A 140,281-nucleotide genomic window follows, 5' to 3' on the forward strand; every position below is an offset into this window, starting at 1 on the left:
TCCCAGGATCAGGTCCTGGGGCTGCAGGGGCTCAGGCGGCTCCTCGAGCTCCTCCCCGGCCCCAGCTCAGGGCAGGATCTCTGCTCTAAGGGTCACCATTCAAGTTCCACAACATAAAAGACAAACTAGAACCAAGCCCTAGTGATGCTTTGACACCTGAAGGTTTAAGACAGTTGAGCTACTATGATTACGCAGGATTTTCAAAGCCAATTCCCTGACCTTAACCAGTGCTGCCCAAACGTGCCCAGCAGCCACCTTCCCCCGGCCGTGGCCGGGCTCAGAACTGCTGCCCTGTGCAGCCTGCGCAGAAGCTCTGATCCACCTGGGCCTGGGCACGTGCAGCACAGCCGCTCCGGCCCGCGCGGGGCTCCCAGCACAGGGCTTTCCCCTTTCCAGGCTTGGGGCTGCCCCTATCAAGTCCTTCCAGGTGGGCAAACCCAGAAGTAGTTATAGCTTAAGCAGGGCTCCACCTCCACTCGCATTAAATACATTTATTGCAACCATTTTTACACAAAAATAGGTTCTCTCTAGGCCATTCACATGCAACTTAAAAGGCAAGAAGCAACTACCTACACTAATAATGCTACTGAATCTATACAGTTTAATGTTTGCCACCCGTGGGTGAATGGCTGCATCCCGCGGCGTCGCTGGGCCGGCCCGCGCGGGCGCTCAGGAGCCCGACGTGTTGTTGCTGCCGAAGCGCTGGTTGACGCTGTGCAGCAAGTGCTTGGGGAGGCAGTTCCAGGAACTGGCCAGCATCTCTTTGAAGCAGATGACGGCCTCAAGGCACAGCCTGGGGGGAGAGGAGAGGGGCCAGGGCTGAGCGCAGCTTTGAACAACGAGATAAGCCAATTATTTAAAGCTAATGAGTTTGGAGCTGTTCTCATCAGCCTTTATTAAAGGAATCGCACCAGCTTCTCTTGTAACTGGCTGATGCTATTTCCTGCACTAGCTTTCTTGGAAGGAAGAAAAATGCTCAGCAGTGTCACCAAAACATGAGGGCAGCTCTGCCCCTCGCCCTGCACCAGTCACTCACACGGAGCCCGTTCCAAGTTTTCTTTCTTACCTTACAAGAGATCGTGGTTGCAGGGAAAACACCAGTATTTCGTTACTGTGAGCCTGGAGGCGGAGAAGGAGAGAGGGGCGGGTGGGTTACGTGGCCTCCTGTCCCTGCCCACCCGTCACAGCTGCCCACGGGCCGCAGATGGGGCAGGAGGGCCGGTTCCCGGGGTGGTGAATAAGGCCCTGCTTTCTAGAGCAGCAGCCCAACATCTCCCCGGGGAGCGGGGTCTGGGCCATGGTCCGGCCCTCCCTCGAGCACCGCGTCCCCCTCGCTGCACCGGGAGGGCTGCACTGGAAGGGAAAGCTCCACGTTAACTCACAGCTTTCGAGTGGGCGAGTAAATTGTTGGCACAGCCGCCGAAGACGATCACTTCTCCCTCTTCGCTCGCACAGGCCGTGTGCCACAACCTGCAAGCGGGAGAAGTTGACGCAACATTGACCAACAGAGCCCCCCACGCCCCAAAACAGCTTTGGGATCCGTACTGGAAGTTAATGCACAGTCTGCCTGCCATGGCCTAATCCAAGGGGAGTCAACGTTCAGAGAGGGAAGGTTCGTGGGCGGCACAAGGGGCCGGCTGGGAGCCGGGAACACGGCCCTTTCCTTGGCCGTCACTCCCGAAGGGAGCAGCAGAGCGTGGCCCAGCCCCAGCCGTGGAAAACGCGGGGCAATCCCTGCTCTCGGAGGCTCCGAGCTGCCCTGCTCACGCCGGCGCAGCAGCCTTTGCTGGCAGAGCAACATCCAGAGGGTGAAGGACTGGGCTCCCACCCTGCAACCCGGCCCAACGGCTGCTGCAGCCGGGAGATAAAACCCTAAATCCCCAGCCGCGATTCCTGCTGTTTTGCAAACAAAGGATTAAGTTAAACACTCTCTCCAGCACCAGTCACACGCTGGTGTTAGTCTCGCCTCTGTGCTTATGTGCAAAACATCAGCACTTCTGGGGCAGAAACTGCTCAGTCGAGGTATTGTTTGGAAAACAAGTGCTATGAAGAGCACGGTGTTGCCTCCCTGTTGTGCCACCATGAAAGGTTTCCTCACTAGCTTTTTATGTTTCCCGGGAAGCGAACATCTCACCTTGGCTTCTCAGCATAGTTGTGCTCAAACTGTATCCACTCATTCTTGCTGATACAATAAATCCAAGCGTCACCTAGAAAACCCCACAAACCCCCCCCAATATGAACAGTATTCGGTTAGCTCATTCATATTTGTTGGACTAACTACATACTCTGGTGTTACTGTTACTAAATAAACGAAGCTTTTGGGGGCAAAACCTACGACACCACACTGGCTATCATAGAATCACAGAATGCTCAAGGTTGGAAGGGACCTCTAGAGCTCACCTAGTCCAACCCCCTGCACACGCAGGGTCACCTAGAGCACGTGGCACAGGACTGCGTCCAAGCGGGTTTGAAGATCTCCAGAGAAGGAGACTCCACAACCTCTCTGGGCAGCCTGTTCCAGGGCTCTGGCACCCTCACTGGGAAGAAATTTTTCCTTAAGTTCCTGTGGCACGTTTGGTGTTTCAGTTTCCAGCTATTCTGTTGGTGGCCACCACTGAAGAGCGGCCAGCCCCATTCTCGCTGCCTCCCTTGAGGTACTTACTTATAGACACTGATCAGGTCCCCTCTCAGCCTTCTCTTCTCCAGGCTATATGAAAACAGGCCTTAAGCAGCACCTTGCAGGAGCAAAGTAAGGAGGGACCTATGGGGACACGGCTCTGCCTGCTCGCACTCGGTGCACTCTTAGAGCATCCTGATTTCTGTAACTTGTGGAAACTCATTCAGCGACTCCTGCGGTGTCGGCTGAGCTGCCCTCCGCGAGGAGCTCAATGAGCGTGCGGGAGGAATTCAGCAGGAATTTCAGACTGACACAACAACCCGAGCTGCTGTGCCCAGCGCTCTGAGGAAACACAGACAGCCCGAAAGCCTTTGGGATGACTTACTGAGGGGCTGCTTGTCCGTGGTGAATCCTCCAAAGAGGAAGAGATGATCCGAGGAAATCGGTGTTAAGGAATGCCACGAGCGCCCTACTGGGCACAGGCCTTGCGTGATTCTGTTTTAAAGGAGAGCACCACATATGCTACAGTTACACATATGCTACAGGAGAACTTTGCTGTTTTTTTCCCTTTTCTGGTTATTTTTCAGATGTTTGAATCACGTTAGCCACCCTGCACAGCCTGTGACCCCCAACACAATTTCTGCAGACCAGCAAAAGGCAGTTCATGAAGACACCAACCCAACCTGAATGGCCAGGCTGCTCCTATCAGTACCCAACAATTCCTGACAGCAACAGGGCATCAGCTCTGCTTGAGATCACTTACTTAGAGTTCAGTAAGTGTCCAGTATGTGATCGGAAGTAACAAAACCACCCCCCCAAAACACACACACACACACACACTGAAAAAAAAAAAAAAAAAAAAAAAAAAAACCACCCTCCCCAAATCCCCTTCCTATGCAGTTACATGCTGCTATAAAGGCAGAAGAGCTCAAGTTTTAGTACCTACATTTCATTCCACTCCCATGTATCCAAATTTAGGTAGTAAAGATCATTCATTCTGGACTCCTACAATAAAGCAGATGATGGTTGAAACATCCTGCTTGGGCGTCAGTAGCACATGGCTAAACTGGGCTGGGGTCTTACTCTGTATCTGCCACCGAATACGTAGCCTCTGTTCCCAACTGTAGCACAGGCATGAGCCGCTCGTGGAGACGGAGTCTTACCCTGGAAAAGAAAACGTCAAGTAAGAAGGCGAGTTCATCTGATGAATTCGCAGGAGGCGGTAACGGCAGGAGAGGAAACCTGCAGCAGAAGCAGCAGAGAGGAGCGGGGCGGAACGTGTCCCGCAGCGGCGCTGGGGCTGGCGCGGTGCCTCGCCGGGCGCCGCACACCCGGGAGTCCCGGATCCGCAACGAGGTGGGGAAGAAGCTGAACTACAGTGAGATTTATGAGGCTGCTAATGGACAGGGTGTGGAAAAACATCCAGTAAGTCAATCTGTGGACGGAAACTTGCTTTCCTTGATGAACGGAAGATCAGAAAATTGACTGAGGAAGGACTCCCCCCTGCCCTTTTAGAGTGGCAAGCTACAAATTCTGCTTTTAGAAGAGCCTCAGGCAGGGCCAGAAAACCTCAGACTGAGAACGAGACAATGAGATAATGAACCATTAAACAATATTTTTTCTAGAGCTGCTTCCAAGGTATTTTTCAGACCTGCGTGTATAAAAACAAAAGAATCTTTCAATGATCTGAACAACAGCTTTCTTATCTCAGGCTTCACTTCCTCCAGCTCCGTGGCAGCGTAACTCCATTCGTGTCTCAGCACTTGGGGACATTTCCAATGGCCTCTACGTGCAGCCACAACACACGTTCTGGTGCTGTTTCCACCACAGCCCAGCAGACAAGTGCAACCTGCCGAAGCGTCACACAGCAGCGAGGCCGGTGGGGACCACGCGCTGCATTCCTGCAGCAAAACCATGAGGGAGAGGAGGTCCACGGGGGAAAAGGAACGTGATGGGAAGACAAAGCAGGATGAAAGGCTGGTTTGTCACTTTTCGAAAGCAGATGGGACCTGGGGTGTGGGTTTAATTCCTCCCCTGGGTGGTGGGGAAGGGAGCACGCAGCCCCGGTGGCACCTCGGCCTGGTTCCCTGCCCAGGAGCGAGGGCAGGATGAGCAGAGCGGCACCCCGTAACGGGGCAGCGATTCAGCCCATGAGAAAATGAACTTGGCAAGAGCCAAGGGACGAGATCAGCCCCGCACAGGGCATCTCCGGCGGGATCCTGCCTGCTGACCCAGGAGGCACTTCCCACGTCTCCTGCCCGCTGGCATGAGGTATTGCAGAGAGCCCTCACACCTTCAGTAGCTCCTGATATTAGGAGCTAGTTTATATCCTGAGGAAGGGATCAAGGGGCACCCGAGAGCTGCTCACTCAGCAGCTCAAGACTGTTAACATGTAAACAAGGCTGCAGGGTAGAGCAGGAAAGCAGAAAAAAACTATTCTGAATGTACCTACGTGCCTCTTGCTCCGTCGCCACCTCTTCTAGAAGAATGGCAGGAAGAGAGGCTGGAGATCCGCAGGCTCAGAGCCTCCCACGGCCCCGGCACACACTGCAGCGACGGGCCTGGGCCGAGAGGGGCACGCTCGTTTTGACAGAATGTGACAAGAGAGAGGACAGCCAACGCGCACGTTTCTGAAGGGCTCCAATGTAAAATAACCAACATGAGAACAGTAATTACCGTAGTTATAGGCTGGCTCCAAGTAAAGGTTTCGGTGTCCAGAACATGTACATGATCGTTCCAACCTCTAGGAAGACCCGAGTTCTTTAAAATCCAACAAGAAACAAGTTTTAATAATCATTAATCAGATATTAGATTTGAGGTTTAACTAGAAGTCATTTCAAAGTGGGAAAAGCTTGCTTACCCAAAAAGAGGTTTCATCGAATTCAAAAGTTCCCCGTTGTTTCCCTTCAGGAAAATAACCATAGCCTCCAAAAAATATTAGCCTGAAACAGAAGGGTGTTGAGATCCATTAGAAATACGAGCACATTCACTGCTACACACTAAAGCTACGCAAAGGCTGTACTCAAACACAAGCTGGACAGCGAGGGCAGCCCCTCTGGCTCCACTATTTCTAACATGCCTACGGTGCCGTTATGCAGGTGGGAGCCCCGGCCCCACGCACCGTGCGAGCTGCGCTACATCCCGGGGCTGTTTCCCAGGCCTGGGGCTCCACAGCTTTGCTCCCGGCTCACTGCGCTCACCCACCGCCCTTTCCGAGCCCTTCGCACGTTTTTCCCTGAGTCCAAAACCCGGATTTACCGCTGTGAAACGCAGAGGGAAAGCGCACGGGGGGCAGGTGAAACGGATACCGGGAGGGAAGCCGGGGACCGAGCCCGGGGCACCACGGGCAGCAACCTCTACCAGCGGTGCTGCCCACCAAGGCTCTGCTTTGGGTTTTCTGCTTGGGAAAGACTTATTTTCTTTGCACTCGTGTTTTGTTTCTGAGCCTGAAGAGCAGCTGTTGTGAGAAGTCAGTCACTTAATGTGATTTCGCTGCTCTTTGTCTCTTAAAATGGAATTTATATTTGTTTGCAGTTCAGTGCTTCTTAGAAATGAATGGCATGGTTATGCCGGAAAGTTTTATTAAATTACAAGATACCAGGAAACCGTCTGCACTGCCTAACCAAGCGCAGGCCCACAGCCCCAACCTAGCAGATTGACATCTAAAATTCTTTTCAAGGGAAAAAAGGGAACAAAAAATCCCCTCAGGCTCAACAAGGCTACCAAACCCACCACGCTGCAAGGAAGGTAACGGCCGCCCTTCTTGCTGAGAGGCCACCAAGCAGCAGCACAGGCGCTTTCCAACCTCTTGGGAGCAACACACGGAGCAGCGCAGGTGCCTCTTATGTATCCAAATCACCACGTACGACCCGGGTACAAGCAACCAGCACCCCCCATCGCCTCTGCCTCAGGGCAGCCTGATTTGACACAGCTGAGGCCAGCTGTAGCTACAGGCAGCAGATGCCTGTGCTGTGCAGGTGAAGCTTTGCTTGCAAAACTCCCTCTCAGAGCTAGCGCTGCCCTGGCTGAACAAGCGGGCAAGGCAGCAGCAACGTTTTGCCCGCCAACTCGCCCACAGTCAACATCTTATCTTCATCCTCCTCATCTTTCCCAAGGTCTGGAATGCCAGGCGGCCTCCTGGCACATCCTGGATGCTGTCCCAACATATTAAATCGGGTAACATCAACAGCAGTTCAGCTAACACATTCCTTGCTTTGCGTAACCGGCACAAACATCCCGAGCTCATCACGTGAAAGAGCCTCACGCAGTTTTAGGTCAAAACGGTTTCCCATTCCTAAGCGGTCAAAGAAACGCAAGCTGTCCCACCAGATATGACAAAAACACTGCATTTTGCATGGCACCCAGAATTCCAGGATAGTTTTATATGAAGATTAACTCCAGATGCAATTGCTAAGGGGAATGATGTTGATATAAGCAACCAGGATGCAGCACCTTTAAAGTAATGCCCTGAGAATGCAGGGCATTTGCCTTTAATGAGACTCTATTTTGGACTGTGACTCACTTGGATATTTTGCAGCATACACATACTCAAATTAGGAGTGAGGTTTTCTCATTTATCAAAGGTTAAAGGTCTGAACCATTTTAAAGGGCTGCCTGGGCAACAAACCCAGCATTTTCCTGGAGCACGTACGTGCTGCAGGCAAAAAGTCCTTTGGCAGTTTTTGCTCAAACAAAAAGATACAACAGCAACAAGACTAAGAGTGATTAAAGCAAACACACGCGCAAGGAGAGCTCTGCTGACTTCATTGCTGGAGCCTTACTTGTTTTTGTAAACCCAAACGCCAAGTTTGTCCTTTGATGAAGGGGGGACCCCCTGACATTCTACTCTGACCCACTGCAGCACTTTGTCCGTGGATCTGGAATTTAACATGTAGAACTGTAGAAAATAAAAAGATTTTTTTTACCCACACAGTTAGCTTAAAGCTTAAGTCTGTTTGATGTTAATGTATCAACTTTTAACTAGCATGTTTTGGAACAGAAGTACTTTTAAAGCTTTTTTTCCTAACTACATGAACACTGCCAATGTTTTGTACAAAATGTGGAGCCAAAAATCCTTATTTTGCAGACTCCAGGCCCAAACACTCTTTTGCCAAAGCAAGAGAACTACAGACACTGAGTTTTACTATCTGGAATCTGAAATGGGATAAAATGAAGATGAGTACAGAGGAGCAATTGTCTTGCAACAAACATATCCAGTTCAAGAGATTTTTTTTATGGTATCGACTTCTTTGCACATTACATCATTTTACTTTGAGAGAAATAGCTGGTGCAGATAGATAAAGTAACCGAAATGTAGCAGTCGGAAGCAAGTCACACTTTATAAATTCAGTTTGTTTCAGACTGCATTGCCCCAGGTCGCTTTCAGTTTATACTTAAAAGTGAGGCCCAAACTATTTAATTTAAACCATAATTTCAGAATATGGCAAAATACCCTCAGAAAATCCAGAGAAGAGTAGCGTTTCAAACAACCACAGAGCAGTTACAAATCATCTCCTGATGTTATCTCTGTGGACTCCAGAAGCTCTCAGCTTTCAGAAAATATGAACTCCAGTCACCAAAGCACTACAACATACAGGGTGACCTGCTCTAAGCAGCGGTAGCCAGAACAAATAACAGGCTGTGGTGCTTTTTCAGTGGTAAAACCACGTGAAATGATGCAGAGCTGAAGGTTTACACAGGCCAAACTTCACATGATCTGACTTGCTGTAATAAACTAATCCATTGAACGGGTAAAGTCAGCCAGTTGATCACCTGCATGAAGGCAATGCAAGTGCTGGACACTGCACTGTGTTAGTCAAAACCTTTTTGGCAAGCACAAAAAGGACATGGCTTCAATTAGTTCAAATTTGGGGGAGCTGCTGAGAGGGTGATAAAGCTGGTTATCTGCTTTCAAGAAATACAGATACAGCCACTAGGTAGAAATGCTATATTGCACAAGCTATAGAAGACATAGCAGCTGGATACATGTTCAGCATTCCCCATTATTTACAATTAAGCTCTGAAATGAGATCCAGCCTGTCCTGCCATTCAGAGGAAAACACTTCCGTGATTTTTTAAGATGATGCAATTGCTTAGGATGGATTTTAATGAACTGAAAAATTAACCTCAGTGTTTTAAAAACCAAATTAAAAGCTTATGAAGAGATACTTATTTGTGAGGACAGATTTATCTTTACGTTACTGACCTTGTTTGTATTGCCACGTGCATGATGTCCTCCAAACAGGTACACCACTCTGTCCACACACACAGCGCAGCTTCCAGACATGGACGGGGGCACATCTCCCTCTGTTTTACTTTTCTTCCTAGAGGCAGAGTTAAAAATGTTTTATCTGATAAAAATGAACAACAGCGATTTTGTCTGGGGTGTAAGTTTTTAACATTACCTCTATGTCTTTAACTAAGACAAGTCCCTATGGACTATTCAGTCGAGTTTTTCATGCTTTTGTAGATGCAACAATTTAAAACAGTAAAGAGATATTTCAGAGGGAGGTGGGGAACAGGTAATTTAATTAAATCACTTTTAATGGGGCAGGAATCCTGCCTGCCCCGTTCAGCAGTCTGATATGCATTTCGCATTCCTGAAAATGCCAGAAAGATCCCCAGGCAAAGAAGAGACATCTGTGTGAGCTGCAGGGTTTTACTTTGCTACTTATTTCAGTGCTTTGTAAATCCTGTGACCACAAAGAGGAGTTTCCATTCCACGTTCAAGGCCCTCCTCAGCCACGGTGACACCTGAAAGCAGTGCTGAAACTGCACTGCCAAGAGCCTCGCAAGGCCCTCGCTCTCTGTGGAACTGCAGCGTTTTGCTCCCTTCCCTGGCACTGCAGGAACACAGGTTTCAAACCGTGGGAGTTTCCTCAACTGCATAAACATTTCAAAACTCCTTAAAAGGGTAACAAATAAAAAGCTCAGTGCTGGTTCTCTCCTTCATGTGCCACTGTAATCACAAATGGTACAAACACCATTTACAGAAACTAAATACTGCACCAGGCAGCCCAAAACATTTCATATTGATGATCTTATCATCAACAATTTCTGTGATTCCCACAGAGACTGCCTGCTTAAGTTGCCTCTCCTACTTCACATTTTTCCTCCATAAAATGAAAATTAGTAAGCTGTTTGTTTACTGTACCATCTTCCAGTTTCCATGTTGTAGATCCATATTTCATCTCTAGGCAGGTAGAAGTCATAAAATCCCCTCACTTGGGCATTCTGCAGAAGAGCACAGAAAAGGCAGCATTAGCAGGACGCTCCGCATATTGAACCGCAGGCTCCTGTGAACGTTGACACCTGCTCAGAGATCTGGCTGTGGAAGAGAGAACAGCAGGAGCAGCTGCCTGTTGCACTCCTGTACCTCTCCCCAGCAGGGCAGCCCCTGGAATCAGCCTCTCTCTGCTTCTGCTGGAGGCTAGACAAGCTCCCAACAGAGCCAGACACTGGCATCTATGAAAGGGAGCTAAATCGTCCCTTCATACCCCAAGTAGGATAACCAGGATAAATATATGAGCCAAGTTTTATTTACAATTCCCCCCACGTGTCAGTAGCAGAACAACACACTAAAGTTTTACTGTGAGCAACTTATCTACTAAAGTCACCATCAAATAAGTTCGTCTTTGTTCTTGTTAATTTGTCTAAATGACTTGGTTCTGCCTGAAGCTCATGAACGCCCCAGCACGACAGACACCCAAGCCACGATCATTAACATACAAAATACCCTTGTGCTGCAAATAAAGCACAGCTTTGCATAGGCCACATTTCAAATCACAGAGCATTTCCTTCTCGTCTAACAGAAACATCAGTGAGAAAGGCCAACACCTGCATCCCCCTGTTATCTGTTTGCCAAGATCTGTATTTAACGGAATCACAGAATGGTTAAGGGTGGAAGGGACCGACGTACCTTGTAGCCTCCCCAGACGTACATGCAGCGCCCGTCGGTGACCGCCACGTGCCCGCTGCGCTCGGCGGGGCTGTCGTTCTCCAGCTGCTCAAAGCTGTCCTCGGCCGCAGCCGGGAGCTCTTCATCTGCCTGCAGGTCCTCGTTATCATCTGCCATTTCGATACGGTGCTACGTGCACAGAACACACAGTACAGAGCATTGAGAAGCAGCAGCAGAAACCACCAGAGGAGAGAAAAAGAGAAAAAAAGCCCTCTGCACTGCTGAATCTTTCATAGCAATGTTTCACTGGGAGAAGCCATGCCATGAATCAAGAAAGTTTCAGGTGTGGATTCCTGAGTTCTGTATAATTTGCAATGGTTTCAGTTGCTGATTTTAGCAGTCTCTTCTCTCCACACAGGTGCAACTGAATGCAGTAAATTTAAAGGCTTTGTCCACACTATGGTTTTCACAAAAGTCTTTGCTCCTGCAGCTTTTTGATCAATGTCCCTTTGGGCTGCCTAAGTCGAGTCTCCCCCGCACAAAATATCCAGAATTCAGCAACTCTGGGCAACGCTACCAGAGTCAAACGCAGAGCAAAGCCGCCCGGGGGTGCGCCCAGGGGTGCCCAGCGCACAGGAGCCCGTTACATGAGCAGCCCCCTCGCCACGCTGTCACTGGGGTCACAGGCAATTCAAAGCCCCAGATGTGGGTGGCACGAAGCAGGGGGCTGCCATCAGCCCTGCCAGCTCCTCCTGCAGCGTCCGCACGCTCCCCCTCGCCGCACAGGGAAACCCTTGGGATGCGGCTGTGACTTCCCACTCGTGAGTCGCTCCCCACGCTCCCTTCTGCTCCTGCTCGCGCCTCCGCGGGACCTGGAGCTGGCACAAAGACTTTCATGCCCACATCAAAAGGCTGGGAAAGCTGGACAGCCCCAGGCAGAGTTGTGTGCCACTAAACAAAGGAACAGAAGGGAAAAGGGCCTGAGCAGACTCCTCCCACACCCTGCACTGGGACAAGATTGAAGACACCTACAGCATTCCTAGAAGATTTTCACTTTTTTTTTTTTTTTTTTCCTTCTGAAGCTCCAGTGAAGGAGACACCACACCACTCTGCACAGATAATGTGTTGCTTTAGAAAGTTTCCTCATATCTTCATTGAAATCTCTTTTGCTTCAAATTCAGTAGATTTCTGCTGATCTCCCTCTTCCCCATGGCTATTTACTCATGAATTTATTTTTACAGCACTCTACCACCCATCGGTCAACTCTCACCCTCTTCGTCTTTTTCTCCCTCCTGCACTAACACACTCCTATCCTCCCGAGTCACAGCAAGCCCCAAACGCCCCGGGACTCTCTCCAGGCTGTCCAAACGCCTCCCAACGCCCGGACCTGCCAGCGGCGGCTTCTTTGGCGCCGAGGAAGGCGGACAGAGGAGCTGCCGTGTCGCGCATTTAACACACGACGTGGCTTTGGCAGCGGCAGAGCAGGGGCACCCCGCACCCCAGCGCTCAGCAGAGCCGTTAAGAACCTCCCTCCCTCGGGCCCTTCTTGCCGGCTCTCGGGGCCCGGAGCTCGGCCCCCGCCCCAAGGCCAGGTTCCCCCCCGGGACCTGCCGTACCCCAGCCGTCCCCGCCTCGCGCCCCGGGGGTCCCGCCGTGCCGATCACGGGGCGCGGGTCGGAGGCGGCGGCGGGGCCGGGACACCCCGCGGCGACCCCGAGCGGCCGCCGCTCCGCTCACCTCAGCGGGCCGCGCGCAGCGTCAACATCCGCCGCGGGAGCCGCTTCCGGCAGCGCCGCGCAGGCGCCGTTCCGCGCCGCGCGCATGCGCCGCGCCGCGCCCCCCCCAGGCGGGGCTGCGATTCCAAACGCGTCGCCCTGCGCAAAATTCCCCTTTTTGAGACACATTCGCCCCAAAAATCTCCCCCCTCCACTTCACGGGGCTTCTGCAAATCACAAAAATGGCAAAAAAAAAAAAAAAAATCATCACAGCTGGCCTCCATCCAACCTGCTATAAAATTTTAATGAGTGCTTTCCTGTTAACTTAGTTTTGGAAACAGAAAACTAGCAAGTACTACATGTGCTGTTCTGTAACAATAAATAAGCATAATCTTTTAAAAACAAGAAATATAAACTTTACACATCCAAAATACAATATACAAGCCCCTGTAAGCGTGACCCCTTGCTTACAGGAGCGCAGTGAGCCCGTGTTGCTGCAGGGGTGTGCTGAGCTTAACCAGTCCTCTGAGCCTCTATCACACCATCTAATTTGGCAGAATTGAGTAAAAAGATTTTGAATTGCCGTTTTAGCAAATGAGTTACCCGTGCGAAGAACGGCAAGCGTGAATCTTGCAAAGACAGGGTGTTCAACTAATTTCCGTTCCGATGTGACAAGATTTTAGACTTGAGCCATATTGTACCAAACAGAAAACGTTTTATATCATCTGCCACCTACAAAAAGAACAACTTTTATGGATTCTCTCATTAAGACCACAATAGCAGAAGTTAACAATATATACAAATTAAGTTTTATCAGTTTTCTATGATGCAGAAAACAAAAAGAGATTTCCATAAAAAGGATTTCTTTTTTCCTCAAACTTGACTTAGAAACTCAGCATAACATAACGTTGTTCTGTAGCATCAGTAAATTTCGCTAACAAAAGACTTTGCTGTACATTGTAAATAAACAAAGTGTTCAACAGTTGTGTTGCCCTTGTTCATGTGCTGTTTGGTTGCCCCTGTCTTTCGGTTTCAGCTCTTCTCTCTTGCCGGTGGTTAACTGCAGCCCAAAAAGTTATCTTTTTCAGCACCTGCTGCAGAAGTTTGGATGGCAGACATGGTATTTGATTCTTCAGGAGGACTGCATTTTTACCAATGCAGTCAAGACACAACCTGGAAAAAGTAAAAAAAAAAAAAATAATAAATAAAATAAAATAAATAGTCTATAACCTAAAGGTAATACAGCAACACCTGTAAAAGTTTATTGTGATAAAGTTAATGGCGTGTTTTTAATTATGTGGAGAAGAAAGAAAAATACTATGTTTGGTTTAACTGATATGTATCATCATATATTGCAAATTTCAAGTATTTATTGAAGTAGCAATTTTCTAAGTTAACTGCTTATGTGAGAGTAAATGGTTAAGAACCCTTGTGTGAAGACCCAGTGATTCTTTGTGTCAGCAATCTCAACTCACCTGAGGAGTGAATAAGGCTGAGTCTGAAATATCAGCAAATCACTGCAGTGACCCTGGTCAGGATGAAAAAAGAACCATGAAGATTACTCAGATAACAGCTCATCTCAAAAATATTGCTGGTTATTAACTGGAATAATGCAGCATTTATTATCACATAGTTTAAAAACAAATATTTAAATCATCCAGAGACTCTGGATAGAAAACTCCTTTCTATGAGCATATCAAAGGCAGAAAAAGCCTGCATAGTCTTTCAAAGACAAGCTCACATCTTTACAACAGCTCCAATGATCTCAGCAATTATATTATCTTTAATTATTTTAGTTACTTATTATAGTGCTATAAATTCATGAAGTTTACTCACTGTATCCATAAAATGCAAGTCATCTTTGCTTCCACCGAACACCATCACTTCTCCTTCTTTTCCAAGGCAGGCTGTATGCCATAGTCTAGAAAGAAAATTATAAATAGACTTCGTGACCAAATATCAACAAAAAAAAAAAAGCATATTATCAGCTAAAACTAAATGTTTTAAGGGGTGTAGAGTAATAGTACGTTTACTTGAATATTAACCTAATTCACCTCACATCTCTTTATTCTTCATATTGAAGTGTCTTTTCAAACAACTCTTTTGTACAAGGATATAAGTTACTTTTAATTAAAATGAAAAGGTCACTTTTTAAAATCATGATTCCACTACTTATTCACAGAGATGTGAAATCTACTCTACTTACCAAGAGGAATTTTACAATTTTAATAGTTTATTTTACATGTTGCTCTGTGAACTGTAGAAACATAAAGCTTTTTTTTTTCTTAAAAAAGTATTTTTTTTGTCTCAGACTCTTCCATTCTTTGCTTTCTTTTAAGTACTAAGCGCTCACTGCAGTAACACAATTGGAGTCTCTCTTGTTTGTTTAGCCATTTCTTTGCACAGAATTTGTGCACAGACAAATTATTTATTTGTCAGATATTACTGAAATGTGTCAACTGATTCAAAGGATACATGGGAAGGACAGGCAGACATCCCCACACAGAGCATCTACATGTAAACCTTATTATTTAGAAAACTAATACAAATGTGATTATTTCAAAAGCTTTCAATGCTAAAAATAACACCTAAATTATTATTCACTTCTTAAGCAATATAAAGGAACAATATGACAACCCAGTTTGTAATCATTCAACAAAATGCTCTATTTCATGCAGATCTATATGTATATATGCAAGTGTCTGACTTACAAGTCAGATGGGTTATTTATCAGTACTTCAGGCAAAATTTCACAGTGGAAAATTTTTGTAAAACAAAATATCTATAGAGAATGAGTTTTTGTTGGTTTTTAAAGAGTTTTCACTATTTAAGTAATAACTATAACACCAACGGATTTAAGATTGTGGGCTTTTCAATATTGATTCTTATCCCTGAACACTAGGATGAGAGCTCAGAACACACATTCTTCTGCATCCATTTTATGCTTCTCCCAAACATTCAGGTAGATCATTTTCTGTGCATACCAATTTCTTAAATTACGCCCACAAGTAATTTTGTGTTCTGCCTATAAATGCAGACTGTATAAATAAAAAGCTAATTTGTATACTCTCGCTTTAGCAGCGATTCAGCTACTTTGGTAGCTACAATTTGCTGTATTTACTTTTTGGCAGATCAAAATCTATTGTTTTTCTATTGGTCTGTCACCACTGAAGTATATTACAGGATGATTATCATCACAGAGTTATGGTCTCTTATGTTTGTATTGCCAAAATAATATGCACACTAGAATTTTCATGCAAAAACAAATGTTCTCATTTTCTTACTCCATTATTTTCAGTAATTATTCACTGTTCTCCTTACGCTAAACTGTATCCCACCTTTTCTCTTCCTCATACCTGTGGATAGATCTGTCTCTGTCTTATCTGCATTAGGAAAACTCGGGCCTGGACTTCATCACCGAAGAACACTGGAAAGCCTTTCCTGCCTTGACTTTGTTGACATTCTAGCTTGCAACCTGATGCTTTTTTCTACAGACTGACAGAGTTTATGTCCTCTCACAGCTGCTCTAACTTATCACCTAAATATTCTAATAAAGCATGTTATTTAAATACATAAACTGAATTGATGAAACTATTTTACACAGCTCTTCTGACTAAAATTTAATGAAAACACTGCAAATTTATAAGTTAAACATATAACTTGGTTCTATATTTTAACCTTGCATGCAAAACATTAGCTGAAGTACAATTTATGAACAAAACCCCAAACAACAACAGAAAAATAAAACATTTTTCTATGAGCAAATAGTTTAGTACCACAGATCTGTGATTTGGGAGACTTATTACATATTACTAAAAGTGGAGACTGAAGGAAATTTTAAAGGCATAATTCTTCACGGCATTTAAGGAGAGTATCAATTTTGCAGAAACAGCATGAAATTCTACTAATAGTGTACTATTATAAAATATAATAGAAATACACACAATAAGTGCATACATATATGTAATTGCCAGTGCATTTTAAGTCCTGCTGGCAAGACCACCTGAGCAATGGGCCTTAATTAAGCTCTTTTCTGCTATAGAGGTCCTGCAGTAAATGTAGGGACAGAGCTATGGGACAAAGGAGCACTCTGCACTCTTTCAAACTAATCCAATATACAGAGGGACTTTTGAGAGGATTTCTTTTATCTGTGTTTCCAAGACAGAAACTAAACATTACTAAAAAGGGTTACAGAGATATCTTTAAAATATCTATTTTTTTTACTTAGAAGAAAAATCAGGTCACTGGCACAGGCTGCCCAGAGAGGCTGTGGAGGCTCCTTCTCTGGAGATCTTCCAAGCCGCCTGGATGCCGCCCTGTGCCCCTGCTCTGGTTGTCCCTGCTGGAGCAGGGGCTGGACTGGATGAGCCCTAGAGGTCCCTGCCAACATGACAGTGACACTTTTGTAGCCCAGTATGGATCTGGCCTTGAACTCCTGAAAGCCACACGGGCTCAAGCTTAATTGCAGAACAGGGCTGAGCTGCAGCTCCCTGACCCACTGCCTGTTTTGTGCCTTTCCGAACCTTTTCATAATGCACCAATAAATCTTAATTCACCAGGGGAGGCAGTCCACTCCAGCAGTTTTTTTTTTTTTTTATAGAATATTACCCATGTAGATAACTGAACAGGAGGTAAAGACAGACATAATTTCTGACTGCTAATTACATGCTTTGTTATTTAAGGCAGTTATCAATCTCTTCATACAACAGTTTATCATAAAAGGCAGAAAATGTTTTATGAAAGTTAAAATATGAATGTCCAAACTGTTTCAAGTTGAAATAAGAAAGCGGCAGATTTAGTCTCACTGTGCTGCCAGGTTTAAAAAACACCCTGAAATGGGATAAAATTGGAAGAATATTCCATGAGATAAGGATATTCCAGAAACAGAAAATAGAACATATGGCAGGAGGTATCCAAACGCTAGCCCAAAACCATATCTTATACTAAATATATATATATGTAAATTTGTGCTGAGTGTACCTTGGTTAATGTATAGATTCCTTGAAAAACAGAATATTTACCATGTACAATTGAACAGTACATGCATTATGAATACAGGGAGTGCTCCAGAGTGGTAAAATGGAGCCTATAGATTGAGACACCACACTTGTGTTTATAATGGCAGCTTATCAATAACCTCCAGATTCAGAGCATGAAATTTACTTTCTTTAGTCAGAAAAAAAACATCTTTTCCTATAGTCTTAAATTTGAGAAGGGGGGGGGAAACAGAAGAGTCTGGAAGAGAGTATTTTTGTGACCTTGAGCAATGCAGATCCCAGAATGAGGTCCTATGCAGGACCTAGTTCCCCCCAAAACCAAAACCCAACAGTTAACTATAATTCTGTTAAAGCCCAGCTGTTGTTTAGTACTTAATTCAATTATGCAAAGCTGTAAGTAAAATTAACTGCTTCTTCTCAGAAGAAAAGCAGAGAGCTATTTATAATTCTTCTGAAACCCCAAAAGTGCATCAACATTTTTCAAGGATGTCTCCCCCATGTCTCTAATATCAACATTATAAGCTAAAATCAACATTATAAACTATTAATTCAAATACAAAAAGCATTTGGATATAAAACACTGGGTTGATTGGGCACCTTCATTACAAACAAAACCATTTAATGCAAGAAAACATCACACAGTATAACAAATATAGAAAATAATGATGCTGCCCTGGTATGAAGAAGCCTTAGTTAGTAATGCAAACTGTTTAACTGTACTGCATGCATTTTATAAAATATTTTTATAATATAAGTTAAAAATATTGCCCCCAAATTTAAAATTACTTAATATTTTAAAATGTGTCAATCTCAGGAAATGTGGATCTATTTTTGTATACCTAGGCCTACTCTTAGGCAAGTGGGTAAGTTGTTTCCATCCATTTGTTGAAATGCTGTGAATCCAACCATCACCTACAAAGAAGATACATAATTAGTACTGCTTGTTGGGACCAAATAATGACTTTCTTATTCTATTTATACTGACCCCTGTGTTCTAAGTTAACATCAAATCAAGAAAACTGTAACATCACCACTTGATTAACTAGCATCTTTTCAACTGCTGTAATTTAACTTAACCTTGCGGTCACAGAAAGTTCACTGTTACTGCAATATCCCTTTGAAAAGGCACCACCCCCCCGTGACTGGATTATATATTGAGCACACTCAATATATACTGAGCAGCACTCAATCTGTTTTCAATAATTTTGCATTTTGTCATGAAAAGTTCCCTTTCCTACAATAAGAATTCTGTAACAGGTTATGCAGCTTTGTCTTTAATGTTTTTGTAGCTGTGATTAACGTTATTCATCCAAAGTGTTATGTTGTCAACATTATTTGTACCTTCTTACTACGATTGCTATTGATATTCAGGGGTAACTTTTTTGATGTGCGAGACTCTTGCCTTTTATTCTGTTAAAACAGTCTAAGGAGATTTATTACCATGCATGCTCCCTGTGCTGCACAATAAAAGTGCTCCTGCAGTTCTACGTAAAATAATATGGCCATGGAAATATTCAAGTGCCATGAAAATAGTGTAAAAGCTTTAGACCTAAATTGCTTGAGAAGGACAATAAATGCATACTATCAAAGCATACAATAAACTTTTAAGCTTTAAATTACTTACTTAAAGGAACATTATCAGAACTCAGTCCACCAAAAAGAAAGAGTCTGTCATCTCCTATAGGAGTCAATGTGTGCCATGATCGATCTTTTGGTTTCTCTCCACTGATACTAATTCTTGGTGAAACAAAGAAACAAAAATAATTTTTCAAAGAATGATGAAAATGAACCTGCCAGAAAATTCACTTATTAATTTGTCCTAAAATGATCCTAGATATTTTTCCAATAAAAAAGCTGCACTTAAATCATCTAAGTTTACTCTTGAGAAAAGTGGCGTTCAAACCCAAACCAAGTAATTTCTTGTAGTACCAGTTCTCTGAACATTCAATTAGGTAAATATTATATTTAAGCATAAAAGCATTGATTATTTAAGATCTCTGAAACCAGAATTTAGCATACAAGTGAACCCATTTAAGACAGCAAAGGAAGGACATTATATTCAAATGAACTGCACAGCATACGTAGGTAAACAGATTCAGTTCTTTCACTAAAATTTAATAAATTCTGTGGGATTATAGTCTTTCTGCTCCCAGTGAAATAAATAAATAAATAAAGATCTGAAAAGAATCCCAGAAAAGAATCCAAAGATTAGGCATTCCCTATAGTTGGTGGCATGAAAGTGCCTCAGCTTACTTTAGATACCTGGATGTATGGTTGGATCCCAATACAAGCAGCAGGGAAAAGTAAGGACATCCAGGGGGCATCAGCCCAAAATCTTGCTGCTAACAACAGGGGCAACTTGTAAAGGACCTAAAGTTAGATATAAGAAATGGAGGCCACTACACACACAACCCGCTTGATTTTAGAAGGATAATGAAAAGAACATCTACAAACACTGTTCAGCTCCTTGGGCAAGCTGGAAACTGCCTAGAAGAGAGGGAAGAAGCTGCAAGGCCCATGTAGATTGCATCTCCAAGAACCTGTTGCTTTTCTTTGCTAAAGTTATGTAAATTGAATCTGCACAGACCTGTGCTCAGCCCACAGTATGAACATCTGTCCCTCCTTAGTCAGTGAAGAGGAAGAGGCCCTTGAAGAACACACCTTATCTGACTCGTTTTAGACGTTGTCTTGTGCCCCAGAGGAGCCTATTGCTCTTAACGGAGCACACAGGGCTCAGATACCCCAAGTTCACTTGCAGGAATACCACCTGCCGGGGACTGCCAAGTAATTCTCCATCTGGAAGCCAAGACGGAAGAATCACGGCTAATTAAATATCAGTTGTAAAACTGTCCTACAAAATTTGGCACTGAATTTGGAGCTAAGTCTACAAGCTTAAAACAGCCAAGAGTTTAAGTGCCTGCTCTGAGCAACTCTTGTACAAATTGCTTCTAAAATTAGCAAAAGAGGCAGGCTGTGCTCAGATACAACAGGCTTTGATGTTTAGAGTACCGATACTAATGGGCAATACAGATACTCATGGAGGATATATTCAACATTCACGCTACAGAAAAAAAAGCATCATATTAACAGAAGTGCTGGAAGATTAAAATATTTTGAATAAGAGGACAGTGGGTAGAAAGGAAAGAACAGCACAGCAGAGGCCAGCAATGCAAAATACACTTCTTAGGAAGTACTTTAATACCTAACTTTGTTTAAAATGGAATTATCTAGATAATATTCTTTGATAAAAAAAGTGTTTAAAAAGAACGTTGAGGAAAACAAAAGCGATCTTTTCCCAATCTGGACTATAAAGTCAAGTAATAGATAGTACAAACAGTATTCCAAAAAACATCAAAACTAAAATTCCATATGGATAAGGGTACCCATCTTGAAAATGTGGATGTTAAATCACTACATGCTGCGCTCAGAACAGCATCAGCAATGCTTGGTGCAGCACAAAGAGCTCTACAGCCACTACCAAATTAAATTAAATTGAAATCACAATCTAACAGCTGGTGAAATAGTCCCCCAAACTCCCATTCTCCTCTTGGAAACGCTACAAAATCAGCAGTGGAACTATTCAACATATGTTTCCATCTGCTACAGTCAACTTCAAGTGTTATAGAGAAAAAAACCTACCGTCCAGACCAAGTCCAAGTGTCTAAGTTCAGGCAGTGCAAATCATTCATTCTAGTTTGCTAAAACAAATAAATAGATAAAAATCAAAGTTTTGTTACATGAAACAAATAACGAGCAAAGTATTGTAGCGAGACCTTCCTAGGACCTGTGCCTTCATCCTTCCTGGCAGATAAAAAAAACATTTCCTCTCTTCTATAAAAACATACAACTCTCTGAAAATAACCTGTAATGCCATGGCAGTATGGAGCTAATTTATCTATTTTTTTAGTAACGGTTTAATAACCAAAAACTATGAGATACTCAATTCTGCAACAGTAATTTCTCACCTGTGTTGGATAACTGCAGAAGCACATTTAACTCACTATTTTTCTTTGCATCCTTATCAGACTCATGCATCTTCCTGCCTAGCTACTCATTCCTTGCGATGTTTTGGTATCTATTGTGCTTGGTACACGACATCCACAAGAAGTTCATTGCATCTATGTTTCTCCTTTCAGGATGTCAACCTCTTACACAATGTTACTGCTAAAAGTCACAAAGTTTTATGACCCTTTAACATTTGCCATAAAATAATAAAACTTGTCAGTAACAACAATGAATAATCAATATACTTGTGTATCTATGTGTGTTTTGAAATGAAGAAAGTAATTGGAATCATAAACGTGTCTATGGGTGGGAGGGAAGAATATAAGCAAGATTTGCTTTGCTTTAGAACGCAGTAACATTTTCAATGACTCTCAATACACTCGACTGATTTTTGTGATTCCCTTAAGTACCACAAACCAGTATCTGAGAAGTAGGGAAATATATCTTGCCTTACCTTACAATTTCTTTTCTCCTAGAATAGTCCATAGATCTATTAGAATGAGCCTTTCTCCAGCTTGCAGATCCTTTGAGGCAGAAACTAGACTTGTCGTTTAAGTCAGGATAGGAGTAGTTTCACCCCTGAGAAACCCAGCCAGTTATAGCGAGTTTGAGAGACTTCCAATGCTGTCCATCAGAGCTATGGAAAGTCTCTCAGGGTATTTCAGGAAACAGCAAGGTTTTCAGGATGTCTGTGGCCTCCTCTGATGTGCTAGCCCTTTTCTGTCCTAAGGAATATAATATTAACTATCATTTTGTAAAATGCCTTCAGAGAAGCCTAAAGGAAAGCAGCCTCTAAGTGCTTTTATGCATTCCTGAAAACTACAAGAAAAGGTAGTCCAGTTGACAGCTAGTGCAATAGAGCTGTCTTCTACGACAAGTCTATCCAATTTCCTGGTCCTTCATATGACTTTGAAGGAAATGAGGAACAAATTAGCAAAAAAAAAAAAAAAAAAAAATTACTGAGTATTTTTTGCTCTACATGGTTAGTCATCTGGGGGTAGGAAAAAACACCTTGGCTTCCAGAATTGTGAATATTTTACCATCCTGAAATAATACAGTTTGATACAGAGGACACCTATTAATGGAGGAAAGAAAGTTGTTATGTTGAAAATTAAGGTTTCAAGAAGAATTTGTTCAAGACCTTCTAGCTGACTTTCCTGTCTTGAAAAAGTAGGCATTAGGCAGCACAACAGAATAGAAATTCTGACTTCATATTCCCTGGGAAATCAATGTATTATCATCTTCACATTCTAATGTTTTGACTGACAGATGCATAATTACATCAACCTCATTCTGAATTTGAAATGCATCACTTGGACATTTGGCTCTAAGAATCAATCTTTTAACATAATTTAAACAAATCAAAATGTCTTTCTATCCAGCCCTTGTGAGGAAAGCTGTAAAACACATGGTTAGTTTACAGAATGCTCTCTTAAAACATGCAAAATTTTCTTGACTTTTTTCTACATTCCTGAATGCTACATACTATATTGCATCACTTAGCTGATAATCTTAAAGTGATTCTTAACACTACCAAGCCTCATAGGAGGGCTGGCATTTCCCTTTGAGCTGCAAGAAGTCCTTACACGCTTTCCACATTTATCTATAGCTTGTTCATTTGCTGACAGCCTAGTGAACATTAACCAGAATCTGCTTTTGTCTCAGGAGTTGCTTTCTAGCATGATGAAAAGCAATAAGGCTGATGTGACATTTTCACAGCTCAACACTGTTACAGTAAACTATGCAGCTCTCTCCATTCTGAGATTTGCAATCAAACAGCTATGTAAAAGACAGACTGCAGTTCAAATTATCTTCTGATCTTCTGTGACAGAAAGGATAACAGCAAATAGAAACATGCATACATTAAGGCATTAGATATGCAAAGAGCTGCTGAAGAGACTTTATTACTTCATCATTCTTTACATGAAATCTTTCCACTTAAATCACACGAGACTTGCATCAACTTTCGGACTAATTCTCCTTCCTTCCCACTTTCTCCCATTTCTGTTTTTCAGGGGCTTACCTGGAGGAACAGAGTCCACATAACACTTCTGAGCCTGTTTTCAAATGACTCCTGGTACAATTGATTTTGATCATCATCTTCTTCTTTTACCAGCTCTATCTCCAAGTTTGGAAAAAGGTGCCCTTTCCTCCCAGAAAGATGAATAGGAGAAGCCTCATGACACTTCCTGGCCCTTTCTGGTTCCTTGTAGAGCCTTTTCCCTGGGAAGATTTGTATTATGGTGAACTAGAAGGAGAAGGAGGAGCAGAGCAACTCCATACTTGCTCCTTAATTTATGGAGAAAAGCAAGACTTCATCCTTTGGGGAGGAGTTACTCCTGTTGCCAGGAAATGTAGTCTTTCTGATGTCTTTACCTTTCCTTTCATGATTTATATTAACTCTTCAAACCCTGCTGCATGCTGACTAACCTTAATGAATCTCCTTCCATTTATTTCCAGGACAGAAGATGAAACAATAATAGGGTATCACTAAAAAGAAAATTGCACTTGCTGTTCTCCTGCAAAATTAAGTATAGCTTTCCAAAGTGTCACTCTTTTCTGATAGTGTTCTCAAGTGGTTTCACTGAAATTTAGCAAATGGTTATTAAGGAAGCAGATGCTACCTGAGGAAGAGAAAAACCTTTTAAGATCATAGCCTTCTGGTATTCCTGAATCCTGTAGTTAATTGGACAGAATTAAATAAAAGCCAGAGAGCTTAAGACATATCAAATCATGCAACAGCACAGTAGGAAAAAAAAAACAAAAAACAAAAAAAATCACAGGTGAGCTCCAGTTTATCAATATATTCACTGCAAGTAGCAGAGGCTGTGTGGAAATCATGGCTTGGGTTACAGGGCAGCTCAGTTGCAATAGGCAAGGTGCAGCAACCCTAATTAGCTGGACACACCACACACTTCTGTTTCTGGTGAGAAGATCTCTGCCCCATAGACACAGTCCTTGCTAACATCAAGCCAGACGGCGCGCGGCTTTGAAGGCTGCACAAATGGTCAGAATTAGTAGGCTGGAAGGTCCCAAGCTGCACGTTTACTTCTTCACATCTAGGTTTCTCTCCCTCTCAGCCTGCCCGCTTGCTGAAGGAGAGGCAGGACACAGTTCAGCTGGGGTTGGCAGAGTTCATTTATACAGCAGATGTGGCACAGAAAGCCTATAGCACAGGCCCGGGAATCGCTTAGCCTGGCATGGCTAACCCTGACACAGAGCATTCTGGCAAGACAAGACACTTTTCCCATTTTTTTTTTTTTTTTAATACTCGTATTTCCTCAGTCATTTGCAAGACAAGTTTGTCCCAATCTACAGCTCTGGAAGTTATTGTGTGCAGTTCTGTCAGGAGTGGGCTTTTAGATCATGAGCCTGTATGAAAGGCCACATAACACCTCATACAGAATGTTAAGGATCAGTTTGGGTTATTTTCTTTTCTACCTGTACTGCAAACGTACTTGGATAAAAACTTTACTAGAAGTGTGGGAGGCAATTCAAACTGAATAACTGGCTGGATATTGGATTGCGTGGCCATTCTCCATCTGCCTTGATCAGTAGGTCTGGTTTCTGTCTGAGCAAGCAGGAGTAAGCCATTTTGTAACAGAACTGTAGACTTTTCCCGAGAAGAACAGTGGATTAGAGTGCAGTTCTTACAGCATGAGAGGGGGGATTAAGAGAGGCAATAAAGTTCTAATAAAATTCTAAGCAATGTTTAATTGCAAGTATTTGAGAAATAACTTCATTAGGTTATAGCAGCTTTCTAAGATGAAGTTGGCAACTGTTCATGGTAGGACATTTCCAAACAAGCTATTTTCTTTCACATACCAAAACTAGAAATACAGCACTGAGTGCTTTCAAAACCTTCTTTATTGTTACCCTTCATAGAAGTAAGGTAGATTTAGAAAGTATTAAGCTAAATAGGATTAAAAGCTCTAAAATAGTTGTAACTAAAGAGAACTTAATCTTAACATCTTAAAAAATATGGAAAGGAGGTTTACCTGCCTTACAGGATCTCAGTTCCTCAAATTCCTGATAAATTCCAGCTCATACAGAAGTATATAATATTATCTTACCATTTTTTTGCAATACTTTTAAGAGTTGGTACATATGCCATAAATAAAGCCAGCTTCACCTATCATTTATAAAGGATGTCTAGTAGTATCTCTATTTTCAGTCATAAAACAGGATTTTTTTTTTGATTCAGTTGCTGCCTCAGACTTAATGTTTTATATTTATTTGATGCTTCAGGAAAGAAAGACTCCTTATGAGAACCAGTAGAAAATCTCCTTTGACCAGTACTAAAAAATTACAAGTTTGTTAGGGAATCATCCTTGCTACAAATAAAGGACTGGGTGAAGGGGGAAGGTGCAAGAGGACAGTTGTTAATGTTTTTTTTTTTTTTCTTCCTTTCTTTTTAAGTTAAAAGGGGCTAGGAAAGTAAGAAATTTCACAGTTCATATTATATAGTAAGAATATAGCCTTGTTCTGACTACATCCTAAATGGCTTTTACACTGTCTTTGACAATGCGATATTTAAATTTCCATACACTATTTAAAGTTAAGTGTATTAAATGATAGGGTTTTGAATCAACTACCAAGAAAACATATCAGCCTTACTCTTCTGGTAAAGAGCTTATACTGGATGCACAGAGTAGCATGTGCATCACGATCTTTATGGAATGCTTCCAATGTTCTTTTTCAATGGCACGGAATACATTGAAAGTAAACACAAACAGTGAACCTGACATTCATGGGGCACAGGAGAGACTCAACGGGACAGAAATAACCTGTGCCTGCAACAACCTGTGTTATCAAAACAACAAACTGCAGCATCCTGTACTGGCTTGAATGCATGGAGACTGACAGCTTTGTGTGCAGACACTGTGCTGACATGTTGTTTTTCCAGAGGACCGTGTTTCAGTCATTTATATGCCAAAGATGACAACATCTTAGATCACAGCCAACTGAAATCTGTCATTTCCTACCTTCCAGAACTTCACTTTGCTTGCAAACGTGTTTGCAGACATAAAATATCGTATCCAAACAACTATTCTGAACGTCAGCTCCCAGAAGGTAAAAATGAGCATATCAGAGATGTGTATGTGAAAAGTGACTACTCCTATAAATTTCATTTCTTTAGGGAAAAAAAAGTACAAGGTAAAGTCCTAGATATATTCACTACTTTCTAGCATTTCATTAAGTGGAATTAAAAGAAAACTTTATACAAAAATCTGTTAAACTGTAGCAAGCACAGAATGCTAAAATTCCACCATTTATTAAAACCTGATTTAATCAGGCTTACCTTTCCTCTACTCTCAAAGAGTATCTCGGAGCTTATGCACAGTTCAATTTTTTTGTCAATTTACAAACACATTAAAAAAGCCTCTTCCCCATGTGGTCTTTTTTTTTTTTTTTCCCTCCCTGTTTTGGAGTAATGCATGCATTACTAACAGAAGAGACTCTTCATTAGGTATAAGCACCCTGGACTCACCATTCTTACACATACAAGTTATGATCAAACACACTTGAGCTTTATCTCTACTGTGAAAGAAAATTGCTTAAAAAAAAAAAAAGAGAGAGAGAAAGAGAGAGAGAGGGAGAAGAAAATATTACTGCCAATAAAATGTCTTAATTAAACACTAACCAGCACTCGTCCTCCAAAGATGTAACCTTTATTTCCCAGCACAGCACATGTATGAGCTGCTCGAGGCTGAGGTGGTTCTCCACCCTGAAAGAACAAATATTGGAATATGTACACATAACATAACATAACAAATACTTCGAAATATCAACAAAGTGTCAGCCAAGGACTAAAAGCAAGTCAGTGACACAGATGCAAAAGTAAGGACAAGATGCCAACAAATCATTATGCCAAGAGAAGTACAATTTTAAAAGGAAAGAATCTGCAGATTGTCCAAATCCCACCGACCCTAGAGGACATGCGTAATTGCCATACTTCAACTGAGCTCCTTCATTTGCTAATACTTTATGTGTTCCCTCTTGGTCTGATTTATTAATGCTTTATTAAAGTGATATCTATTAATTTTGCTTTAATTCCCAAATTCCCTGCATCGAAGTTACAATAGTACATCAGTAATGGTTGATACGTCCTGTTCAGATTGATTTTTCCAAGGTACAAACCAGTACTAAAGTCTACTGAATTCTTAGGCGAACTCCCCAGCATCGTATAACTCTGCAGTAAACTACCATACTAATTTTAATAAATGTGTTACCATTTTATTCAGAAACCTATGAGTATACCTGCTCATTTGGAAAATTATTAAACTAAAGTAATTTATTTGCTGAAGAATATAAATTCTGTTTACCTTACTAATCAGCATGACTATTTTCTGGAGTATTCTTGTACCCAGTGACTACTCCTTCCAATAAAGGAGCGCTAACTTTAATTTTATATTGCCAACAGTTGTTTTAAAGTTTGAATTTGAACCTTTATCTTCTTGTGCTTTCTGTCAGTCTGAGCTATTTAATATTGTATCATCTTCTCATCTATACAGATTTCTAACACCCTTCTGAAACTTGCTGCATTTTTTACTTCAAGACCACTACACAGCAATGAACACCATTATAATAACATCCTGTGTAAAAAGAATTCGTCTCATCAGTTTTGAATTTGCCACAATTTACATGCATTGGATATCCTCCTGTTAATAGTATAAAACTAATTAATACTAAGCATATTCAAACTACTACTCCCGCCATTGACTTCCAGAGCTCAGTAGCTATTCAAAAGGTAGCAAAATCACAGCTGTACCAATTGTGTCACAAAACAAGACTTAACAAACACTCACTCTGATTGCTGGCTGAGACCAAGTTTGTGTATTCGTATCAAAAACGTGAACATCATTATGCCATCCCCAGAATATCTGTCCTTCCTAAAGGAAAAGTGTTACAAATAATAATAATAAAAAATCTTAAAAATCATTGTGTTTGTTAAAGGAAGAAGAACAAACTAGGAGTGATATATCAAAATAGAAAATAAAATATTGAGAAATAGACGCTATTTTTTAAGGCAATTCAGAAGCTCAGGTCCAGTGATGAACATGTAGGGCTGTTCAGGCTGATGACACTTTGGAAAATGAGCTTTATAGACTCCTAAATCAGTCAAGTAAACAAATTTACTTTTTTATTGCAGATGCTGAGTAATAAATACTTAGATTGTACAAAGTAATGCATTTCTGTAAGTAAATATTTACCATTTGATATAGTGGTCTATGTTCTCTTCAGCGAGCATCTACTTCTTGTTAATTCTTGTGCATGAAGACTCTGACTCTAAGTCAGCCTCTTTACTAAAAACTGCAAGAATTTTTACAACAAGCTAATCCAGGCAACTAAGTAATGGTATTTACTTTGAATAACAAATATAACAAGTAATGTATTTGTCAGTTAGACTTATGAATACCTACTGTTACTTCAAGAAAAGTGATTCTAAAATTCTGTGGGATTTTCATAATTAATTTAAAAATAATGCCTTTGTGTCCACTTTAACAGTATTCTGTTTTGTTGCACTAAAAGTCTAGAATTAGGTACTTGGAATATACTGAAAGAAACCCAACATCCAACAGCGGAAGCTTCAAATTTAAGTAAAAGCTTCCAATTTGCATTTCTGATGATGCTACAGATAAAAGAAAAATTAGAAAGATTTTCATACCTATTTAATATCATATGAAAGACTATCTTTTGACAATCAGAAAGGATAAGTCACTCTGAGTATTAACAACTCTCTTACCCAAAATGCATCATGGACATCAAAGCAATCGCTCAGCTCATTGTGCTTCCTACAGCCATAGCCACCAAAATATATTAGCCTAAAAGAATAACAACAAAAATCTAGATCTAAGGCTGTTTCTTCTTTTTAAAAAATAACATTCAAATGAATAAGCTGTAACAGTTAGTACAATAGGCAAAATTGAAACTATTAATAACAAATCAAATAAAAATATTTTATACAGTCTACAGCTACACAGAAGGGCATACCTGGATGAGGGCAATATTGCTACACTCCTGACCATGCCTGACAGAAACGCACAGAATCGAGTAAGCAAGTTCTGGATACCTCAAATTCCACTAACTGTATTCCTCTATCCACAAGTTTCAGTCGCATTTTGGGACATGAATTTCAAAACACATAACACGAGACACTGAAATCCCTATATTTCTCCTAGAGTTCTTATCACTTTCCCCTAACATTTCTGTGCTTCTGTTGCATATTTTAGTCATACATATTTCTACCACTAATATTCCCAAAGTTCAGCCCACAGACTGCTCATGGCCCGCAGAGTCTTCTATTTCTCTAGCTTATATGGAGTTTGTTTTAACTAAGTACTACTGAGCATAAGGGTATTGTGTTGCAAATATTGTTACACATCTCCCAGCCTAATATTCCACCCATGAAATGGCCATCCATAAGTAACACTTCCTAATTTTATTTTATTTTTTTAAAAAAACTTCAACCTTTGAGGATATTTGGTATGGTTGAGGATATTTGGTATGGTTTGGTATCATTTGGGAAATGATGATATGGTGAAGGTCATTCCAGACTGACATTCTTAGGGAAACAGTTACTGAAAGCACCGTGCAATACACCAAGACATCCTGATCTGCACATTCACTTCTTGTGAGATGTTATGGTTTACTTTTGAAAAAGCGCATAGCTTGTCCCCAGATATTTTTGTTCAATAAAAAGGTTATGTTAGTTACATTCTGCTCCCTGAAATAAGTGACCTCTTCAGTATACTGATTATACAAGACTCTGAATAATTAACTTAGCTTTGAATAAATCTGGACTATTAGTTAAGAAGCTGTTCAAATATTTGTGATTTCATAGATGTTACAGTTAAATCAGAATTACAGAATCAAGATATACTACTGACATTATATATATGTTACATAAATATAGTGTTCACTGTATATCATATTTTTGTTCACAAAAGCTTTCATATCAAATCACACACACATACGATATTGTGACCAGATATGCCACAATATCAAGACACTTGCCAGAGTAAGTATAAAAGCTAGAGAAAAAAGAGCTATTTTTAGCTTTTTTTTTTTCCCTAAATACATCTAGTAACATCTAGGACACAAGCATCTAGGGTCAATTTGCCCTTTATATAATAAAGATACTTACCAAAGTGGCCTTGCAATTTGACATTCAAAATTCAATGCCTGTTTTTCCACTTTTTTTACCAGGTGTTTATAAATATGTGACATGTAATTACTTTAATCTAAAATCTCAAAGCACTCCATAAACATTCACTAAACTTCCCAATCCTCTCCTAAAGCAGGCTTTTTTTTTCCCTTCAGTTTACAGGTGAGAAAACTGAGGTTCAAAGTTGTTAGGAGAGTTGCACAAAACCACATAGCAAGTCAAGCTAAGAAATTGCTTCATGAATCCCAAATCTGTGTCCTCTTCACTTTATACACTTCCCTCTCTGCAGTTAAGATGTATTTAATATTCTTAATGTGTTACCTGTCCTTATACACCCAGCAGGAAAGCTTGTCACGCGGTGTAGGAGGTTGACCTTTAAAGTTTGCAATTTTTTTCCACCTGTAGGTTCCATTTTTTGTTCGCAAATTAACATAATACAGCTTTAAAAAAAAAAAACACATTTTCAGTATGATGAAGAATCAAACACAGATCACCAATAAAAAAGAGAAAACCACTACCCCCCCACACACCCTACTTCCTTTTAATAAAAAGGAAGTAACAGTAAGGCTTACGGTACAGCATGCAGGAAGATGTTTTTTCAATCTCACACACACACACACACACACACAAAACCCCACAGTTTAAGCATAAGAACTAGCAGCAAGTTTCCCTTTCTCAGCTCTGGCAAACCAGTACATTAAATCCTACTCCTTCAGATTTAACTGAGCCTTGAGAAAAAAAAAAGAAAAAAAAAAGTTTTGCAAGAAAACAGCTCATTTCACACTTCAGGAATTCTGTCTAATTAACTAGAACATACACACCAAAATCAGTATTATCTGTGAATCAAGTATTAAACTGAGATGTGATTGTAGGCTTCATTTCAGTTTTTTTCTAGCTTGGACTGGACTCTGATTTCATCTATACTAATGGACAAAATAATTCACTTCCTCTACTTTGCTATTTCCTACTGTTCAGTTACTAGGAAAACTAGCAGCTATATTTTAGCTTTAATTATTACATGACCATATAAGAAAGGAAATCACCAAAGCGCAGAAGTAAAACCCAATATATGCGAGATATATTTAAATTGTGGACGTAAATCTGGTTTTCAACAATAAAAAGTGCAATTAGGAAAGTGCTAGTAGTTTTTATATTGGAAAAACAAGCAAATAACAAAAAGGGCCTTACTCTGAAGCTATGGGTCAGTGAAAATTCCCAGAAAAATAAATGGAAATAAACATTCAAACAAAAACTATATAGTTATTTGTCATCTCAAAGCCTTTTAAAAACACACTCTTTCTATAAAACTAAATCTTTTCCTTAAATTTCTCAGAACAAATGCAAAGCATACCTGATAAAGCAGTAGGAAATTCAACATTACTATTTGAATATAGTACATTCCAAAATAAAATAATACAATACCCGATTACTGTATCCTTTATCATCAAATCCACCAAAGATGTACAGCTTCCCATTAATGCTTGCCCCACAACTTCCTGACATGGAGGTGGGTAACTCTCCTTCCATTAGGTGCATTGTCCTGCAATACAGTAGATATTATCAACTCTTATAATGCTATTTCCAAAACTACTAAAAGCAACAAAAAAAACCAAAACAGATGTAGTCATGTTTTTTATACTGGGAAACATTTATTAAAAAAAATAAGAAATGAAAAATAGTAACGTTGCAACTGCAACTTTTTGCTAAAAATAGTGCTAGAAACTGCAGCTGATGTACTAAGTCATTTTAATTTTCCTGAAGATGAAGCCTGTATTAAAAGAACATCAGAAGGGCCGATGGAATAATTATTCAATATGTGAAATATTATTAATGTTAACTTTTTTAAAGTTATCAAGAACATGATAAATAGAATAAAAGTAATCAAAAACATGGTATTGCTGCTGTTTTACAGACTGAAAACTGAAACACAAGTAGTACAGGTCAAACATATTCCCTACTTTTGTTAACCATTGTGCCACTCCTAAAATCGGATTCTGCACTGTATTTAAAAAGTTTCAGTAACAACAGTTTTAGCATGAGGACTCTGTTCTTCTTCAATTAGCAGAGGCTCCAATGTCTTCCTTATTAGCTTCACTTACAAGCCAGTAATTTCCTGAGACAGAAATTCTAACATCAAGCAATCTCAAGCACTACATAATTATATGATGAAAATGAGCTTCTGCCAAACTAATGAGATCAATCATTAACCCGGGCCTGCACTTAAAAAATCATCATTCCACACTTGAAAACAGCTTTCCTAGAGTCTCAAATTTCTACAGGAAACAGGCACCGAAATGTATCTCTACATATCTCACTCTCTCACACACAATGTGGCTTCCCTAGGATTTGCAACTCATTTTCGTACCTTTTCTCTACAGCTACTAGCCAAATCCCAGTTTCTCTGTGCTCAACTCCTTGCCCCAGCTTTGCTGCTGTATTCTCAGTTGCTTTGGCCCCTCAGTTTCTGTCAAAGTTTGCTTTCTTGTTCTCAGCTCTCCATGCAGTCTGGGTCCTTAGCCAAGTCTCCCTCCTCAGTTATAGTCTCTCAGCCCATTTCAAAGCCTCCTCCTAGTTTTTCTCCTCTCTGCTGGTTCTAATTCTAACTTTTGGTCCCAATCAATTCCACTCCTTTTCTTCTTTGATGCGCTTGCATTTAGGTCAGAGGGCTTTGTACTGTATCACTTGTGAACACGCAGGAGAAAAAATATTCCTACAGCTTTCAATTTTGATGCTTGCCCTTACTTAACCTCAAAGAAGTGGAAGCCATTAAAGGGAAAGGCTTTGAATGTCCCAAAAGAGGCCAAAGTCACCAGAAGTGAATGAAGCTCCTGTAATTCTGTCTTTACTGAAAGCTCTGCTCACTAAGAGCGTCTCAGGGCACTGCTCCCAAGCCTTGTCCTGGCTCCAACGCTGCCATAGGCAGGTCTACCTTCTTTCTCTGCTCTTGTTCTCACTGCTGCTTGTTCCTGTGTCATGTTGCACACTCAGCTGTACATATGTGACTGTTTGTGCTGTAAAATTAATGCGATCAGGAACTGATCCAGGGCAAAAATAACTCCCCCAGAATAAAGGTTATATTTAACGCAGATCATTTCCCTGTTGCAATTTCCTGCATGGCCATATAAACAGCTGTACCAGTACAACTGCAAAGGCGATATCAGTGGAGAAGAACAAGAAAGAGCATGAGGTTTCTTTAGCTAGTCCTTTGACCAAAAGCAGCAGACATTGTTTCCATACTGAGGAATGTTCAAAAAAAGCTAATAAAGACCTGCTAGAACTTCATAGCTAACGATGTGCAAACTGCTGTTTTCAAAGGAGAGAGCCTTGCCCAAACAGATGTGTAGTTTCATACCTCCAGTAAGATACTGTCCTGATTAGGATAAACCTTTTTCAAAAAAATTCTTCCCCTTTTCCCTTGATTTCAAATTCTTGATTTAAGTATGGGGATGCAAGACATTTTAGATAATTAGGTGGAAGCCTGAGGAAAAAAAGCTGTTACAAAACACATGTGAGCCCAAATAGATATTATTTTTTTCTGACTGCAATCAACCAGTATAAGAGAAACCATTGGCAAGCGCTAAAAACAAGTACTGTTTTCACTGCTACATACCATATGTAAACACAAAAATAAGATCACGTTAATATTGAATTGCTAGTGATGTACCCGAGCAGGTTCTCATTTAGCTTAACTGTTAAAAATGAGCCTTGTATGCCAAAACGCTCCTATTAAGAAATAACAAAAAATATATAACAGCAAATGGATCAAGCACACAAGTATCTAGTGTTTAAGCATCCTTTTTAACATAACAGTTACTATAAGGAAAACATAATCAAAATAAATATGCACGTACATAAATACGTCTGTTCTAATAACAGACCCTTAAGATGGCCATTTAAAATACCCACTCAGAAAAACAAACAAAAAATTAATGTTGATCTTGAGAGTAATTTGCAGGAACCTATGTCTGTTCTAAACCTTCATTAAACATTGGCTATTTGAACCCCAGGGAACAAAAACAAGATCTCACTTATGTAACTTATATCAGAAATCTTTTCACCACAGCTAATTGTAATCTACACAGATAATAAATTTATATATTAAATATAAATAATGCAGTTTACCATAACCCGCTATCCATTTCATAGATCCAGAGCTCATCATTAGGCAAATACACTTCATTTTCTTCAATTGACTAGAACAACAACAACAAAAAAGCAAATGTTAAATCAATTCTGCATTATACACCAATCTTTTGAAAATAAATTATGAAATCATGTTACTTAGCAACATTATGTAATCTTAAGGAGATAATCTACTAGTGCATAAGTCATACCTCACCATTATTTCTTGGGTTATTAAAAGATTACAGTCAGCTCAGTAATGCTAATATTCCACATTTTATATTAGAAATTGAAAAAAAATCTCAATCTTGAGTTATCAAAAATGTGTTAAGCATTTCCTTTTATCACTTGCGTTTTGCAGATTGTTAACAAGGTCTTTAAGTACTCATTTTAGCACATGAAGATCATAAAAATGAAATTTGGCTTATTAGTAAATCAGAGGGAAGGAGAAAAGGGCTTCAATATTCAAAAAGTAATTGAAATATAACAAAAGAGCCAACTTATAATAATATTACTACCAACTAGCACAACAGTAGTTGTAATATGAGCAGTGATTAATTAATAAAGCAAACAAAAAAACAGTCTCTTTTCTCAAGAGACTGGAAAAGCTGTTTCCCAGATAGACAACAATTCTCCTCCATTAAAACAATGTTACTGAAGTTTTTTATGGTTCTGGATGTGGTTGCTCTGAGCAAATTTTGTGGCATTGTTATCCTGCATAACTGCAAATATATAACACTAAAGATTTTTTTTTTTGGAGAGGAGGAAAGGGTGGTTATTGTTAAAGATGATAAAAAATGGATAAAAGGGTTCTTCTTTACATAAAGAACTTTTTTCCTGGTTGAATCACTCCTTTTTATCATCTTTGGAAATCAAGGCTGCCAAACTCTGTGGATTGGCAAAGAACTGATAAAATAGCAGCAAAAGCCAACAACTGAATAAAAAGTCAGGGGAAGAAAAAATACTAATTTTACTCATAAGGGGCTAAATTCCTGAGGTGCTTCCATTAAAGGCACAATTTTTCCGGATTGTGTTACTCCATGAACAACTTGTTGCAACATAAAATAGACAGGAATTGAAATTCCCAAATTAAAAATCCCTTCCTGCTTTGGGAAATATTTTTAACTAGCAGGCATTCTAGGCATAACGGGAAAAAATACACAGACAAACGTAACTGAAAAGCACAAAAAGAACAGTTGCTTGTAGTGACTGACGGAAGAAGGTTTTAAAAAAAAAAAAAGTCATATACAAAATAGCTCCACTATATCGTAACATGAAGCAGCACCTTAATTCTGTGGGAAACAGATCTATGAGGACTCCCAAACTGAGGCCATATAAGAAAGAAAAATGACTGGGGAAATAATGATTAGGAATAATAGCAAACAGGAGGAATGAAGACTGAAAGAACACAGTTGCAGAACTCAGCTGAGATAACAATAATGTCATTAACTATTGTCTTAGCATTAGCAAGAGAGAGACCTGAAACTGTAGAGGAAAGAACAGACTTAGTAAATTAAAAAAATAGATCAAAAGTTAAGGAGTGAGCAAAAGAAGTTTAATACAAAGTTAAATTGAATTCACTGATTAACAACTAAATTACTGATATTGATTACTTGTCTTTAAATGATACTTTACTTAATTACCTTATCAATTTGAAAGCTGTCAACCAGGCATTCAAGCACCATGTTTGGTACAGTTTATTTTGCCAGGCGGTAGGACCTGCCGTCATACACAGCTTGCTGCTTTCACAACATGCAAAAATCTGTAAAAATCCTAATCTGGCTCTAGATATTTCAGTGGTGAGAGGCCAAGCATTTGCTACAGAACAAGCTCTGAGCAAATACATTCATGCTAAGATTATATTATGCTAGGGCATCATGCTGGGCAGCAGTCCATCATCAACATTAAAAGTGTAAACTGATTGACCTCTGTAAAGTGCTGTTGAAACCCCAACTTAATGATTTTCATAACACTCTACACAAGTGAAAATGTAAACTCGCTAAAAACGCATTTAGCGGTTTTATTTGCTAAACTTGACATATTCTTATTGTTCCATGAAGACAGGATTCATTATCAGAAGGACTTTGAGAATAATGCACTAGTCAATCCAGTCTTAGTTGCCAGAACCCAAAGCATAAAGATTATCAAATATTTCTAGTTATTTAAATATTGCCTAGGTCTACAGAGTATTATGGTGTGTAAGACCAGAAAGCGACATTACATCTTCCTGTACCTTCACATCTCTGCCTACATAATGTACTACCTACCCAGGACATCTAAAGGGAAGACAAGCTCAGGGAAGTGTTACAGGTGCCATTCCCAGGAGTTCTACAACTTCATTAATTTGGGATCAGGCAAGAATGGGCATGCTAGCAAGCAGACAGTAGCCTGGAGCAGGTACCGCAGTAACACAGCGGGTCAAACCCTGCCCACAGTCAAACTTACCCCCACAGCTAAGGGTCTGTATTTCAACCATTTATATTTGTCTGTATTTTCGGTATTTCACTTAGGGCAGCTCTTGTGGCAACACCACCTTTTTTCAGTCAAATGCACCCAGCTCAGGAATAGGGCAAGCTCAGCTTTCCAGGGACTCCAGATCACAAACGCTCATCAAGTCCATCCCTCTGCCATTTTAGGCACTATTTTATTTTAAGCCATTCAAAAATAAAATCCAGAACTTCCCATTTAACTCTTCTGTATTCAAACAAGGAAATAATTTTTAATTTCGCACACTTTTGCACTTGTGAAAGCTTACCTTTCCCTGTGAAAAATATAGATACAAAAACCTTGCAATACTCCCAGCAAGATGCTTTCAGCCTGAGCAAGATCAGGTGTAATACAAAACATTGCTACCTATTTTCACGTTTTAGGGCCAGCGTGATTAGACTGGGAGAGACCACACTGGCTGTGGATAGAGGGCAGTATCATTAATAGCTCTGAATTAACCCAGAGCTAAGAGTCACAAGGATTTATTTATACCAGAACTGTCAGTGCTCCTTTGAAGGAGGAAAGCAGGTGTGTTCCAGTCGAAAGTCAGTAGATCTTAGAGGTGACAGGACTGCTTTTCTGAGGGAGGAGACATACTGTGCCTGACACACACACACACACACACACCAAAAAAAAAAAAAAAAGGCAACAAAAAAACTCACACGACTAAAATATGTGGTGACTCAGAAGCAAGAAGGTGAAGGCTACAAATGGATTATTGATGATTATTGGCAAAACACACTCTGCCATTAGAGCCGTCACCCTCACACTGGGAGATAGGGGAAGCAAATATTTATTCAGCCCAGAGCGCGCATGAAGTAAATATTTGTAGGACAGAGGAAGTGGCCCAGCTCCACGAACCTGTCCCCGGTCCCCGCTGCGTAGGGCAGGGAACGGAACCCGCAGCTTCAGGAGCTAAACCCAGGGAGGACGAGGGGCAGCAGGGAGGAAGAGCGGGGCCCGGAGACGCCCGTGTCCCCGGACAGGCTCCGCTCCGCCGCCCTCCCCTCCGCGCGACCGTTGAGACCGTTGCGGAGCGCCGCCCGCCGCCGTTCAAAGCGCCCGCGCGTGGGGCGCGCGCGCCGCCGCGGGCCAATGAGCGGCCGCGCGGGGGGAAAGGGCGCCCCGCTCGCGGCCCCGCCGAGGGGGCGGCCGCGGGGCGCCCGGGGGTGCGGGAGCGCGGAGGGGCCGCCGCGCGGCCCCGGCCCCGCGTCCTGCTGCGGGGCGGCCCCGCCGCGCCCCCTTCGCTCCCCCTTTCCCCTCCCGCCGCGGTTCTCCGCACCCTCCGCCTCGCGCCTTACCACGTAGCCCCCCCACACGTAGAGAAAGTTGCCGTCCACCACGGCGCAGTGGCCGCTGCGCTCCTCGGCCACGCAGAACCGCTCCGCGGGGCCCGCCGCCATCTTAGGAGGAGGAGGAGGAGGAGGAGGAGGAGGAGGAGGAGGAAGAGGTGGAGGGTGGGGGAGGGAGCGGCCGGCCGCGGTGCTCGCGTCCCGCCGCCGCCCCGGGCGCTCCCCCGTCTCCTCCCGCCGCGACGGAGAGCGAGGAGGATCCAAAGTGTCCAAAGGGCGTCACGGGGCGAGGGGCTGCGGCCGCATCTCGGGTCTATCTGCTGCCATATCCCAATACGGATCTATATATTAAACTATTCGAGGGTCTCTCACCGGTGCTACTTGTTTTACAGGGCTTGTTTTCTCTTACTGTGCCCTTAAGTCAGTCTGGAAAAGCCTCCCGGGCTGCTAGGGCTTGTATCATTAGAACAACAGCCTGGCCAATTCCAGATGGATGCAGTTAAAGAGAGTTGAAAATGAAGCCCTCAGCTCTTCAGAATGAGGTGCTAGTGGAGCATGTGGGAAATGAGCGTTTGCCTCCACATTCAATGACTCCAAAAAGTTATTTAGTTATTTCTGTGGGGGTGGGACAGATGGCTTCGTGCAACAGGAGTCTGTGGCTCCCCTGGGTATATTTTTATATCTCTGGTGGGAGGCTCACAGCCATCTAGCAAACCCCCATGTACAGCGGCATGCCACAGAAGTATGCGGTATATGGCAGGGTTTGGCTCTATCTCCCAATAAAACTTTTTTCTTTCTTTCTTTTTGTGTGTTAGAAGAGGCTTACCTTCCTTTGCCAGGCGAGACATGAGCTACATACCAAAACCAGGTTTTGTTTAAAAGCAGTAATCTTGGCAAAGGGGAGATTGCTGTAATCACCGAGTTCACAATTTGCACCTAAAAATAGCTGCATGTCCAAAATGAAAAAGGGGGACGTATTTCCTGTCCCCAAATAATTGAGACCTGTCAGAGGGTGGCTTCTTGCCTAAGGAGGGTTGATTCAGCTTCATGCCTGAGCTGCCTCCTGAATGATTCAGCTGCAAACCCACTATGGGAAATAGGCTGATATATATATACGTATATCCCATGTAGCCTATTCCTATAGCGAGTTAAGATATATATTTAACCATATAACATAACGTATGTGGCATTACACCCTCAGAGTTGATTTCAGAGCCAGAATGACAGTCACTGACCAATGACCCCAATCCAGGGAAACATAGGATGAGACCTACCAAGGAGTGAACAAAGCAGTGGAGGAAAACCCTGTTTTGGGGGAAGACGATGCAAATCACTGCTGGAGCAGAGGGGCTGTGCTGGACCCTCGGCCGTGCTGCACAGCCTGGGCCTGGAGGGTGAGAAAATAACACAGCAGGGCGACTTTGTCATGCAACTAGTGTCAGTCTGTTGATTTTCTATTTGTTTATTTATTTATTTATTTATTTATTTGGTCAGTGCTGTCCTCAAATTATTGGCACGGTGTAAAAAAAAAAAAAAGAAAAGAAAAGAAAAAAGTTCGGCTCTGGGGGTGGGCGACGCGGCCGCCATGAGGCGCCGCCCCGAGGCCTCTGCCCGCCCCGGGGCGGCGCGGGAGGCGGCGCGGAGCCGTTTGGCGCCAACCGCCCGTCATGGAGCTGCCGCGGCTGCGGCGCCGCCTGGGCGCCGCGTTCCGCGTGCGCGGGCTGCTGCTGCGCGCGTGAGTAGCGGGGCCGCGACCCGAACCGGAACCGGGGACCGGCACCGGGGCTGGGCGGACGGGCCGCGGGGGGCGGCGGCGGCAGCTCCCCCCACATGGCGCGCTCCCTCCTGAGGCGGTTTCCCGCCCAGAGGCTGCGCGCGGACACCTTACTTCTGTTGCTTCTATTTATTTTCCTCTCAGGATATTTATTTTTTATTATTACCATTTTTTAATTATTACTGCTAATATTTTAAGTTTTATTATGCTTTGGGCAACGTTCTTATCCCATTAGCAAGGAGCCCCGGTTGAGGGCACCTGGTCGCCACGGTGGGGGCGGCTGCTCGCCAAAACGCCGCTTTTCGGTGATCACGAGATCGTTGCCTCCAGTCAGCCTGCAGCCTGAGGCGAGAGGAGGTCTCCTAATTCCCGAATTCCTAATTCTCACTTTGCGTGTTAGCCCAAATCTCGTTTTTATTAGGATGTAGAGAGATGGATAGGCCTGAAGGAGGATCTCATATCAAACTTTTAGACCTAAAAGATGGTTATAAAAGATGGAGGTACTGCACAAGGATGCGCAGTGTGGGGACAAGGGGCAACAGGCATGGGTTAAAAAGCAAAGACAGACCCCAGAATATTCCCTGTAAGAACAGTTAAACATTGGTTGACTGGATATCAACCAGTGGGATCTTGTCAGTGGAAATAGTGAAAATTTGGCTTGGCAGGGCCCTGAATAATGTCCTTTGAGGCTCTGCGTCCAGCAGAAGGTTGGACCAGATGATGCCAAGGTCCCTTCCAGTGTGCACTTCCCTACAATACCTTGGAAAAGCAGCTCACGACTGTAACAACTAAATGCTGGGACAAGATCCAGGGAGGCTGGGAGATCTCCGTCCTTGGAGATGTTCCAGGTTGGACTGATCAAGGATCTGAGCAATGTGACCTACATCCCAAGCTCTGCTTGGAGCAGGAGGCTGCACCAGGTGACCTTCAAAGTCCCTTCTAAAATGCATCTTTCTGTGATTTAATGAAAACTAGTCTCCCTCTGCCCTCTTATTAAACATCATATTTTTTTATTTGATTTGATGATTTTTTTGACTTAAACTAATGCAGTGTTACAGTGTTTCTACTTTTTTAATCATGAAGCATTCACTGATTGTGCGCACATCTGCCAAGATTAGCATAGTTTATATAAACTGCAGGGAATATTAATTGCTTTTTGAGCTAACTATCTTCATTCAAATTAGGGATGCTATTAACTATCTTATTGAAGCTCTTCAGTCCATCAATGAAGTAGAGCTTGAAGATGTAATTGAAAACGTCATTGATGCCATTGAAAAACAGCCTTGTAAGTAAACAGTTTTCTTCTAAGCTTGCTAATTTTATCTCGACCTTATAATGATATTTGGAAAAAGACAGAGTTACTGGCAGCTTATGCCATTATAAACTATGTAACTAAGGTGTTATCTAATGTACCAGGTTGATCATGATAAATTTATTTGTGGACTTCTTGTTTTGCTAAATGCTGAAGTTTGTCATGTCAGCAAAAGGCAATATAATTTTGTCATTTAAAAAGTTGGCCGCGTGATGCCTCCTGACTTTCCTCTGACCAGCAAAATTCTTCAGTGCCAGCTCAGAACAGCATGTGACTGAGTTTCTGCGGGCATCTTTCATCTCAAGTTATAGCATTAAGTATTAAAATAAACCAAAAAAAAAAAGCATGCCTGAGACATCATCATCTCAGCAGGAGTGTTGTGTTTGGGGACTACCTCCTGCTAAACTAGGGCATTGTGCTTGGCTGAGGCACATGGAGAAAATGTCCCTGCTCCTGAGTGAGAGGTGCCCGTGGAAGCACAAAACCTAACGAGTTGTAGCACCTTTAGCTGTAACACGTAGCTGAGGAAGGTAGTGCTGGTCCCTGGCGTATATGTGTGTTTACACAGCTCATGAGAACTGGGAAACCTGGGCTCAATTGCATTTTCCATCTGAGAAGGTTCAAATTCATAAAAGCGTGATCTAAATTGGGGATCACACTGTATAAATGTACATAGATGTATAAATGTATGGTTGGTGTATATTTATATATGAATATTTTATATGTGCAAATAGTTTAACTAGAGCACCCAGTATAGAGGTGAGGATGGCTCTGCGTTCTTACACTAACCTTGGGAAAACAGCTGATCACTGATCAAGCAGAGAGTAAAAACAGTGTAGAGAGCTGGTCCTGATCCAGCATAAAGTCTGGTGGTACAAATGAACTCTTCAGCATTTGGGAATACATTTGAAGCAGTACAAGAAGTTCTAGGCCTAGTGTGGCACCTGCAGTTAGGGTAGTCTGATGCCAGCCTTTGTCCAAGATGGGATTTTGTGCTATAAATTCCCACCTTGTACAACTACCTGCAAGGAGCTGGTTGAGAAGAAGGTAGGTGTGCAGTTCAGACGTGCTGCTCCCTGCTGTGACTCCTTCTAGTTCACTCAGTGCCCTTTTTGCTCTGCTATTCAGCAGTGTCTTTGGGAAATAAGGTTTTACGTCCTTTGGTGAATTTGTGCATTGGTCTTCCCTTCAAATTCAGCAAAACGTTAGTATTTAGCAAATATTTTTGAATATCAGCGATCAGTATAACATCCATAAAGACAGCCATGTACCAGCGTTGCGTTAGACTCTTTGAATACTTACTTATGACAGCAATATGTGTGATAATGTTCTGGAACAAAATTAACCTCCAGGATGTGAAAGCTCATATCTAACACCTTTGTAGTATATTTGGCAGCTTTACATAAACTATAATTATGTCATTCTCCACGTTTAGTGAATTCATGGTGGGCACAATATGTATGTAGGTTATTTTTTCAGAGAGATGTGTCCTTCTGGTAAGGAGATTATGTAGTCTGTTTGTAAAAAAAAAATGATAGAGAAAACTGTACATGTCATTAGCTCATAGAAAATGTGCTTATTAGTATCATCCTCTTAGGTAACTGAACCATTTCCATAACATATTGAGAACTGCATACATTTTTACTTATCACTTTCCATAGGCTGCAGTTTTAATCCTTTGAAATGTTCTTTTCAGTGACATCTAATATGATTGAACAATCCACAGTGGAAGCAGCCGTCCAAGAATGTAGCCAAGCATTAGATGAAACTGTGTATGGTGACATTATTTTTTATGGGATGTTTATGGGAGATGGTATGCATTCCCTTATTTCTTCCTGGGGAATAAATGTCAGGCATTTTCTGCAGTGCTACTTGTGCAATAATTGCTTTGTGCTTTTGTCTTCCTGATACTGCCATTTGAAGGTTAGTAATGTTCCTTTTTAGAAAATTTGTTCCCAAGGATAGGCCTGTAGGGCATTCTAAATATAACGCTGACATTCTGGAATTAAAATGCTATGGTTATATGTTACATATGATACAAGTTGAATATTAACCAGTAAAATGAACCAATAGCAGTGTTTTAGAGCTAACTTGTTACTTCTGTTTGTTTCTTTATTTCCTTTTCTCCAGATCAAACTCATATCACATTTTTCCGTTTTTCATAAGATACCTCTTTTTCTGAAAGCACTGGAAGACTTTTCCTCCATGGTGCTTGTTTGTGCTTTTTGTGTAGCAGGGTTGTTTTTTCAAGACCATGATTGATTTTCACTCTTTGATAACTAAGCAGACAGCAATTACTGGAGCTTCTCAGAGCTTTATTTGTGATTGTAATGAATGTGTTTTCTTTAATGTTTACTTTGGGTATTGGCATTGTAATGTAAATTATGAAAATAAATGGCTTGTCAAGCATGCTGATTAGACACTGTGATTCCATAGTTCCTCAATGTGAAGCACGTATGTTTTTGACTTTTCTCAAAGCTGTTGGAATCTGTGCAGTGCAGAGAGCCTGAGCGTGACTTTCTTTGTGTCACCACTCATACGTGCTGTATTTTAAGCTTCAAAAGTGAAGTGTATCACAGTATCTCAGTGCAGAGTCCTTCCAAATGGAATAGGATCACAGGGCCAGCCTTAAAATTTCTTGAACTCTGTTCCAGAAAGCTTGAAGACAAAGTTTTCTTAGAAGTGTACTCAGAAGCCTAAGACATCACTGCTAGGTAGTGAGGGATGTGCTTGTGCATAAGCCTCAGCAAAGGTTAACGTGATAGTTTTTATCTACTCGGATGAATTTGATCCAATTACAGTAAGAGAGGAACAAATGGCATCAGAGGATGGACTCGAACCCTTAAGTAGAGGGGGATATAACAAGCCCATTAATAGTCTAAAGAGTCGTGCACATCCACTGTTTGAATGCATTCACATGAACCCTGCCAAGGATGTTTTGTTGTCAGAAATGATACTGGAGGATGCTAATGGAAGAGGAGAGTATCCCTCTCATTTCTAAATGAATTTTGAAAGAGCTTCTTTGAATTAGAAGGTGCTACAATAGCCAATGAGAAAAGAGGGAAAAGGGTAATGGCATACAGTGATAGAGCATAAAATCAGTACTGTAATTAAGGCTTTGTTTTCTTCACGTTTCTTTCTTCTACTTCAGATAATGCTGTAAATGTATTCTCATTTCAGAGAAAATGTTTTCAACATTATTGGGGCCTTCGATATTCCACGTTATACTTATAACTCAGAAAGAAAGAAGTTTTTACCGTAAGTCTTGAATATTTTTGCTTTTCTTTTTTAACATGTTTAAATTTCTTTTTTTTCTAATCTCTCCCTCTTGGGTCGCCTCTTCTGAGCCCTGTGTGAGAAAGTGAGGTAATTTTCATACTCTCTGAAGAGGCAGGCAGGCACTGTGATAAATGATGGCTCATAAATAAATGTGCCATTGGGATCTCCCGAGTCCAATAGCTTGAAGCCTAAAAATGGGCTTTCTCCTGTGGTAGTGTATTCTGTGCTGCCTGTGATCTTACTGGCTCTGAAACTTCGGCATTTATCAGACCATTTTTTATGCTGTTTAATGAATAAAAGAGACAGGAAGGCTATGGACATATACCAATAAGTTTTGTTTGTTTCTATTTGGCTGTTTTTTGTTGTTGTTGTTGTTTTTAATCAGTGTGGTTTGTCAGTTGTCTTTATTTCTCAGGCTGTAGCTTACAACACCCAGAAGTCCTGGGGCTTTCTAAAGAGAGTCACAGAATATTAAAAAAAAGAAAATAGCAGCTACAGGTGATTCCACAGATAGGGGAAGAGCAAAGTAGCTGCAAATTTTGCCTGTAAATATTTTGCTAACTAAAGAATTTACCTTTAGCAGCACACAGCCCAGACACATGCTGAGTCAGAACGAGGTGGTGCTTTCACAACGTTTGGCTGAAGAATGGATTGTGGTTCACCGTGAAAGGTTGCACCTACCCTCTTGTGCAACTTGTTTTCTAGCATTGATTCTTTTGGCCTGCAAAAACACCCTGTGTTTGCAGCAGGAATTTAATTACAGTGTCACACACTGCTTTCTAGGCTATGAGAAGCAGAGAGCTTCATGTGTGCTATCCAAGAGGAAGAAATATTTTTATTCATAGCTACTTAGAAGACACAACTTCTTAAGAAAACCCACTGATTTCTGCCCAATCCCATTCAGGTGGAAAGATAGATCTTGAGGACTGTGATTAGAGGAAAATGAAATGGAAGTAGCCTTTAGGATGCATAAACAACACATCAGAAACCTTCCTTTCTGAATAAATAAATAAGCAATAGTTTTGGAACGAGCAGAAGTAGAAGTTTTGGAGCTTCCTACATCCTTCACTTTACTATGTCTACCTTTTTTTTTTTTTTTCTTAATCATGATTTTGTTAAACCTCTTGCAGTCTGTCAATGAGCAACATTCCTGTGCCAAATTTATTTGGAACTGCCAGAGATAAAGCAGAGTTATATCGTGAACGCTACGCCATCTTACAACAGGTCAGAAAAAGTTGTACTTTGTTTCACAAAGGACAACAGGCTATTTTTTGTTAGGACAGGTGTATGCCAGTGTTTTGTGTTTATGTAAGCTACGGTTTAAGAAATATCTGAGTTAGAACAAGATCTGCACTAAGTTTTATCAGTCCTCTTGATTAACACCAGCCAACATTATAGTTTCTTCTGTTTCTCCATTTTAGTGTAATGTAATAAAAGGGGATTCTATATTTTGTGTTTTGCTGTTGTGCCTCCTGTTCTGTGCTATGTTAACTAGCGTGACACTTAGTGCTTGCTGAGAAGATATAAAGCCTGGGGAAGCTTTCATTTAGCCTGTGCTTGAAGCATTCAAGTTTTGCTTCTAGTTTGTTTAATTTATTCTTTTTCCAGTGTTTGAAATGCTCAGAAAAAGCAGCTGTTTGCTCAGCTGACCTGTTCAGTGCTTGTCTGGTGTTAGTGCTGACTGCTGGTGTCCAGCAGAACGTGTCGGCATCCCCAGGCCTCCTCTTCCCTAAACTATATTGTGCTCCCGCTCCTCCTTATCTGACAGTTTGTTGTAGCCTCTCCGTTGCAGAGGTTTTGTGTTTGGTTATCATATTTATTCCATTAAGATCTCCAGGAAAATGAAGGTGCAAGTCACTCTGTGGGTGAGGGCTGCCAATGCAGAGATGTTTGTTCCAAGAGGAGGCTTTCAGAATGCATAAAAAAAACCAAAAACATGGACTCAAGTGAAAACTTCTATGACACATTTTCTTCATGCTTTATGCAGTTTATGTGTTAAAGTGTCGCCTACTCCTGTTATTTTAAAAAAGCTTATTTTCATACAGTCTGCCCTGAAGAGATTACCAGCTCTTTTCCACATACTTAGCAGTTAACATAGTGTACCTTCCCTTGCTCTCTTATTCCTCCTTCCAAATTGTCAGAAATAATTTTTGAAAAAAATACGTATGCACAGTTATCCTTTGGACTTAGTTTTATTGTGCAACATTGTTGATAATCTATTTTTTAGGAACATATCCTAGCCAAAAGAGTTGATCATGCTCACCAAACCAAAAGGTCTGGGATAAAACAACAAGAGATTTTGAAAAAAAAATATTTTGTACAGTGGTTATAACAACCTGTCTTTTTTGTCAGGACTTTTTTTTTTTTTTTTTTTTAACTGGTACTTCAATTTTGGTTTCTGCAGAGGACTCACAGACATGAGTTGTTTACTCCTTCAGCAGTCGTCATTCACCCAGATGACAGTAGGAGCAAATTCCAGGTAAAAGAAAAAAAAAACTTTTGGCCTCAAAGGGAATAGCACCAGGAATTATACTTTAATGGAGTAATAGTTATACAGTGACAACTTATTTTTGCATCCATATGGGTGATCAGTGAAAATGAGATATTTTCTATCATTTTTAGTTGGAGTGTCAAAAATGCAGTTGTTTGGCTTGGATCAGCATGATGACCAAAGCACTCAAAAGCAGCTATAAAGTCTACAAGAAGTGTGACTTTCTAAGGCAGAAGTGCAATAGCTGATCTCCTTATCACACTTTGTTTCCCTTCACTTCAGGATATTTTTTCCTGCTTTTTCCTTTCATAAGCACTAAATTCACAAACACAGAACTGAATAAGGTCATGACTTCTGTCTGCTCTGTTCCCATCACAGCTTTCTCAAGCAGTCCCTGTATATTATATAATTATTATGTTAGAAAGGACTGTGTGTATGTTTGCCATTGAGTTTCAAGCGTCTCCTTTGGTTTCCTCCACTTGTCTCTTCATGGTCTGCTCTTGCTCTCAGGATTGTCTCTCTCAGCTGCAAACTGGCAGCCCCAAACAAGTTTGTCCAGGAATGGCAGACAGCACATTATGTTGTGTCACCTGCCCGTCACCCTGGCGTGTCCCTTGTCATCCCTCTGAGCTTCTGCAGTAAAAATAATAGTTGTTACTGGGTGAACGCAGGCTGGCCATGTGGTTCATATTGGAAGAATAATACATATTATTCTTATGCAAGAGCAGAATTTACCACTGTTCTTTTCAGTTTTAATCCATTTGTAAGCAAAACAAAACAATAAATATTTACTTCCCGAGCGTTTCCTTATGCTAGCAGCCAATACTGGAAATCTTTTCCAAAACTCTGCAACATTTGACATCCAGAAATGTATCCCTGATTTTTCTAATAAGTCTGATAATTGCCATAACCCATTTGTATGAAAATAGGCACTATGCAATGCTTAAGAATAGATATTTAGAGAGTTTGACTGAATTATTGCTTAATTCTTTGCCTTTGATTCCAGCTTAAAACAGTGGAAACTCTCTTGGGCAATACAACTAAAGTGGGGGAAGTGATTGTGCTTGGGATGATAACTCAGCTCAAGGAGGTAGGTTGTTTTTCTTATTATGGGATATCTAGGTCACTGTACATTCTACATTATAATATATTAGAAACTGAAGTGGTTTAAATTTCTCATCACTTACTCTTGTTAGTATATGTTGATGGCAAAACCCACTGTCAGTGGCCAAAGGTTCAAGATTCACTCCCTGAGAGAGGCTTTTTCATGAGCTATTGATGCTAGTGCATAAGGGCAATGCCTCACTCTTCAGAGCACAGAATTTTATAATGCTCTGTGCTGATAACCAGAAACAGTTACATTTTCTAGCCATAGCTCAGGCTTGAACCCTGGAGCTTCCAAAACATTTTTTGGACTTGCTGTTGCATTTGATCATGATGACAGAGAAGTGCTTCAGCCATCAAAATCCCAGCCTATCAAGGGAAGCTGCTAAAATATAGTTATATAAACTGTATTGGTTTTCGTTCTGCCACTGTGCTCTGATCTTGTAATAGTGAACACTTGGCTAAACCATTCCTAGATGATGATTGATAGATACTTCTCATTAAAACATTTATGTCTTTGGATGTGTTTGACTTTATTATCTTTTTCCCTATTTTTAGGGGAAATTTTTCCTAGAAGATCCTACAGGAGTTGTCCAGCTAGACCTTAGTAAAGCAATATCCTTTATTTGTGATTTAAAACTTGAAGAAATGTCTTACAAATGCATCACACCACCAGCTGGAAACCAGGCTTTGCAGAACTAATTTCAGAGTCTTGGTCTACAACTAATATATTTCTTAACCGTTCTGTACCAGTTTCACAGTGGTTTATATACTGAATCATGCTTTGTTTTGGCAGAAGGTAAGGCAGAATATTTTTCCTAATTGTAATAAGTTATTCTGTACTTGGAATGTTGCTGCAATTACATGTCTGCTAGATTTGGCTAAAGAGATGAGGTTTGTTCATGAACTGGGTTTGTGACTGAGATTTTTGGCCCAAAACTTGGATCTTTCCCACTTTATTGTTATCACATGGACTCTGGAGGCAGAGATAGAGCTCTGCAAAATCTGTGTTTTTCAGTGTTGTCAGTGGGATCTGGGCAGGCGTATGCATTTCTAACAATGTAGCTTGTGCTTAAAAATTTGTGGAATAAACTAAATAGAAGCTAAAAGCAAGACTGGTAACAGGGACAAGTATCCCTGTGTTTCTTTTGACAGAAGGCACAGTCCTTGAGAAAGGATGCAGTTTGATTTTCAGGTGGAGTTTTCCCAGGTCTGGTTCACCAGCAGACGCTGGTGCTGTCACAAGAGAGGGATCGATGGAGGCTGGGACTAGCTAGACTAGCCCTGTAGAGCAGCTGCCAACTCTCTGACTAATGTCTGGGACGTGATGTTATTCACACTAAACTGAAGGGTATTTTGTTGAAAAATGTCCTAGGTTGGTATGAAGATGAAGTTTTTCATGTGAACGCGTTTGGATTTCCGCCTACTGAGCCTTCTGCTACCACTAGGTATAAACCTCATTTTTTGCCAGCCTCACTCTATGTATTTTGTTATGACTTTTAAGTAATAGCATAATTATGTTTTGATTTCTGTGACATAAAATATGCTAATCTTTTGCCTCCTGCAATGCTTGAAGATAAATACAATGTTAAAAACGTTGGCCGTGCTGTGACTCGCCTGCGCGCTTGGAGTGTAGCTAAAGCCCACAGTCTTTGCAGGGAAAAACCCTCCCAAAAGCCATTGGGTTCTGCATATTATTAATAATTGTGACAATATGCCATTTTGAATCATCAGACTAGGCAACTATTATATGGAAATAAGAAAAAGGGATGCCTATGTTGCTCAGGGGATGGATATGGGAGAGAACGCAGGATAAATATTACATATAAATATTATAATCTGTTAAATTCTGGCAGGGCAGCACCAGTGTTTCGTGTCTGGATGGCTGCCACTTCTCTTCATGGGTTTGTCCATGGAACACCAAATGATTACAGATGCCATCTGAGCTATCTTTTATAGTAATAATAATAATCCAAAAGGTTCAAATGAGCCATAATCAAAACTAGCAATGATTTGGGAAGCAAACTGACTTAGCCTCAATATTTTAATAATGTAGAGCCTACTATGGAAATATAAACTTCTTTGGAGGGCCATCTTCAGCTTCAGTGAAGGCTTCTGCAAAACTAAAACAGCTGGAGGAAGAAAACGAAGATGCCATGTTTGTATTTGTTTCTGATGTATGGCTGGACCAAGCAGAAGTGCTGGAAAAGCTTCATACCATGTTTGCAGGTAGGTGGGAACGGTTCTGTCCCCGTCCCCTCGCTCGCGGGGCGAGCAGCAAACCGGCTCCGCAGGCAACAAACGAATTAAGAATTAAGAATTAATTCCTGCTGCTTCAGCTTTCTGAACCTGTCATGGTGCGACGCGCACGTGGGCGCCCGCGGACAATGTACCGCCGAGAGCAGGACTGCTCCTTTTAACAGCAGCTAAGTGTAGGCTGGCAGTATTGTCAAACTAGGATCTAAATGTGCTTTTCTTGTGACTTAATGGTTTGTGTGACTTTTCACATATTTTTAAATGAGTCAGGCAGCATTTTTTAAGAGTCCTTGTGTACTGTGTTGTGTTTGGATGAATTTCCATTCTGAGAAAGCTCGAATAAACCCAACTGTTGCATTTTTTATAGGACCCCACTGAACTCAAGCCCAAAGCCACTGAAGTCTCATTCTTTTAATGACAGACATTACATTTCATGGCTGCTATTATATTTCTTTTGGATCTCTCTCTTAGCAATTTAAAAAAATTGTGTTATATTTTTGCAAACTGACATGTCCTTTTCATGAAGTACCATGTTGTTTTGGACAGCAGCCATTTTATATGATGTGTCAAGAATGTTTCACTTGTTCATGAGGGTTCTTCCTAGGCTTGGTTTAAAGGACACTCCTTACTTCATTAGAGAGCAGCGCTCTCTTTAGAATGCTTTCTGGTTTTACCAATGAAAACTTGTTATTTATTCTTAAAATAAGAGATGTTTCTTCCACACATCCTTACATTAGTAATGTTGACAGCATTTGGATAACAAGCATCTGTGAGAGCTGTGAATTGCTGCTTTGTACTCCAGAACACTTGGAACAGCCTCTCCTGTCTATCTTAGGTAGAAAGTGCAAGAGGGTGGCTGCTTTAAAAGGAAAACAAACAGCAAACATAAAATTCAGGGTGGAAAACTGCTACTCATTTAAATAAAATTTGGACATAAATTATCAAACTTGTAGAGAAGTTACAAAGCCAATTCACTCTCTTGACAAAAGTTGGCAAGATCCTTGAAGCAAACCCAACTTGAGCTAAGGTTGCACATGCTGAAGCTCGTTGAACTCGGAGACCTTCATCGGGGAGGTTAGTACAGTCAATGGAACTGGCAAGGATGCACGTATTGCACTTACTGTTCCAAGACAGTGGATTTTTTTTCATAGACAAGTAATAAAGTTCACAACTTTAAAAATAATAGCTGAGAGTAATAGCAAGGAAAAGGAACATTGATTAGACATTTCTCTGGTATAAATAATTCCCTTCTATTTGTCAACTGAAATGAAAAACAGTCTGTAAATGTAAGTCTGGGACGGCATATAAGGGAGCTGGGACGTAACTTGGAGCATGAGGTGAATGCCCGAGTAAATATTTTCATGTTTATTTTAGAGACAGGGATTTAGGGGTTTTATTTATTCATTTATTTATACTTTTTGCCATAAAGCATGTGTTTCTATGCAATTAACAGTACTTTGAGGATTCATCAAATTCTTAAAATGCTCAGGCAGCTCCAGTTACTGCTGCTTTAGTTACTGAATTAAGTGTTACAGGAGCCTTTGAACTGGAACGACGAATGGAGTTTACTAATAATGCCACCTGCCACCCACTTGCTATTTTCTCATTAAGGAAAGAGTGTATCTTGAAATTGCATTATTTATTATAATGATACTTGGTGTCATTATATGACCAGATGAGTAGTCAGTTGGATACACAGGGACAATGTTGGACCTGGGCCTGGAGCTGTTCCTGTAGATACCGAAGGGGTGAGATTTGTACATTGCCATCCTCCTCCTTAAGCTACATAATGCCTGGATGGAGAAGATGGTTGAGCTGAGTTAATAGCAGCAGAGCTTGAGGTGCTGTTCCAGTTCCTGCCTTTCATGAAATGGGCAGAGGCTGAATGATGAAAGATGCTGGAGTGGATGGCTGTTACACTCACAGATACTCTGTCTTCCCAGGTTATTCCTCTGCACCTCCAACCTGCTTTTTCTTTTGTGGAAATTTCTCATCTGCACCATATGGAAAAAATCAAATCCAGGCACTGAAAGGTAGGGCAGCCTTTTTGTTGTCAGCCACATACAGTATATTAAAATAGTGATGGCAAAACAATTTAAGAGAGGAGGAAATAAAACCATATTTTCTGAGTAACGCATTTTTGGTGCATTAAAATACACAGGTGATTCATATAATGTGTTTACTCTCTAACCAGTTGCTGTATCATAGATTTTTTTTTTCTGATTCTAGATTCTTTGAAGGCACTTGCAGATATAATATGTGAATATCCCAGCATTCATAAAGGGTGAGCAGCAAAATGCTATGAAATGGGAAAGTTGTTTGTTTTGTGGGAAGCTTTCACTGAATTACTTTAAGAAGCTAACAGATCTCATGTTCCCTAACTATTATGAGCCAGCTGTGATCGAGTGTTGTAAGAGGCCTGTGAGATTATTTTGGGAGCAGTGTAGGGTTTTGATTACATCTAGAATAGCTTGGTAATGCAAGCAGCTATTGAATGTCGAAGCGTTAAGCTGTCAATCTCTGGAGCATTTTCCATGTGCAAAATACATAGTCCTGATTGCCAAAAAATGCTCTCCAGGTGAGCCTCTCCTTTCCTGCAGCTTCCTTGAAATGGAGAGGTTCTGCCTGTGCAGTGCTGTTTTGTACACCCATGCTTGAGTGTTCATGCTCCTAAGAGTTAACTACAGGCTTTCAAACTGTGGCAGCCCCAGAAAACACCAGCTGAAACACTGGCTAGACACGTAGCCACCTCCTTCCTACCTCTGTGGATTGCCTAGGTGGTTCTCTTCAGCCATCAGTTTGAGAGCTGACCAAACCATGCAGTCCTGCAAAGGACTCGTGTTCCTGCATCCCTTCTTGGTGGAGGCCCCATCGCAGGTCTGGAGGGCCGCACCATTCCCAGGGGAGACTGAAGAGATGAAGGAAAAGAGCAGCAGAGACAGCTGGCCTTATCCTTTCTAGCTTCTGACCCTGCAAAATCAGAACAGTAGCAGAACTGGTGAGGAAAGCGGGCCCTTCAGGCACAACGGCCACGCCAGGCTCCTGATTCTCTTTCTGTGAGCTGGGAGCAGGGCTGTCTGCGGCACGGTGCCTCCGCCGCGCGTCGCGGCAGCGCTCCGGGGATGCCATCACGGAGCCCGTTCTGCTGAGGCCTGCGGCAGGCTGCGTTTCTGGTCCCCCTCTCTTCCCACAGGCAGCCTTCCTTTACTGTGAACAGTTCCTAGAGCTTTTCCGCTTCTTTAGCGAGGAATGGATATGGATCTTACGCTTCAGTTTTGATTTATGCGGTTCAAAGTTTGGAAGGGCTCTCATCCCTGCATTGGAATAGATTATTGACATGCCTACATGGAGTAATGACAGTATAGAACCTGTATTTTTTAGAACTGTTTTAAATAAAAGCAATATATTGAACTTTTTACAGTAGCCGATTTGTGTTTGTTCCTGGCCCTGAAGACCCTGGTCCAGGTTCTATTCTACCACGGTCAGTTTGGTACACTTTTTTTTCACATTTTAAAATACTGAGTTAAACAGTTAAAGAAGATAAGAGTCTTAGCTGCTTTATTTGTTGCTATTTATTTTAGACCTCCTCTGGCTGAAAATATCACTCAGGAATTCAGACAGTTGGTGCCATTTTCATTTTTCACAACAAATCCCTGCAGGTAACAGTCTAACTTGATGCTCTTTTACTGAATGACTAATTTGTGTGTAGATGTAATGGTCTTAAATTTTCCAAATTATTTTAATTCCTCACTTGCATTACCTGTAACTGGTTTAAAATGCATTAATATATGAATACATTAGCAATGCAAGTTAACATACTTCCCTATTTTAATTTACTATCAAATAAAGTATTCTGTGCATACACTTTCAATAACATTGATTGAAAGTAGTGCTAAAAGTTAGATAAAAGAATATGAAAAACCTGCTCAAGCGCAACATGTTTTTCGGGGATGAAGGGAAGATGGAAAAGCAATATTTTAATTGAAATGCACTTTATCATTTTGCTGCAAATTAGAGGGAAAAGATCAACTTTCAGATACAGATCCTCATGTTTTAGTGTTCCATTCCAATTCATTTAACTTTGTTAATATTTGCCATTTAGGATTCAATATTGCACACAAGAAATAATTATCTTTCGTGAAGATTTGGTAAACAAAATGTGCAGAAACTGTGTCCGCTTCCCTAGCAGCAGCATGGACATTCCTAACCACGTAAGTGAGCTGCGCTCAGCACTTCTTGCTCAGATCTCTTGCTCTGTTGATCTGCTCTGAACTGAGGGTGCTCCTGCATACTTCTTCAGTATGTACTCCTTTGCAAAGCCTTGCAAGAGTAAACAAGTTTGGTAAAAGAGTTGTAAAGGTAGGTCTGCAAATGTAGTGGTATTACTTTGATTTGCATCTTTATAGTAAAATAAGTGACACCGTGATACTCCCTGGTGGTGCTGAGTCATTTTGACTGTCCCAGGGATCCGTGAACCCTTCCTAGCAGCTGCCTGTTGGTGTCCATGCACCAGCCACAAACTTTGCACCAAGAAACCTTGATCTCTAGAGGGAAGGTTTAGCACAAATTACTTTCTGAGTCTTGATCAATTAACCAGTGACATTTGCAGTAAAGCAGCATGTCATTTTTTTGAAAGGTCATCTGCTTCCTCTGACTTCTCACTTGAAGTCTTGATCCTGCTTTAGATTAATCTCCGAAGTGCTTGGAGTTATGATTCTAGTTAATGAATGCACAGCAGGCACAGATAGAACTTGCTGATAAAATTGAATCAGGGTGATTTAGGCAACACTGGCTCTTTGCAGTGACCAAATCTGTTTCTGTTTTTTACTTTGGTTTTGACTTGACAACTTCCTTTTAACTCTTTCTTCCTTGTTCCTTCCCTCCTTCTCTGTGTGCATGTGTTTTCTCAGGTGCATGTATACACTAGAAGTCTCCACTGCTGCACTCAGACAGGAGTTTCTCTCTTATGTTAGGAGAGGAAGGAATCATGAAGAAAACTTGTTTACTTATTGCAACACTTGTTTTCCAGTATCTGCAACTACAAATATTGGGCTGCTTTCACATGCTTATTTTTCCTCAGTCTTTTTTTTTTTGCCTAGATAATCAATTATTTAGTTTTACCATCAGTGTACAAAGATTAATGAGAGAAAAATGAATAACATTTTTAGGCTTCCCACAGGGTTAGTGGGCATATGCTTTGTATATCATTCTCCTTTCACCAGCAGACCTTTTCACCAAGTTGCTATAGCAATTTTGACCTCGTGAGGCAAATGGGATCCAATTGTCCCTGTGTGATTGATCACAGATAATAGAAGTTTTCAAGGGGCCTGAGCAGGGAGCTTCAAGAGCCAAGACACCTTGGGCAGAATGTGCTGGATGAAGGGAGTTTACAGGGGCAGGTAGTGTACAGGGCAGGGCAGCTCCCTGAACAGCAGGGAAGAAAATGGAAATCGTGAGGAAATGGGAAGCGCAGCGCAGGGAAAATGCAATGTTTAACTGTGGTGACCTGGTACTGTGAGGAAATGAAACAGAAGCCCTGAGAAAGAAAACGCAGCAGATTCTGTGGTTTGTTGGAGAGTCCTATCAATGGAATAGCTGTCATAAAAATTATTTGGACTGCCATTATGTGATTTTTTTTTTTAAAAAAAGACCTTAAAATATTGCCTGTTAAGTTGCAGAAATGGCTTTGTATTAGAAACAAACAGCAGCTGACTGTCAGGACAGCTACTGCTTTATTCTAAAAATCATTAATATAATATAAGAGAAATGCATTAAAAATACTGGTATCTTGGGAACAACACTTCTTTCTTAATTGGGCATTGGTAACTGCAGTGGAGGCTGGAACGTGTTTGGTTAAAAGACAGTTTAAACTAATATACTTTTATCTTGCAGTTTGTAAAGACTATATTATCCCAAGGGCATCTGACGCCGCTTCCGCTTTATGTCAGCCCTGTGTACTGGGCCTACGACTACTCCCTGCGGGTGTATCCTGTGCCAGACATGCTCGTGATCGCAGACAAATACGACCCCTTCACTGTCACCAACACTGACTGCCTTTGCATCAATCCTGTAAGATTTTCTTACACTTCACCCAAATAAGGTTGTACTGGACTTCTGTAAACATCATTTATTTTACAGAGTGGAATTACTTAAATATTAGGAAAATTAGTAGGTGTTCAGCAGCTGAAGGGAGTGCAGCTACGTTTGAGTGAATTTTTTACTATTTGTCTGCTGTTTTCCGTATACAAGTGTGGTATGTATTTCTTTACAGGGTTCATTTCCAAGGAGTGGTTTTTCATTCAAGGTGTTCTACCCCTCCAATAAGACAGTTGAAGACAGGTAAATATGTTCAGTTTCTTGTTTAAAGCAAATATATTTTTATTTGTTGACTTTCTAATTCTCAGAAGGGACACAGCAAATCATAAAAATAGAGTGAATGTTCTCTGATTCAACTTCATGCCTTGCAGTAGAAGCTTTATTTTTCCCAAATGGGTATATAATGCCCCAATATATGGGAACTGATAATAGATCCTGATAATATGCTTGTGACCTTTACTGGAATATAGAAAATATCATAGCAGAAAGCTTTGTTGTGCTGTTTAAGTTTTAAATAAGTCTTTAAATAGTTTAAAATACCATCAAGTCTTTCATATACCAAGAAATGGAATCATGTGTTATTTATTGTGTACTGTTTTAACAAACTAAATATTGTTTTTGTTTGGTATTTCCAGCAAGCTCCAGGGTCTCTGAATTTCTGCAAGACTGCAAAAAAACAATAAGCATTTGCGAATTTACTGTAGTACTTGTTTTAGATGGATTTATTTTATTATGTATTGCTGACTACTCACAGTAAATGTCAAAGCTAAAACTAGTATATTTTGTAAATAAAGAAACTTTTACAGGTAAAGGTGCTGGTGTTAGCTTTTCCAGGAAAACATAGAGTGGCACCAAAGATTGATTTGAAGGACATAATAGAAAGATGGCAACCGAGAACCAGATGCATATATATCAAATAGGAAGTATATATTTAAGGAGATAAATAGAAGTTTGGGTTTCATCATGCTGAGTCAAACGGATAGCTGTTTGCTCCAGGAGAGGCTGGAAAGGCTGGCTAGGATATTGCTTTGGAAAGGTTTGGAGGAGATGGGTGAGGTGTTGACCACCGGTGGCAGTTAAGGCTGTGGATTGTGCTGCACAGACAAGGTGAGAAGTAAAATGGGAAGGAAGGAGGCCAGTGTCCTTGGATCGAGGGAGGAGATTCTGCCCTCTGCTCAGCCCTGGGGAGGAACCTGGAGCATTGGGGGCAGTTCTGGGCTCCCCAGGACAAGAGGGACATGGAGCTGCTAGAGAGGGGCCAGCGCAGGACCACAAAGATGATGAAGGGACTGGAGCATCCATCGTATGAGGAAAGAGTGAGCGAGCGGGACTTGTTCAGCCTGGAGAAGAGAAGACTGAGGGGGGGGGCCTGATCAACATCTACAAGTACCTGAGGGGAGAATGTAGGGAGGATGGGGCCAAACTCTTCTAGGTGGTGGCCAGGACAAAGGGTAACGGGCAGAAGTTGAAACCCAGGAGGTTCCATGTCCATGTGAGGAAAAGCTTCTTTGCTGTGAGGGTGCCAGAGCCCTGGCACAGGCTGCCCAGAGAGGCTGTGGAGGCTCCTTCTCTGGAGATCTTCCAACCGGCCTGGATGCCGCCCTGTGCCCCTGCTCTGGGTGTCCCTGCTGGAGCAGGGTCTTGGATTAGATGATCCCTAGAGGTCCCTGCCAACCTCAACCATTCTGTGGTTCTGTGAATTGTCTGCCAAAGGCCAGATGGAGGCTGCCCTGCTCAAGAAATCACGGTGAAGGAGTGACCGGCCAGGAAGAATGGAATGAGGCTGTGGCAGCGCTGCCTTCGCTGCTGGCGTGTGGCTCAGCTTACACGCAGCATGGCCCCTTAGCACAAGAACTCAATTCCCATTTCCAGAAAGGAGAATTTGGAGAAGGAATTTGTGAGAAATCCCTCCTTTGGAGGAAAAGCAAAAAGCTGGCCCAGCCCCTTGCAAACTCGCAGGGCCCGGGCTGGGGGGCGAGGCAGCTCGCGAAGTTGGAAGCCACTGAGGCCCAAGGAAGAGGGAGCGCGGCACAGGGAAGACCGGGGCCTACGGCGGGAAGCCGCGCCATCTTGTTTAACATCCCCATGGCAACCCGCGCCCCGGAAGAGAAGGCGCCATCTTGTTTGGCGTCTCCACGGCAACGCGCTCAGCCCGGTGGAAGAGGCGCCATCTTGTTTGGCGTCTCCACGGCAACGCGGGCGGCCGGGCCGAGCGGGGCCGGTTGCGCAGCGCGGCCATGGCGGGCGCGGAGCGGCTGCACGAGCTGGACCTGAGCGCCGAGGAGGTGGAGCGGCTCCGCCGCGCCTTCCGCGACGAGCGCTTCCGGCAGCTGCTCGCCGACTACGCGGCGGAGCTGGCGGACCCGGAGCAGCGGCGCCTGTACGAGCAGGAGGTCACGGCGCTGGAGCGCGAGCGCGGCGTGGACGTGCGCTTCATCCACCCCACGGCGGGCTACGTGCTGCGCACCAGCCAGGACGGCGCCCGCCGCTGCTACCTCAACGTGTGCAGCAACCCGCACGTGGGCGCGCCGGAGCCCCGCGCCGAGCCCGGCGGGCTCCGCTGGTCCCTGCCCTACTGCCTGGCGCCGGGCCGCGAGGAGCTGGGCCGCGGCGGGCGCCGCCTCCTGCTCTACGACGTGGTTTTCCACCCGGCCGCGCTGCGCATGGCCGCCCGCAGCGCCCGCTTCCGCCGCCTGCTCAGCGACACGGCGCTCGAGGCCGTGGAGCGCCGCTTCGCCGTGCGCCTCGACCGCGCCAACGCCGCCGTGCTCCGCGGCGCCGCCTACAAGGGCGTCCCGCAGGCGCCCGTCATCCGCAGCCCGCTGCCCGGCGGGCCCCCGCCGCCGCCGCCCGACGGCGACTCCCCGCTGCCGCCCTTCCCCTACCCCTGCCCCGCCGAGCCGCCGCCGCCGCCACCCGTGGAGCCGCCCCCCGTGGCCGCCGCCGCCCGCGGCCCCACGACGCCGCGCTGGAGCCTGCGGCAGCGCAGCTACGTGGAGCTGCAGGACTACCGCTGCTGCCGGGACGCGGCGCCCAGCCCGGTGCCGCGCGAGCTCGTGCTCAGCGTGGAGCTGCCGCTGCTGCGCTCGGCGGCGCCGCTGCGGCTCGACGTGCGCGGCCGCGAGCTGCGCCTCGACTCGGCGCGCCCCGCCTACCGGCTGCGCCTGCGCCTGCCCTACGCCGTGGACGAGAGCGGCGGCCGCGCCGCCTTCCGCGCCGACACGCGGCAGCTCGTGGTCACCCTGCCCGTGGTGCCGCGGCGGCCCGAGCCGCCCCCCGCCGCCGCCGTCCCGGGGGAGGCTGAGGCGGGCGGCCCCGCGGATCGCGCCCCGGAGCCGCCGCAGGGCGGCAACGAGGAGCCCCCGCCGCCGCCCCCCGCGGCCATGGCCCCCGCCGCGCTGTGCCCGCCCTTCCAGTGCCGCCAGGACGAGGCCTCGGTCACGCTGCTGCTGCAGGTGTCCGGCATCGTGCCCCGCAGCCTGCGCGGCGACCTGGGCGCGCACCACTACGCGCTGCGCTTCCGCAGCGGCGCCGCCGCCTACGCGCTCTTCCTGCGCTTCTCCGCGCGCCACGCGCTGGCCGCCGCAGAGCCCCGCGTGGACGTGTCCGCCCGCAACGCCGCCGTCACGCTCGCCAAAGCCCCCGGCAGCACCGGGCCCTGGGAGAAGCTCCGCTTCGGCCTCGACGATGCCGCCGCGCTCCAGGTAGGGGCTGCGAGGCGGCAGGGACCGGGCGTCGTGTGCGGCTGGGTCTGCGTGAGGGTGATGCGCCTGGGGAGGCGTTAGGTTAAATGTGTGCGCTCAGAACACGTTGAAATGCAGCGCAGAAAGCGCAGCTGCAAGCGGGCAGCCGTCGATAGCCTTTTTGCCAGGCTATTTCTTTCTTCTTGTACTACTGCGACTACAGTTGTGGGAAGGTGCTCTGTTGTTTTGCTGCTCGCTAGGCCGCGCGTGCTCCGCGTGACGTTGGCAGCTTGGCACGTGGGCACATCTGCTAACGCGCTCAGCATCTCCCACAGAGGGATGCTCGTGGGGCCCTTCCCGCGGGCAAGCGCTCGCCGAGGGTTTGCGAGATCCCCGTTACTGTACGAGGCCCTGCTTCACAAAACCTCCAACCAGCAGGAACCGGGGCAGCGTCATTCTTGTATAACCTCCCAGCCCCGCGAGCAAACACCATCCTTTGCAGTTTGGATCCCATCGCAGCCATGCAAGGCCAGAAAACTGGCAGGCTTAGAGCGCGTGCACTGGGGTGGTGGCTACCCATGCAGGGACTGCTGCAAGCCTAGAGCTAGAAAACACCGTGTCGGCCCGAGGGAGAGGGCCGTGTCCACCTGGGTTACGTGCAGCTTCAGCTCAGGCCTTAGCAAAGGCTCCCTGCCGTTCCTGCCATAGCAGCTCTTGTTTCAGGTAAGTACCACACGTGAAGAGGGGATATTAAGATCCAGCTGCCCCGAGCTGTTGGAAAAGCCATTCCCTGTGATTTACCAACGCGGAGCCTGCAGGCCAGCATGGGCACAAAACACGCGGCATCGCTGGCGCTCAGCACGACCGAGGGCTTGGTGCCCGTGCGGCGTCAAAGCCGGCGCCGGCTCTGCGCGGGGCTAGGGCAGGATGTACGGGAAGGAAGGGCATTCCAGCTGCTTCGGCCCTCTCCTCCCGAGCGCCGCGGCGCCTTCCTGCCTGCTCTGCCCCTGCCTTGCAGCGGACGGGCCTGTGCACGGGTAGGTTTAGCGCCTTGGTACCAGGAGCTCTTGGACCTGCTGCAGCTTCCCAGGCTGCCCTCTTTTACTAGTCTTTACAGTTCTAAATTGTAGCAAAGTTCTGTGTTTTTTAAGGAAAAAAAAAAAAGTAGCTTTCTGTGAGTACGTGGGAATATTGCTGAGAGCAACGAATTCAGTTCGGGAAGAGGAACTTCCGCAATGTACTTTCAACAGGGTGACTGTGACCCATCGCTATTTTTGCATCTTTTGATCTCCATCTAACAATTAAGATGTCTGGTTTGTGCGTTCATTAATATGACTGAGAGAATGTCCTTTGATTGAAAGTTGTTAACAGGCCATCCATCACTTTTTATGTTTTTTTTTTAATTGCTAAATTTATATATTGAAAAATATTTTGGGTGGAGTAAGAGGGCAAGGAGATTCGGAATTAGTAATGGACTATTCATTTGTGTAGCAGACTAAAAGGATTGATTTCTTCTGAGGTCCAGACCTTTTGGACAGCAGGCCTGCAGACTGAAGCAGTTAACATAATCTGAAGTCATCCTCTTTGCTTTTATTTTTAACTGTGCTATTTCCCCAGAGTGTCTATGCCAGCACCAATAGCTGCATCCACTCAGAGTGAGAAAAATTAATATTTGATTAGAGCTACTATTATGTGGTGTCTTCTGTCTATTAACTCTGCTCTTGATAGCTTCTCTTCTGCTTCTGTCGCTTTCTTTGCTCTGCTCTAATCTCTGCTGTTTCTGTTCTGAATACGTTTCTGTTGGTCGCAGCTGTATTTCCTGCATCCAGATCTCCAAGGAGCTGCCTCGGTCACCCACGTCCTCGGTGAACAGAAGTTCTAACCTCCCAGTTGCTCTGTTGCTCCCTTGTTTGTGCTCTTTCTTCCTCTACCGATGCCACTGGGCGAGTGGACAGTGTCTGAAGAGGAGACAAGTATTTTTATTATGGATACTGAATTCCTGTTCAGGTAACTTCTGCAAGCTGCTGGATGCCAAGGGGACCCTGTTTCTCAGGCTGGGAACAGGTTCCTCGCTGGATTTGCTGCCTCGGGAATCTCCCCGCTCTGCGCTGGCTCTCGCCATGCTGCGGGCTGCAGTGCTCTGTCCCCACATACTGTCACCAGAGCAGCATTCCTGGAACAGAACAGCAAGGGCAGGTTTCTGTTTTGTAAAGCTGGGTGCATCCACATCTCTGTGCTGGAAGCTGATATACGTGGAGCTCAGTTCTATAGGTGGTGAGCAGTTTGAATTCCCACACCAGCAAAAGCGAGTGCTTCCATCTAGCAAATCTCTGCAGTGCAACAGGCCATCCTCAGACCTTTAACGTGCCATTGCAGGGCTTCCTTCATCGGATTGCTCTTGATTTCATTCTGCTTTGCCCACTCTCCATGTGATAGCTCTCTGCTGACACCAAGCAACAAGTGTTTTATCAGCATCTGCAGCCACTGCTTTTCTTTCTCTTTGAGCAGTTTTGTTCCTTGGACAAATCATAACCTCTACCTCCTTGCTATGGTGAGCAGAAATCTTCTAAAACCATAATTTCCATAACTTTGTCTTCTTTGGCCAGAGTCACCTTCTATCTGAGGGGCTTAACCCTTATCCTTCCTCGCTGCTGTTCCCCTCCATCCCAGTAGCAGAGACGCAGGGACCTTTATCTTTCCGTGAGCTCTGGGTTTCCTGCAGGAAGAGCGACCCAGGATGTGGGAGCGCTCCCAGCTTTGCTGCTGGGCCCCCCTTCCACACTTTTCCTTTGCAGAAGCAGCGGTGGGGGGTGCTCCTTTATTTTGCTTTATCCAGTGACACTCACGTCCCCTCCAGCTCCTTAAATCCCGAGGGCTCAGGCCTAGGAAGCTCCAGCATTAGAGTCACCATCCTGAGGTAACAGTCTGGGGAGTGCATGGTGGAGAATTAAATAACCATTAGTAAAACCTGTAAGCATGGGGAGGAAGGTTTTGGGAGTCAAGACAGACTACCAAAGGAAGCTGGAGTCAAGTCAGGCTTAAATCTTCTTAAAGCACCGTCTCCTAATGTTTGGTCTCAAATGCCTGACTCTGGTAGAAGTAAAACCCATCTTCTGCTGGGTGCATCTGGCCTGTGCAGAACGTTCCTCGGACCTGTAGGCTCAGCACGTGAAAAGCATCTGGTAGGTAACTAATTGTGCCTGCAGTTTTGGGGTCGCATGTGCTAATTTTGGTGCGATTAGAGCAAGATGGGCTAAGGCAGTAATTGCAGTGCATGCAATTACTGTCGATCCACATGCCGTGTGGATCTGAAATAGCTCCCTTCAAAGGATGTGCCCTTTTCTGCTGATGATCGTACCCTATAACGTCCCTCCTCAAGGAGGGAGTCCCGACATCAACTGGTCCCTGACGTGTTTGGCATAAACCCAACACGATCCCACAGGGACTTATGTTTCCACCTTCTCTCTTAATCCATACGCACATTCTGACGTGTAATTTATTTCTCGGGATCCCAGCGATAGGATTTGACATTGTTGAATGTAGCAGTGCAGGGAGACTTCTTGATTAGTTTTCATTCCTGTGCAATGTAACCTCTCCTTTACTCAAGAAGGAAAATGCAAACCCTCTTGTAGCAAAAGCCCCTGGTATATTATAGTGAATAGCAGGGTTTCTCATGTCAGGGATGCGGACGGCCCTCTGTGGGGTTCCAGGCAGCAGCAGGAGAAATATTTCCTCTGCTTTACTACAGATTGGGATTTATTTATTTCTAACAATATGAAAAGTATCATACTGAAAATCCTGATTAGTTTATGGTTTAGCTAAGCCTATGGGGTATCATTTGTGAGAGCTGCTTAAAGTAGATACGTAAGGGGGATTTGTGGAGTGCTACGAAAGCCCCGTTTAACTCCTGTGCGCGTGCTGACATCCTTCTGGGTAAGGCTTTAGGCGCTCAGGAAGTCCAGAGTTGGGACTCCTGGTTGGGGAAGGGATACCGGGAAGTGTCCGCTCCATCCGCGGCTTCAGCCCCCCGCGCCTCCCCGGAGCAGCGCGTTGCCTGCAGGTCGCCCTGGCAGGGCTGGATGTGCCCAAGAGCAGCCCCGGGCACTGCCCTTCCTGCTCCCCGGGGCTTCCGCTGCTTTTCCAGCCTGCCTGGAGCTGCGTTCCGATGCCTTCTTGGAACCTTTCCATCAATGTTTTAATTTTCAACGTGCGGAATGCCATGAAGAGTTAATATACTGTGCTTAAAGGGCACTTTTGGAAGACGATGCCAGCGACTAGGACTTTTGTGCTTAGTCCTACAAATGTTTATTTTTGGCTCAATTAATTCGGTGCTGGGTGTTTCAGGAGTCTTGGCAAGTTTTGCTGGGAAGGTCAGAGAAGGACAGCAAAGGAGGGCAGAACAAATGCAGTGTTGGATTCTTTCTTTGAAGTAATCTCTTTTCCAAACTACATTAAAAATAATTATTTTGCTTCTGCTATACAACAAACTAATTTCTGCATGGCCTTTAATGGGTACGTATGTTGTGAGGAATAATGCATGGATATGGAACACGGCTATGTCAGGAACCACCGTTAGCCTCTGGATTAAGCTGGCCAAAGCCTTCCTGGACTGTTTAATCTTTGCAGCCGTGAGCAGCCTATAAACGTTTCCCCTGGTGCAGTAACTTCCCTTCTCCCAAGCGGAGCTCCGGGTCCTCCTGCCTGGGTTGCAGTGGGATCGCGAGTGATCCGGGAGATCTGCAGATCCTGGTCCCCTTTCGCGCTGGCATCGCTTGGCCGTCAGGGACGTGGCCCCAAACCTGCCCTGCTCCCGGGCTCGTCGCAGCCGCCGTGGGAGCTGCCTCCGCGCGAGGAGCTTGGGTGAATTCCGCAGCTCGGGAAGAGCATCCCTGGCCAGGGGCTCCTGGTGCCACCCGCGCGCCCCGCACGGCGCCGGGGAGCCCTTCCCGAGCGGTGACGTGTCCAAGGGCAAAGTCACTCCTGCTGATGTTCGTGCTCGTTTGATCTCAGCTTAGTCACGAGGGAAAGCGCGTGTGTACCAAGCAGCAGAAGACAGCCCGTATGGGGAAAATAAATTGAAATTCCAAGTTGCTAAGGGACTATCATAAATATCAGGAAATACACCATTTAAAGCTGAAGAATTACTCTTCAGGGTCATTTAAATCATTCTGTGGACACCTGCCCTCTGCTGCTCCTCCAAGCCAGAGTTAAACGGGCTTTAAAACGTGTTCCTGGATTGGTTTTCGCCAAGGTCTGCGCTTTGATAACATCTGCGGGGACGTAGGCGCCTCGGCGCGCGCTCCCCGGCAATGCAAAAAGCTGCTGCCATGAAACGGTCAATATTTATTCAAGGTAAGCGTAGGAGCACGGTGTCACGTTGGTGTTAGATCTGGTAAAACTGGTTTGCAGTAATTGGACAAAATGATACAAATGCCGTCACAAGCCGCAGCTTTTCTGCCCCCCGTGTGAAGTAATGATAAATAGACTTGCCATTCCGTTTCAGCACTTGAGCAGGATTTGCTGGGAACCAAATAAATTATTTTGCCGTGAATCAGCAATAACCTCCCGAGGGGTTTACGATGTTTGGTGCCAAGGTGCAAGGCCGTGTTTGCGCTCAGGACGAGCGGGGCCGAGGGGCCTCCCCGCTCTGCCCGCGGCTCGGTCGGGGTCTCCGGCCCTTCCCTGTTCCCGGGAGGGCTCCTGGCCGCGTCCAGGGAGCCGGTGGCTTCTTTGAACCGGCCCACTCCATGCAGACATTCCCAATGGGGCACCCATTTCATCAAGAGCACACATGCTCACTAGGCTCCCTTTACTGACGGCTTACACGCTCTCTAGACAAAACAAAAGCAAGTTGAGGGGAAAAAATGACCATTATCCCCTTTTTGTGCAGGAAAACTGGAGGCGAAGAGACCTGCTCGCAGTAAGGGCAGGAAGCAGAGACGGAAGCAAAGTTGCTGAGGCCTGAAAAACCAAGTTGTGCCTCTGCCCAAGCTGTGTGCCGTGCCGTGGAAATCTTGTGGCAGCTTTTTTGGGGAAAAAAAAAAAAAAAAGAAAAGCAGCAACAAAAGGCAGGCTTTGCCTGCAGACACGGAGCGTTGCCGTCCTCGGAGCGCGGCCGGGCTCCGTCTCTCCAAAACCGCCCGTGCTGGATGTTGGCCTGGACTGTCAGGGAAAATGAATTGAGCCTCGTGGTTTTGAGCAGCAGCACCACGTTCATTGGGACTTTCTGTATTGCAATTTCTGACTTACACATTGCAAAAACAAGAGGCTATTATTTTTTTCCATGCAGGCTTGATTTTAAAGCTGGCAGTTAAGTTTTGTATCTGGATGCAGCATCTGGACGTGCATAAGGCTGCCCCTGCAGGGGGGCAGAAATGCTCAGACTGGCCTTTTTCTTCCGAATCCAAAAGACGTGGGAGATAATTGAATTTAACTTTCCCCGGGTTTACAGCTCCTCCCTTTTGTGATGAGAGCTGCAGCAGTGTTAGTGAAAGCGGTTTGCAGGGTTTTCCCTCCTCTTGCTAATTAAACTGCTCGTTGTGAGGCAGGAGCTGTCATTCCCGGAGCGGGAAGCGCAGCTCCCCGTGCGAGAGCAGAGCTCCAGGCTCGCCGCGCCGGAGCTGCCCTTAACCCAGCTGGAAGCAGCCGGTGGTTCAGGAAGGGCGTAGGAACAGGGCAGGCTCCGTCGTCGTTGGGAAACTGCCCCTCCAGGATATATTTTATGACCTTTAATACTTGTAATTGATTTAAGTCTTAAACCTGCAGCAACGTGTCTCATGCTGCTAGTGAACTGTGTGTTAACAGCCCTAAAGCCTGTCCCGGGCTGGGCGGTGTGACCGTGGCTGCCTCCGGGCTCTTCCAGGGGTGAAGATCCGAGAAGCCTCCGCGGACAGACGGGAAACGGATACCACCGTGTAATATTTAATAGGCTTTGCTTTAGGAGGTTCCATCTTGAAACCTGAGGATTCAGACGTGCTGGAATTGCAGTCCAGAGAGGTGCTTGCATTCTCCTGAAGACAGACATTGAAACAAATCCGTAACTAAAACTTCTCGTGGATTTTAAGGCATGTGAGGGCAGGGGGGCAGTGCTGCAGCCCCTGCTCCTCAGCGGGTTTATAAATCCATGCAGTAATCCCGCACGGAGAGCGCCAGCAGCGCGCACCTCCTAGCACCTCCGGGCAGGATGCGATCCCCGCTTTTCCTCAAAATGTGCTAACCACTATTTTTCAATTTCACCCCATTCCTCCCAAGCGTCTAAACCCTGGAAAGCTGCCTCGTGAATCAGTGCTCCATCTTCATTTTCGATGGTTCCTTGCTCCAGAAGCACTGGGGTATAATATGAAACATAACCCGCTTCTCCCTTTCTTTAGGAGAGGTGGTTTGTCAGCGAGGACAACGTCGATGCATTTCTAGACTCTGTTCTACGCCCTTCCTCGTGCCAGCAGTCAGCACCAGAAAGCCAGCCGTTAATTGAGGTGCTTGACATTACAGAGGACAGAAGTCGCATCCGGCTGCAGGTGAGAGCGCTGGCACTTGCGCGTGTTGCTGCACCTTAACAAGCAGCTGCAAACCCGACTGAAGCAGCTTCGCTCCTGTTCTGCCTTGGTTCAGAGGGAACACTGCAGAGAAGGGTGTGTTTGCAGGTACGAAACGTGTTTGTGCCGCTAACGCGACCAGTGTTTTGAAAGCACCCGTGTGTGCCGGGAGAGCTGGCGTTGAAGACAGCGCCTGCGCCCGCGCACCGGCCCTCTGCGCCGCTAAGGACACAGCTCCCTGGGTGCCCACGTCGTGTTTGCCCTTCGGAGGGACCCCAGTGCTGCAAATGGGTAGGGGCAGCGCTCGGCAGAACCAAGCTCGAGTGTTCTTGAGGTAGGTGGGTAACCCACGGCCCTCACGTACACACGTGTGGACTGGCGTTTCGGAGGATACATCCAGGGGAGGCACAGGGTATCCGGAGCCTCCCCGTAGGGCCCCGAGATCCTGGAGGAAGGAGCTGCTGGGCCTCATTACGATGGGCAGAGCGTGCTCAGGGCATCCCGCTGTGCTACCCTGTGTTACTCATCGCTCCATGAAGCCCTTGCAAGAGTCGGGCTCTTTATGGGCCTCAGTGCAATTTCTTGAATCCTTGGGGGCTTCCTATTGTGTGGATAATTAAAAGTGGGACTGTTAACCTCAAAGGCAGATCTGAAAATCGCTGCTGGTCGTGTTTAAGGCATCGTTCGGGCTGCCCTTCTTCCTCAGACATCCTGTCTATGTGAAGCTTACCAGGGAGGCAATATCCGTGGCTAAAACTACCTCCCTTTACAAGGGAGGAAATTGAAAGACAAAAGTTAAATGTTTTTTGGACAACTTGTTTAGGAAATTTGCACCCATATTAGTAACATAACTTAGCTCTCTGGTTTCTTCATCTTCTGTTTTAAAAGCAAGACTCTCTCTCTTTTATTTATAGTGGAAGTGCATGGGGATGCTGCCACCACAGTTTCTTTACTCTGTTTATCAGAGAAAATAAAGTGTATGTTGTGCAAATAGGAAAATGTGAGGTAAACCCTCTCAGATTAGCTGAGGTTTCTGGTAGACACCATGCTAGAAATTTCTTCAATCTTTTCTTAAGGGAAAGGTAAACATGCCAGGGTCGCAAACTGGAGAGCGCGGCTCAGTCCCCACCTACGCGGCGTGTGGAAAACAGCTCGGATGGGGCCGGTGACCTTGGAGCCGGTGGCTCTGGAGGCCCCGCTGGCCTGGCTGAGCGTCTGCACCTGGCGGGGGCTGTTCATAGCAGCACCAAATACAGCCCAGAGCGCGGAGGGCACATCTGGGCACGTGGCACCGAGGAAGGGGAAGGGCAAATGCCCTAATCTGTGTGTACATCTGTGTGGGAGGGCACGGTGGGTGCTGGGGAGGCCGCGGTGCTGCCGCCGGAGCAGGACCCGCTGCCCCGGCAGCGAATCCGGCAGGAATCCCCTCCGGAGCAGCCGCGGCGGCTCCTCGCGCGGGTCGAGGGGGCCGGCGCCGCTGCCCGGGACACCCACCTGGGGCCGAGGGCGCTTCCCGCGGGGCGCTCCCGGTCCCGTGGCGGCTGCAGCCGCCGTGGGGCTGCGGGAAGCCGGATCCCGGCGTCCACGGCTCGTCGTGGTGGCGGCTGCGATCCCTGGCAGCCGCCCAGCAGCGTTTCCGCGAGCCGAGGAAGCCCTCGGGAAGCCGGTCGCCTCCGTCGCGCTCGTTCCCACGTCCGCCACGGGCTGGGGGAAGCCCCGGCACCTTCTGCCGTGGCTCCGCGGCTGCGGATGTTCGAGACGTTCCTCGAAACGAGTGCTCGGGGCCTGTCCTCGCAGCAGGTTTGGGTGCTGGGGCAGTTTTCAATACTGAGCAATTTGTTTTCCCAACAGCCCCAGGAGGCAGCTCCCTCTGAGCCACGTGACAAAGAACAACCGGATAACAGCCCCGAAAAGGATCCTGCTGACGAGCCGACGGGCACCGAGCCCCAAGCGCAGACAGAAACCACGGGGCCCGCAGCCGAGGAGCAAGGCACGGAAAGCAGCCCCGCGTGCAGCCCTCCGGCTCCAGCTGGAACGACGGCCGCGGCTCGTGGCTCCCCGCTCCGTTCACAGGCCGCGGGCAGCGAGCCCGGTCCGGACTCAGCGGCCCCGGCAGAGCGCCGGGAGGGCTCCCCGCGCGGGCGGGCGCCGGCGCCGGCGCTGCGCGAGGTGAGCGACGACGGCAGCGAGCGCCGCCTCGGCGAGCACCGCACGCGCTGCGCCGTGCCCCTGCACTGCGCCCTGCTCTACGAGCTCGACTGACACCGGCGCCCGGGACGGCGAGCGGAGGGACGGCTTCCTGCTGATCCAGCGCTCCTGTTCACGCCTAGCGTGTTGACTGTTAGTAATTTTGAAGTTAATAGGTCTGGATTTACCTTAGTCAAATTTCTGGGCTGAAAGGTTTACTTGCAAGGGAAGAGTGATGCAGCTGGGTGGTTAACGTGAGGTGAATTTGACTTACTGGAAGAAAATGTGCCTTTATTGTACATAGAATTTTCTTATCTGTTGATAAATTACCTGCACCATTTTTATGTATATGTTTTTTTCCTAATGATTCTCTCAGGAACCGCAGTATTTAGTCCACCTAGAAGTGAGCAGTATTCATCATTTTTCAAAACATTCATTTGCGATAAGGGTGGGATTAGAGTGCCAGTGATTTTTAGGAATCAAATGAAATTTCTAATTACACAGAGCACTTCTAATTAGTCTGCTAGTAACGATCAGCCCTTCCACTACCTATTCTGTCCCAGTGCATCACTTCCCGGAGGGGTCTCCTGCCCTGCTCCAGTCTGTCTGTCAAAGGAACAAATCCATTTCACCATGAAGATCTCAGCTGTTCTTGCACACCTGGTTCTAGATATTCCAGCGTGTAGAAGCTGGAGCTGTTGTAACGTGGTTGGTTAGGAAGGGCACTGTGCTGTTTCCTGGCTCGTGCGTCTTGGAAGTTCAATAGCCACAAGGCTGCATTTACTAATAAAGTTTCAGTTCCCTTTCCTGCTGCTTCTGAGGTAACTTCTGGTCTCGTCTGATTTGCGCAGCACGAACGTGCAGCTCGGGAGGAGGCCCCGGCCGCGTTTCCCGGCACGGAAAGGGGGTCCACACGGGAGCAGCACCAGGGCTGCCCTCGTCCCGGTGCCGCTCGCGCAGCCGCTGGACGCCGTGAACGGAGCCCGGAAAGGGGCCCCTCGCCGGAGCGGGTCACACCGACCGGCTGCCCCGCGGTGTTCTACAAAACCCCTTTCCTTTTCTTTCTCGTTTAACCAGTGTTCACAACCAAACAATGTGACAAACCAAACACGGTGACAAACGGGGAAAGAAGGAGAGCTCTGGTACCTGCCCTTCCGTGGCTCTGCCCCCATTTCCCTTTCATCTCCCTCAAACAACCCGTTTTTTCCCCATTGCCCTGTGTAGGTCAGCGCTGCCTCTCACCCCCTCACGCTGCTGGGGAGGTCGCTGCAGCCCCGGCCTCATCCTGGAGCGGCCGGGCTGCGGGAGGAGCATTTATTATTTATTATTATTATTATTCCAAAGGGCGGCACGCGCTGGGGCCTGCTCTAGGTCACTCCGCTCAGTGCTCGGCCCCAGAGCGAGGGAATTTGGTCAACTCCCAATCTGGAGAGTTTAAAACACAAAAGGCCCCTTCCCCTCCTTCCTTCCACTCAAGCAATTAGGAGTTACGTTACCTGGTGGGGAGAATAAAAAGCTCCTGTGGAATTACAAAAAAATGTTTTATTTTGGCAGAACTAAAAAAAAAAAAAAAAAAAGTATATTCATCTACATTGTGGTAAAAAACTATGATTTCTTTTTCCTTCGTATAATCATCCAACACAGAGCAAATGAAGGAGCAGGCAGGGAACGCGGCCGAGCGGCGCCGGCGGGAGCCGCGGGGGCTCCCGGAGCCGGGCAAAGCTCCCGCCCTCCCGGCTCCTCAATCCCGCCCGGAGGAGCACGGGGAGAAGGGGGAATAACGCTGCAAGCACCGGAAAAAGATGCACTTAAATAACAGCTGCCTCCTCCTCCCCGCAAACGGCGACGGGCGCTTTTCGCACGGAGGGTCAAGCGGTGCTCCCAGCGGCTGAGCCCTCGGACGGGCTCCGGCGCCGCGCGGGAAGGACTGCTCTTCTGGGACACCTCTTACAAGAATGTTTATTCATATTAAAGCGGAAACCAAGTCATAAATGCTTTTATACATGTGAGTGTCTGTAAAAGACAGTACAATTGGTAAAGAAAAAGGCTGCCAGGACGCTCCTCACTGAAGCCTGCGGTAGCTTTTACAGAGTTCGTGGTCCCTGATGTCCCCCCACCCGCCGTTTTTCACGTGGGGGGCGAGCGGCGCCATGGAGTACCTCTTGCTGACGCTCATGGTCGCGGGGAACAGGTGCTCTTGGTTGCTGCTCAGGAGCGAGTCGATTTTGGCACTCTGGCTGCCGGGTCTGCAGGACTTCTTGTGGTGCATGCCGCAGTCCCCGGTGTGGAAAATGCGCGGGATCTCGGGGACCAGCACTTTCCAGAACTTTGGAAGACACGAGACAGTCAAGTGCTGCAGCGTCCAGTCCCAATTGTAGTCGTCGTAGGTGCAGAAGGCGTCCGTGCACTCGATGAGCTGCCGGTAGGTGTCCCTGCCGAAGGCCATGCCCATGTTGTGCTCCGTGGACTTCCACGTCTTCACCTCGGCCTTGTCGGCGCGGCCCGCGAAGCCGCCGCGCACGGGGCCGTAGCCGCCCAGCGACACGATCTGGCACTCGGGGCAGTCGCGCGCGCGCAGCGCCCACAGCTGCTTGAGCACGTGGTAGAAGTCGGGCGCCAGGTAGTGGTCCTCCTCGAGGAACAGCACGGGCCCCTCGTGCTCGCGCAGCGCCCGCACGCGCTCCCACACGAAGTGCAGCTTCCACCACCAGTGGTGCTTGGCCTGGGCGAAGCGCGCCTCGCGGTAGTGCCCGAACGAGTCGGGGAACTCGGCGTTGAGGCAGCCGAGCCGCAGCGCCGCCGCCTTGCCCACGTCGCGCGGGCAGTCGCGCGGGTCGTGCCCGGGGAACTCGCGCGGGTAGAGCTGCGCGCTGAACGGGAAGAACACCTGCAGCACGGCGCAGAAGTCCACGCGCGCCGCCAGCGCGTTCAGCTCCTCGGCCCACACGTCGTGGCTCAGCACGAGCAGCACGTTCTCCACGCCGCGCGCGCGCCGCAGCGACGCCAGCAGCAGCCGCAGGTGCTCGGCGCGCTCGTGCACCTGCACCACGAGCACCACGTCGGCGGCGGCGGCGCGCGGCGCGAAGCGGCCCGCGTTGCGCAGCGGCTGGTCGAAGTTGAGCCGGTAGACGAGCGAGCGGTAGCCCGTGCCGTTGGCGGCGGCGGGCGGCGGCGCCGACGCGTTGGCGGGCGCGGGGCGGCGGGCGCTGGTGGCGGCCGGCGGGGCCGCCTCGCTGGCGGCGCGGGGCCGCGGCGGGGCCGTGTCGGCGGGGCCGCCCCGCGCCGCCTCGCGCCGCCGCCCGCGCCCGGCGGTGCCCCAGAGCGCCAGGGCGCAGGCGGCCAGCGCGAGCGCCAGCGCCAGCACTTTGCGCTTGTAGATGCGCAGCCTCATGGTGCGCGCGCTGCCGCCGCCGCCCGCGCCCGGGCCTGGCCGCGCACTAGCTCATGGCGGCGGCGCGGGCGGCGCGGAGGCCCCGGCCCGGCGGCTCCGGCTGCGGCTCCGGCTGCGGCTCCGGCCCCGCCGCGGCGCCTCCCCCGTCACGGCGCGCGCGCCGCCGCCGCCCCGCGCCGCGCGCACACGTTGCCGCACGCCATTGGGCGGGAGCCGCACCGCCCGCGCCGCCCCATTGGCCGCCCGCGACGCCACTCCGCGCGGAGCGCCCGCCCACCCCGCTTCCGCTCGCGGGCTCCGCGCGAGGCGCCTCCCCCGCCCCCCCCGGCGGCGCCGCGCGCCTCCCCCCCTCCCCGCTCATCCCTGCTTTTATTCCCATTTATTCCCATTTACTGTTATTTGTACGCGTGGCTTCTGGCCGCGGCCCCGCTCCCCGCCTCCTGTTTTTGAGCAATTCGCAGCAACAGGCGGAGCCGGGAAGGCGGGAAGGACGGGACGTTCCCCTTCCCAGCCGGGCCCCGCATGGGACGAGGCTCCGAGCGGGAATAGCCCCCCGTCCGCTTCATTTTCACTTGATGATTTATCTATTACTACTTTAATTTCACGCGGGAGAGGTGCGAGGAGGGTGATCCCGCCTGGCGCGGCTGCTGCAGGGATTTCCCGCTGCGGCCCCGCACGGAGGGCGCCGTTTCGGCTGCATCCCCGAGCAGCTCCGTTAACCGGAGCGCCCCGCGCTCCACCGCGCTCCATGGGGCTCGCGGGGCTCCGAGCCCGGGAGAAGGCGCCGCGGGATCGGTACCGGGATCGGTACCGCGGGATCGGTACCGTGGGATCGGTACCGCGGGATCGGCACCGTGGGATCGGTACCGCGGGATCGGCACCGGGATCGGTACCGCGGGATCGGCACCATGGGATTTGTACCGTGGGATCAGTACCGCGGGATCGGCACCGCGGGATCGGCACCGTGGGATCGGTACCGGGATCGGTACCGGGATCGGTACCGCGGGATCGGCACCGGGATCGGCACCGTGGGATCGGTACCGCGGGATCGGCACCGGGATCGGTACCGGGATCGGTACCACGGGATCGGTACCGCGGGATCGGTACCGGGATCGGCACCGCGGGATCGGCACCGCGGGATCGGTACCGTGTGATCGGCACCGGGATCGGTACCGCAGGATCGGCACCGGGATCGGCACCGCGGGATCGGTACCGGGATCGGTACCGCGGGATCGGTACCGCGGGATCGGCACCGGGATCGGTACCGCGGGATCGGCACCGCGGGATCGGCACCGGGATCGGTACCGTGGGATCGGCACCGTGGGATCGGCACCGCGGGATCGGCACCATGGGATCGGCGCCGCGGGATCGGTACCGCGGGATCGGCACCATGGGATCGGTACCGTGGGATCGGCGCCGCGGGATCGGTACCATGGGATCGGCACCGCGCGCTCCTGGCACGCCGGACGCTTCCGCTGCCGGATGTGTTTGGGGATGGTTCTGCACCCGATGCAACTCAAAAGCGAGTTTCCTTTAGCCCTGTAGCACACCTGGGAGCTGCCCAGGGAGGTATCGGGAGAGCGGCACCCTCGCAGGAGCCGAGCCAGCCTGCAGCGAGCGGCGTTGGTCCGTACGAGGCTTCGGGATGAGCGGGAGATGCCGTGTGAGCCCCACGAGCCGTTGGACACGGCGGGATCCTCTTGGCTCCCGCAGCAGCTCCGCTCGCTCGTGGCGCTTCGGTATCCGCCTCCCTCGGCCCAAACGCGCCCTCGGAAGCGCACGGACACCCCGGCTGCTGCCTGGGCCACCGAAGGCCCCGCGCGCCCCGCGCCGCTTCCCTGCCCTTCCCCACGCGCTCCAGCCCTGGGAGCGTTTGCCAAGGGCAGGAATGCTCTCCCTATGCAGCAGCAGCACCACATGGGCATTTTGGAGCATCCGGGTTTCGCTCCGCACCACTTCCAGGAGAGGAGGTGGCGCCGGCTTTCCGCTTCATACAGGGGCTGAGGGCAGCACAAACACACAAGAAATGATTAACCTTAGATCAGTTAGTGTGGTGCTTTACAAATACCACATGAAGAGAACGGGATCAAGGTGTTTGGACACTCAGAGGCAGTTTTATTGGCACTACATATTTCTAGAATAACATGGAAGGTCAATTCTTCCTCGGGAAAAGTGTCTCGGAAAGGGATTTTCTTCTGAAGTAAAGCCCTTCAGGAGGTCGGCTTCAGGATTTCTGCTGTGGCTGTCTTGGATAGTGAATTTGAGGCTGCTGGTTTGTGAGACGTTACGAGAAGGAGATGCTCAAGGAGATGGGAAGTGAGAGCTGCACGTTTCTATAGTCCGTGCATTCAGCCCGCAGCCTCCAGGCTGCTCCACTCTCCATACGCTGCATTTAGGTGTAACCTGAAGCACCATCCAGACCAGCTTTGGACTCACCGGCTACAGGTGTCTTGTTGTCCCACTGAAACTACTGATCGTTGTGACAACAGTAGATGTTTCTAGAAACCCGTGTGGCTTGTTTTACCCATGTCACCACATGTGCCAGCGCCAGGACACCTAAAGATTCGGTTCTGCACTGTTGTTCCATGCTGTCCTATACATCAGCCATGGGACTAGACTGCAAAACTGGGAAATGATGATGTGGATGTGTCTTCACCAGGACAAAGGCCTGGAGCCAACTTCTGGAATACGCCGAGTAAAACACGCACTAGAGAAAACACAATTCCCATAGAGGTAGAAGGGTTTCAAAATTTAATAACTGAACAATTCAAGGATCTTTAAAATGTGAGTTCAGAAACAAGGTTTGGATCACATAATTAGAAAAGATGTTTCTCGTATAACAAAGAAAGAAAGACAAAAACAATGCTGGTCCCTGCTTAAAGGGAGAACGCTATACTCAGAACCTAACAAAAAAAAAGTACCTGGAATAACATGACCAGTTTTGAACTGCTGACACTGTTAACTTCTCATAGCACCTACAAGTTGCTCTACAGTAAATTACTTGGGAAGATCCCAGGCCAGTGATCAGGTCAGTGTGGTCCTTGTCGGCAGGCAGAGTCCGTGGCCTCGGGAGAGCAGTGAGCAGGGAAGTGGGATACACGCTGGGAAGAGGGAATTCACCCACCTTCCTGCTGGCGAGGAGAAGCCGCTCACTCCATAAAACAAAACTGCCACAATCCTTTATCCAAAGTCACAATATAGGGAAAAGAAAGCAAAGTACATTCTAAGGAAGAATCATTCAAGCTACAAACCACTTTTTATTCCAACCAAAGAGATTTTAGCAGTAGAGAAGCAGCGAGACCCCCTGAGGCTCGCAGTGTTTCCCTGCTGTACCACAGAGATCTGCTGTTGGGCAAACGCCCCGTGATCGCTCTGCTGATCCCCGTGATCAGCACAAAACAACTTCGGACCCCTCCGGCCCCGACAGATCCTGCAGCAGAGCCTAGAGTCACCCGTTGCTCTGCAGGTACCTGTCCAGGAACTGGGAGTAGCAGTGGAGCGAGCAGAAGTAGCAGATGACGGGGGCTTCCGTACCCCCCATGTTGTCCACGAGGACCACGGTGTGCGCCACGTGGTGCAGGTTCATGGTCACGGTGATCTGGATGAAGCTGCTCAGGCAGGCACTGCCACACTGGCACGTTTTGGCCACCTGCAGGTCTTCACAAAGGTGAGCGGGAAGGAGGTGGCAGCCGTACGGGATTCTGTTGAACAAGGGAGGCAAGCGTGAATTCGTTGCAAGTGCCACAAACTCAGTGACATGCCACATGCACCAGCCAGGGGGACAAAAGCTGTTTCAACATCATACAAATCTGAAATGTTGGCACTAGCAGTACTAGGCTAAGTAGAAACTACAAAGCCCCTTTTCAAGATAGCCACAAAACCCGCACACCCATGTTACTGACCACGGAGTACCAAGAACCTGACCCCAGAAAACACTGTAACAAGAACCAGGGCAAATTACAGCAGCTTGGCAGGGCAGGGAGTAGAGAATTAGAGATGGACAGAATTAACAGGAGGACTAAGAACGGACAACCATGGCACACACGTGCTGTCCCCTCCACAGCAGCGTGACACTGCAGACCATGAATTCATATTCTCTGTTAATCTACCTGCTTTCTCCTCTGTCACACCATGCATGACATTCAATTACGAGGACAATGAAGAAACTTCTTTCCAAAGTCACCGATGAGTGGCATTGTGTTTAGGATACAAAATAAACAAGTTCCCTAATCTATTCTCAATAGTTAACTTTAACATACAGCTCCCCCAGTGCCCAGGGGTCACTCAGGGCTCCCCGAGCAGGTCCCAGTGACTCACATCCAGGCTGCACCTACGTGGTGCTTGTTCTTTCCACACACTGTCACTCACATCGCTGAGACGCCTGTGGATGCCCCCACGCCACCTCACTTCCAGGACATCCTCCTTTTCTGGTCACGACAACCATAATCACAGCTCCTGTACCTGCCCAGGATGCCAACAGGGAGCTATTTTGCAGGTGTTTCTCTTCACTGCCATCCTGCCTTCTGTTTTCTTCCTTTCTCAAGGCTTTTAGTGCTTATTGTCGCTGCCCTCCGCTGTCACCTTTGCAAATCAACGGTGAGGCTGAGGAAGTGCCAGGGCTCCTCTGGCCTCTGCTGTTTCCTTGTAACCCCGGAGCAGGGGCCAGGGGCACCGTTTCCTTCATCTTCCTCTTGGAGCATGGAGCCTGTTCCCTTCTGCCTGGCAGTGGCTTTTTAGAGCACTTTCTGCACTGGGGTCAGGGCTCAGTTAGTGCCTAGGAGCCCCACGTACTCTGCCAGTGGAACTGAGCACCAAAACCAGGTGCAGGGGCCTTCTATTCTCTAGAAAAACAGGCTCTCTAATCGCATATGTGTCGAAGCCACTGTGATTTGTATTACAGACTGGAAAGGAGGCAGGTGAGTTTGGATCATCACTGTTTCAAACTCAGCTGGCTCAGAGGAGGAGGAGATAAGAAGGGGCCACCTCAGCTCATTGCAGGATGTGCCTGGGGGACACTTATAACAGGGCTTTCCAGCAGCCAGCCCAGGACTTCCCCCACCAGGCTGGAAAGGGCAAAGAACACAGATTAGAAGCACATCCAGTCTGTCTCTCGCCCCATTTTTGTATCTCTCTGACTCTCTTCCATCTTTGCACCTTTTTCACCCAGGAAAATGGGGTGGGAGTCGCACCAGATGGTACTAGAAAAGCACAGGCAGTGGCATTTAGGCAGAGCTATGCAAGTGATGTGGGGGAAAACCAGATAATAAACAGCAGCCTGGCAAGGCTATAGCTTATTTGGGGAAGCAAGAGATGCTAAGGATTTTAAAACTATCTCAGAACGGGGCTTCTCTGCATAAGGCAGGATACCTTGACACAGAAGGAAACGCACAGTTCAAGGAAGCATGAAGTAGAGAGGAGCCTGGGGAAATTAATGCCAGCTACAGCTCGATGCTGCCCCTCTGGGAAGGCTCTCAAGGACCCTCCAATACAGCTCAGCTTGCCCCCTTTCTGCCCCATTGAAAGTGGGGCAGAGCCTCCAGTGTCTGGCACGGAGCTGCCCTGTGGAAGGTCCCTTTAGCCAACACGCCATCCGCACGTGTGACAGGTTAGCTGCAGGCTAGCAGATTTTTCAGGGAGTCCAGTGTGTTTTAAGGTGAACACAGGATGAGGGGCAACCATGAACGCCCAGGCTAAGGCCCGATACACATTATGATCCGTATCACAAAATCCACTGTAACCTAAGTGCCTAGATATACAGTTCTGGAAGTCCTTCAAGGTCACAGAAATGGGTTAAATTTGCCCATCGTTGGGCAAAACGTTCTGCTGTGGTGCTCCCCATTTTGTGAAGTATAATAGTTCAACCAATAGCTTTGTCTAAGTGCTCCCAAAATCACTACAAGAATCTGCTTTATCTCACACAACAGAGAGGAAATTACAAGTGAAATTCCTTACGGTTTGGAATATGTGACGAACAATTGCCATAAGCAGGAAAAAAAAACTAATCAAGAGAGTTTTGACTTGACAGGTTTGAAATAAGCAGCAACAAGTTCCATTCTCACTCCTCTTACCTGTAATTTACAGTTGCCCTTGCAGCACATTCTAATAGAGTCAATGGTATTTTCAGTTGTATGTTGGGAACGAGTGGATTAGACTGTTCAAAGGGATTTCCAAACAGATCCAAGTTCTCAAGAGAGAGTTTCCTAAAATCACTGGGCAAAAAGGGAAGCTTGTTCCGTGCTGCAGACAGGAAGCGTAGATGACTTAGCTGGCCCATCTTGAACGGCAGCCTAATCAACTCATTGTCATCAAGCTTCAAATTAACAAGTTCTCGTAGCTGGCAAAACTGAATTGGAAGAGCCTTGATTTTGTTTTGGCTGAGGTCCAAGAACTGAAGAGACTTCTGAAGGGTGGAGTTGCACAGGGCGACACTGAAGGACTCCAGGTGGTTGTTGTGCAAATTGAGCTCCTGAAGACAGATCAGGTCACCAATAGTCGCTGGCAGTTGCTTAATATGATTATGACTTAGGTCTAGTTTTCTGAGCTTCTTCAGGCAAAGCACCCGCGTGTCAATGCGAGCAAGTTTGCAGTACGAGGCTTGGAGATGTTCTAGGGAGTAAGGAAAGCCTTTGGTGAGAGGATAGTCCCTTCTTGATGTTATGATCATCTTTGTTTTGGGTTTTTCTACTTCCGAGGTCTTCGCTGGTACCAGAGGTGAGAGGGGGAGCGCGTCAATGTCAGCACCTTGGTGAGCCAGTCTCACAGCTGAAAGGAAATTCTTTAAATTGCTGACATCTGCCTATAAAAACAAACAAACAAACAAAACCCAAAAAACACACAAATGTGGAATTAGAAGCTCATTATTCTTAGATTTTCTTGGATACTTAGCAACACTTTCTGAACTATTTTGGACACGTATGCATCATGAAATATCAAGTCAGAAGGGCAATAAAAGGGGAAAGGGAAACACATTTAGGTTTAGTTGGCTGGCATGCTGTTTGCAATATTTAAGAACAAATGATAGGCAGTTTGAAAAGTTATGAACTCTCTGAATAACCTACATCAAAAGAACTGTGCTGCATTACTCAGGAAAGGAGCAACGCAGAGAGTTTATAGCTGAAAATAAAGTGCAGAAAAAAAACTGATGCACTGCAGTCTTTCCAAACCTCAACCTGATAAAGCAACAGCTTACAGAAAGTCACACAGAGCATGCAGGGATCTCAAGTTTGAGGCAGGCGCTTCTGGAAGCTGTGAGGAATGAAAAGCAGGAATCCGAGGTTGAATTTATATGTAAAATCGGTGGGGAGATTCAAGGCACATGAAGCAAATGCTTCCGCTCACGTGAAGCGCTGCCTGTCACGGCAGCCCCACAGAGGAGGATAATTATTTTCATTTAATCTGTGACCAACTTTGCTCTACGTGGGACACAACAGGACAGCAGAAAGGACACAGAGCCACATTAATGGAAGAGCAGATGACTTCCATTCTAAGCAAGGATAAAGCAAAGCTGTGTTACATTTGTTGTACCAAAACAATTAACTTTATGAATAGCGGGGTAACCAAATATTTCTCTTCTAAATTTCACAGTAAGTATCCCAACTGGCAACTGACAAACATGAAGCTGTAAGAAAATTTTGAAGTAAAAAGCAGAATGTATCCACACAACTAAAATAAACTCCTCCGTGCAAAAAGAACAGACACTCTTGGGGTTCTGGCACAGTGCAGAAAGTCAAGTGTTTTTCCACTCCGTTTCCAGTGGTTCTGCACCTGAAAGACAACCCTTCTCCTAATTGCATTTGTCTATAACAAATTCCACAGGGTGCCAAACTAGCTCACATAAAATACTGGAAGTGCCTTGCACAATGGACAATGATCCTGGAGATTTCTAGATGCTAATGCAATGTAAATAAAGACAATGACCATATCTGCATGCACAGCTAAGCTAATCTTACCCATCCCACGCACATCTGGTCCCTTAACTCCTGACGTGATCTCTTCCAGAGACAGGAAATTGCACCTTCTTCCTATCAATATTCATTATGTCAGCCAGGCCACACTAAAACACTCAGCTATGGGACTCCTCCCAGCTACAGGCAGATTCAGCACCTTTCCGAGGGCAAAAGCAGCTAAATAAATTTGAAAGCAAAGGGGAAAAGTCATTCAGATCTGTAAAGACCAAGGAGAATGGATAATGAGATCCTAGAAATGAAGTTACAATTTCTTTGCTGTCATCAGACTGCAAGACAAAACAGAAATCTGATTCTGAAGACAAAAGCTCTAGGATGTTAAGATAATTTTACACTATTTATATGTCTTTAAGATAGGACTACTTTGTGCTCTGGAGCCTTAAGACAATTTTTTTCTGCAATACCTACATAAAGCAAATATTCTTATGGCTTCACAAACACATGTTGAGAAAACAAGACACGCCTAGGAAAAAGCAAAGAATTAGCTGGAAGTGCCCAGGAAGGAGCTCTGTGCCACACGCCTGGAGTCTCACCAACAAAAAGGATGTTGTGAAAGTAAGTTAATGCGCCTTGATGCCTCACAGGCCTCCCGTTTCCGAGACAGATGAAAGGGAACAAGACGGCCGGGCCTGCTGAAAGCAAAATCCGCAGCCACTGTTGCTTTTGCTCCGGGGTTATATGATTTAGAGCAACGTTTCTGAATTTCTGATGTGCAAATCACACTACCTGGCGGAGTAATAACAGTGGGGTTTTGCACATTAATTGCACACAACGAGCATAGCAGGAATCTCTTTTCCACAAACATTTTGCCCAACTTTGAGGTTTTAATTCCATATATAAAGGCATCTATTACACTAGCAGAAATGACATACAAAAATTATCAATCACCTTAAATCACATTTCCAGTTTTGGAGAGTTTAAGAGAAATAAACAGTACCATTAGCTTCTGAGGAACTCAGCCAGTTGTTTACGAAGCTTCACGTGAGCCTTCAGGTTAAGAATGGGAGGTGACAACATGGCTTCCTTGGAACAACCCTAAACAGCTTCACAAAAGCTTTTGAAATTCTAATGCCTGTTTCACTAGGTGGTAAGTGTTTGGCTGGCGCTTTGCAGCAGTTACAGCTCATTTGCAACAGTTCATTCAGAGAGCAGCTTTCCGATTTCCTCCTCTTCAGCAGAAATGCTCCAAAAAAAAAAGAAGACACCCTAAAACGTGAATGTGTTCTGGATCTGACAGCATACCCATGAATTTCTTTTCTGTGAGGTACAGAGCACATTCGTTTCTGTCAAAACAAACTGGTTTCTGTCAAAACAAACTGAATTTAGAAACAAGCTGCTTCCTTTATATTTCTGTGAACTCCTCAGACAATCACCAGGTTAAAGCCACTTTCCACCACAGCCTTCCTTCTCATACAAACAAGACTTTTCCAGACCATTGGACCCTACCAGATTCTGCCATGTCTCGGACTACCACGTTATATCCAGACACTGCTCTTATTCCTAAGAAAAGAAGCACTTCTCCTTCTTTTGTCAGGTCACAGTTTTTAGGATTCCAGCTTGGCGTGACCTCACCGAAATTATTACAAAATATCCTTCAGAATGAAACATCACTGTCATTTCCTGGACAAAAAAAAATATTAGTCATTTAAACAGCCTAACTCTAAAAGGCAAAGAAAATGTTTCAGAAAAACTGTCCTGTTGTAACAGGGCCTAAGATTATTGAAACAAGCACAGAAAGAAATAGCATAAAAACTGCACAGCGACGTGTGGCTTTTCTGGTGAATTCAGAATGAATAAAAGCCTTGTTACACGTCGGCAGCTTTCAGGTATGTCCTGTCAACTGCAAACGAACACGGCGGCGAGTCCTGCTGCTGGCGGAGCACTAAAACCAGGCGGGGACGGCGCTGCTGCTGCACGGGAGGCCTTTAGCTCGGGGGTCCGCAGTGGAGCTTCACCGGGTACAGCCACCTGGACTAGCAGCCAAACGTATGGACTACCAGGGAGAGGGGGAAAAAAGGATGTTTTTCTTCAGATACGGAAAGAAATGAAAAATAAATCGCGGTGTGACCCAGCGAAGCAGCTGGGCTCGTTCATTCTTGTCCGTGAAGTTTCCCTCGATTCCCTCCCCGCTAAGGAGGCCGCGCGAGGAGGCCGCCCCCGCGGCGCGGCCCGGGCCGGCGGGACGCACCTTGCTCAGACACACGTCCACGGCGGGCTCCCGCAGGCGCACCGTGGCCTTGCCCTCCTCCACGAAGCGCGTGAAGAGCCGCTCGACGTTGTCCTGCACCTGAAGGCGGGCGGGGAGGCCGGTGAGGAGCCGCGGCGGGGCCACCCGGTGCCCCCCGCCCCGCTCCCTCCTCGGTGCCCACCTTGTAGCGCGCGCCCAGCCGGTCCCGCGCCGTGCACACCATGAGGTGAACGGCGCCGCGCGGCCGGCGGCCGAGCGAGAGCAGCGCCCGCGCGGCGCGGCCGCGGCCCCGCAGCCCGCAGCTCGGCAGCAGCCGGCTCAGCACCTCCACCTCGCACCGCAGCCGCATCGCCGCGGCCGCCCGCCGCCCTGCCTGACGGCCGCGCGCGCCCGCCGCCGCCCCCGGGGCCGGCCCGGAGCGCCGCGCCGGAGCCTCGGCGGCGCCGCGGGGCTGGCGGAGGGAAGGCGGCGAGGCCGGGGCGGCGGCGGCGAGGCCGGGGCGGCGGCGGGCGGACAGGCAGCGCGCGGGCAGCCCGCGCGGGCAGCGCGCGCAGCGCCGGGGCGGAGGGTCCGGCCTGAGGCGCGGGCGCCCCCTGGAGGTGGCGGGCGGCGCTGCTGGGCGGGAAGGGCGGGCGGGAGGCGACAGGGGGCTGCGGGGCTGTGAGGGGACAGGGGGCTGGGGACCGACCTTCTGGAGAGCAGCTCCGTAGAGAGGGACCTGGGCGTCGTGGTGGACAACAAGGTGACCATGAGGCAGCAGTTGCCCTCGTGGCCAAGAAGGCCAATGGGATCCTGGGGTGCGTTAAGAAGAGCATGCTTAAAGCATGCTTAAAGTTGGAAGAGACCTCTCGAGCTCACCTAGTCCAACCCCCCTGCACACGCAGGGTCACCTAGAGCACGTGGCACAGGACTGCGTCCAAGCGGGTTTGGAAGATCTCCAGAGAAGGAGACTCCACAACCTCTCTGGGCAGCCTGTTCCAGGGCTCTGGCACCCTCACTGGGAAGAAATTTTTCCTTAAGTTCCTGTAGAACTTTTGGTGTTTCAGTTTCCAGCCGTTTCCTCTAGTTCTGTCAGTGGCCACCACTGAAAAGAGACCATCCCCGTCCTCTGCACTCCCTCCCTTGAGGTACTTCTAGACACTGATTAGATCCCGTCTCAGCCTTCTCTTCTCCAGGCTGAACAGGCCCAGCTCCCTCAGCCTCTCCTCACAGGGCAGATGTTCCAGGCCCCTGATCATCCTTGTAGCCCTGCGCTGGACTCTCTCCAGCAGCTCCACATCCCTCTTGTCCTGTGGAGCCCAGAACTGGACACAATACTCCAGATGCGGCCTCACCAGGGCTGAGTAGAGGGGCAGGATCCCCTCCCTCGACCTGCTGGAGATGCTCTTCTTAATGCACCGCAGGATCCCATTGGCCTTCTTGGCCACGAGGGCAACTGCTGCCTCATGGTCAACTTGTCATCCACCATGACACCCAGGTCCCTCTCTGCAGAGCTGCTCTCCAGAAGGTCGGTCCCCAGCCTGTACTGGTGTCTGGGGTTATTCCTCCCCAGGTGCAGGACCTTGCACTTGGCCTTGTTCAATTGCATGAGGTTTTTCACCGCCCAGTTGTCCAGTCTGTCCAGGTCCCTCTGGATGGCAGCACAGCCCTCTGGGGTATCAGCTACTCCTCCCAGTTTGGTATCATCAGTAAACTTGCTGAGGGAGCACTCTGTGCCTTCATCCAGGTCATTGATGAATAAATCGAACAGGACTGGACCAAGGACTGACCCCTTGGGGACCCCACTAGCTACAGGCCTCCAACTGGACTCTAGAGATGAGACTTCCTGTATTTCAACTTGTACCTGGTACTCCTTGTCCTCTCACTGGCCACCACCGAGAAGAGCCTGGCCGCACCCTCCTTACACTCTCCCCTCAGGTGCTTGTATATGTTGATCAGATCTCCTCTCAGTCTCCTGCTCAGTCTTCTCCAGACTAAACATTAGCTTTGGGGTGATGGTGATCAGGTGTGAGGCTGCTCAGAGAGGCTGTGGAGGCTCCTTCTCTGGAGATCTTCCAACCCGCCTGGATGCCGCCCTGTGCCCCTGCTCTGGGTGTCCCTGCTGGAGCAGGGGCTGGACTGGATGATCCCTAGAGGTCCCTGCCAACCTCAGCTGTTCTTGGATTCTGTGTGACAGGGGAGCTGGGGGACAAGGGAGCGGGGGGTCTGTGAGGAGATGGGGGAGCAGGGGCTGGGGGACACGGGCAATGTCCAAAGCCTTGATGGAAAAAGTGAGCGTTGGTGACACAAGATCCTCTCAGGACACGGTGATGGCTCTTCAGAAACCGACCTGGGAAAAGGGCTCTGCTTGTCCCCTGGAGTCACCGTCTACCTGCTTTAGATGTCTCGTCCTCCACACGCACCCCATAGATAACTTCCTCAGGTTGCCAGAGACAGGCTCTATCTACTTATTTTTTATTTTTTTTACGTGTGGAAAAAAGAGGATTTATGGAGCCAGGGCAAATCCAGGGCACAGGGTGAACACGCGCTGGCCCTTAGGCCGTGGCAAAGGTCATGTCGAGCCCTCACACAGTGGAAATCTGCAATAAACCCCTGGGTTTAAGTGGATCTCTGTGAGGCGCAAAGCAGCCGCTCGCAGACGAGTGTGATTTTTATTCATTGATTTCGTTTTTATTTCTTTTTATTTTCTTCGCAGACGGGCAAAAATCCATTTTAAAAACCGCTCGGTAACGTAAGGAAAAACAAACACGTTTCCCCGGAGTAACGGCGTGAACGGGCCGCGTCGCGCACGAAGGCGGCTGCGCTGCCGGGCCCAGCCAGGAGGAGGCGGTGCGGGGCGGCGCGGTACCGGCCCGGTGCCGCGGGGAGGCGCTGCGCTACCGGCACCGCCCGCGGGGTGCGAGGGGCAAAAGAAGCGTTAGAGGTTCGGGGGGTTCGGCAAAAAGAGCCCGCGTCTCTCTGTGTTGCCCAGGCTACGCTGCAGTGCCTATTCACAGGCGCGATCCCACTACTGACCGGCACGGGAGTTTTGACCTGCTCCGTTTCCGACCTGGGCCGGTTCACCCCTCCTTAGGCAACCTGGTGACCCCGAGCTCCCCGGGGATCACCATATTGATGCCGGCCTTAGCGCGGACACCCGCTCGGCATAGCGCACTGCAGCCCAGAACTCCTGGGCTCAAGCGATCCGGCGGGCTCAGCCTCCCCGGCAGCTGGGACTACAGGCGCGCGCCACCGCGCCCGGCGCCGGCCCCGCCGCCCGCCGCGCACATAGGCTGCTCCGCCGTGACGTCACGCGGGGGGCGGGGGAGCGCGCCGCGCCGCGCACGCGCAGGTGGCGGGGGGGGGGGGGTGCGCACCGCGGTGCATGCCGGGAGGGCGGGACGGCTTCTTTAGCGCGCGCGCGGGCCGCCATCTTCCTTTGGCGGCTGAGGCGGCGGCGGCGTCATGGGGCACCAGCAGCTCTACTGGAGCCACCCCAGGAAGTTCGGGCAGGGATCGCGCTCCTGGTCAGTGTGTGGGCAGCCCTTGGGCCTTCCCGGCAGCTTTCGGAGTGGGTGGGCGAGGCGGGAACGGGCCGCGAAGCGAGTTTCCCCCCATCCCCCCGTTCCGTTTTGCTCTGTCCGCCATTAACGACGCGATCTCGCTGCCTTCTTCCCCGCAGCCGCGTGTGCTCCAACCGCCACGGCCTCATCCGCAAGTACGGGCTGAACATGTGCCGGCAGTGCTTCCGGCAGTACGCAAAGGACATCGGCTTCATCAAGGTGAGCGCCGGGGAGCCGCCGGCAGGGCCGGGGGGTGCTTTGCCCTGCTCTCGCCTCACAAGCTTCCTGTTGCACCTTGTTCTTTTACAGCTGGACTGAGCACCAGGAGGATGAGCCCAGTGCCAGGGGTCCCTGCTGTGCTGGCCCGAGGAACTGGCAGTCTCGTGGCACCATGACGCGCAATAAATGGTCTCCATGTCCCATTGGTGTGTCTGCCTTTGACTTCAGTGACAACTGTCAGGTTCCCTATCCCAGCCCCTCTGAAGGATGGGAGCTTCCCTGGTGCCCTCAGCATGGTAGTACATACTGCTAGTCTAAGGAGTGCTGATGTGCTATAAAAGCTCTAATAACCACCTCTTTCCTGCCTTCTAGGGATGTCATGCAGCCCTGCATTAAGTTCATATGTTTCCCCTCTTAAGTCTAGTGGGAACTCTTCCTTTTTCTATTCCATATAACTTCAGTAATGCCCTTGAGCCCTAAGGGCATGAGTGCCTCAGAGCTTATGATTCCTAAAGTAAGCCATACATGACATTTGGCAGCATTGGAAATGGTTTTCTCAAGTACTTGCCCCTGCTCAGAGTGGCAGCAGGGCCTGTAAGACTTGCTTAAAAGCACCAAGTGAATGGCCAGGGGATCTGCGCAGTCTGTGCTCCTGCGGAGCAGCTGCTTTTGGTTATGTGTGGGCTAGCTGTACTCTCTTTTGAAATCTAAAAGATCTAATGAGGGTTTGGAAAGCTGTGGATATCAAGTAAAATACAGAGGTACAGAAGGCAGGTCCTGAGCTATGAGCAGCATTTGGACAGTGCAAGGCGAGGAGCTGTAGTGTGTAATATCCTGGGTGGTTGGAATTGCCTTTCTTGTGAGTGTGGAAGGAAGTAAATTGAGGGTCATGTGTAATGTTACTGTATCTATACATTGTATATATGTGCATATATATAATGGAAGCACAGTCAGGCAGAGCTGTGTGTGGAAAGGCCACCTTCAGTGTCACCTGGTGAGCCTTAACACCCAGTTTCCTTCAGGGAACCCCTGGGGAGGAGATGCTGCTGAGCAGGGGTCTGAGATGAAGCTGCCCCATGAGCCGAGGGGCTGCGGGGGAAACGTGGGGGCTGCAGCAGTTTGAGGCCCCGCTGGCTGCTCGTTGTCCCCTGCTGACCAGATAAAGCCACATGGGGGTGGGTGCTGCTGTCACCAGGCAGCTGGTGACAGTGAAAGAGTGGTTGTCTGAAGCTAATTTGGCCAAACTTGGATTGATACTTGGTAAGTAGCAAAAAAAAAAAAACCTGCTGAAATATGAGTTAAAGGATCAAGCCAGGGTAATATCTACTTACGTAAAATACACTTTTAATGCAAGGGAACTACCCCACTGGGGTAAAGCCTGAACAAAAATCCCTTTAGGTGAGGGGTGCGGGGGTAGCCTGGAGGCTTGAGATCCTTGGAGGTCCTTGTGGGGGGTACTTTTTTCCCTAGGAATGGAGGGGAAGGTGGCATCTTCCCACCTGGAAATGCAGTTGACAGTATAAATTGACAAATAACTGGGTTAATGGTTTTTAGCAGTAGTAACCCTCTTTTCCCAAGAGTGGAACTGAAATTTCCATCAACAAAAACAACTCCTTTGGAGCAAGTATTTAAGGCTGCTTTGTTAAATTTGAGTGCATTACATTTTCCAAAGAATGTATCTTTTCCTCTTTTTTTTTTTTTTTTTTTTTTGTAAAAACTAACAAAGTCTTTAAAGGTCTTTGAGGATTTAGGCATGAAAATGGGATAATCCTTGAAGTGGAAGGAAATGAGAGAGGACTAAAGCAGTGGCCCAGAGTGGGAGATAGGAAAGCAGGAGGGTGTGAGCGGAGCATGAAGCTGCATGGGGAATGGCCAAGGCAATGAGAAGCTGCTTGGGGAAATGCTTGGAAATAGGAGGAAAATCACAGAAAGGAAGCTGTTAATGACAGTTATTAGAGAAGGCTGGAATTAAATGTGGGCTCCGGTCAAAGAGGATGAGGAAGAAGTTCATGCTGGAAATAAAGGGTGGTGTAAAAAGGACTCTGCACTTGGTTTTTCCTAATGAACAGGAAAAATTCATGAGGGTGGCTGAGTTCTGGGGCATGAGTGGGTGTTACGGACTCCCCATACCTGGAGACTTGTTGAGCAGCCTCATCTGACAGGTTAGCTCTGAGCAGGAGACCGGCCCGGGGATCTCCAAATGTCCCTTCCAACCCGGATCTTTGAGTTTCCAGGTGAGGATGTAGCAACAGAGACCTGGTACCTGGATGTCATGGGCTTTCTGGAAACTCGGCCAGCCATTCCTGATGTGGGAGAAATTCCAGAACACTGTTAAACACTGAGCTTGAAAAATGTTTAAAGGATAGGGGATGAGAACAAGCCCAGAGAGGAGGCAGTGGATGTGACCTTTCCAGCACTATAGAAAGGTTTTGATACTGTTCAAAGGGACTAGTCAAACAGGGGAGTTTCAAGTGGGCTGTCAGAAGGATCTGTGATAGCTTCATTCACAGGGGATAAAGGCCATGGTTATGATGGGGATAAGCTGGGAAAGGACATTTTGGGGCAATGCTTAAGCAAGTGGAAGTGTAAATCCAGAGCAGGGGACTCGCAGCAGTGCCAGGCTGCTGGTTAAGAGAGGTTTCTGCTGGGCTGTGGCTGGAAGGTGCTGCTCAGTCTGCCCCTCACTGAATTGAGTGACTGAGGGCAGATTAATTACCCTGACCTTTTGGTATAAAGGGCAGCTTCCCCCTCAAACAGCATTTAGTTCCTCTGACACTGATTTTTGGTTTTTGCTGATACCTACAAAGATAGGTGAATCCTGTGAGGACCATTTGTCTGCCTTCAGCCTGGTTCTGGAAATAATAATAAAAAAACACTGATTACCTTCCTAAACAATTCCTGAGTCTTGGTAAATCTTGTTTTCATCGATATCAAGAGGGCTCTCATTGGGAGAGTAAATGTTTTGTTCCTGAGCATTCCCTTAACCCATGCCGCAATCACAGAATCACAGAATGGTTAAGATTGGCAGGGACCTCTCGAGGTCATCTAGTCCAACCCCCTGCACAGGCAGGGTCACCTAGAGCACGTGGCACAGGACTGCGTCCAAGTGGGTTTGGAAGATCTCCAGAGAAGGAGACCTGCTCCTGCCCTCCCTGATGAGCATTAGGGTAAGAGCCGGTCTCTCAGCAGGGGGTTTGGACTCTGCAGCTCTCGTGCTGGGACTCCGAGGACAGCAGAAGCAGTTGCTGGATGCAGCTTTGCTGCCGCGCGGAGGAGCGCGTCCCTGCGGGGTGACAGTGCCGAGCGCGGGCTCTGCGCAGCCGGGAGTGGATGGGCTCTCCCCATGGAGCGGCGCCCGGAATGCGGCAGCCTGCGGGGCCGCTTTGCTGTGAGCAAAGCTCCCTTTTCCTTCGCCCTTCCACGTGGAATCTCACCAAAGTGTGAGGCCTGCGATGCGTAAGGCTGTGGAGATGTGAGATGGCCGAGGGAGACGAGGAGGTTCTTGCTCCTGGAGTCTCCGTGCGCTGTCCCGTGTTTCTCTTGGCGAGCTCCGATCCTCCCCTCTGGATTTGGTTCACGGCTGGGGCAACAGCCCTCGCTACCGCGTGAGGCCTTATCAGGTGAGGCTTTTCCTGGCCCTTCTGTGCCCCCCTGCTCTTTTGGTGTCCCTGGGACTTGGAGCTCATGAGAAGCTTTGAAAAGAGCAGCGGTACCTGAATTGCCACCTCTCTGCAGCTCCGCATGCCCAAATCCGTGGGGCAGCTGTGGATATTTGCCCCTCTTCCATGAGCAAAGCTGCTTCCCACCACTACAATGGCTTTGAGGGCACCTTGCTCTGTGGGTGCCCTTGAGCGGCAGTGAATCCTGAGCATCTGCTCCTGAGAGCTAAGTACCAAAGCAGCTGCTGTCTGCGTTATAAAAAATGATTTTTTTTAAAAAAAGGAAGGAGGTGGGGGAACAAAAAGCTTCACCAAATAGCTCAGGGTACCAATTGAAAAGCAACTTCCTACTGGAAAAACAGTGTTTTTGCATTACTTTGTACACATTAAAATACCTAAATTGTCACCTTGTAATTCTGCAAATGTCTTAAAAGATGGGAGCAATAGAATAGAAAAAAGGCAAGAACATTTAAGTCTAGTGGGAAGGTGATGTAGTACAAATGATAATGCCTTTTTACCTTATTACTGCCTAAACTAGGTATTTATTGCCCAATATACAACAAACACTAGGTGCAAAAGCCTTGAATTTCCTGAGCTCATAGTGAAAATTGCATTTAGATTCTTCCTAAAGCTGATGGTTATGGACTATGAAGCTATACAGATGTGAAACTCAAACTTATTTTGAAGCGAAATGATTTATAAAGAATTGCTGATTCCCCCAAAGAACAAGTAAAATCAAAATAGTTTTCAAGGACTCTTGCATTAATAGCAAAGAACTGATACATGTTTTTCTGCAGGGAAATAAAGTTGCATATTTGAAGTAAAGTGGAAGATAGCGATGCCTTAGCTTTGAGAGATAAACTGTATTTCAGCAATTAGAGCTTCATAAGGGATTTGAAAGGGGGAAAAACAGTAAACTGCATGGGATTATGCGGCAGATAAAAATTGCTGCTTGTGGGAGGCTCTGGAGCCTGCAGTGCTCTGAGTAAAATGCTGGTTTTGAGCTCACCCTTAGGCAGGAGAGGCGGCTCCTGGTGTGGGGCCAGTTCCATGGGGATGGAGGTGGCCGTGTGCCCTGATGGGGGACCCTGGTGGCTCCGGGCTCAGCATCCTTGGTGCTCCCAGACTTTCCCCATGCTGGGGTGGGAGCAGCGACAGGAGGCTCTGGCAAACATCTTCCTGCAGGTTCCGCTTCTCCTGACCGGCATCGGCGCGCTCCGCTGCAGGGAACGGCTCGTGGGCCCGGGCGGGGGGTGAATTCCTGGGGTTCTCCTAAGCGGAGCATCTCCGGATGAGCACAGGTCACTGCCAGCTCCATAGGGATCCGGCTCCTTGCACCCCAGCACCCTGCAGTTTCCTGGCAGGGAAATTGGGATGCGCTGCTGGTACCGGGGTGGGGGGCAAAATCCTTCTGCAGAACTGAGGCCTCGGAAGGGACTGAAAAGTCGGCTTCTAGTCCGGGGTGTGTAAAAACCACCTCAATAATATGAACTGTGCAAACAGGTGTGCCGCTTCAGGTGTCTGTCCAGAAACGCTGCTGGTTCTCCTAGATCCTGAAGATCGGCTGAAGTTTTCAGTGTTAATGTTAACTATTTCCTTCTGGAAACCCCTGATCCTTCCTCTCCTGCTGTTGCCTGCAGATGCCAACACGAGGGTTATGGGAGGGTGGCAGCAGGACGAGGGGCTCCAGCGCCGGGGGGACAGGGATGTTCTCTGGGCACAGACTTCCCTGTTCCCTGGCCTGGGTGTCGAGGAGCGGCTGGCAGCCGAATGCGGAGGAATTTTGACTCAAAGGCCTTGCAGGTTTCCAGCCCCGAGCCCGTGTGGAAGCTAGATGGCACAGTCAGCCCGCGCTTGGGCTGCGCGGAGGGTTTTGCAAGGGGCCGTGCTGGCGCCTGCACTCGCGGCCGGGCTGTTCCCTCCGGGCAGCGCAGGCACCAAGGGGACCAAAACGTTCTGCTTTTCACCCAAAAGGGAGATGTAGCCCGTGGAGAAGGACTTGGGCCGAGGCTGGGCCCCGCAAGGCACCAAGGGGCCCTTTCAGACCTGCAGCTTTGTGTGGGCTCTGGATGGGGCTCGGGGCACTGCATCTCCTTGCTGCTGCTCGCGTCCTGCTCTGCAGTGCTGGTGTCACACGTGTGACCAGGAGAGCTGCATTTCCAGATTTTTATTTTATTTTATTTTATTTTATTTTATTTTATTTTATTTTATTTTATTTTATTTTATTTTATTTTATTTTATTTTATTTTATTTTATTTTATTTTCTCTTGGGCTCCCGTTTCCGAAATGCGCCTTATCCCACTGCGCTCGGTGCAGCCGCCTCCCCAGAGGAGTCCAGCGCAGATCTCGGTGCTCGTTGTGCTGAGCTTGACACGACGATTCCTGTCCCTGCGGTGTCCTCACCCAAACCCTTAACCAGGTCGTGCCCTGTCCCAAACAGTGACTGACAACGAAGCCCGGCTGCCTCGGGTGTCCCGGAGCAGCGCGGTGGCAGCGGCGCCACCAGGCCTTGCTCCTTGAGGACACCCGTGTCCACCCAGGCTGTCCAGAGAACCCGTTTGGGGCCGCAGGTGTGTAAATTCTCTTGAACTCAAAGCCGTTCATCCACAGGGATGGATCATCCATCCTTCATCCATCCTTCATGCCTACACGTCGCCTAACATGGTGCTGAGGCGCCTCGGCGAGGCTGCAGGGCCAGGCCCGAGGCCCGCGCGGCTCCTTGGGCATCCTCCTCCGCTAACCCCGCGCCGGGGACGGCTTCTCCATCGGATCCTGCGCCGAGGATTTTCCGGCATCATGAGAGGGACGTCGGGAAGGCCCGGGCAGGCCGAGCCGGCTGGCGAGCTCAAGTGCTTCTAAATACGACGTTTCCCGGCGTCAGGCAGCGGCGGCTGTAATTCGCGGCTGTGCTCATCGCTGACAATGTTTATTTATGGCATGCAAAAATCTATTTCAATCAAATAATTTCCATAACTGAATATTTATGCCAACATCCACTGAATGCTCCTTGACTAAACTGAAAACTATTTATTCAGTTATAAATGTTTACTTGTTTAGTGTTTAAAACTGCTTTAAACAAACTTAAAACCAAATTGATGTCTTCCCAGCGAGCGGGGTTTTCGCTGCCTTCTAGATGCTGCCTTGCTGAGTGCTGTGAAACGATATTATTATAATTTCCATGTAAATAGCCCCTGTATGTTTGCCATGTCCTCTAACAGCCGCGATGTTCAGTGCTGACCAGGTTTGCAGCAGAGCCTCTGCTCTTTTCAAAAAATGTGGTCTTGCTGAGCTCCCCACTGAGCCTGTATTTATTGCTTGGGAAAACGTGGGGGATTTTGCTGTCCCCAGGAGAGAAGCCGGTGATTTTTCCACATGTGCTTCCCCTGGGCATGTTTGCCAGTGCCTTGTAGCAGCTGCCCCGGAGTGCAGGACACGGTCACAGTTTTCTGCCTTAAAAGCTGCTGCGTGAGCGGGGCTGCTCCCAGGCCTCAGATCACCTGGCCACGCTCAGGACTTCCCATTCACAGAGCCTGGATAGCCCCTCTGAGCACCAGACCTCTGGCTGGGGTGAAAGAAAAGTGAATAATATATATATATATATATATATATATATATATATATATTTATATATATATATATATAATGTATGTAGTGTTTCCCTTCTGGAGGGCTACGGGCTCAGGCTGGCACCCTGCTTTAGCCCTAGTAGTATTTGAGCATCCAGAAAGGAACTGAAATATCTTGATTTAGGGCTCTGAAATAGCACCTTGGGTACTGGTACCTGTTTTTTGGGCTCCTACAGCATCTGGTGCCTAAGTTGAGCTGTGAACATATTTGTAGGTGTACGTATGAATGCGGGTGCATGTGTTTATCCTACACCTGCTCTTCCGTAGATGCCAAGGAGGTGACGACGGGTGACGCGAGACGGGGTGAGCGCCCGGGCTGGGAGCGAAGCCGGGAAGCGGCGCCGGCTCCTCGGAGGGGCTCAGGATTCGCCCGCAGCCTCCGCGGAGGAAGCCGTGTCCGAGCGCAGCATCCGCACGAGGTAAATTCTAATTACTTCAATGCAAATAACACATTTCTGGCTCTTCGGCTTCAGCAAGCGGGTTTATTCTCAGCGGAGGGATGAAGCAAAGCCAGTAAATAACTCTCGTAGGCTGTAGCTGGTTGGCTGGATCTGGAAAGGTCTCTGAGCATCGAGAGGGAGCGAAGGAGATTGATTTATGATTTTAACAAGCCTGGCTGAGTAGGGAACCATGCCTATATGGTTTCAAAGTTGGGAAGAGAGATTAATCAAAATTAAAGCTGCTCTGAGAAGGCATCAGAGCTAGCGGGCTGCTTCCAGGCTAATTCATGACACAGCTAAAGCAGGATTGTCCCCGCAGAGACGGTCAAAGGACGGCTTAGGTGAGGGGCTCTAAATATTTAATGCGAGACGGGGAAGCAGAGAGTCGGTGCAAGGAGCGTAATGAGGAGTAATAGGGAGCTGTTAGAGGGGATGTGTCTTGTCCCCGTTCATTAGGAGCTGTGCTAAGAGGGAAAATGATTAATAGGAGTGAACAAACGAGAGGCAGCGGTGGCGTTTGGGTGCTGCTGGTGGGAACTGTGAGCCAGGAAGGGCTGGAGCAGCTTGGTGGAGCTTGAACATGTGTACAGGAGAGCAAGGCGCTGGCCATGCTGTTTTCCTTGGCTATGCAAGGGGCCTGTGTTGCGGGCTGAGGGTCAGGCCCTAAAACCTTCCCTTTATGGCCCTAAATTGCTCCCGGACCGTGTGGCCTTATCCCAAATTTTCGAGTCCTTTGGAACCACCAAAAGGAGATGGATACCAAATAGCTGAGCTCCTCTTGCAGCTTCTTGGTGTTGCCTGCAAGTTTCTCCAGGCACTTGGAGGCATTTACACTTCCCTCGTCCTGGGCCTGCAGGAGTCCTCTTGGAAATGGGAGAAGAGCGATGGAAAGCTGGGGATTTCGGAGGTTTCCAAACTGTGTGTCGAGTGCTCACTGCAACCAAGCAACGTCTTTAGTAGTAAAACTGCTGCACTTTGCCCTTAAAACGGTGACTGGTGGGCTCCAGGCTCCCACACCTAGCAGGTTTTGCAATTAACCTGAGGTGCAATGAAGCCACTTATTTTCTCGCTGGGAATTTGGCTGGCCACCCCCTTCCTTTAGGAGGAGGATGCAGGTTTGGCACCCGCACCCCGCTGGCTGTTTTGGGGAGACACGGCTCAAAGTGCTGCCTCCCACTTTTTCCCTTCCTTCCGCAATCACCTCTTGGGAATAACTCAATGAAACCAGTGGTCACCTTCGTGGAAACGAGTGAGGAGTTGTGTCCTCTGCGGACGTCGCTCAGAAACGCTGTTTGCTGTATTTCCTGCAGCTCAGCTTTCGGGACAAATGTCTGTCTGTATTTACGTGCTGTTTGAGCCTCATCTTTACTTTGAAGCTTTGCAGGCACCTGCTCGTCCCTGGGCCGGTCAGTAAATCAGCACAGAGCAGATTCTGCAGGATTCAGCCCCGAGCGGAACCGGAGCTGCAGAGCGAGCACCTAAATCTGCCAGGTCCCTTGGTGGCTGTGACGGAGCTGGGTCCCGAGCTGGATTTCGCTGCCCAGGATGATCCCGTCCCCCAAAACATGAAGCTCAATAGTGGCTGTGCTGAGGGCAAATGCAACCAACAGCCCATCCAACATCCCGCGGGTTTGAGCAGGATGCTGGAGGGCTGGTGTCAAGACTGGCTTCTTACAGGTCTGATCAGGCAGATCGAGCATCTCTCCCCCTCCTTTTCAAGCCAGTTAGGAAAGGGATGGAGTTCTGGCAAGCAATGGAGCTTGTCCAGTGTTGGCCAGGGACAGAATAAGGTTGTGGTCACCAGGTAATCTGATACAAAACATCTTATAGGTGATTTATGAGGTTCCAGCAGCCGGTCCGTGGTCAGAAAGTCTTCTCTTTCTCCAGGAAAGCTCCTTGTTGAGCAGAAGGCCAGATCCTGGTGGAAGGGGCATAGAATCATAGACTCACAGAATGCTCAAGGTTGGAAGGGACCTCTCGAGATCATCTAGTCCAACCCCCTGCACACGCAGGGTCACCTAGAGCACGTGGCACAGGACTGCGTCCAAGCGGGTTTGAAGATTTCCAGAGAAGGAGACTCCACAACCTCTCTGGGCAGCCTGTTCCAGGGCTCTGGCACCCTCACTGGGAAGAAATTTTTCCTTAAGTTCCTGTGGAACTTTTGGTGTTTCAGTTTCCGGCCGTTTCCTCTAGTTCTGTCGGTGGCCACCAGTGAGAAGAGGCCGGCCCCATCCTCCTCACTGCCTCCCTTGAGGTACTTCTAGACACTGCTCAGGTCCCCTCTCAGCCTTCTCTTCTCCAGCTGAACAGGCCCAGCTCCCTCAGCCTCTCCTCACAGGGCAGATGTTCCAGTGCTTGTTTGGCCTTGTTAGACCTTGTCTGTGGTGGGAAAGACCAGAAACAAGAGGCTTAAATTTCAGTGAGGGAGGTTTAAGGAGAATTCCCTGTTGATAAGCTGGAGAAAGGACTGGCATGGGCTGCCCAGGGTGGCTGCGACACCTTTGAGCAGGTTTCCAAGATAAATCAGACACGGATCTACAGGGAATGACATGGAGCCGACTGCGGTCAAGGGGAGCGGATGAGGTAGGGAACTTCCTGAGCGCTTCCAGCCCCACAAATCTGTCCCGTTTCTCCAACATTCACGTGTTACTGTTCACAGCGGACAAAATCAGTCACGATCCCGCATCCTCCTCGCCGCCGTGCCGCGTGTCGAGGCGAGCGGCGACACGCGCCGGGCTCCCGCCGTGAGATTCCTTGTCACGAAACCCACCCTGCGATGCGGGGAGGGCAGATTACATTTTATCACGTGTAACCTCCAGAAAAAAACATTACCAACGAAGGGAAAGAAGATTAACTTCCCGCTTGAGGGCAACATTTTAGGATCTCACGGATATGGCTCTACCCGCTAAAGCCAGCACTACAGTTCCAGCTGGGTGGCGGGAGATGCAGCTCATGATATTGCCAATAAAACGGCAGCGTTTTTCATTCTACCTTGCTGGCAGCGCTCTTTTTTCACTGCAGTCCATCTGTGAGCTGGACTCTCCTGGAATCAAAGCTGTTTTCGGTGCTTTACAAAGAATTATTTACCTCTTTTTCCTCAGAGTTCTCTGGCAGAATGAAAATTGCACTTTTCTTTCACAGCGGGTGTATTTTGGGGATGCTCTCAAACTTCGGGGTGGCTGGTATGAAACGGGCCATTATTTTCAGTTACCTTTGGGTCCAAACCCTCCAAAGTGGGAACTGGAGCTGAGTCTTCCCTTAATACTTCAATGGGCTGAACAAATTCTACCAGTTCTGATAAAGGACAGAGTTCCTCAGAGCTGTTAAATTTCCCCATTTTATGAAGACGGTTGGTGAGAGCTGAGAGCCCTGTTAAAAATGCTGCACCGAGGGAAGGGCTGAGGTGCAAAGCCCCTTTGGAGGAGCTGTGCAGAGGAGCGTCACCACCCACAGCAAATTATTTGTTTTTTAATAAGATTTGCAACTCAAAGCGGTGCGTGGGGTGAACCCTGCTCTGCTAAACAAGAGCTCCAAGAGGCACAACTATACAGACGGGACGCAGCTGTAGGAGTGATGTGTCCTTGCACCTTGGGGCTCCTCAAAGAGCAGAGTGATGAACTTTCAAGGCAGATTTCCGTGCTGTGAGGGCAGCAGCAGATACCCTGGAGGCAAGGAGAGCCCCAGCCTGGCCGTGCAGGTTCCTGGGATTCAGCTCCCTGGGATTCCGCGGTGCCAGGGCTGGTCCCCAGCGCTGCTGATGTTTGTTGCCAGCAGGATGGCAATAAAAGGCACCTTGGCTGTCCCCGCTCTGTGCCGCGTCCTGCAGCAGCCGAGCGCTTCCCTAAGGAGCCTGCTTGGGATTTTCTTTGCCTCCTCTGGTCTTTGGGATCCTGTTGTTCCCCGTGGATGGGGCTGCTGCTTGCGACTTGCTGAACACGACCTACCTGCTGCCCTGGAACAACAAAACTGAGTGTGAGTAGCCCCAAAAGCAGATTTTGTCCAGAAAATGCATTAAATGCATTCTTTTTTTAATGAATACAGTGAGTTTGTGACCCCATTCTCAGGAACTCCACGGTGAAACGTTTCCAGGGTCTGTCAGAGGAGACCCCATCCAGCACAGGGTCCCTAAAGCTCTGTGTCCCTGCTGGGAGGTGGGAGGTTGTCGCGGTCCCCAGGGGTCCCCCCTTGGTCGCTGCAGTGCCCACACGGGGAAGCTCTTTCTCCAAACGGCTTTTGGTGTCTGACAGCTCCAGCGGGGCCACGTTGCTCCTTCCATGACCAAGGTTCAGCCCTGGAGGTAGTGGAAAAAAGAACATTTGGCCTCAGGAATTTCTTGGGAGAAACGGCTTGGTGCCACGTGGCGCTTTGTGCACCTCCTTGGAGAGCAGAGCGCTGCGCTCTCCGCAGAGCTTGGCACCCCTCGTCTCGCATCCCAGAGGCCGGTTGTCACCCGCGTCCTGCTAGGTGGCCACCCCAAAGGTTTGTCCGGGGCCCGTTTCGGCCCCGGGAGCAGCACCCAGCGCCGCGGTGACCGTCCCCCGTGGCGGAGCGCTCCTCGGCCCCCCTCGTGCATGTGGAGGCCGCTGCTTTTGTGCTGCTATTTTGCTGTTTTCTTGGAGGGCAGCCATTCCATCGAAACACTGGGAGCTGCTGCCAGGAAAGGACGACGCAGCAATTTGCTTTTAAGTGGTTCTCTGTTAAAAGTTAGCGGCTGTCAGGCAGGAGGGGGTAACAGCAGCCCTTTGGAGCTGGTTTCCCCACATAGACACTGCTGCTAGAGTGGCCACATGTCCCACCACTCCAAAAGGAGCCTCCTTTATTTCTGTCTTTTAAATACTTTTTGTTTTTCCCTGTATACAGACTTGCCCACAAAAGCTTGTTGTGTTTCCAGAAAAGGAGCTGCTTCAGCTCTGCTTTTGCTGCAGAGGAAGCTTAATAGGCTGCTAAAACAGGGCCTGTCCACAGCGAGCGGTGCAGAACCCTCCTGTGTGATACGTGTTGTGGAGCTGCTGCCTCTGCCGTGCGGCCGTCCCGGGCCCAGCTCAGGATTTCCAGCCCCTGGCCCCTAAAAATAAAAGTCTTTAATGTCTTTCATGCTGCACATGTCATCTGCTGCTGAGCTTCTGCCCTCCCTTGAGGGGAAGAACATCGCTGTGTCTGCAGGTTCTCCCTGCCTGGGCTCTGTGCAGCACGAAGGGCTACAGACCCCAGCCAGGATAAGGAAAGGGAGGGATTCAGGGATGCTGAATGCCTGGAGGTCGGTGACTCTCTCTTTTCGGGATAGCTCCAGTGTCCTGGCTGGTGACAGGGGGTCTCCACAGCCATCGTGCAGGAAGTTTTAGGATCTTGAAAAACGAGCCCGTGGGAGACCAGCCGACCAATGCAGCAGGATCAGCCGCTTTGTGCCAGGTGCTCCACACAGGGACACGTTGGCCTTTTGCATCCAGGGCCTGTTCCAAGAGCGGTGCCAACGCCGCAACCTTCGGAACGCGCTGGGCTGCAGCCGCAGGAGCAGCCGGCGCGGGGAGCGAGCACGGTCCTGCTTTAGGGCTGCACGAGCTCTGCCTTCATAGAGGGAGGCTCAAAGGAAAAATACTCATTGGAGTCGCCTTTCCCCGGGGCTGGATGCAAACTGGGGGGTTTCTGCTTCCCGTGGCCGTGGTGTTTTGCTCTCGTGGCGTTACCACGATGCCACGAGGGACGGCGGGTACGTTAGAGCCCTTCTCTCCAGTGCATGGAAATACATGGAATTATGCAGCTTATCGGCACAGCGTTTCCCAAGCTCCCTCGCAGGCACACAGAGAGGTTGTCATTAAGCTTCAGAATCACTGAGTGCAGCCTGCCTAAATTCATTTCACCTGCGGAAACCTCGTTATGGGAAGTGACTCGTTCAGTTGTTGCAGGCGGCAGGGCCTGCTCGTGCTTCCCCAGCTGCTCCGCAGGGTCTGTCCCAGGAAAAGGGACCACGGAAGATGGTTTGGATCCGGGATAACCACACACAGAGGCTCTAACATCAGCTTTGGATCTGGGATAGCCGCTCACAGAGGTTCTAACATCAGCTTTGGATCTGGGATAACCACACACAGAGGTTCTAACATCAGCTCTGGATCTGGGATAACCGCTCCCACAGGTTCTAACATCAGCTTTGGATCCAGGATAGCTGCTCACCGAGGTTCTAACATCAGCCTAGGTCCAAGCTGTGCTTTTCCAGGCTCTGGAAGCCTGTGGAGATCCCCGGGATGCGTGCGAGCCTTCTCCGCGGGACAAGCTGCTCACTGAGCTGTCTCAGGAGCCCTGGCAGAAGCTGCTGTGTTTGTACATGCAAACAAACAGGTAAAAAATCATCCCTTTGTGTCAGAGCGTCTGCTGGAGAGTGACATCCATAGAGAGAAATTGCAAACAAATTCAGGTGGTCCATGACAGCCCTTACCAAAAAGATCCATTGCTGTTTAGCTGCTCATCTTTTACCGATTCCACTGTGCTTTAGTTCATAAGCTGTTCCTTTTCCTATCCAAAGCGTTCGGATGCGGGAGCCTTGCTTGAGCCTTGATGTGCTGAAGCATCTTGTGAGGAGCTGGTTTGCGAGCCCAGCTTGTGCTCCTGCAGGGGCACCTGGATTTGGGTCCCCTCTTGCTTTCTGCACCCAACACTCGTGTTTGGATGCTGCTGCCACAGTAGAATTTCCTGTGTGATGTCCTTGCCCCCTTTCCCCTCTGGCTTCTTCAAGGCTCCTTGGTGGCGAGGAAAAGCAGATTACTAGGAAATGCAAGCTGAGCTGTGGATGCAGGAGGATGCTGGCAGCTCCCCTGTCACGAGCAAAGCGCAAACCGTTCTCAGCAAATGCTGGAGAGCTGGGGTGGGAGAGGGCTGGGAGGCTGCGCTCAGTGCCCGTGGCTACCACAGCATCTCTGCAGGAGGCCACACGTCACCTTCCTGGCACTGGTTGGGCCAAGGAATTACGGTGCTGGTTGAAACTGCCTTTTTTTTCCTGCTGACTGGGTGGCAAAACCCAAGTGGCTACATCCTGTGCTTCCATTGCTCCTGAAAGTTGGTCTGTCTTGATCTATGTTTTGGAAAATTGCGTGGTCTCACTTGTTTGCTTCAGTGTTGCCTCCTGTTCCTGGTGCTAGAGGGATTTCTACCTTAATAAGAAACACTTTTTTTTTTTTTTCTCTCCTTCCTTGTTTTCCAGTAGTTTCAAACTCGGGCCCAATTTTGGGGACACAGTTGCTCTTCCAGAATAACCGTCTCCTAAACCTTTCAGAGCAGCTTTATCAGCAGGTGCCAGGGTTCACTCTCCACAGCGAGCAGGAGCCCTTGGGACCCTGACTCTGGTGTGGGCTGGCAGACCCCTCAGAGGGCACTGCCTCGCTTATCTCTGCCTCTTCACGCTTAACAGCAGTGCAGCTCCTCGACTGCAGGGCTTTTGGCAGGGATTATACAGCGATAATTAGCTCCAAATGCTTCTGCCAGGATTTTAACACACTTCTAACACGTTTCTGTCCATCTTACTGTAAAAGGCCACCGTGGGAAACATGTTGGACGAGTGTTGCAGCTGCCACGGATAATATTGGTGACCAGGGTGATGGGAACGTTTTGCGCACGTGAGCTGCTACCTGCTGCTTAGGAACGAGCTGGGCACTGGCCCTTATACTGGGACTTTTCCTAAGGGTTTTGAGTGAACTTCATCCTCTAGACCCATGGGAATGGGGTTTTTGGAGGAGGATGGATACACAACGGACATAAGTCTATTCCTGAGCTTATGTTTCTCAGCGCAATGGGGAAGGATGGTTCGGAAATTCCCAGCAGGATGCAATCCTGCCGGCAGACACTTCTCGCTTTGCTCTGCGACTTGGGCAGGTTCTTGCTTTTCCCAGTCATCCCTGGGCATCCCATGCAATGTTTAACGCTGCCCTTCTCGGTGCGTTTTGTAGTAATGCAGTTTTAGATGTTACCAGGCAATATGCAATGGGAAGAGCAGTAAAAGGCTGTGGTGGAGGTGCCTGGGGTTTTCAGACATGCAGAGGTGTCCAGGAGAGTGGCTGGTGCTGCACGAGGTGGCTGGCTGGGACGAGCGACCAGCAATCTTGGTTCTGTGCTGAGCCTGCCTGGAAACCTGGATCTGAGAGACTGAGAGTGAGGACACATGAGCTAAACCCAGTCCCCAAATGACTAAAATTGCCCTTTGCCCAAACTCTCTTGGTGGAGCGACAACAGTGTGGTCTCAATGTGCTCTGCAATTGCATTAAGTGCTCTGGGGGAAGAAAAAAAAAAAACCCAAACTGTCCATCTGCTCCTGTTTATCTATCTTTAACCTTTAGTAATGGGGAAATTGGGGAGGAGGAAAAGGGAAAGGGACTTTGGAGACAAGGGAGCGCCGCCTCTGCTGTCTGTTAGCCGGGTTACTTTTGCGGGGAGCCCTGGATGCTTCCTGCCTTGATTCTGCAGTTTTTGATCTCAGTTTTTAAAGGGATCAGGACCTTTGGAGAAGGTGCTAAGCGAGAGGGACGTTTATTGTGCCGTTTTCGGACTTTCTACCAAGAGGATGGCTTGGTGCTGCTTTTTACTGAAACGGAGAAAGCTTCTAAGCTCAGTGGCTCTTTTCACCCACAAATAAATCTCTTTTCCCATAGTTTCCCCTTTTCAAGGCACGGATTTGAGGTTTTGCTCCTGCAGGGCTGCACAGCTCCAGGTGTTATGACACTGGGTGTTCTCAGGTGCTGCTCTCCAGCTCATTTGCTTTTTAGTGTCTTTTGTTTTCATTAAATGCATATTCTTGTTGCCTGAAACGCATTATGAAAGACATACTATGTTTCACTCAAATGAGACAGAAATAGACTTAATTACAATTAATTTGAATTCAACGGGGATGCTAATAAAGTCTCTTCCGAAGGCCACTGGGGGAAGACTTGCTTCACTGCACATATTTTTTGCTACGCGGAGATGATGAATTTGCAAAACTTGATTTGTTTTTGATCCACTTTGGAGAGTTTGTGCAGTTTTGCAGGTAATGTTAGACCCCCTCTGTGTCTCTGTGGGTGCAGAGCTGCCTTAGGAGAAAGAGGACCCCATGGGCTCTGTGATGAGCCCTTCTCAGCCCCTCTTACTTTATGCCATCCAGCAGAGATGGGATAGACTGAGCCGCCCCAATTTCCTTATTATTTTAAGCTTTGCTGGGGAAATCCTGGGCTCCCAGTGGCCACGGGCCGGCGGCTGCTCCCGGAGCCGAGGGGGTCGGTAGATGGAGCTCTTTATTAATGTTTCCCCGTGATTTACGCTGCCTGCTCCAGCTTGGGCCTGGCACGCCGCCTTTGCCTTTTCAAGCTGCTAATTCCTCTTGATCCGCGGGATGCCGGCACGGCGGGATGATGCAGACTCCTCATGGCGCCCTGCCTGCCCTCAGCCCCCCGTGACTGCTCAGTAGCTGCTGCCTGCCTGGCATCACGGCCTAGGAGGCTCCTTTTCCCCTCAGCTGGGGCCGTTTCCATTTGGGACTGCCTGGGTGGACGCGTGTGCGGCATTGTGCCCTCCTGCTGCCATCTCTCACTGGGTGCTGCCACCATCTCCTTGTGGGGGTGTCTGCCATCTCGCTGGGCGCTGCCGCCATCTCCTTACAGGAGCTGGCCGCCATTTTCTCACAGGACACGGTCAGCGGCAGCCCTGCTGCTGCAAGAAGGCTGCTGCCCTCCTTTGAGGTGGAAAATTAGCTTGCCGTGGAAAAACTCTTGGTAAACATCCCCCATTTTTGATGGAAAAGAGCATTTAGGAAGGTTTGGGATTGCTCAAATGGCTGAGGTTCTTGCCCAGCTCACCTCATGCTATGTCTGCCACCGTCGCATCCCAGCCTGGAACCATGGCATGGACCTGTGAACCACATGCCCAGTTTCACAGCTTGTTTCATGGCTTTTTTTAAGGGCAAATCCCAACAGTTTTTCAATATGAACACCTGAGCGGCTGCTGTGGGTATTTGCTGATGTATTAATTTTATCTCCGATTCCGACAGTCTCAAAACTCTAGTTAGAGATGGGAGAAATATGTGGGGATGGGAGTTAGCAGGGAAACAACAGGATAAACCCATGCTGACACTGCTGCATATTGCTCCTGCCTTCATGCCTTGCCTGCCATCTCAGTGAGAGGATTCGTTTGTGCTTTTAAAAATAGAAGTGGAGAAACCGGGGGAGTGAAACTTTAGATTCACTCCAAAACCTTAAATTCACACCAAGAAAAGACATCCAGCAAAATAAAGAGGAACTGTCTTTTCTTTCCAGCGTTATCAGATGCAGTATTTTAGAAGTAAAAAGTGTTCCTGTCCTGCAGCTTAATAATTTTATTTGAATTTAATTTGAAGGATTGTGGCATCGTGGTCCCCATTCCGCATGGGAATGAGTACCATAGCAAGAAGCACTCATAAGCTCGAAGTCCATAGCGATGTCTCAGAATTGCCTTTGGAGTCTGTGGAAGTGTAATTTGTCTTAATAATTTTATATCTAAGTAATTATGCCTATATCGGCTTAATTGGACAATCGAATATAATTTTTATAGCTGGCTAATGAACTGCGGGGGCAGCGCTGCTGGAGCGGCACCGGGAGGCAGCTCCGCAGCACGGCTGCGGTCACCCACGTCCCGAGCAAAGGATTTTCCCCTACTTTATTCCTGCTTGCTTTATTCTGGGATTTTCTTTTGCATTCCAAATGTTGACATTTCTTTCCCATTCAAATGTTGGGCACGCTGGAGCGACTCTTCCTAACCGGTAGCGCCCTCCTGGATAGCCACAAACAGGCCCTCCGTGTCCTGCTGCGTTCAGCAGCTTGCTCTGTTGCAGATTAAAATATCGACAAACTGTAAAATTTGGGAAATTATTCCCAAAGGGAACTCTAATGCATTAATTGGGCCAGCATTCCTGTACCTCGCTCTTTTTGCAGACATACTCCACAACTTGTGAGCATCGGGCTAGTGTTTGCAGGGAGCTTTTGGGATGCGTCAGAGACCCCTTTGCAGCGACTCCGTGTGCCCAAACCTCCTTTGGGACAACGTGTGTTTAACCATTGCTGAATCCCCCCAGATGTTGTTGGGAATAAATCTTTTGGAGGCCTCCTGAGGGCTGGTTGCAGTTTCATTTCTATGAATCTAGCGGAAGCAGAGTGGTGTTCACCCCGCATTTAGCAGAGAAAAAAGTGGCATTGAAACAGGGCTGATCAGTAGGAAAAATAGGGATTTCTGCAGCGTTGGACTTCAGGGATGATACTTGGGCTGAACCTCTAACAAGTCTCGGCCTGGGGAGGATGAGGGTCAAACACTGCGGGTCTCCGTGCCGAGCAGGAGCAGCTGCACCGAGCTGTGCCCGTGCTCTGCACTGCTACGTGGCAGGACGAGAGGCCGCCGCCTTTCCATGGAGCAGCAGAATTGGCCCTGACCATTCCCTGAGTGTGGACAAAATGCTGCTGTTGCTGTAGCAACACGTTTGGAGCTAAAACGGAGAGCAAAACACAAAGGGAGGTGGAAATTTTGGGGAGGGTGAAGCAGCAGCGCCCACGCCGGGTCTGACCGGGGGGTGACACCAGCCCTGGGTTGTTCCCCCTGCCCGTGGCCACCCGTTTTAGGGAACGGAGGGATGTGAGACCTGTGGACACAGGCTGATCTGGCTGCCATGAGCAAGGCTCTGCTTAATGCCGCTGTCCTAGCAGGGTAGATGTGGCCGAGCTTCCCCATGGATCCAAGACACGCAGAAGTAGAGGTGGAAAAACGTGTCTGGGCAGCGCTGCGCTTGTGGCACTGGGCTTTGACCCAGCGGGGTTTTTCAGAGAGCTTTTGTCAGTGTTTGATAGGTGAAATATTTCACTCCTTTTTGTTTATTTCTTTGCAATTTTTCTGAAAACAAGAACGTGCTGATGTAGTGATTTTTTTCCAGGAGTTTGCTCTCTTGATGAATCAGAAGGGAGATTTAGGGCTTTCAGGAAATAATGGAGGAAACACTGAGAGTTCATTTGAGTTTTCCATGAGCCGAACAACTGCACAGCTTTCCAAGGAAATCTTTTCCTTTGATGTGGGGAGGCAAAACTGATTGCTGCCACCTTCCACCCAGGAGGGAGGTTTTTATGGTGAACACTGCAGGTTTTCTCCTTTCCAGCCCCATGGGCTCGGTCCTAAATTCCCTGCTCATTTTTCTGCTTTTTTCCTAATTCCTCTGGAACGCTCCCCTCTTAGCACACATAATGGTAGTTAAGGAAATAAAGCACGCTAGAGGGTTTTTGCTCCCAGCTGAATAATGTTGCATAACTAATGTGATTCCGAGCAGGGCCGAAGCCTGATTTTTGGAGTTAAATGAACTTTTAGGAGCACCAACAAACTTTTCTGCTGTTCACCAGCTTTTGCAGAGTGGCCGCCCTCCATGTGCGATCTATATCTTATCAGCACCTTGTAGAAAGCAGAATGCCGCTAATTCTGTGTGATGTGATTGCTATGAACTCCTATGAATTAATGATGCTTATAAATTGAGTGCTGCTGAAATCCTTGACACCGTGTATTAACCTGGTGGCTGAGCCAGGAAATGCAGTGTGTGTTGGAAATCACCTGCGTGCAATTCCAGGGCTCCGCTGTCCCGAGCTGCGGATCCAGCCCCTGTGCAGGCTCCTGCCTCGTGGCCTCCTCTTTGCCGCGCGTAGCTGCAGCGGTGGATAAAAACAAGCCCTTCCCACGTACCGGTGGGTTCCATGCTGGATGCTGAATTTTAGGGCATCTCAGGCTTTTTTTTTTGCTTTTGTTTTGAAAGCCCTTCAAGGGAAACCCAAGGGGCTTTCCATGTCCGAACTCCAGCAGGCTGCACAAAACGTCTCCGCAACGGGTTTGCCGACGTGGAGGGCTACAGGGCGCAGCAGGGGAATCGCGACGGGCTGCGCTTTGGGGAGGCAGAACCTGCTGCCTCCTTGGAACATGGGGCATGGGACATCTCCATAGGGCTGCACGGATCGGGCTGCCCATCATCATCCTGCCAGGAAAGAATCATGGAATCACAGGATGGTTAAGATTGGAAGGGACCTCTCGAGGTCACCTAGTCCAACCCCCTGCACACGCAGGGTCACCTAGAGCACGTGGCACAGGACTGCGTCCAAGCGGGTTTGAAGATCTCCAGAGAAGGAGACTCCACAACCTCTCTGGGCAGCCTGTTCCAGGGCTCTGGCACCCTCACTGGGAAGAAATTTTCCTTAAGTTCCTGCAGGGTGACGGCCCCATGGCCGTCGGTGGTCCCTGTTGCTCTGTGCTACTCATTAGCGGCTAATTCCTTCGCATAATGAGCCCAGTTTTCCAACCTGGCTGCCTTAATAGGCCATCCGAATCCCCCGTTTGTATGCTCTGCTCACCATGTGGGCCCATAAAACAGGCATTTATGTGCCCACCAGTTAATTAAGCATTCAAATGTGGGATTTGTACATGCTGTTTAGGTAATCGCTTTTGAAAATTGCTGAAGGGATTAGATGCTTCAGTGTTAGACACTGTATAACCGTGCCAGTTTCTGATGACTTAACAGGATGGGCTGGCTCTCAGCAAAGCGTCCCCTCCTCCCTTTTTTATTTTTTTGCACTTGCAAATCTTGCCTGTCAGAATTGGGGTGTCCAGTCTCCACCACGTGCGCTGCGTTTGGCTGTAGCCGGGCATCGTCCTCTGTTGCTGTTGGAAAGATGAACCCAGGCAGAAACGTGGGGCTCTCTGCACGGCCACCCCTTAGCAGCTATGAAGCCGTCACTGCCTGCCCTCGGACGCAGCAGTTTGAGAAAACCCCTGTATTTCGGTAATGCAGAATTCAGCTTCTCTCTACCTGAGTGACCAAATCCCCTGGCCGCTCTGTTTGCTGCGCTGCGTTTCTGTTTGCACTAGCAGAGCAAAATACTCATATTTGAAACGCCGGGAGATGAGCTCAGACAGGGAGAGGGCAGCGGGGCAGAGCGCTGTGTCCTCTCGGCACCTTTTATCCGCAGTATTTGTAGCCCTTTCAGCCTCGCAAGCACAAATAATATTCCTTCACCTTCCTGCTTGCTAAATCAGCTGTGCGACCCAGCCTGCTGCGGTTTAGTTTGGCCTCGTGGGGATGGAAAGGAAAGGCAGGCTCAGAAGTGATGAGACGACCAGCCTGGTGTGTGGAGAAAAAGGGATGAGGTGCTGAGGAAGAGAGGAAAAGGAAGGAGAGGCAGGGAAGGGGCTCCTTCACTGGTGATCTGAAGCTGAGCTCTCCCAATTTGCTTACAAAACCACCAAACCCGTCTCCATCTATATTTGCATCCTTAATTCCGATCCCTTGTGCTAACTGCGTGTCCTCTTGTGGTTGCTGTTTTGAGCTCCTGCCTTTGGGTGAAATGTCTGCTCTAAAGGCAGTTTTGATGCAACCTAAATATTGCCGTGGATATCCATCCCTTTTGGCCTTTTCTCTTTGGTTCTGCTCACCCACCTTTTTTGCTGGGTTTTGGGACTCTCCTCGCAAGCGAGTTTGTAGACAGGATTGCCTGTCAAAACGGAGCCTCTTGGATAAACATCCCAGAGTCCTTGTGAAAAGCCGTTTTCTTATTCTCGTAGCCAAGACACCAATGCCAAGGAGATGTGCCCAGAGAGCTGCCGCCACAGGTGGGCTCGGGGGAGATCCGTGCTCCTTGTTAGAGCTGCGTCTGTCCCGATCTAAAAAGGGGAAGTTTGGCTTGCCTCTGCTGTCTTTTTTTTTTTTTTTTTTCTCCTCACTTTCTTGGCTTTTCCCTGGTGACTTCGTGCCCTGGCCACAACTAAGGGGTAAGAGAGACCCTTGATCCCAGTGATGGTCCAGAGAGCAGGGCAGGAGGGAGCTGCTGCTGCTGCCCGGGGGACGCGGCCGGGTGACCAGGCAGCTCGTGGAGTTCCTGGCTCTCCCAGTATCTCCCGGGCTCCTCGTGACGTCTCGGCCAGCCCCTTATTTTGCTCTGTCCTGTGGAAGAAACAGCATCTTGTGGCCATGGTGCGCAAAGAAGATCCGGAGGCTAATCCCAAATTGTTAAAAATGGGCCCGATACTTCTTCCCTAACCCCTTGCTCATCTGTTTAGGCAGAAATGGCCTTAAAAAAACCACTGTCACAGAAATATATGCAGATCCTGAGGTGTTTTTGAGTCTGCCGCAGTTTGGGAGCTGCTCACGGAGCCGGTTTTGGGTCAGCGCATGGAAGAGCTCAGGCCTGAACTGCCTTGGGTTTGCACTGCCTGTACCCGGCTGTACACACACAGGCGGCGCTACCTGTACCGCTGTACACACACAGGCTGTAACCTGTAACCATGACACATGCGGTGTCCCACACGCTTTAGACCAACACGTTTCTCCTTTCTCATTCCTTACCCCCACCACCTCTTGCTTTCAAAGTTAGCATTTCTTTTAAATGAAGTGAACTCCTCTTCAAACAGCTCCAAGGCTGCTATAATTAGCAGGATACAGCAATTTTTCTTGGAGCGTAATTGGGAGGTTTGCCTTTTAAGGATAATACTTAAACTATCCTATTTTATGGCTCATTTGCCAGAAAATGCCTGCAAAGCAAACAGCTTTATCAAACCGTATCAATGGGGAGAGCGTGAGGAGGGTGTTCCTGCTGGCTGCTGCTGCGTGGTGCTGCGGTTGAGCCTTCTCCTGCCCTCACCTCTGCGGCTCGCGCGCTGCTCCGCGCGCAGCCAACGGCCCCAGCGATGCTGGGTTTGCATCTCGCTGTGGTTTGAGACCGGGGTGGTGCAGGGCAAGTTTCCCGGCTTGTGCTCCCATGGGAAGCGGCGTGCCGGAGGTGGCTTTTGCCCCCCGGATACGGGACAACATCTGCCAAGCCGCCAAGGGCCCAGTGGGTCCTTCCAGCACAGCCAGCTCATCCCAAAGCGCGAAGCTGCAACCCCCTTGGCTTGCATTTCTATTGCAACCCCCTCCGCTTGCATTTCTATTGCAACCCCCTCCGCTTGCATTTCTAATCGCAACCCCCTCCTCTTGCATTTCTAATTGCAACCCCCTCTTCTTGCATTTCTAATCGCAACCCCAGCCGCTTGCATTTCTAATCGCATCCCCCTCCTCTTGCATTTCTAGTTGCAACCCCCTCCGCTTGCATTTCTAATCACAACCCCCTCCGTTTGCATTTCTAGTCGCATCCCCCTCCTCTTGCATTTCCCTCCATTGCCTTTTCCCACCCGTCGGTGCCTTCCCGGCAGGTCGGGCCGCAGCGGAGGCAGATGCAGTTTGACGACCTCCGAGCGCGCTGCGCAATGGCCCGGGGGTTAAAAATGCCACGTGGCAGCCGGGGGAGCTGGTGCCCGTCAGAGCTGCGCTCGGGCTGCGGGACAGACTTGCAGCTTCATTTCGGGGGCGAAGGACCCCTTGGCACCAGCCTGCGCTCAGACTGCACTCACAGCAGAGCTCTCCTGGCCCTTTGCTTTGGGTATTAGAAACCTCTTGGTTTCCAGCTTGAACGTATTTATGGTCACATTTTTCTGACCTTTTCCCATGTCACTCTTGTCTTGCAGTTTATGTAGTTGTATTTTTGCCGCTTTGCCCTTTGCCATCTTCCAGTGTGGCTCATGCTCCAGAACAAAGGTCTTTTTCTCGAGTGACTTTAGGAATAGCTCGTGTTGGATATAAAAACACAGTGCGGGGCCAGCAGGACAACTTGTGCAGGGCTGGCGGCTTGGAAAATCCGGACAGATGAGGTGGTTCCCGCTGCTGGAAATCCCTCTGTTCCTGGAGATGCCCCTCTCGGAGCAGGGGCAGAGCCTGAGCCAACCGCTCTGCCTGGGCCTGATTTTGTAGTTCAGCAGCAGCAAAATTCTGCCAGGGCCGGACAGAGGAAGCAGCAGAGTGATCCCCTTTTATCTCTGTAGAAATAATGCAGCCAGGAACATTTGCTCCTCTCACGGCTTAGATTTACAAACACGAACAATAATTTTGTGGCCTCTGAGAGTGAAATGTGGGGGGACAAACGTCCCTTATTGACTTTCTGGATGGAGCTGAGCAGGGAACATTACTTAGAGCTACGCAGTGCTCAGCGCGGATCCCTGGAGATGGCTTTGTTGATGCATAGGCTGTGACCTAAAATATTGACTTTGTAAAGTAATTGAATCCCAGAATCATGTTTCAGATGAAAAGCACTTGACAAATGACTACAGGAAACGGCCCAGCCTGAAGGCCCGAGCGCGGATGTAATGGAATTTACTTGACTCCCTCGGCCTCTCCGGAGAAAAACCCGCAGGCGGCTCCGGGCTCCTGGGGGAGCTGGGGGGAAGGAGAGGCAAGTTGCAGTGATTTTCATCCTTTTTTTCACAGAAAGGAGGGTAATAAATCCCTCCTGGCCTGCGGGAGTGGTGGGGCAGACCCCTGTGCTGGTCCTGAGCTCCCCCGTGGGCGAGTGGTTGGGGCAGGGGGATGCAGGGACCGGGTCGGTCTATATGGATGCTGCGTTTGTTGTGCCTTAATTTATTTTTGTCTGCAAATCTTCACAGAAGCTGAATTTTGGAGCACGCTCTGGTGCCAAATCTCTGCTTCCCCCAGGAGCCTTTGGGTTTTGCTGCGGATCTGCAGGACTACGATGGGACTTTGGTAGGGGACAGAGGAGCAGCAGCACCGGGGTCTTCATGAGCTCCAGCCCCTTTCCTGGGGTAAGTAGATGAAACAAAGCTGGAAAAAGCAAAAAGCAGTTACTACAGGTAGGCAATATGAATAGTCCGGCGGGGAATGCAATGCAAGAGTCTGTTGTGATGCATGAGAGTCCGTTGTGGTGCCCCAGCTACAATCCCCTCTTTTCCCACCCCTTGCAATAAATGTCCCTCATTAGTCTCAGGGCCTAATTATATCATTATTTCCAGTGGCTCCATTTAAACAAGGCCTCGTTTCTGACTTACAAATTGTTACCTTGCTGTTCTGCAATGACTGTTTTCGTGCCGAGGACGTTAACCTCTCTGCTTTCTTTACTCAGCCATTTTGCGTAATGTTATAATAAGCATTTAAATAACTGTAAAGGTTCCATCAGTTCTTGCTTTCATATCTTGCTGTAGCCATGGCAACTGGATATATTTCTCTGTCTATTTTACCTTTTTTTAGATTTGAGCTTCTCAGTCCAGTCTTTCAAAAATTGAGTCGGGCTCTTCGCTCGTTTGCATGGGTTGAAGCGTTCCCGGCGCGGCGGCCTCGCCGGGCTGCAGGGATTGTTTGCACTGTCAGCTCTTAGCGAGGGAGCGGACGCTGGAAATGCGTTTTTCAATTTGCCTAATGCACCAAAGGACGGTGAGAAACGTGGAGGTAACTGCTTGGGATAGGAGGAGTGACAGGGCGAGCTCAAGCAAGGGCGGCACGCAGGTTCTTGCAAGAAAATATTTGTCGGGGCACTTGTTTGGAATGAATCTTAATACCCTATTTGTTCATTAAAAAAAAACATTCTAGCACGTAGTAACACCAGCTGATGGAGCGCGTTAGCCAGCAGCCCCGGAGCCCGGGTCATGGAAGCAAGTGGCTGGAATGGGCAGGAATTCCTGCCGGGAAGCGCTCATCCAGGCCGGGGGCGCCACCGGCACCGGGCTCCGGCTCCTCCGGACGTCGCCTCTCCGGGCGAGGCGGCAGCGAACAGAAGGCGCCGGCGCAGGCCAACTGCATCCCCATCTGGAAGCAGGTGCTCTCCACGAGGAGAAAACGGCAACTGGAAGAATTCCCGAGGGGCTGCTCCCTAAATGCAACGCGCTGACACGCAGCCGCTTGGGAGAGGCAGCGGGAAGCGGCGCAGATGGAGCGCGGCGCGGGATAACGCCCTACCAACCAGGACAACTGCGATTTCCTTTGCTGTTTATTTCGGATGCAGGGAAACGGCAGCTCGGAAATGCGCCGTGGGGCGCTCGGAGGCCTCTGCATCTGCAAACAACTGTGCAAAGAGTTGCTCGGCTTGGTGCTCGGGACTGCATCCGCAATCCCGTGCGCCGGGGCAGGGAAGACTGCAGGAAAAGAAAGGAAGAAATCAGCAGGGGAGCCTGTAGGGAGAGAAAAAAACCCAAAATATTGCTAAAATCTATGTGTTGAGCTGGTCCGTTTGCATTTTTGTCTCTTTTTAAGTAACTGTTAAAAGCAACAAGGAGCTTTTCCTAGGTGTTTTCCTCAGCCCTTGCTGGAGCCCTGGCCAGCAGCCCTTGTGCTACGGTGGGGACAAGGCCACCGAAGTACCCAGCAGTGCTCAGCGACCCCGTCCTGGTCAGAGGTAGCAGAGTGAGGCAGGGAGAGCCTCATCGCTCTACCCATTTCCCTGCCAAAATCAGGGCGGTTGGTTGAAGTATGAGACCTGCCCAGCGCCTTTGAAAGCAAATTCCAGCAGCCTTTTCCTCTGCACGTGTCGGGCAAGGAGGAGCGGGCGCCTTCCGAGACGGCTCCAGCGAATTCGGGGAGCGCCTTCCTGCTGGGCAGCCTGTAACGGTGCGGAATTTCACGGTGTAAATGGGGCCAGTGGGGCCATGGACGACCTTGAGGTTACAAAGAGCAGCCAGGAAGACAGATGTTGGCAAGTGAGTTGACCCAGTGGGATGGGGAGGGCGACAGTCCCTCACCCTGCGATGGTAAGAGGGTAGGCAAGGGCTCTCCAGTGCTCAATAGCGCACTAAAAGTGCTTTTCTCTGCTTTTATTTATTTATTTTTTCTTGCTTTTTTCTTTTTCTTCCCTCAGGAAGCTGATGCATTTGATCATGGGGGTTTCTGTTGTATTTATCTATCTACCTGTATCCCCCACTTCAGGGTATGACTCCCCACTTTTCTCCAAAGTTCTTCAAACAAACAAAAAAGCCCCCCTCAAAACTGCTTTAGGACATATATCTAGTGTGGTTTTGAGGGCAGGAAGGGGGAAAAGTGTGTCCTCACTTAACCTATATTTCCTTATAGCTCACCATCAGCAATGGCTCGTGTAAGGGACATGTGCGCGCGGGGAGGTCTGTGCCTGCTCACGTGCTCTGCCCTTTTCCTTGCAGGAATCCCGTTTTCCGTCGCAAAGACAGCAGAAATCCAAGCGCAGAATTGCCCGAATTACCTGATCTGGGCGCTCAGACGCGGCGCTTGCGTGATTTCCCCTCGGAGCAGCTCAGCACGACTGGTTAATCCGTCTGGGCCAGCGTGAGCCGCCGGAGCAGCGCTGCCGGAACGCTGTTCAGCGGTTCGTGCTGCGCATCGTGTTTCATGGGGATAACTGTAATTGTGCCGTTTATTAGAGCAAGGGGCTTAGTGCGTGTCGCAGCCAGCTCTGCTGCTGCTGCTGGGGCCGCCGTTGGCTTTGGGACACGTGCACAAAGCTGCACCCGAGGGCTGCGGACGCCACGCGCCGTCGTGCAGCCTCATGGCAGTCAGTGCTGTACCTTCTGAAGGGAGAAAGTGCAGAAAATGCTGCAGCTTGCATCTAGCAAACTGAATAGAGTGCAAGGTCCTGCACCTGGGGAGAAATAACCCCAGACACCAGTACAGGCTGGGGACTGACCTTCTGGAGAGCAGCTCTGCAGAGAGGGACCTGGACGTTGTGGTGGACGACAAGTTGACCATGAGGCAGCAGTTGCCCTTGTGGCCAAGAAGGCCAATGGGATCCTGGGGTGCGTTAAGAAGAGCGTCTCCAGCAGGTCGAGGGAGGGGATCCTGCCCCTCTACTCAGCCCTGGTGAGGCCACATCTGGAGTATTGTGTCCAGTTCTGGGCTCCACAGGACAAGAGGGATGTGGAGCTGCTGGAGAGAGTCCAGCGCAGGGCCCCAAGGATGATCAGGGGCCTGGAACATCTGCCCTATGAGGAGAGGCTGAGGGAGCTGGGCCTGTTCAGCTGGAGAAGAGAAGGCTGAGAGGGGACCTGAGCAGTGTCTAGAAGTACCTCAAGGGAGGCAGTGAGGAGGATGGGGCCGGCCTCTTTTCACTGGTGGCCACCGACAGAACTAGAGGAAACGGCCGGAAACTGAAACACCAAAAGTTCCACAGGAACTTGAAGAAAAATTTCTTCCCAGTGAGGGTGCCAGAGCCCTGGAACAGGCTGCCCAGAGAGGTTGTGGAGTCTCCTTCTCTGGAGATCTTCAAACCCGCTTGGACGCAGTCCTGTGCCACGTGCTCTAGGTGACCCTGCGTGTGCAGGGGGTTTGGACTAGGTGACCTCGAGAGGTCCCTTCCAACCTTGAGCGTTCTATGATTCTATGATTCTATGATTCTAAGTGTCTGCTGCTTCTGGAGCATGCAGATAGCTGCAAAGCAGCGTGAGCCGCCAGCCTCCTGCAAACACGTTCCTGTCATCCTTGAATGCAGTGTGCGTTGGAAGGCGGAAGAGCAGGATGCTCCGTGTGGCTGCTGGGTGTCCGGAGCGGGTGTCGAGGGCTGCTTTGCTCTGGTGTACGCGGCCCAGCATATCCACTGCTCCTGCAGGGCTTTTCTGTGCTTATCACCTGTTGAATCCCGCAGAAGCAGCCTTTGGTCCAGCTCAGCCGTGAGGCTTCCAGCTGTGAAGCAGCTTCTCGTACAACCTTTGATAGATGTTTTATTTTGCCTTTTCCCTTATAATGGGCACCATTAAATCATTTCCCAGTGAGCTCGGCACAGCGGTACCTGAGAAACTATAGTTACTCCTATTCTAAATACAGGGCACACCTGTGCGTGCCTCTGCAGGGTTCCTGTCATTGAGCATCGGTGTCTTCACGTGGATGTTAAGACACAGCAGAGCTCGATTCTGTCCCAAACCTCTGAGCCGTGGTGTGGCCTCGCCGGCCTCCGAAGCGACGCAGGATGTGCAGGCAGTGGACAACTCCGTGCATGCCCGAGAGCAAGACGGGTAAAGACCGAGGCAGTGCTGAGAGCTGCAGCTTCCTCTCTTTGCAGGGCATCTTGGAAACCTTGTGCTCTGGGGACATCCCATCCGTGAGCGCTGGACTGCTCCCCGCTAGCTTTGCTCTGACCACCCGGATCTTGTGGGGGAAACGTGCAAAACCCCAAGGCCCTCGAGTGCTGCGATGTGTCCAGAAGCAGCCCTGGGGGAAAGGACCCTCTTCAGAGCTGTAACAAGCTGCAGTTTGCACCAAATGTTAAGTATTATAAATGTGGCTGATGTAATTCTATTTCAAAAAGCCTTAGAGGCTTGCAATAATAAACAGAGCCTTTTAGTACCAGGTTATTGATGCAAAAGACTTTAGCAAACTGGGTTGTTGAAGTGCAAATGCCATGTATTATTCATTAGATGCTTTCTTTCCACAAATCACTGCTCCTGCACGGCTCTACGTTACCCGTTCCCAGTCGCTGGCTCTTTGGGAAGCTCTTTGGTGGAGCCGGAATGGGGAGCCGCAGAGCCATCCGTCAGGGTAAGCGTTTGGTCGTGTTGCCGTCTTCCAAATGAAGTTCATAATGGGCAAAGAGGCTTAATTAATGCTCCATGGTAATGTGTCTGTTTATAAAGAAATAATGTACTATAAAATTAGGCAATGCATAGTGAAATGTACCTCCTAATGGGCAGGCTGGCATTTTAAGTGATCAGTAAATCACTTAAATATTAAGACCTTCTTGAACAAGGATAATAAAGCAAGACATTTGGAAACGGTAGATACCAGTACTTACAATTATCCACTAAATAAAACATTTTTATAGTGATCATAGAGTTAATCACCTTGCAGAGCAGACAGGTGATAGGGACAGTGGAGAATTATATACATGGTATTTATTACTTGTAGAAAAAGGAATTTCAGATATATTCCTTATGGCTAGAGTCAACCAGAAGAAAATATAAACATTTTCTCAAATCCTTAGCTATTCTTTTGATGAATAAATGCAAACACCAGAAGTTAGTTATAGGAAAGCTCATCGTCTAAAATACAACAGACCAAGGATATTCCCTTGACAACACTAATACAGTTGCAGGACAGACTGGAAGGATGATTTATGAATATTACTTTCAAGCATTTAAAGTAGGAGTTTGAAAGCATTCTCAATTGCCTCCATATTTTTAAATGCAAGTCTGGCAAAAATACTGAATTACTCTTTTACAGCCCTAATGGAAGAGGGTTTTGCAGTACTTGGACAGTTCTTTTCTGTGATGGAGCAGATTTTGCAATGCTGGTTCTGGTGAGTTAGAGAACGAGAATCCCAGGTCTTCACTGAAAGAATTTTTGGCAATTTGGAAAGTGAAATGAGATTTTAATGAACTGAATGAGTTCCAAATGATAGGGACGATTTTCAAGTTAAATATACAAAATCTAATGGTCTTTAGGAGATACAAGCTGTTTGCATAAGGATATGCACAGATTTTTGTCCCAGGATTGGGAAATTATCGTAACAGCTATGGGAGGAGGGTATGTAACAGATAGTGGAAAGGGGTGTCCCAGGTGCCTGGGATTTTTAATAGTGGGTATCCACAGGGATGGGAGGTTGCACATGTTGCTTTCATCGCTTGGTATCTTTTTATCTTTCTGTCAAGGGAAATGGGCCAAAATTCCAAGCAGCTTTGATGCCTCAAGAAGGTGGAGAGGGGATGTGGTGGATTCCATGCTTGGGCGTTGGGCTGGGGACCTCCAGAAACAGCTGTGGCCATCAGAGATTAAACAAAAAAGAAGAGAGAGAAGAAAAAAGAAGAGAGAAACTATTTTTTCAATTTTTTTCAGATTGAAAAATTATTTGATATTTGTGCTATGTCACTTTATGTCAGGATTGCCCCATTAGGACAGGTACATCACACTGTGCTGTTTGAACTCTCTATTTCTGTTGGGGTGAGTTAAGACTAATCGAAACAACAAATCTAGAGGACCCCTCCACATTTTTTTTTTCCACATTAGAATCAGTATAGAGACTGACCATGGTGGAGCAACTGTGTTCGATTTCAAGCTGTTCACTAGATCAACTTTTATGTCATCAAAACTAATTTCAAAATTGACTTCTTTCATCAGATTGCATTTGGAAATGACTCTAAAACAAAGAAAAGAAACAGCTTCCAAAGCCTTTTCCTAAGAAACATGATTGGAAGCTGACAATTTTACAAGAAACCACAATAGTTTTCCTGGAACAAACACTGTTTTGCACCATTTTTTGGCCAACCTCGCGCCCATTGCAGGTGCCCATCAAAACGCAGGAGTTCAGGGCAAGTTTGGGGATAACCTGACATATCTCATCTGCGATTCCGTTCATGGCAGGATAAGTTGAGTTAAAATAGCAACTAACCCTTAGAAGCTGCTGAAAGAACACTTCAGATGAGCAGAAGTAATTTATTCTGATTAGTGCTGACTGCTTGTCAAACACCGACCTAACTATTCCCCATCTCCTGCCCCGAAAGGTCAGGGAGCTCGACCTTAACTCCTTCGGGATTCACATTAAATAACAGAGCGGGTGAGCAGGACTATGATGAGCCATTAATATGAATGGGGACTTGGAAAAGGCAGATTTCAGAGCCGCTTGGGTAATTTGCAGCTGGATTTTTTGACCTTTCTGCCTCATATTGTTAACATCGAAGATTTATTTATTTATTTTTGCCAATTGCTTTATCCGAAGAAGCTGCCAGGGAATGTTGCAAACATGCCGGGCTGTATTTCTTGTGCAAGCAAACCTTTCTTGTGATGAATATTTAGCATCCATGACCTTTTGATCTTGATCATTAGAGAAGAAACGAGCGGTTGGATGTTCTGCCCGGCCCATCTCCGCAGAGAGGAGCGTGATGGAAGCCCATGATGATGATGTTTTGTAGTATCCGTGCCGCGATGGAGATGCAAAAGATGATCCTTCCCAGTGTGACGGGGAGGCGTCTTTCTAAACAAAGTGTTTTGCTCCTTTCAGGAGGATGGAGGGTTGCGATGGACACACGGCATCGGAGGAGCTGCCAGAGTTGAACGGAACCTCCCAGGGTCCCTGCAGAGCTTCTCGTGGAGGAGCCCAAATGGTAAATTCCTGGCAGGCCCCTTAAGATAGAGAAAGTTTTCACGTTTCGTTTATCCAAGCTGCATTTTTATTCAGGTGCGGCAGCCGGGGCTCTTCCCTTGGTGACCTGGGCTGCGCTGCGGAGGTGGCTCCTACCTGAGCTGAAACCAGGGGATCTTCACGGGGCGGAGGTCAGAGCCGTAAACCGAAACGTTATCAGCTGCCATTTAATGTAGTCCTCGGTGGGAAAAAAATTGGATGGAAAACTACTTTCCAAGAAATTCCGATATTTCAGACATTCCCATTCTGATATGAAATAGCAAAAGTGCAATTTAATGATATGAATTCCAGGAGCCCTCTCCCACCCCCATCTGTGTTAGGTGAACCAAACAGTTTTATTTCAAATTTGATTTTTTTTCCCCCCTAGGAAATATATTCAATTTTCTCTCATGAACAAAGTTCAAAATCACTTTGAAGATGCTGGGAATAGGATGAGCCAAAGTGACTGAAGAGCTTTTACCTAAATAAAATATTGCTGCCATTGCTGGGGTTTTAAAAACATTCCGACTTAGATGAAAACATCCTCTCCATCAGAGCGCTGCAAACGATTTCCAGGCACAGCTAGTTCAAGTGACAAGTGGCTTCTTCGTGATTTGTTGCTGTGAGTCTTGGAGTCTTTTCCCTGTGGTTGAGAGGAGGGTTTGAAGCGCTGCTGGTGGCACTAGAGATTGTCACAGTATCGGATTCCTCCTCCTCTGACCTGAACGCTGAACTCTGAAAGCCCTCCTGACCTGCAGCTCTTCATGGAAAACAATATTTGTCCTTACTGCTGGCGGAGAGAGGGAGACTGCTGACACCCGTTGGTCATCAACAGAACTCGTTTATTGTCCCACAAGCAAGTATATTTATACAGTAGATAATTAGCCTCATACATATTGCAAAGCCTGAGCTCACGATTGGCTGCCAACGGTATTTGATTGTTTATTCCACGGTATTTGGTTGTTTATTCGAAAGATAACTTCTGTCTGGCCAGCCCAGATTACGATCGATAAGCAAGCAGCTTCTTCATTCTTCCTGCCTTATCCCCTCAGGGTTGTTTACGAAACTAGCCAAGGACAGAGTGTCCTTGCCTTACCAGCACGTCCTCAGCGCTTCTCTCCTGAGGCCTAATCTCCCAGAAGCCCCTGCTTGCTCAGTTGCAGGCCTGAACCAAAGTCAGTAGAACCATACTCATGTCCACGCTCTCGTAGCCAATTCCCAACAATTCCCCCTTTTTCTTTTTGTGCGAGCAGGACATCCCCCATGCTCTTATTTATCATGCGTTTTACATAGGATAAGATACAGCTTAAACATAACAATACAATTATAGCTACTACTAAAAACATTAGCAAGCTCTGCAAAACATTGCGGAGCCATCCAGTAACTCCCATTACAGCAAAGCAGGTCGTCAGGTGACAGATTACATGGACTACCTTTTTTCCCGCCTGGGGAGTTGCCCATATGAAGTGGCTGAATGTGTCAATAGTGACATGAAGGTACTTCAAGTGGCCAAACTCTGGAACATGGGTAACATCCATTTGTCAGAGCCCACAAGGGCCTTGACCACGCGGATTTACCCCAATGCCCAACCCCGGTCCATGATGGCTACATTCGGGGCAGGCGCGCACGATTCCCCTGGCCTCTTCCATTGTTATATTAAACTGACTTTTAAGGCCTTTAGCATTCTGGTGGAACATGTGATGGGCTTCCCTAGCCTTAATGAAGTCATTGAGAGGTACAGTCGCGGCCACCAATTGATCAGCCCTGTGATTACCCTCGCCCAGACCCTGAGTCCACGTGTGACTCCTGATGTGTATCACAGCATACGGGCACAACCGTTGTTGCAAAGCGGTTTGCAACCTGCGTAAGAGCTCATTCAACCGCGGATTTTTAACATCCCGGACCCTCGCCCCCTCTATGCGCGTAACAATTCCAGCAACATATAAAGAGTCCGTGACCAGATTGAGCCGCTCATTTTGCCATCTAAGTACTGCCCAAACCACTGCAGCCAGTTCCAGCGTTTGTAGTGAGTCCCCTGCTGCTGCTTCTAGCAGGTGGTGATGCCATTCCACTCCTTCCATCCAGGTGATAGCTGCTCGTCGTGATTTCTTCCCTGCATCCATGAAGGCGGTGACTGCGTCCGCTAATGGTACTTCACTTCTTTTATGTGGCATAATCCACTCATTTCGGCTCACCCATTGTAGTTTCGGTGACTTTATAGAGTCTACTTTGATATCAGCAGCTGTTGATAATAGACTCGTTTGTAATTCTCCAGAATGCTGCAGGTACCATTCAAGCAGATCTCTTTTTATTGGAATTCTAATTACACCTGGTTCCATTCCCGTGATCTGCACCACTCGTGTTTTCCCTTTCATAATCAGTTCCGCCAAGTTTTCTACTTTCTGCTGAATAGTTGTGTGTGGTTGCAGTGATGTATACAACCATTCGAGATGGCATTTCAGCGTTTGGTTCTTCATTCTTACTTCCTGTGCTGAAGTATTTCCCTAGTCTCTTTCCAGGGATACAAGTCAGAGTACAACTCCCAGTCCTCCACTGGTGGGGGTGGGGTGGAGTACACCGTAGTCTGAGTTACTCCTGGCTTTCCCGCTTTCAAATTCTGCACTTTCTTGTTGTACTTAGTCAGCCCTCTCTGCTGATATATATTATACAATAAAGATCTAAAGACTACACACACAAACAGCAAAAACATAGTTTCTATCTAGTGGCACGACCACGTAGCTGTGCACTTCACTAGTGAGTTCCACTGTCTCAATTGCCAAAGCCGATCCTTGTCGCCAATTAGGTGCGAATGGGCTTGGGATTTGGCAATAATCACCCAAAACAATGTAGCTACTGCGAGCCTCTATTCAGGTGAAAGCATCTTTAATAAGCAATGTATGAATAACTACTCTTGAGGTAATACTTGTCGGCAGGATACTGAGACTGAACATCTTCTCGAGTTGGCAGATTAGAGGGTTGCTGACAGGCTCCTAACTCGGCGGGCGTCCCCACGGAGACAACGTGGATCTCAGTATTAGGAGTCTCACCCCCCCCCCTCTCTGCACTGTCTGTTTAAGCCCGGTGCATCCTGCCACGTAGGGCCAGTACGTGCCAGCAGGCAGACCGGGGGGCGGACAAACTCCACCTCCAGTCACATAACCTTCCCTCCTGGGTGCGCAAATGCGCATATCAGAAAGCGGTCCCAGCCGTCAGTCTGAGGCTCCTGCCTTCCTCATCTTCCTCCCTCTCAGGTGTTTGACCTTCAAACTAGTTTAGAGGATGTTTGCAGTTCCCGGGCAGGCAAACATCTTCTTTCTCAAGATCCCATTATGACTCTACAGATCATACAAATTTCCTCCTTTCAACCATACCTCGTGTCAGCATCATTATACAAAGGACACAACACATAATACAGACGAACATAGCAAACAGAAATAATAGCCCTAATAACAGTTTCTGCCCTTACTTAAAGCATTACAATTCTTCAACCCCCACTTTAAAAGACAGATCAAATCCCCCTGCACCTCCCCCCTGGCTGTTGTCAAGCCCTCAGCAACGTAAGTTTCCTTGATCTCATTCGCCTTCTCTTCCCCGGCCCCCCTTTCTCCTTTTTTCAAGGTGATCTAACAAGTCCTGGACGTAGCCGGGCCGTTCTTCAGGTGACACGGGGCGGGGTCCGGAAGCGGGGGCGCAGACGTTGTAGGCGCCGCAGGTGCTGGCACAGAGGCAGGCACGGGCGGGGGGGTTAGCGATGGATCTCCAAACACCAACCGTTGTAGGTGGCGTGGCGGTCCCGGTCCTGAAGTGCTTGCAAAGGCTGCCGTGACTCCGGCGGCCACTTTGCTTTTTGCTTTCACATCGGATTTGAATACTAGGTGGGGCTCGGCTTTGAACCCATTCTCTCTGCACCAGATCAAAAGCTTGCAGAGGGCCTGTTCATCAGTAGCTTGCTCCAGGGATTGCACAAGCCTATTCACCAAATTTCCGTAGGACTTCCACAATCCCTGCTTCACCATGAAGCAACCTTTTGCGTACCCCCATGCTAATAATCCTGGTAATTCTTTCTTTAAGTCAATTCCCTGTACGTTACATTGTTGTAAGGTACGGGTAAATAATTCATACGCCACTTGCCTATCCATTCCTGACGTCAGCGCGCTGTTGCAGCTCTCCAGGCTCCGGTGGCGCGTATGGCCCGAAACCATCTATATGATCTTCGGGGGTGCCGTCCTTCCAGCGTTTGCTCGGCGGATTTGCACCGTCCTGGCTGCAGAGGACCCAACTCCTACTTTCTCCACCGTGGTGCGTCCTTCTCCCGATTTCTTTTCTGTCCGAGAGAGGATTGCCCTTCGTTGCATCACGTCGGGGTCACCATTTGGCGGAGAGAGGGAGACTGCTGACACCCGTTGGTCATCAACAGAACTCGTTTATTGTCCCACAAGCAAGTATATTTATACAGTAGATAATTAGCCTCATACATATTGCAAAGCCTGAGCTCACGATTGGCTGCCAACGGTATTTGATTGTTTATTCCACGGTATTTGGTTGTTTATTCGAAAGATAACTTCTGTCTGGCCAGCCCAGATTACGATCGATAAGCAAGCAGCTTCTTCATTCTTCCTGCCTTATCCCCTCAGGGTTGTTTACGAAACTCGCCAAGGACAGAGTGTCCTTGCCTTACCAGCACGTCCTCAGCGCTTCTCTCCTGAGGCCTAATCTCCCAGAAGCCCCTGCTTGCTCAGTTGCAGGCCTGAACCAAAGTCAGTAGAACCATACTCATGTCCACGCTCTCGTAGCCAATTCCCAACATACTGCAAACTATGTGAAAGTATTAATTCTGTTAATTCTCTTAAGCGTATGAAACTGAGACCAAGCAAATGGGATTTTTTTTTTTGGCTTGGATTTTAGCTTAAAAATAATTTGCATTTTCAGTTTCTGGATGGCTGTTGAGAAGATGTTTCACTTTCCTCATTATTTCCTTTCCACTTCTTGCTCCAGCAAGAAGAGGGAAAGAAAGAAAGAAGAGGGAAAGAAGAGGGGGAAGATTTTAAAAAGGAGATTAAAAAACAGTAGGATGAGAAGTAGATGTGGGGCCATGGGCTGAGCCTCGTGGAGGGCTGCTCTGGAAGGGTTTAAAGCAGGGGATGGATCCCTGTGGATCGGGAAAGCTGATCTCCCTCGTAGCCGGAGTGGATGGATTCGGGGCTGAGGTGTGGGGAAGCAGCTGGTTTTGTATGCAAATGGAAATGTATTTAAATACTGTTTTACACTCATTTCATGATAGTAACGTTTTATCTTTTTTTTCAACATTGATTTATAGGCAGCAAAGCAGAACAGAGGAGTCGGGGGGAAAAAAAGGCAATTAATGAATAAAGAAAACCCCCTCCACAAATACTCCAAGATAACAACAGAAAAAAAGAAAAAAAGAAATCTTCCAAAAGCTGAAAAAAGGGGGATAATTGATGGTTCCATTTTAACCTAATGTTATTTCTGGATCTCTCTCTTTTTTATAATGTGTTATTTACTGCGGAGTTTAGCTCTGACAGGAAATAAACAGCATTTGCAATATAACGTCGTTAGCACCCCGATGCACTTGCTCATCCTACTTGGCTGTCAAGTTCCAGCTCCAGCCAACATCAGTCAACGTCTTCCGTGATGGAGGCTGTTTTTAATAAGCCCGGCGCTATAATTACCTTATTGCAAAGTTAAAGCCAAATGACACTTATGATGAAGGTTTCGTGGCTAAACAGTAAAGCCAGTGAAGCATTTGCCTACCAACTGTCAGATAGGAAACGGCTGCTGGAGGATTTGTTGCTTTATTGCTTGATTAGGGTCACTTTATCCATACTCAGAAACTTTGTCACGGGCGCAACAGGTAGGAGAGGGATGAGGGAAGAAGTTAAACGCTGAGGAATAGAGAAAATTCTGCCTGGTTAGAAATGGAGCGGCTGGTGAGTTGGGTGACGTATGTGTTTTACCCGAAACCAAAGGGTTGGTTAAATCTGATATTGGGATGGCAGCTGTTGCTGCCCCAACTTCATCCGACTGGTTTAAATCCTCTGGGTGCCATATGTGGAGAGTGGAGCGAGTTTTGAGTTAAACTTTCAGCACGACTGTGGATTTTTATCAGAGAATTTGCAGCATTTGGGGTTTCTCCTGGCGGGCTCCTCTGCTTGGTCGCGTGAGGATGTGAGCGTCTTGGCTTGCCACAAAATTGACCTTCTACCTTTCACAGCTGCTGAAAAGGGTTTGCAGAGTGTTTTGCTTGGTTTTTGAGCAAAACATTGAAGTTGCTTGATGAAATAAAGCCCCCCTTGTTAAAGAAAAAAAGAATCTGGAGAACTTTATGATAAATTGCCTGTTAATTGTATCCACTATGAATTGCACTATTTAAATCATCTTCCGGTAGCAGATTTTTAACCATGTTCTCCATTCATGAGCTCTTTGTCTTCTGGAGCTAAAAGGCTCCTGTTCCATGAGCTTGAACAAGCTGTGAGACTAAGGAGGCATTTTGCCCTTGACACCAGAGTGTCTGTGATTAGATTTAAGTCTCCCCCTTGCTCATGGGCACAGTGTTGAGTGGATCAATATGAAGCGCCAGTTACGCAGACTTTACGCAGAGCCTCTACCTGTAAAGTGCTTAGATTTCAGTTCGGTTCATGCCAGCAATTATCTCTTTCTTTTTTCCCCTTTTATTTGCATGAAAGCTGAATTCAGGAGTTTTCATTCCCTTGTTGGATGGAGACCGATGGATCCTGACTTCTCCTGATGTGGAGGCGCTCGCGGCAGCTTTTCCTTCCCTCGTGCTTCCAGAGCGCTGCTTTTACAAGGGGCCGAATCTCTGCAGCCACCAGCCCAAGGAACAGGCCTGTAGGTTGAAATGTTCAAGTTTTCATCTTCCTTCCTGGCCTGTAGACCCAGATTTTGTAGCTGTTTCCATTAAAGTGGTGGAAGGACTCTGTAGTAGTAAAAGGGGCTTCCCTTCATCACCAATGGGACAACCAGGTTCAGTCCCTTATTATAAACCTTCAGCAGTCCTCCCTCCTTCCCTGGTTAATCAGCATGTGGTAAAGGCTCCTGGAGATAATTGGATGGAGCAAAAATGGCCTTCAGTGGTCTCGGGCCTGGTGCAGAAATGCTTTTCCCTGAGCGTTTTACTGTTTGGTTTAATATATAATTTCTCTGCCCAAAGAACCTATTGGCTCAGCTCTTAAGATAATTACTGGATTTCACATTGAAAAGCCTTCATACAAATATTTAAAAATACAAAAGAACAAAGACAAAATCGCTTCATGTTATTAATCAATGAGAGTAGAAGGGCGTATTGTTATGAAAATACAGCCCCCGCTCCTCCAGCTTCCGCAGAGCTCCAGATGGTGCACGGTGTGCGGGGCCGTATTCCCAGCAAACAGCCTGGCGTTCACCGTTCGGCATTCCTGGATCCTGCTCCTGTTTGCTGAACAGGCTGGGAAGGCTGGGCAGCTTTTGGAAAGGCGTCAGGAACAGGCTGAAGGTGTCCTTGGCTTCGCTCAAGTGACTTTTGCTTGTGCTCCAATTTATGTTCCCTGCATTTGGCAGGCCCAGCTGGGTGTCCCTATCAAGAAATAGAGGGATATTACAAATCTATTGGACTGAGACCAATGTATCTTATAGTCTAGTTTTTCTAACATGTATATGCACGTGTGCTTGCCATGAAAGAAGCGGAGGCTCTGCTGTGTGGGCTATTGCTGTAAACCAAATCTCATTGCAAGTCAAATGAGAAGGGAAAGGAGGAATACAAAACTGTGTGTTTCTAACTGTCCTGAGCCCAGGCTGGCCCCTGCTCCCAGCACAAGTTACGGAGCTGTTGCTATGTAACTGCCTAAAGACCAGACAAAATTCTCCAGGACTTGGGAATGTGCCAGCATCCTTCCTCGGATCTACGTGAGTGTAACTGCAGGAGGGAAACCAGGCCCTAGCGCTGCTGCTGCATGTCCGTGGTGAAGTCAAAACCTTGTGTTACCCTTCAAATGCTTCAAATACCCTTCAAATGCTTCCTGCACTGACCTGCTGGTGCTGCTCTCAGCGCCGACCTGCGCTCTGCTCCTGCCTGTGCAAAAGCAGCTGCTGTTGAAAGGGCTCCGGTTACCGAACGTATGCGAGTCCCGTGGTCCCCTGCACCCTGGCAGGGGCTTTGTGCCTGCCCAGGCTGCAGAATGATTCGATTCCGTGGTTCAGACTGGGAAGAGAAGGGGGAAATGCACATCCTTAAGTGCATGCCCAGTTCTGAGGCTTCTGTGCAGCATCTTTGCTCCTCTCTCGCTCCTCTACAAGCCACCCGTGCTGCTCACTCTGCTCCATCTCCTGCTGTTGTGCCTCTCAGATCAGGCTCTTTGCTCCTGGGCACCAGCCTGTGGTACTGTCCCATGGCACAAGAGGAAGGAAGGAGGAAAAGGGGTGTTCAGGCTTCTCCTGCATCCTCAGTGGTGGGACTCAGAAATCCCGTTGCTGGCTCTTTGTGCTTGGAAAATTCACAGAATGATTTTAAAAGCCCAGGTTATCCTCATGATCTATGCTAGAAATCCCAGTCCCTTCCTGTCCTGGTCTCTGCTTCTTTGGTCCTTGAATACAGCAAGCTGCCGAAGCAACACGATGGTAGAAGAAGTGTGAGTTATGTCCAGGCTCCATGGAGGGGCTTTCTATATCACTGCGCTGGGACATATCACATGTTATGTGAGGTTGAATGTCAAGATTTCAACATTATGGGACTTTATGATGGAAAAGAGACTGAGAAACTCATGTGCCATTTCAGTCAATGAATGATAAGAGCGGAGCCGTTCAGAAGCAGTGGGGAAAACCCAAATATTCACACGTCACAGACAGTTTGTGGAAACTGGGGTTGTCGTGGTGCTCCTGGTAAGATGGAGGGGAAAACTCTCAAAATGTGGAGGGCAGGAAATGGACTGGTGACAACACACAGTGCCCCCAGATGTACAGAGCGTTTTGTAGCCCTTTTGGCTCGTGGTGGGTTCCCATAGTGGCCCATCCAAGGGGTATTTATGAGACGTGCTCCAGCGAGGTGGCAGAGGGTTGTCTTTGTCATGCCCAAACCCCAAACTCCTCTTGACCTCACTAGGAGGTGAAGATGGAAGCTCTGGCACTTAAATATTTACAAACCAGATGGGAAAGAGTATCAGTGTTTCTGGTTCCTTAATCACTTAAGTTGTGACAAGAGTTAATGGTCCCTGAAGCTTTCCCAGCAAATGTTCCTTGACATGCCATTTTCTGCATATTTCAATGATGGATAGGGAGGAAGAAGTCACTTTATGACAAGCCTTTTCAATTATTTAATAAGGCAGCCTCTAATAACTTGGGGAAGCCCACAAGAGAAATAAAGAATAAATAAATCCCTTTTATTCTGAGAATAGCTGAAGAGGGAAATGAATTGTTCCCCCTGCCATTGCCTGTCAGGTTTGTTTCAGGGACAGTGATTTCCTGTATTTCTGCCTCTGTATTTCTGACTTTTTGAACCATGAGTGAGAATAGTAAATGAAAATGAGGATTTATTTTTTTCTACAACCCTGGCTGAGCAAAGTCACTGTTGCATGGAGAGCAGGGAGCGGGCTATGAACAAGGCACCGTGCTGGACTGTGAGGGAGGCGACTTTAGCAACTGATTGATACTTCCTTTCTTTTGGTGTCTCAGGTGAAGTTATAACCTGTCTTCAGATGAACATCTCTGCTGAGGGTGGTTTATGCGGCTCCAAGTGCATCAGGAGCTGCTGGGTGGAAGCTCTTCCGTCTATTGAAGGTTGCAGAATTGCAGCACTGTAACATTCCGTCTTCTTCTAGTGTAAAACCAACAAGTCAAAGCATTAAAATGCGAATGTGCAGTGGGACTTTTCTGTGCAGCATCCACGTTTCCCGCAGCAAAGTTCCCATGGTATTTGCACTCCACATGTCCCCAGCCAAGACGAATCTCAGGAGCTCCAGAAGCCCCAGCTGGGGTTTGTGGCTTCTTGCCATGATCCCTCTGCAGCCACCGCTCCCTTGCATGGCCTGTGGAGAATGAGGACCTGCACCAGCAGCTCAGCCCTCCGAGGGCTGTGGAAACCCTCCTGGGGCTGTTGCCCTTGGCTCCTCCTGGGCATCGATGGTCTAAATCCATGACTTGCCATCGCTCTTCTGCTCAGCCCTGTGGAATTCAGCCAACTCCTTCTCCTAGGGTATTTTCCTGACAGAGGAAGACGGAGCCCTGTGACGAAGCCTATCTGTAGATATTGCTTGCTTTGGCCTTAGTGGTATGAAAGCACAGTGTCCCTGCCTGGGGAGAAAGCACTGTGCCTGGGTTATAGTTGGGGCAGAAAGTAGGAAACTGATGGTTGATAAAGCAGGTTGGTACAAGAGATGCGAGGCACCTGCATGATGACTTCTCCATGGGATCTTTGTCCCTAGGGCTGTCTTGGTGATGTGTCTGGTCCCCCTCTTTGCCAGAGCCACCTTAGTGGCACAGCCTTAGCTTGGAGGAGATGATGGTTTCAGGACCTGATTATAATTTTCAGGACTATGTCATGTAAGTGGGATAATTTGACATGTTTTTATCCAGTATATTCTTGAAAAAGGGAAGTGTAGACAGTACCATGTTGAAGCAGCCTCCTGTTTAATCTCTTGTTATCGCAGCTGCATATTGTAGGTCAAGGTGAACTCTCCGTTCCTAAATGAATGTTTTTAAGTGCAGGCTCATACACAATGAAGTGCTTTTAAATCTTTTCACCCAGGTTCTCTCCCAGTGAATTACTACGTTGCAGATAGCATCTGAGACATGTTATACTTAGGCAAAAAATACATCTTTTTGTTTTTAAAAGACTCAACCCCAAACCCATCCTAGACTCTGAAGTAGAAGGTCACTTTCTATCTTTTACACTTATAAATTATTAGCCCTCGCAATTTGATGGGGAGCAGAGCTGGTTCCTGTGTCTCTACCTCTGCTGGCACAGCCTGGGTAAACTGCATTCCCTCCAAATAAGCCTCAGTTCTCCATAAATCACAGCAATGTCGACTCTGCTTTCCCATCTCAAAGTGAGATGCTGACATTTTGTTCTTTATTTCCAGCTGCTTTCCCTATCTCATGCCCAGAGGAACCTGTCCCCTGTAGACCATTTATTTGATGAATTTAATCTTTCTTTCCAGTGTGAATTATCCGGTGAGAAACTATGATATTTTGACAAAGATGTCCACTTCTTAAATTACAATGATAAATGCCACGAAGACCCCAATGTCAAGCAATTCTGAGGCAGAGCTTCTTCCTTTAGTCAATGATCCCAGGGGCTTTTCATTGTGAGGAGGCATCCGAAGACTCATGCAGCTGTGTTGGGCGCTGAATGAATGACCATAACTCTGATAAAAATGCCTGAAGATATTTCTGTGTTTCAGGAATCATTCATCAAACATATGTTTGCATACTTGCCACCGACGTGCTATAAATATTTGACCATCAGGTGGGTCATCTTTGTATAAGCTTAAAGTACAAACCTGTACGATTAAAATCAGTCGAATCTGTGTCCTTCCTCAGTGGGATGCGGGAACAGTAGCTGCAGGCAGAAGGTGGCTCCATGCTCCAAACCTGCTCTGCGGCAGGAAAAAGTCACTTCAGGGATGTTTTTTGCACTGTCCAGAGGAACGTGAGTCCAGCTTCCCCCTCAGGTCTCCACGGCTGGTGTGATACTTGTTATACAATTGTTTTTAATGAGAAAAAAAGTTTATTCCTTAGCTTTCTTGTTGCTGGAAGCAGGGCGAGCTGAAAATAGCTAAATATGGTCTCGACTTGTTATTGCACAAACCTTGCCCTTTACCACTAATTGTCTGGGAGTGGATTTCCCTCTCAGCTAATTATTCCCAATGTTGTCATACTCATTATCTTGCCATTCTTCCCTCAAAAAAGTTGAGAGATGTCACCTGGGCTCCATCATGACTACAGCCCCTATGGAGAGAAGAATTGCTGGGAAGGGCCCAGTCCAAACTGGTCTCCAGTAGTTTCCTCAGCCTCCTTAGCCTGGTATTAGTGGGCAATTTTCTCTAGAAATGTCCTTGTTCACATCCCACCAATTTGCAGACTATCCCTGGCCATGTAGATGTGCCTTGTGCCCAAGTATCTCCATCCCTTGCTGTCAGATTCCCTTTCTTCTTAATGCAGCCCAAGGCCAATGGGATCCTGGGGTGCGTTAAGAAGAGCGTCTGCAGCAGGTCGAGGGAGGGGATCCTGCCCCTCTGCTCAGCCCTGGTGAGGCTGCATCTGGAGTATTGTGTCCAGTTCTGGGCTCCACAGGACAAGAGGGATGTGGAGCTGCTGGAGAGAGTCCAGCGCAGGGCTACAAGGATGATCAGGGGCCTGGAACATCTGCCCTGTGAGGAGAGGCTGAGGGAGCTGGGCCTGTTCAGCTGGAGAAGAGAAGGCTGAGAGGGGATCTAATCAGTGTATATAAATACCTCAAGGGAGGGAGTGCAGAGGACGGTCATGGTCTCTTTTCAGTGGTGGCCACTGATAGGACTAGAGGAAATGGCCGGAAACTGAAACATCAAAAATTCCATAGGAACTTAAGGAAAAATTTCTTAACAGTGAGGGTGACAGAGCACTGGAACAGGCTGCCCAGAGAGGTTGTGGAGTCTCCTTCTCTGGAGATCTTCAAAACCCGCTTGGACACAGTCCTGTGCCACGTGCTCTGGGTGACCCTGCGTGTGCAGGGGTTGGACTAGGTGACCTCGAGAGGTCCCTTCCAACCTTAAGCATTCTATGATTCTATGATTCTATGATTCTATGATTCTGCCTTCTGGTCTCCTGGTTTGCAGGAAAGTCGAGGATCTTCCTATCATTTCCCAGCAGGGATCTCCCACTGGCTCTGGTGGGGCTGGAACACAGAACATCTCAAGTCTCTTCTCAGGACCAGCAGATCCATCATGCACAAGAGGTAACAACAGCTTTAGTTGTGATTACTCCGCTACCCTCTTTCTGGTGCTCCACGCAGGCAACGCGGCAGGCTTGGAAAAGGGTAAATGGGCTGTCAATCAACCTGAACGGGCTCTTTCTGACTCTTCAACATGATCTGGTCGTAATTTAAAAGTCATGGGTACTTTCATTTGTTGGGTAATGGAGAAAACTGTTTTCTGTGTGTAATAGACATTGCTAGATGTCTCAAAAGAGAAATGTAAGATGCGCAGCACGAACGGCTACATTGTGTAGGTGCTTTCCTGGGTGATGATGTTCCCGTTTTAATGTTCCATAGCTCCATAAAAGAGAAGCAGAGGAAAATATTTAAGATGTAAAGTTATGAAGGGTCGTATTTATTCATCGATCTCCTGGAGTGCAGCACGATCACAAATTCCTGTAATATTATGAGATTTTAAGGCTCTGAGCAAGTGTCTCTCTAGTGGAAAATACTATTGCAAACCACGAAATAATATTTTCATAATTATGGTGCCTCAGGAACATCTGGCAGCTGCAGTTTTGTCCCTATCTTCACTGTTCCTTTCTCTTTATGGAGTGGATGAGACAGTTTGGCTGGGGTGGGGCAAACACCCTGTTATTACCTTACAACATGATTTCACTAAGTTCTGCTGCATAATTTCCTGAAAATGCAGAGAAGGATGCGAAAAAACTAACCAGCTGTTGTCTTTAGACCTAAACCATATCTCATCCGGAGAGTTACTGTAGCTTGCTAAGGTTTCTCCTGCGGATGTGCAGAATCAATACCCAGCGATGGTGTAATTATTAGCTGCCTTGCTCAGGTTGTTTTTCATAGTTATTTCCTAACATGGAGAGAAGGCCAGGAGGAATGAACTGCTTAACTTGGGTGATCACAGGAACATTAGTGTTTTTCTGAAGGGTGTTCTCCACGAGGAATGGGAAATCTGTTGTACACACTCCATCACTGTGACACCTCATTTTGGTATTTGTGCTTTTACGGGGGTATAAGTAAGTAACCAGATGGTCCAAGTGTGTTTAGCTTGTGCTTTTACAGTTGTCTATTGTGATTTTCATTGGAAAACTCTTGAAATCAGTAGGAGAGTTGACTACAGAGAACTATTGATCTGACCCCTGTTCTCTAATAAAATTGAAGGATGCTTTAAAACCTGTGACATGGACTATCTATCACACCTTCGACTTTGCCATTCACAATACTGTAGGAATTGCTAGTCTGCTGCGAAGGTCACCGTCCTGGCAGCTATATGTGTCTTTAGAAAAAGTGCAAGAAAACTGTCCAGGCCCTTTGATGGAGGAGTCCAAGTGGATTAAGCACCAGGTAATCTTGTATCTGGGTCTTTTTAGAGACTATAGGTTTATTTAGCCCTCGAGATGGTCTATATGAATTGATACTCTACCTAAAACTGTAAAAGTTTCATCAAAAAACTTCATCAAAGAAAGTTGGTGGAACCTCTAGGAAGGGTAGAACAACAAAGATGATGAAGGGACTGGAGCATCTGCCTTATGAGGAAAGACTGAGCGAGCGGGGCCTGTTCAGCCTGGAGAAGAGAAGGCTGAGAGGGATCTGATCAACATCTACAAGTACCTGAGGGGAGAATGTAGGGAGGATGAGGCCAGTCCTTCCTCCCCATGTCCCAACCTCCCTGGCACTAAAATAATCGGATCCTCCAATCCGTGAGCCTGTTGACTTTCATTATCGATTCTTAATTCTTCTCCCTGCAATGTACTGCTTTAATGCCTTATTTACAATTGATTTACAATTGATCTACCACTTCTATAGATCTGGCCTGTCCAAAGAGTTTTTATATGCAGCCTAAATATCTGAATTCTGCCTATAGTTCTCTCAGATAAGAGGCACTGTGAAATTGTCTTGTTTGTATACAAAATGCCACTCAGTTTAACTACCTGACTGTCACCTTACCGCAATATATATATATATATATATATATTTAATAGCAATTTTAAAAGTGACAGTCAGACCACTCTGCTGTGAATTAAATCCTGTCTCCCCCAGGAAGGAGACAGCCAAACTTAGAGCCAAGCAAAGAAATCGTTAGCTGCTAAGGAATTACTGCTTGGCCATGACAATTGTTCTTTAAAGAAAATGAAGCAGATATTTGGTTACTTTTCTATCCCAGCTTCATTTTTATTTTGGACTATAATGAATTGCACTCTATTTATTTGTGAAAATATATTGGAAGAGCAGCAAGCCCCTTGTGCTCCTATATGTGCAACTGCATTTAGCTGCCAGGGTGTTAGAAGACTGAGCCAAAAGGTCCTCATTTTGCAGAGAAATCTGTGTTTATTTCAGGCTTTCCCCTGGAGAGGGTTGGCCGCCATGTGCTAGAATGAGGAGGCAGCTGCCAGCACCGAGTCCCAGGTGTCCCGTTTGTCACGTGTGAGCCTGCATGGGTTGTCTGTGGAATCTGCCTTGGGTGTGCAAGGGGAAAACGAGAGGCAAGGCCAGCACGTGTGATGATGAGGATGGAGGAGGAGAACGCTGAACTTCTGACCACCATAAGGACTTCAGTGTCTCTGCCTTTTTGCTGCAGTGTCCCCTGAAACCTCCAGCTTAATGTGTTGTGGCACACTCTGCTTCCAAGATCCCGTGCTTATAAAAGCAATGTAGGCACCCCAGCGTGCATGAGCATTAGGACTCCCTTGAGCAAAGCCCTGCTCAATATCCCCAAACAGCGCTCCAGCCCAAGCCTATCCCAGCTGCGGTTTTCTAAGAAGGACGGAAAAATCTCTGGCTTGAGTATGCTAAGTGGACCCAAAGTGAGCTGCTTCCAAAGGCATCGAGATGTCACCTTAACCAAAGTATTTGGGTCTTTCATCTAAATTTCCCACTGTTTAAACTTCTCCCCTTCATCTAAACTTCCCATAATTAAAACAGTCTTATCTGAAAGGAAAGATTTTCCTTTTTAGAAGCTGTGGTTTAAAAGAGGCTGCTTTCTGTCAGTGGAGCTGGTGATGGTGTTCGTCCAGGTGTCGTGTAAAGGAGGTTTTCATCAGGAAATGTCTGCCCAGCTTTGCATTGATTAATGCGCATTTGCTGCAATTATGGAGAAATGGATATCAATTACCTACCTACCCTGTAAACGAATCATAAATGTGCTAAACACAAGTATTTCAGCATGAAGGAAGCACAGATGTTATGCCTGGTGGAAATTAATAAATGCCGCTCTCTGTTGTGGCACCAAATCTGTTCTCTCCAACCTGTGAGACCGCGCGGTCTGTGAAAGAAAGATTCAGAAAATCGACACGGGGAAGAGCAGAGGAAAAGGTGAGATGGAGATGAAATGCCAGGGCGCTTCCCAGTGCTGCTCCCATGCTGTGTCCCTCTGGTTTGCTCATGGTGAGGCTCAGGCTTCTGGTACCTCCCTCAGGCTGTGGCCTTGTAATGTTTGGGTTGGGGCAGCCCAGGGTTTCTTATCATCTGCAGGTGAAACCCTGAGCTGCCTATGTTGACTTCCGAGGCACAATGGTTTCATAACCCAAGAACCCTTTCCTCGTCTTTTTTCAATTCTGCAGTTGAGATAAGCAAGGACACTTGTGCAGGACTTGAGTGTGAAGGTTGGATGGAGGTGATTCCCAAGGCCTGTCCTTCAATGTTTTGCCTTCTGTGGTCTCAGGGTCAAGTATCCTCAAGCATCACCTGGACATCCTGCTGCCAAGCCTGTCTCTTCATGGCTTTACGCAGGCTCAGAAGAGAAAAGCAAACAGTCTGCCAAGTGCTAATCCTGAGTATTTTCTACCTCTGTGGGAATCAGGAAGGAAAGTAATATAATAAAAGTGGAAATTGTGTTTTTAGGGCTTATGGCTGCAGCACACTGAGGGCAAAAATAAACATTTTAGGATAAAGTAATTTTAAATAAGAACAGATCATATTTATGCTGAATGAAGGGAGAAAGAGCAGCCTTTTCCTTCTATTATTGTGGAGACAGCAAGCAAAGACTGTGTGATTCAAGAAAACTAACGCCACCAAGGACTGCTTGTAGAAGAGGCTGCAAAACGCACCAAACCTTTGAGGGCTGGGCAGGAGGACCTCTCCAGAACAGTGCTGTGGCTGCTGAGTCCCAGCACACGGTGCCGTTCAGGTCAGACCTCCACCTGAGCTGAGTTAACCCTCACCCGATAGAACACACTCGCCGTGTGTTGACCAGGAGTGGAACAGATGATGTAACTGTGATGACGAAGGATTATAAGTGAAGAAATGTCACCCTGCAAACTGCCTCAGATGGGACATCTCCAGCCTCTGAGAAACCCAGCAGTGTCCTAGTTCTTGGAGATCTCACCTTGGAAGTTATACCAAAGGGGGTAGTTACCATGGCTGGACTTTCCATCAGGTTCTGACTGTTTCCCTACAGAGGCAGAGCAGACAACAGGCTGAAACTATTAAGGTTGGAGATTAAGACAAAGTACACACTCAGGTTCCTTAGTAGTTTCTTCAACCAGCGTAGCTGTATTAACTGGAGGTCTCCTCTGGATCCAGTACCGATTTGGTGATTTTGAGGAATGAGATGCATGATGGAGTAGAAGGTAGGGTTATTATGTCTGGGACTATGTTGCCAGAGGGGACAAACTGTAAGGATAGGAAAAAGCAGATAAATTATGTGAATAAAGGACAAGATAAATACCAGATCCGGCACAAAGGCTGGAGCAGCCTGCAGCCCCATGGGGTTACAGCTTTGGAGAAGAGGTCCCGAATGTGAGAGCAGCACAAGAATTAGAAACGTCAGAGCTACGGGAAAGGCAAGCCTTGTCCTGGGATGTCTAAAGAGGAGTCTACAAGAGGTGCAGCAAAGTTGACTCGCTCTGCTCAGCTTTGGGGCTTCTGATGAAGTCCCTGGTCTGGCTTTGGGTATTGGGTTGAGGAAAGTTGAATACCGAAGGGATACAGATCAGAAGGGAATGATTAATATGATTGACATTTAGAAAATAGAGCTCCTGAAAGGATGGGGATGGTTTAGCCTAAAGAAACAGATTGAAGGAATGTGAATGTTTCCAAGATGTGAACCAGCTGCAGAGGGGATGTCTTCCACATAAACCATAAATAGGAGAAGTAACAGGCCTGAACATGGGCACAGCCCTGAATTAGACATGAGGGAAACCTGACTTCAGTGCGGATGAGCACTGGAATAGATTGCCCAAGGCAGGAGAGAAAGCTCCAACATGGGAGTCTTCTAAGGAAAGGTTAGACAGATGTCTGTCAGGAGCAGTTTGCATCTGCTGCACCTTGCCCGAGGCAGAGAAATACGCTGGAGAAGTTCCTCAGGTCCCTCCCAGCCCTGTTTGCTTCACCAGGGCTCTCTTTAACATCTCACTAACCTCCAGCAGAGATCTGCTGCAGAGCCCAGGAGAAGGTCAAATTGCTTTGGGATGGCCATGCGTCAAACGGGCAGTGAAACCGGCCCAGGGCTGTTCCCTGGGTGTTCATCCGACTTCTGATGATGATGATGAGCGCTGGAACAGGCTGCCCAGAGAGGTTGTGGAGTCTCCTTCTCTGGAGATCTTCAAACCCGCTTGGACGCAGTCCTGTGCCACGTGCTCTAGGTGACCCTGTGTGTGCAGGGGGTTGGACTAGATGATCTCTAGAGGTCCCTTCCAACCTTGAGCATTCTGTGATTCTATGATTCTATGCTCCAGGAGGAAGGAGCTGAGAAAGCCCAGAGCAGCACTGCTGCAGGGCAGCTGCACCACATACAGTGGTTTGCCAATGCCACTTTTAATTCTGGAGATGTCTTTGATGTCTCCTTACTTACTGTCAAGGATTGTGAAGTAGATCTTTGGCCTGGATTTACATGAGCAATTCTAAAATATAAAGCTCTGCCACAGATTTCCCCCCTCTGCAATGTCTCAGGCTGATTTTAAGCAGTGCCTGCAGTGGATATGATGGCACCCCCTTCTTTCTGGACCTGCTCTATCTCCCTGGCACCAAGGAGTAACCAGAGCTGTGCACTTATATAACACCTTGAAAAGTCCCCTCCTTTTAAAGTGCCAAATTTAAAGGTTTATTGCAGCTCTGCTGCAATAGCTGAATTACTGTAACTGTGGATGAAGTGACCTCTTCAGTCTTGAACTGGCCTGATGAAACAGTACCGTGCAAGTACAAAAGTACAGCTTTGGGTGCACGATGCAGTCAAATCCGTCGTACCACTTGCAAAAAGAAGAGATGTCCCTGACCCGTTGCATGACCCAAAGCAAGATCCTGGATTATTCCTGGCAGATGCCTGACTGCTTTGGAAAAACCTTCGGTGATGGAGCTCCCACATTCCCAGGAGCAGTGTTGTGTTCCTGAAGTGCTGGTGATGTGTAAGGAAGAGCTTCCTTCTTGGGCAGTGTCACTAGTATGAATCAACATGAATCAACAGGGACTTCTGTTCAGTGTAAAGGTTCTGGGTTTTTGTTGGCAATAGCTGCTGGGTCTGTGGACCAGTGAAAACAGTGTGACATGATATGCTCTGGTACAGCCATAGCAATTTTTAGTTGTTTTTGGTTTAGTTGTTTTGTTTCAGGTGTATCTGATTCCCCATGTCGTCACTGCAGGAAATCATTAATAATGTGCAGATCCCAGGTAGCTGAGAAGTGTACTGCACAGTCACCATGTCACTGATTGCACTGGTGACTGGGATAGAGCTGTGCACTGAGCTGCAAACATTTGCCATTTTTCTTGTATTCCCTTTATTTTGGTGGATTTTGCTAGAGTGAGCAGGGGTAGAGGACACAAGGAGAGGCGATAGCTCATGATACCTGGTGTGTTTGAGCAATGGCTTCATGTACTGCTGGCTGTAAAATATCCCAGCTTAAATCTCCTTTCTCCAATGCCTTTTCTAGCAGGAGAGTGACATTATGGATGTGTCAATATGGATAAGGAAAAGTCCCCTAGGCTGCCTCGAAAGAAGAGCTTGTGTGACGTATTAGTCCATCAACACCTACAGGCCAAGGAAATGTCTTCAATCTGCTTTGGGTAACATCGTATATCTGAGCACACCCCAAGACTGAAAGCTCATACTCATTTGCAATGACTAATCCTAGGTAATGTATAACATATTTTTGTGCCAAGCTAGCTGAAACGCCGGCAGTAAAGCACCAGCTTGTTGCTTGACAGAATGAGCTGTAATAATTTTGTGCTTTAGACTCATATTCCTGCTGTTTTGGGATGACTTCTTTGTGCAGACAAGTCTCTATTTTTGACGTGGATTCATCACCTTCCTCAATGACTGCACATTTTTACTGATGGGCAGAAAAGGAAGATCAGAAACGGGTCTGGAGAAGCTCTTTACTTCTCAGAGCCCTCTCAGGGGGATCAGTCAGAGGCTGCACAGCTCAATGCTCTGTATCAATTCTCTTTGCTAGTTTATTAGGTAAATTCTTGTATTGATTCACT

The 140,281-nt window shown here is 47.5% G+C and overlaps 7 protein-coding genes and 1 non-coding gene across 9 annotated transcripts; 3 read left to right on the top strand and 5 right to left on the bottom strand.

Moving 5' to 3' along the window:
• Window positions 1-662: 662 nt before the first annotated feature.
• Window positions 663-12,343, bottom strand: KLHDC2 (kelch domain containing 2). The gene is made up of 14 exons (XM_088533763.1): window positions 12,252-12,343; window positions 10,536-10,703; window positions 9,771-9,850; window positions 8,823-8,940; window positions 7,399-7,514; window positions 5,478-5,559; window positions 5,294-5,377; window positions 3,701-3,781; window positions 3,564-3,622; window positions 3,003-3,112; window positions 2,135-2,207; window positions 1,383-1,470; window positions 1,067-1,119; window positions 663-793 (listed from the first exon to the last, which is right to left on the bottom strand). Exons 2-14 carry the CDS (start codon window positions 10,689-10,691, stop codon window positions 670-672), a joined length of 1,224 nt encoding a protein of 407 aa, XP_088389889.1. The 5' UTR covers window positions 10,692-10,703; window positions 12,252-12,343; the 3' UTR covers window positions 663-669.
• A 581-nt stretch (window positions 12,344-12,924) lies between these two features.
• Window positions 12,925-38,430, bottom strand: KLHDC1 (kelch domain containing 1). 2 transcript variants are annotated; one of them, XM_088533786.1, is made up of 14 exons: window positions 38,311-38,430; window positions 34,523-34,593; window positions 31,823-31,940; window positions 30,722-30,840; window positions 28,979-29,057; window positions 28,041-28,124; window positions 26,876-26,959; window positions 23,255-23,479; window positions 20,866-20,924; window positions 18,851-18,963; window positions 18,066-18,138; window positions 14,066-14,150; window positions 13,705-13,757; window positions 12,925-13,402 (listed from the first exon to the last, which is right to left on the bottom strand). In XM_088533786.1, exons 1-14 carry the CDS (start codon window positions 38,410-38,412, stop codon window positions 13,228-13,230), a joined length of 1,440 nt encoding a protein of 479 aa, XP_088389912.1. In that variant the 5' UTR covers window positions 38,413-38,430; the 3' UTR covers window positions 12,925-13,227. The 2 variants fall into 2 exon arrangements, with proteins under 2 accessions (XP_088389912.1, XP_088389911.1); XM_088533785.1 differs by lacking the exon at window positions 23,255-23,479.
• Window positions 38,431-39,944: 1,514 nt separating this feature from the next.
• POLE2 (DNA polymerase epsilon 2, accessory subunit) lies at window positions 39,945-57,424 on the top strand. The gene is made up of 19 exons (XM_088533771.1): window positions 39,945-40,036; window positions 41,260-41,360; window positions 43,084-43,159; window positions 44,568-44,645; window positions 45,797-45,890; window positions 47,071-47,145; window positions 48,164-48,247; window positions 48,820-48,876; window positions 49,012-49,060; window positions 49,637-49,709; window positions 50,318-50,490; window positions 52,461-52,550; window positions 52,747-52,801; window positions 53,939-53,998; window positions 54,099-54,176; window positions 54,620-54,728; window positions 56,410-56,586; window positions 56,789-56,856; window positions 57,249-57,424. The coding sequence occupies exons 1-19, from the start codon at window positions 39,969-39,971 to the stop codon at window positions 57,265-57,267; spliced, it is 1,584 nt and encodes a 527-aa protein (XP_088389897.1). The 5' UTR covers window positions 39,945-39,968; the 3' UTR covers window positions 57,268-57,424.
• A 1,426-nt stretch (window positions 57,425-58,850) lies between these two features.
• DNAAF2 (dynein axonemal assembly factor 2) lies at window positions 58,851-70,093 on the top strand. The gene is made up of 3 exons (XM_088533791.1): window positions 58,851-60,317; window positions 67,667-67,813; window positions 69,683-70,093. Exons 1-3 carry the CDS (start codon window positions 58,851-58,853, stop codon window positions 70,091-70,093), a joined length of 2,025 nt encoding a protein of 674 aa, XP_088389917.1.
• Window positions 70,094-71,965: 1,872 nt separating this feature from the next.
• Window positions 71,966-73,424, bottom strand: MGAT2 (alpha-1,6-mannosyl-glycoprotein 2-beta-N-acetylglucosaminyltransferase). Its single transcript, XM_088533774.1, has one exon. It carries the CDS (start codon window positions 73,407-73,409, stop codon window positions 72,081-72,083), a length of 1,329 nt encoding a protein of 442 aa, XP_088389900.1. The 5' UTR covers window positions 73,410-73,424; the 3' UTR covers window positions 71,966-72,080.
• A 3,433-nt stretch (window positions 73,425-76,857) lies between these two features.
• LRR1 (leucine rich repeat protein 1) lies at window positions 76,858-83,910 on the bottom strand. The gene is made up of 4 exons (XM_088533776.1): window positions 83,743-83,910; window positions 83,562-83,660; window positions 79,478-80,205; window positions 76,858-77,110 (listed from the first exon to the last, which is right to left on the bottom strand). Exons 1-4 carry the CDS (start codon window positions 83,908-83,910, stop codon window positions 76,858-76,860), a joined length of 1,248 nt encoding a protein of 415 aa, XP_088389902.1.
• A 2,593-nt stretch (window positions 83,911-86,503) lies between these two features.
• On the bottom strand, window positions 86,504-86,803 carry LOC148592797 (signal recognition particle RNA). The gene has a single exon (XR_015913891.1).
• A 112-nt stretch (window positions 86,804-86,915) lies between these two features.
• Window positions 86,916-87,513, top strand: RPS29 (ribosomal protein S29). Its single transcript, XM_088533768.1, has 3 exons — window positions 86,916-87,067; window positions 87,223-87,322; window positions 87,413-87,513. The coding sequence occupies exons 1-3, from the start codon at window positions 87,006-87,008 to the stop codon at window positions 87,419-87,421; spliced, it is 171 nt and encodes a 56-aa protein (XP_088389894.1). The 5' UTR covers window positions 86,916-87,005; the 3' UTR covers window positions 87,422-87,513.
• The last annotated feature ends 52,768 nt before the right edge of the window (window positions 87,514-140,281 follow it).

Source organism: Tinamus guttatus, unplaced genomic scaffold, assembly GCF_059628265.1.
Source record: "Tinamus guttatus ecotype Peru unplaced genomic scaffold, ASM5962826v1 Tinamus_guttatus_pri_ptg000522l, whole genome shotgun sequence".
Lineage (NCBI taxonomy): Eukaryota > Metazoa > Chordata > Aves > Tinamiformes > Tinamidae > Tinamus > Tinamus guttatus.

Bases quoted from the DNA above. Each gene is read 5' to 3' on its own strand.
- POLE2 (XM_088533771.1), top strand. From the start codon at position 39,969: ATGGAGCTGCCGCGGCTGCGGCGCCGCCTGGGCGCCGCGTTCCGCGTG. The intron at 50,491-52,460 runs GTAGGTGGGAAC...CTGTCTTCCCAG, and splicing joins GCTTCATACCATGTTTGCAG to GTTATTCCTCTGCACCTCCA. The intron at 54,177-54,619 runs GTAACAGTCTAA...TTTGCCATTTAG, and splicing joins TTCACAACAAATCCCTGCAG to GATTCAATATTGCACACAAG.
- MGAT2 (XM_088533774.1), bottom strand. From the start codon at position 73,409: ATGAGGCTGCGCATCTACAAGCGCAAAGTGCTGGCGCTGGCGCTCGCG.
- RPS29 (XM_088533768.1), top strand. From the start codon at position 87,006: ATGGGGCACCAGCAGCTCTACTGGAGCCACCCCAGGAAGTTCGGGCAG. The intron at 87,068-87,222 runs GTCAGTGTGTGG...TCTTCCCCGCAG, and splicing joins GGGCAGGGATCGCGCTCCTG to CCGCGTGTGCTCCAACCGCC.
- DNAAF2 (XM_088533791.1), top strand. From the start codon at position 58,851: ATGGCGGGCGCGGAGCGGCTGCACGAGCTGGACCTGAGCGCCGAGGAG. The intron at 60,318-67,666 runs GTAGGGGCTGCG...CCCTTTCTTTAG, and splicing joins ACGATGCCGCCGCGCTCCAG to GAGAGGTGGTTTGTCAGCGA. The intron at 67,814-69,682 runs GTGAGAGCGCTG...TTTTCCCAACAG, and splicing joins GAAGTCGCATCCGGCTGCAG to CCCCAGGAGGCAGCTCCCTC.
- KLHDC1 (XM_088533786.1), bottom strand. From the start codon at position 38,412: ATGGCGGCGGGCCCCGCGGAGCGGTTCTGCGTGGCCGAGGAGCGCAGC. The intron at 34,594-38,310 runs GTAAGGCGCGAG...TTGTTGTTCTAG, and splicing joins ACGTGTGGGGGGGCTACGTG to TCAATTGAAGAAAATGAAGT. The intron at 13,758-14,065 runs GTGAGTAAACTT...CATCCTGACCAG, and splicing joins ACTTGCATTTTATGGATACA to GGTCACTGCAGTGATTTGCT.
- LRR1 (XM_088533776.1), bottom strand. From the start codon at position 83,910: ATGCGGCTGCGGTGCGAGGTGGAGGTGCTGAGCCGGCTGCTGCCGAGC. The intron at 83,661-83,742 runs GTGGGCACCGAG...GCCCGCCTTCAG, and splicing joins GGCTGGGCGCGCGCTACAAG to GTGCAGGACAACGTCGAGCG. The intron at 80,206-83,561 runs GTGCGTCCCGCC...TTGTTTTTATAG, and splicing joins TGGACGTGTGTCTGAGCAAG to GCAGATGTCAGCAATTTAAA.
- KLHDC2 (XM_088533763.1), bottom strand. From the start codon at position 10,691: ATGGCAGATGATAACGAGGACCTGCAGGCAGATGAAGAGCTCCCGGCT. The intron at 3,782-5,293 runs GTAATTACTGTT...TTTCTTTTCCAG, and splicing joins GGAGCCAGCCTATAACTACG to GGTAAGACTCCGTCTCCACG. The intron at 3,113-3,563 runs GTAGGTACTAAA...CCTTTAAAACAG, and splicing joins ACATGGGAGTGGAATGAAAT to AATCACGCAAGGCCTGTGCC.